This window comes from Delphinus delphis, chromosome 8 (assembly GCF_949987515.2).
Source record: "Delphinus delphis chromosome 8, mDelDel1.2, whole genome shotgun sequence".
Classification (NCBI taxonomy): domain Eukaryota; kingdom Metazoa; phylum Chordata; class Mammalia; order Artiodactyla; family Delphinidae; genus Delphinus; species Delphinus delphis.
In genome coordinates, this window is record NC_082690.1 from 85,462,738 (window position 1) to 85,584,633 (window position 121,896).

The 121,896-nt window shown below is 37.7% G+C and overlaps 1 protein-coding gene and 1 long non-coding RNA gene across 4 annotated transcripts; one reads left to right on the forward strand and one right to left on the reverse strand.

Moving 5' to 3' along the window:
* Nucleotides 1-22,035: 22,035 nt before the first annotated feature.
* On the reverse strand, nucleotides 22,036-25,160 carry LOC138414153 (uncharacterized). Its single transcript, XR_011246574.1, has 3 exons — nucleotides 25,020-25,160; nucleotides 22,698-22,729; nucleotides 22,036-22,336 (listed from the first exon to the last, which is right to left on the reverse strand). It is a non-coding gene; the product is annotated as an uncharacterized lncRNA (long non-coding RNA).
* Nucleotides 24,232-116,331, forward strand: HIPK3 (homeodomain interacting protein kinase 3). 3 transcript variants are annotated; one of them, XM_060018667.1, is made up of 17 exons: nucleotides 24,232-24,814; nucleotides 52,627-53,722; nucleotides 90,144-90,267; nucleotides 98,686-98,805; nucleotides 99,929-100,015; nucleotides 100,505-100,689; nucleotides 101,760-101,919; nucleotides 102,336-102,459; nucleotides 107,028-107,149; nucleotides 107,772-107,893; nucleotides 107,985-108,146; nucleotides 108,303-108,365; nucleotides 108,659-108,955; nucleotides 109,246-109,386; nucleotides 110,884-111,119; nucleotides 111,404-111,531; nucleotides 112,393-116,331. In XM_060018667.1, the coding sequence occupies exons 2-17, from the start codon at nucleotides 52,629-52,631 to the stop codon at nucleotides 112,867-112,869; spliced, it is 3,642 nt and encodes a 1,213-aa protein (XP_059874650.1). In that variant the 5' UTR covers nucleotides 24,232-24,814; nucleotides 52,627-52,628; the 3' UTR covers nucleotides 112,870-116,331. The 3 variants fall into 3 exon arrangements, with proteins under 3 accessions (XP_059874650.1, XP_059874652.1, XP_059874651.1); XM_060018668.1 differs by lacking the exon at nucleotides 24,232-24,814 and adding an exon at nucleotides 25,520-25,657; XM_060018669.1 differs by lacking the exon at nucleotides 108,303-108,365.
* Nucleotides 116,332-121,896: the final 5,565 nt, after the last annotated feature.

Genomic DNA, 121,896 nt, shown 5'->3' on the forward strand with positions numbered 1-121,896 from the left:
GCTTTGTTTACTTTCTCTAAGCTTTCTTTCGTAAGCGTTTGGGGATTTTTAAGTACTTGATTCAACAGGACTTTCTTGTATTGTGGTAATATAACCAGAGGTGTAAAGAAATCAGTAAATATTTAACAAAGAAAAGAAAATGAATGAGTACACTATTGGGAAGGGCTTATGTTACAAATACTAACTTTAAATAAAAGCCTAAATTCTTCCCATAACTCCTGATGAGTCCACAAGAATTTAATGATTGTTTTAGGGAAGAATTTTACACTGAACTTTGTGTGAATGCTAAACTAGAATTTAAATTGCCTTCAGTTTTAATGAGTAGACATTATAAATGTAAAGAAAAAAAAGGAAAAAAAGAGGAAGAAGGAATTTTAAAAGCATACAATAATGTTGTCTCTCTAACCACAAAGTTGTGCAATTACCTTTTGTTTTTTGGGTTTTTTCAAAAGGAGTGTTGACGACTCAGAGATAATGTGTAGGCAGGGACACAAATTTCTTGAGTAACATATTTAGGGGAGTTTGTTCTCTGAAGTGTTTTAAGTCAAAAGCTGTATATATTTAAATTACAGATGACCACACTAGTTGGAGTCATAAGACTCTTTAAGTCGTCACAGGACCTCATTTCTGGCCCCATTTTTTCACTGGCCTGTAATGACTGTCGCATAAGGTTACATAAAATTCAACATTAACAAAAGATAGCAACAAATATATACATTTAGGGAAACTGTCCAACATGGGAGGCACCTGATGAAAAAGGGAACTTGAGTTTGAGGAGCCATTAAGTTTCTTTTAAAAAAAAAAAAAAAAAAATTACAAAATTAGGTGGTAAACTCCTTTTGCTATGTCCAGAGTGTCTAGTACAGCGCTTGGCTCACAAAAGACTCAATAAGTACTTGCTGACTTTAGAAAAACTTCCTCTGATATGTGTCCTTAGAGACATATTTCCCAGTCCTGATTCCCTGAGGTTCGTATAAAAATAGAACATGACCAAAATGTGATGCAGAAACAAACTTCTGGAAATATGCAGTACCGGGTCATGCTTTTTTACCCTTTCTGCCAATATCCACAGGAAAGCTACATACATGGAATTGCAGTTCCACCTTATGTAAGTTTTCACTAACACTCTGGAAACAAATGATCAGTTTAGGCATTTAGTTTTACAATTTTTGAACGTAAGAGTTATCTCTCTCTCACTTAGTAGTGCTTCCTCACAAAAAAATATTCTAGAGAGTCTGGGATTTGACTTTCAAGCTCTACTAATATTAATAAGTAAAAGTTTTCAAAAGGATTATTTAGGCATAGTTTCGTATATTCTCTACAATAAAATTCTATGTAATAGTCATGCACTGATTTAGAGAATAATTTATTCATTCATTATTCAAAGATCTGACTCTTTAAAGGTTTCTAGTTTGAGTAATCATAATTTTCATTCAGAATAGAACAAAGCACCATTTATTTTCTTTCCAAGGCACCATTATTTTCATTTATTTATTTATTTTTAAAGAATCAATTTTATTTATTTATTTATTTTTGGCTGCGTTGGGTCTTCGCTGCTACACATGGGCTATCTCTAGTTGTGGCGAGCGGGGACTGCTCTTCGTTGCAGTGCGCGGGCTTCTCGTTGCGGTGGCTTCTCCCGTTTCAGAGCGCGGGCTCTAGGCGCGCGGGCTTCAGTAGTTGTGGCACACAGCCTCAGTAGTTGTGGCGCACGGGCTTAGTTGCTCCGCAGCATATGGGATCTTCCCGGACCAGGACTCGAACCCGTGTCCTCTGCACTGGCAGGAGGATTCTTAACCACTGTACCACCAGGGAAGTCCCGGCACTATAATTTATATTTCTACAGCACTGTGGTTCAGAGACTGAGCTCCTGCAGACAACTACCTTGTTTGAAGCCCTGGCTTCACTGCCTGCTCACTGTGTTGTGAATTCAGTTATCTATACCTGTTTCCTTATTTCTAAAAAGGGGATAGTTAAATCTATCCTTAGAAAGTGATTGTCAGGATCATATTACTATATACTACTGAACACAGTGTCTCTGACACAAAGTAAATGCTATGAAAAGTGTGTATTAAACTTTGACTGAGGTGCAAGGAAAAATGGTTCCAGTTTCCAAAGTGTTTGAAGTCTTAAATCGACTTGCAGTAGCATAATTAAGTGCTAAGCTAAAATATAACATCTCTGTGTTCAGAATGAACTCAGAGTAGGAAGAAATCTGCAACTGAAGTCCTTGGAGGGGATTTTATGGAGGAGTAGAACCTGCACTGGGCTTTGAAGAATGAGTAAGGATAATAACCTAGGATCTTGTGAGAACAGAAGCAACTTTGATCAAACATTTGTTTAATTTGAGGATTTCTTGGCAGTCATTCATATAAAACTATTTTGATTATTTTGTTTATACCAAATATTTATATGTGTTTAAACTGCTTAATTTCTTTATAAATGGTAATACATAGTCTAATCAGAGAAAATCCAATTAAATGGTAAATCCTTAATTACAGTTCTTTCAGATCTGAAGAACACACTAATTTACTAACTACTAATGACTTCTCAGCATAGATATGCCTTCTTCATTCATCTTTATGGAAAACTTGTATCTGTTATACCCCTGAAGCAAGTATAATTGATCTGCTAGTACCAGACTTCACATAAGAATTACAGATGTTCAAAAAAAAAAAAAAGAATTACAGATGTTCAAAATCAATGAAGATATTGCTGCAATGTTCTGTTTAGTGTTCAGTAGGCTGTAACATACTATGAACGTTCAAAATATATAGTAATTTCAGAAAAGAGACATAGGAACCCAAAGCTGAAAAAGACCTGTTAGCAACGGTTTAGGCTGACTTCAGCCTTCTTTGTGTTAAAACTAGGAAACTAAGTCAATTCTTCCAAGGGCCTAAGTAATCCAGAGAGTTGCATTAACGCTTCCAGGAGTACCATTTGATGTTGTTGCCTTCTTAATCACCAAACCACCTACAAAGTGGGAAAATTACATGTGTCCTCAAATGTGATTCCTAGGAGCAGGCCCACACAAGTTGAGAAACTGGGAAAGGATATTGCCACAACCTCAGTCAAAAAGCTCCAGCTTTTTAAGAACACACTTTGCCCTATTTACGTTCCGCAGTAAGTTTATACAGCTTCCAGAACCATCCCACACTCCCAAGCTTTTCTGTCACTGTGGGTATACTCACTCTTGTGACTCCTTTCCTCTCCAAGTAGTGCTCTGTGCTTCACACTTTCTGCTCATCAAAACTTATCTGTTCTTTGTCTTATTCCTGTAGGGTCTCGCTGCACAAGTTACCTAATTTAATAAAATAATTGTAATAGGAAATCAACAATTGCTTCCCTTCAGGATTTTACTGGAAAGTCTATTGCTAGGAGTATTCAGAACATTGAAAGCAAAGAACGCTATGTCATTCTTAGAAATTTCTCTTCTAAATGTTGACTTGGATAAATTATTTTGCCCCTAGTGAATCATGGGAGGAACAATCACTTTTATAAAGCATCAAAATGCGATGGGGAAGAGAACCACCTAGGCAAAATTTAGATCTGTTGAAATGTATTTTCAGCTTAGAAATCTATTGTTAATTTGCACAACATGTTCTGAGGCAGAATGACTTCCTAAATTTGAACTTGACAGAGAGAGAAACAATCTGACACCTCTGTTGCAACCAGCCTATTTTCAACAGTCAGAAAAACAAACTCAAATAAAACTTATCTCAGAGTTTTTGGTAGGGTACCACTGAAAGAATGATGTCACTTTTCCTTTCCTGTGCTTTTAAAGCTCTATGAGGCCATTTCCTGGGAGATGTGTTCCTTTAGTTACAATGAACATGGGCAGGCAGATAGGTATCACAGGGCTGTCTCAATGTCTGAAAATTTGCAGTTTCTGATAAGAGCCAGAAATTTCTGTTTTAAGTGGAGGCTTGGTAAGCAGCCCTGATAAATGTTTACTAAATTGATTTAATTACTGCTGATTTTCACATTCTGTCTTTGAGTTGAATCCTAAATATTTGACAATTTTAGAATGTGGAATTCACAACCAACAAATAAAGAAGCCATCTTTGCAAATTTCTCCAACATTTTAAAAAACAGTAATAAGCATTTTGAATTTTATAGTAAGCACTTGTTTCAACAAATTGGGCTGTTGTCTCAATGGGAAGAAGCTTTCTGATAATTGGATGTCTTGGCTCTATCACTTTTATGATGAAAAATGGTATAATGTTTTAGGTATCTTTTGCCAAGAAAATAACTACAGAGTAATACTAAGATGGAATGGACTGTTTGGGAAATGATTCTTCAAGATACAAATGCTTACAGGTAACATCCTTTTAATAAATTAAGTGGCAAAAAAGGAACATACATATCACTGTGACTGAATAAGTTGCATAATTTTCAAGGTCCAAACAAGAAAATAAAAAAGAGATGAGTGACTATTATGTGTTTGATGTCAGTGAATTGAAATGTATTATAAAGATAGTGAATATGCTTTTAATATGCATATTTCAGCTCCTGTCCCTGGGTAACACATTAAGTGAGAATTAGAAGTGCAAGAGATTTATTAGGGATAAGGCCTGTGAAAGATAAAGGAGAGAGAACAGAAGTCAGCTTGTGATGAAGGTCTGACACCTGTGAGAGGAGGGAGGGAAGAACTGAGAAATGGAATAGGAAGAACTTTGGACTATGGTGCAGCTCTGAGAGTCTTGGCCCTTCCAATGGAGAGCTGCAATACAAAGATTGCCAACCGAGGAGTTCTGTTTCTGTTACTGAACCAAACTTAGGTCTGTTCACCTGATGCGCTGCAAAGCCAATCTATTGGTGTTGGGTTGTCGTGAAGGAAAGCACAGAGTTTACTGCAAGGCGCCCTACATGGAGCCAGGTAAGGAGACGGGGTAGCTCATGCTCAAAAGACCGGAACTTCCTGGTGGCTTTCAGGGAGGCTTTTTAAAGACAGTGTGGGGGACTTCCCTGGTGGTCCGGTGGGTAAGACTCCACGCTCCCAATGCAGGGGGCCTGGGTTCGACCCCGGTCAGAGAATTAGATCCCACATGCACACCGCAACGACGAGTTCACATGACACAACTAAAGATCCCGTATGCTGCAACTAAGACCTGGTGCAGCCAAAATAAATAATAAACAAATAAATTAAAAAAAAAAGTGTGAGGGAGAGGCTTAAGGGGTGTATAATCAGCTCATGCTCAATTCCCTGATTTGTTGATGATGAGGTAACAGGATGATGTTTTGGAAATCTCAATCATCAACCTCTGGTTCCAACTGGTGTGGGGTCTACATGCTAGTGGTCAGCAGGTGGTTAACTTTCTCCACCTGGTAGGGTTTTTGGTATCTGCAAAACAAATCAAGGATATGGCTCCGGATATTATCTCTAGCCCTTGAGGAGGAACTAAAGGTCCTTGACTTTGTTTTATGGTTAAACTATTATTATTTTGTCTTGCATGACTGTTTTCTTTCGTTTCTGCATTTTCTCACTTCTCTGATTAAATTTGATATTTGGAACCTGGGGAAGGCCTAGGAGGCTAGGAGCTTTTCTACAAACAAAAGGTGGGGGACTTTGGGGTCTGTCCCTGGGAAGGCCGAGCAGGGTCCTGTTCAGTTTCACATTGGACAGAAATGGCCAGGCTCCAGGCCCCAAGCTCTGCTCAGTCGTTAGCTGCAAGCTGTCTGGGTAGAGTGTGCCCTGGGTTTGGATGCCATGACAAATCCCAAAGGTGCTGCAGCTGAAGACTCTTAGCTGACGGCACTCTTCAGCAAGTTCTTTCTTGAAAGGATCCCTGGGCAGTGCAACTATATGGGCGACACAATATGCATTATATCAAACATGAGGAAGAAAATAGAAATCCATCTGAGTCAAGTTTTCCCTGTTGACTAATCAGATATCAATACTATTTTGTTAAATTTGCACTTTTTTCTTTGCCAAGATGTGTGGCTTATAAGCCAACATGCTATTCTTTGATTCAGATGACTTGCTTCATGCTTTCCAACTCTGGTTCTGGTTTTTCATCCTCTTTGGATAAAAATTAATTTGTAATGCAAAGCATTATTTGTCATCTCATGATAATATCTTATTATAGGTAGATTCCATGATTATTGAATTATGTAAGTTTTGAGTATTTATCTGACTTTTATAATGTAAAAAATTGTTATTAGGGATGCAATTTTGAAACAAACATCCTAAATCTTTGCACTTCTGAATGAGTTTAATCAAAGAGCAACTCAAAGTTCCAAGGCACACTATTTAAAAAAACAAAACATAAACAACCTATCACTCCCTGTAACCATATATTTCTGTGATAAGGAATATTGTGATACTATACAATCAAAACATAGTATAAAAATTAATTGGAGGAAAAGGCAGATATAAGGCAAAAGATTATATATAACTCCTGATTTCTGTTTTACACATTCATCAGAATGGCTTTATTGCTCCTTTTAACTGACTTGATAAAAGTAAATATAAATGCAAATGAGCTTATAAAATAAATGTATGTCAAAAATTAAATTTATTCTGCATGAAATATTGACATAAAATTGATTTAACAATTTTAAAATTTGGAGAACACCTCTTTTACACTGTAGATTAAAGGGATGCATTTCTTGGGGTGGAATAGAGAATAGGAGCTTTTTCAGGAAATAAAATATACTGAAAAATAAAAGAGGAGAGCTCCACAAGGTGAAATGGAAATTGACCAGTTTCTTAAAGACTTGCCTGGTTCTCTCCAAGCCATCAGTTGCTGCCACATCCCATCTTTAACTTAGCGGGATTCTCATGTGAGTGGGAATTGTAGCAGGCAGTCTCCTCTTCAATCCTCAAATCAATGCTGTCAATTTTTTGTGAAATCAAAGGCATATCCTTCTTAGCAATTGCTTCAAAAAATGGAAAGGACTATACAATGAAAACTAAGTCTCTCTTTTTCTGGCCCCTACTTACCCAGGTAATTTCCTGGAGAGAGTACGAAACAAAACCCAAACCAAAACAAAAAACAACAACACAAACAAACCCTAAGTTATTAGCTTTCTTGGTACATATACATTAACTACAAAAAAAATTTCATTTAGAAAATTTCAGTTTCTTGTTTATTCTTTCAGAGATATTCTATATATTTGAATATATACATATACCCATAAATCTTTATCTTCCACACTATTAAGCGCATGTTATTCACGTTGTTCTAGACCTTGCTTTTTTCACAGTATAGCTTGGTGATTGTTCCAGATTAGTACCTAGAAATCTGCTTCATTTTTATTTCAATAGCTGCACAGTATTCCATTGTATGGATATGCCATAATTTATCTAACTGGATTCCTATTGATGGACATTTGGGTTGTTTCTAATCTTTTGGTATTATAAGCAACAGTGCAAAGAATATACTTATACATGCATTATTTCACAAATGTATGAGTAAATCTGTAGGATAAATACCTTTCTCTTTTTTTTTCTTTTTCTTGTATCAAGTTGTTCTTTTTCTTTTTAAAAATTAATTAATTAATTAATTAATTTAGTCTGCATGGGGTCTTAGTTGTGGCACGCAGGGATCTTCATTGCAGCATGCAGGCTCTTTTAGTTGTGGAATGCAGACGTCTTAGTTGTGGCATGCAAACTCTTTTTTTTTTTTTAATTTATTTATTTGGTTGCACTGGGTCCTACTTGCAGCAGGTGGGTTCCTTAGTTGCAGCATGGGGGCTCCTTAGTTGTGGTATGCATGTAAGATCTAGTTCCCTGACCAGGGATCGAACCTGGGCCCCCTGCTTTGTGAGCACAGTCTTACCCACTGGACCACCAGGGAAGTCCCAAGTTTGTCTTTTTTTTAATGATTTGTAGGAGCTGTATATTCATATAAGGGAAGCTAGCCTTCTATGTATAAGTCCCTAATTTTTCAAAGTTCATGTTAAAAGTGGGTTGAGGGAATTCCCTGGCGATCCAGTGGTTAGGACTTGGTGCTTTCACTGCTGGGGTGGGGTTTGATCCCTGGTCAGGGAACTAAGTTTCCACAAGCCGCCTGGCGTGGCCAAAAAAAAAAAGTGGGTTGAAATCTTTCTATATTGACTTTTCATTTTCTTACTATGAATGTACATAGTATAAGGGAAAGAGGGAATTGTGTAGCTCTCCAGTGAGGATTATCTGTTGAAGTTTCCTTGTTTAAAATATTTGCTTTATAGTACAGTAAATTATTATCTAAAGGATATATAAAATTTTTACAGTGATGGCCCTATGAAATAAAATAAAACTTTTAATATTTGTCTACTACCTGTGCAAACTTCTTTTCTATTTGATACTTTGTCATTTTCAGTAATTTGTCTCTTTCCTGAATGCCAGCCTTAACAGCATGTTACATTAAGAACTTGAAAACATAGAAACATAAGTTGGGCCTTTTGTAACATAATTCCCACAGACAGATGCAAAGCTGTAATACAACCCAGTATTTCAGGAGCAGAGAGAACTATTCTGTAATATTTGATAAGAGTTAAACCCTACCGAACTACAGATGCTTTTGTTGGCATTACAGCAGTTGTGATCTGTAAAATCTTAAAGCAAACTTCCGATGTAGCAAGTTAAATAATATCTAAGGAGTTAGTTCAGTTTTGACTCAAGATTTTAAAAAAATGACACCATTCTATGTCCAGTGTTTACAAATTAATTTCCTTTACTTTTCAGAATTTTTTTCATTTTGACAAGAAAAGAATGACAAAATTGCCATGTAGTAAGTGGTGCCATGTTCCTATTATGCCAGTTTTGGAGAACTCGTTAAAGAACGTGAACCTTTATAAAGATGCTTATCTACTTGTACGGAACACAACCCACAAGAGATTTTCTGGACTATTCCCTAATTTGTTGGATTTTTATCAAGTTTCCTGCATATGCTCATTTACTCACACTTAATTAGTCATAATTCTCCTTTAGAAAAGGCTTGTTTTAAGGGAAGCACAACAAATGTGATATCTTTGCATCTTATAAATATCTAGTCTAGGGTTCCCTTACGCCTGTCATCTGTTTCCTCATTTCAAAACTTAAAACAGTGTTAGACTGTGTTTTTAAAATGTTGGGTTTGTTTTGCAAATACAGGAAAAGCAACACTTCCTAATTTGCTTAGATGGGTGCCCGCCTAATTTGGAATTATATCAACTCAAGATAAGTATTGTTGTTGTAACAATAGGAATGATCATGTTATACGTGTGTGCATACACGTATATTGTTGTTGTAACAATAGGAATGATCATGTTATACGTGTGTGCATACACGTATATTGTTGTTGTAACAATAGGAATGATCATGTTATACGTGTGTGCATACACGTAGATGCCTGCATGTGTCTGTGGTGTGAGTGTATATAGTTAATCTGATACAGGATTTTAGAGAACTAGTATGAAAGTCAATTCATTCTTTAAATATTGCGACAGAGAGACTGAACTAAAGTGAACATACCCGGTTCTACTAAGCACATTTCCTCTCTTTTAGTTATTGATTAACCTATTTCCCCTAACTGGAAAAGTGGTAGCATTTTCGATTCTTTAAATCCTTGAGTTAGGATTTATTAATAAGAATATTTTTCATGGGAGCATGTTATTTCCTAAAATGGTGTTTTAAAATTAGCTACATATAAGTTCAGTCTTTTAGATACTTAATAGTTGCTAATAGTCATCATTTATGTTATAATTGTCCTAAAAAATTAGACTATTGATCTAGCCCAAAATTCTATTCTATATTGCAATTTCCCTTATAATTTCTGTGACAAATAGTCAGCTTTTTGTTTTTCTCTTGGTTAAGAGAATGCATGGGAAAGCACCTCGTACTGTTTCTGGTACAATTAATTTTTTTGCTAAAAGCATTTTTAAAATGAAGACATTTTACCAGTGGATAATCATTAACTTTATTCAAAGATTTACCATAAGGTTCTTCTTTTCCTGATTGTTTATATGTTTTACTGCTTATGTGAGTAAAATATGTTTATTTTTATAAACCCAAACAAAACAGAAAGTTAAAGTGCACTATAATCCCACTTCTCAGTAATAATTACTATTAACAATTACATTTATGTAAAATACATATATATTTGAATACATATAAATGTTAATATATTATTTTTTATTTTACAGAAATAAATCATATGTAACAACATTTAAGACCAATGTATCTTAGGTATCTTTCTCTGTAAATAAAAGTAGATTTTTTTCTTTTTTAATGCTGCAATGTTTCCATTGTATGGCTGTAACACAGTTAGTTATCCAAACTCTCTAAGACATACATTTCTTTTCCACATTTTAACATTTCGGAAATCAGGATGCTGCTTATATTTTATAATCCATGATGTTTTAGAATTACTATCCATTAGGCAGCATTTGTGACCTGGCTGTCTTTGCCTAGTTGTTTTTGTGAGTTTGGTTATAATTGTTCAAACTGCCATCACTTTAATTCAGTTACGTGCATTGTTGGTGCTATAGGTATTGAGTTTAATTGCTGCTTAAAATGGGAAAAGATGGCACTAGTATTTTTCATTGAAACAAAAATTTATTAACAGAAAGGCACAGACACAGAGCAGCAGGGCATAAATTTGATATTTGGTAAATATTTGTCATTCAGGAAATAACTGTAATTCCATTTTTTTTTTGCAAAGGAACAAATTCTTTATGAGATGGAAGAAAGTAAGCTACTCATAAATAATGAAGATATGTTTCAATTTATTATGAAGATGTATGCAAAAATATTGCCTATCATAAGCCAAGCAATGCAAGTGAGAGCTGGAGAACGTGCCAAATTACTGAAAACTGATGAAATATACTTCAGAGCAATGGGAGGCTGGCATGACCAATTCATACACCTCGCAGGACCATTCTTAAGGCATTGTGTCATAGTTTAATTGACAGTAATTTTTCTTTCTTACTGGCCCATAAAATACTAATGATTGTTTTTTACTATCAACCATGGCTAAGATTAGATGAACCACGGTATCTACAATGACTAGGATGTTCTGTGCTGAAGACTTTATATAAATTTTCTACATACTTTTTTCTGACTGAATTTTTAAGAATTTTGTTTTTTAGAACAGCTTTAGATTTACAGAAAATTGAAAACATAGTACAGAAAGTTCTCATATATTTCATACCCAGTTTCTCTTATTATTAATATTTTACACTGGTATGGTACATTTGCTACGATTAATGAATCAGTATTAATATATTATTATTAACTAAAGTCCATGGCTTATTCAGATTCCTTTAGCTTTTAATGCCTTTCTGTCCCAAGGTCCCATCCAGGGTACCATAGTACACTTATTTATTATGTCTTCTTTGGCTTTTCTTGGCTATGATAGTTTCTCAGACTTTCCTTGTTTTTGATGACCTTGAAAGTTTTGTCAATTATTTTGTGGGCTGCACCACCACTGGAACTTGTCTGATGTTTTTCTCATGATTAGACTGGTGTTATGGATTTTGGGGGAAGAAAACCACGGAGATAAAGTGCCATTTTCATCATATTATATCAAGGATACACAGTAGCCATGCAATTTATCATTGTTGATGTTGACCTTGTTCACTTGGGTGAGATAGTGTTTGTTAGGGTTCTCCACTATAAAGTTACTCATCCCCACCCTCACACCTTTGGATACTGTCCTCTTGAAAGGAAGTTACTATGTGCAGCCCACACTTAAGGAGTGGGAAGTTATGGTCCATCTTCTCGTCGATGGAATATCTACATACATTTTTTGATTCTTCTGCATGGGAAATTTGTCTCTTCTCTCCCACTGTTTATTTATTTAATCATTTATTTACATCAGCATAGACTCACAGATATTTATTTTATACTCTCTTATAGTCCAATATGATTTTATATATTTTGTTGCTTAAAATGTTCCAGATTGCCCATTGAGAGCTTTTTCAGTTGGCTCCTGTGTCTCTTTGACATATCCCTCATCAATATGGGTTTTTTGTTTTTTTGAGCACTTCTTTCCTTCTTGGCATCTAATTGAATTCTTACAACAATTCTAAGAGGTAGGCTTTATTATCTCCTCAGTTACAGATGAAGAAATTGAGGCTTTAAGAGATTAAGTAGCTTGCCCAAAGTCACATAGGAAACAAATGACAGGATTTGAATTTTGCTCTGTCTGAAAGTTTTAATAACTTTTAATATATTATGCTGATATGTTAAATTGTAGTAAATTACATATCCTTTTATGAAAAAGAATTCTGCAATCATAATTTGATGGATACATGCATTACTATCTTTGTTTTGGACTAAGAGGGGAGAAATGTATCTACTGGAGTCAAATACATAACTTTTGGAATCCCATAAGCCTGTGGATGTCTAACTCATAGTTCCAGTTATCTATGGCTCAGGGCTTGCCCACCGTCCTGTGGGAGTTGATTTTCTCTTCTATGGAGAGGTGACTCAGGGCAAGCCCTTGTAGTAGAGTATGTCAGGCTGTAATGTTGTTGCATTGTCTTAAAGGAATATATTCCTTTCATTCATCTGACAAGGTTTTATGAGAATCTACTGTTCTGGTGGAGCTTACATTCCAGTGAGAGGAGACAAAAGAAACATGTACGTAAGCAAATGAACATGATATTTTTAGAGGGTGATAAATGCTAGCGGAAAGCCAGTGTGACCAGAATGCAGTGATTGAGGGGTATCCGGGAGGGGATGAGGTCAGAGAGGTAGGTCTGTGGCCCTTGGGAAGAAGCATTTGTGTCATTCTCATTTCATTGGTTGGCTTAGGAAGCTTTCAGGAACGAAGCTCCATGGTCTCCCTGACTACCCACAGATCTTACCTCACACCACTCTTTCCCTGATCTCTTCTCCCTGGCCACACTGGCCTGGCTCTTCCTGAAATATGTCAAGCTCTTTTTTGCCTTTGGGTCTTTACATTTCTTATTTGATCAACCTAGAAGAAAAAAACAAAAATCAAAACCACTATTCCTCCACATAATGATGTGGCTCCCTCCTTCATGTTATTATTTGAGTCTCTGCTTAAAGCCATCTCCTTGGACATCCTGTTTAAAAATGCTTCCCCCCCACCCCTACCATCATGTCTCCACTCCAGTCTCCAGGCTCTCTCTATGTCTTTCTCTTGCTTTATTTTTCTTCAGAGCATTTATTGCTACCTGACATTATTTATTTCTTGTTTATATTCTGTCAGCTCCGCTACAATGTAAATGCCACACATGGACACAGAGTTTGTCTGTTCTGTACATCACTGCTTCATACTCAGTGCCTAGAAAATTGTCTAGGACATAGCGGGTAATTTTATTAGTTATCTATTGCCATGGAACATATTACCCTAAAACTCAGTGGCTTAAAAGAGCAAACATTTATTATCTCACAGTTTCTGTGGATCAGGGATTCAGGAGGGGCTAAACTGTGTTGTTGTGGCTCAGGATCTTTTAGGGGCTAAAGTTATCTGAAGGCTTGACTGAGGCTGGAAAGTCTGCCTTCCAAACTCTTTCATATGTTTGTTGGCTAGAGGCCTCAGTTCCTTGGTTTCTCCAAAGGCCTGCTCTCAACATAGCAGGTGAAAGCCATAATATCTTTCTGTGACCTAGTGTCTAAAGTTGCACACCATTATTTCTGCTTCATTCTATTTTTTTTTTTTGGCTGTGCTGGGTCTTCATTGTGGCACGTGGGCTTTCTCTAGTTGTGGGGTGCGGGGGCTTCTCTTGTTTCAGAGCATGGGCTCTAGGCACACGGGCTTCAGTAGCTGCAGCATGCAGGCCCTAGAGCACATGGGCTTCAGTAGTTGTGGTGCATGGGCTCAGTAGTTGTGGCTCATGGGCTCTAGAACGCAGCCTCTGTAGTTGTGGCGCATGGGCATAGTTGCTCTGCGGCGTGTGGGATCTTCCCAGACCAGGGCTCAAACCTGTGTCCCCTGCATTGGCAGGCGGATTCTTAACTACTGCACCACCAGGGAAGCCCTAGGATTCACTTCTTGAAGAGAAGAGTATCAAAGAATTTACGGACATATTTTTTAAACTGATGCACTGATCAATTAATATGTATTGAATGCAGGGATGTATAAGTTGGGTTATACCTTTAAACAATCACTCTGACTGCTGTGTAGAGAACGGACTTTAGTGGGGCAAGAACAGAAGCAACGAGATTGATGACAAAGATGGCAGCCAATGTTTATGAATTCTTTTTTTGTCCCAGGACTTGTCGAAACACTTTGCAGCTATTAATGCATTTAATCCCCAGAACACTCTTATGAGGTGTGTATCATTCTATTGTCTCCATTTTATAGATGGGGAAACCGAGGCACAAAGATATAAGGAACAGTAGTGTAGGTGAAAGATGATCTGATGCTATTGTTACACCAGCTCTGACTGAGAAGATTTCAAATACCTCTGTGTTCTCTAATTTGTGATCCCAACTCATAAAAACCCTGAGCACAAGGCATTACAGGAATCTCTAAATTGTTTGAAGACAATACCACAGACATAAAAAATAATAATTATAAATATGTACCATAGATTCTAAGTTTCTTCAAATGATATTAAAGTAGCCCATGATTTATCTCGTTTTTTTTAATAATAGAAGTACGTTGTTATGATGAGGATAAAACCGTGGTATTTTAAATTTTATTTTAAATGTTTTGGGGAAAAGAAATAACAAATTCATGGGAATTCCCTGGTGGCGCAGTGGTTAAGAATCCGCCTGCCAATGCAGGGGACACGGGTTCGAGCCCTGGCCCGGGCAGATCCCACATGCCGCAGAGCAACTAAGCCCGTGCGCCACAACTACTGAAGCCCGCGCGCCGTGCTCCGCAATAAGAGAAGCTACTGCAGTGAGAAGCCCGCGCACCGCAACGAAGACCCAACGCAGCCAAAAGTAAAAATAAATAAAATAAATTAACAAAAAAGAAAAGTGTAATCTTTAAAAAAAAAAAGAAATAACAAATTTATAAACACAGGAGAGTCATGGGTGTGTTTACCCTTTTGCAGATTTTATTTTTTAAAAGCCTTTAAGTATTTTTTAATATAAATTTATTTATTTATTTATGGCTGCGTTGGGTCTTTGTTGCTGCGCGCGGGCTTTCTTAAGGCAAGCGGGGGCCACTCTTTGTTGCGGTGCACAGGCTTCTCATTGCGGTGGCTTCTCTTGTTGTGGAGCACGGACTGTAGGTGCGTGGGCTTCAGTAGTTGTGGCACGAGGGCTCAGTAGTTGTGGCTCGCGGACTCTAGAGCACAGGCTCAGTAGTTGTGGCTCACGGGCTTAGTTGCTCCGCGGCATGTGGGATCTTCCCGGACCAGGGCTCAAACCCATGTCCCCTGCCTTAGCATGCAGATTCTTAACGACTGCGCCACCAGGGACGCCCCTGCAGATTTTATAAGGCAAGTGTTTTTGGGTTTTCAGACATTTGAATAAGTGTATCTTCAGCCTCAGAGCTTATTATATAATTATAAATCACCTGAATTTTTTTTTCTGAATCTAGGTATGTGTGATACATGATTTCCTATCATATCAATTCCATAAAAATGACACTAATATACCATTATTTTAGTTCATTTATATTTTAAATAAAACAAACTATATATAAACAAAGTAGATTTTCCTTTACATGGTTTCAAAATATTCTGCTCCTTGTCATGCAAAGAATGACTAAATTGTCTTCTTCATTTTAAATGAAATTCTGTAGTCTGTTTGCAGATCAGATATGATCTTTACACAGTAATTCTCAGTATACTGATTAAAAAATAATGTTTGGTTGCACATTTCATTTAATTTTACTGCAATGTGAACTAATTGAACTCTACATGGGGAAACATATCATTTTTATTTTTTGCTTCACATTTGATTGCTTTCCCCGTAATCTCATAGGCCCTCTAATAATTTCCCCTCCTTTCTTTCTTTCCATTCTTTTCTTTCTGCAAATATGTTTTTTTTTTTCCCCTACTAGAAAAGGAAAAAAGTATTACTGCATTAACCCCAATAGCAATTTTAGGAATAATGTTTCCTGCATTATTGCAAAGTTGTGAGCTTGTGCTATATAAAAAACAAACTGTGGGGGCTTCTCTGTTGGCGCAGTGGTTAAGAATCCGCCTGCTAATTCAGGGGTCACGGGTTTGAGCCCTGGTCCGGGAAGATCCCATGTGCCGTGGAGCAACTAAGCCCGTGTGCCACAGCTACTGAGCCAGCGCTCTAGAGCCGGCGAGCTTAGAGCCCGTGCTCCGCAACAAGAGAAGCCATCGCAATGAGAAGCCCGTGAACTGCAACGAAGAGTAGCCCCTGCTCGCTGCAACTAAAGAAAGCCCGTGCACAGCATTGAAGACCCAATGCAGTCAAAAATACATAAATAAAAAACAAATTTTAAAAAAACCCAAAAAACTATGAAGCCCTGAAAATACTTGAACAGGGTTCAATGTTTCAAGAAAAAAACAAGATGAATTGTTTTTAATTAATTTAACTACATAGTAATTTAGACATATGAGTAGTGAGCAAGTGACATAAATAACTATGCTTATATGTATTGAAGGCAAAGCAGACATTTTGGGGGTCAGTTGGGGATAAGGTAAATGTGAACTTAGTCTGAGCAGAAATTTCAGTTGCTATTTGATTGTTAACTGAGAGTAATCCAGACAGTTAGGACTCTAAACTTTCTGGTTGGGGCATACCCCCAGGATGGACTTCAGAATTTGGCATTTAGGGCAAGACAGTTCTCTTCTCTCAGGGAAAATTGCCCCTCTCAAAGTGGAACAAAACTGAAAAGGATGGTCCAGACATAACACTGAATGCAGTAAAGGGAAATAGAGAGGTTTGAGCTTGGGAGGACCAATCATTCTTGCAGTAGAAAAGGAGGAAGGGAGGCAGAGAAAGGGAATCTTGAGGAAAGGCAAACATTTCCTTTTGTAGCTCAACCCTTCCCCTTTTCTCCCTGACTTCTGGGGCTGATCTCAAAAGAGACATAGACTGAGCAATGTAACACTAAATATGTTCTCCAAGTAGCCTGAAATTTTACTAATTAGACATTCTTAAACATTTATATTCACCTAACATTTTTTCTGCCAGCTTTATTGACCTATAATTGACATACGGCACTGTATAAGTTTATGGTGTATAGCATAATTATTTGACTTATATACCTCATGAAGTGATTATCAGAGAAAGTTTACTGAACATCCATCATCTCATATAGGTACAAAATAAAAGAAAAAAAATTTTTTCCTGGTGGTGATAACTCTTAGGACTGACTCTCTTAACAACTTTCATATATAACATACAGCAGTGTTATTATATTCATCATGTTGTACATTACATCCCTAATACTTATTTGTCTTATAAGTGGAAGTTTGTATATTTTGATGATTTTCATCCAAGGTGGTCACCTAACCCTCACGTTGAGCCCACCATATACTGGGTTTGCATAATCTATCTCATTTAATCCTAAACTTCTCTGCAAGATAAGCACTATTATATCAAATTTAAAGATGAGGAAAAAGACCTGGAAAGGTATGAAATGCACCCAGAGTCACACAGTTAACTTAGTACTCTCCTGTTTCTTCCTTGCCCAGTCTCCTTTTGCCACTTCCTGGGAGGGTCAGAGGACAAGAAAGGGAGGCTGTATCAGCAGGGCTGCTGGGGGTGAGGGGTTGGGGTGGAGGGCATGAGGCACACTGCAAACATCACAAATCTGTATGTTTATTGTGATGCCTTTCAGACATATGGCAGAAAAGTGTGCTGCCTCAACAAAATTGATATAGTAAGACAATTTTCTGACGGACGCAAAACATCATGAGAAGTGCCTTTTCTAATTCCAACAAAGGCTTTATTTGCGCTATTGGCTGGTTTGACTATTTTGAAACATAAAAATTTAAAGGATGGTTTAAATAGCATGCTTTCCTTAAGATTAAACTTGAATTTACTTGGAGGAATGGATATTTTGGTCAAAGAAAGAAGAAGCGAAGCAGCAATCCCACTCCTTGACATATACCCAGAGAAAACCATAATTCAAAAAGATACAGGACCCCAGCGTTCATTGCAGCACTATTAACAACAGCCAGGACATAGAAGCAGCGTAAACGTCCATCAACAGAGGAATGGATAAAGAAGATGTGGTATACACACACACACACACACACACACACACACACACACACACACACACACACAATGGAATATTACTCAGCCATAAAAAAGAACAAAAGAGGGACTTCCCTGGTGGTGCAGTGGTTAAGAATCCACCTGCCAATGCAGGGGACATGGGTTTGATCCTGTTCCAGGGAGATCCCACATGCTGCAGAGCAACTAAGCCCGTGCGCCACAACTACTGAAGTCTGTGCGCCTAGAGCCTGTGCTCCACAACAAGAGAAGCCACTGCAAGAGACGCTCACGCACCGCATTGAAGAGTAGACCCTGCTCGCCGCAACTAGAGAAAGCCTGCGCGCAGCAACAAAGACCCAAAGCAGCCAAAAATAAATAAATAAATAAAATAAAGGAAAAAAAAGAACGCATTTAGTAAGAAATCTGTGATTTGGGCTAGATGCTTAAGGCCAGACAGCTTAATTACAAATCCAGCTCCATTATTTACTGTGCAAACTTGGACAAGATTCTTCATCTCTCTGTGATTCAATTCCCTCGTCTATAAAATGAGGATAGTAATAGTTATCCTTGAGTAATTAAAAGCATTCAAAACAGCATCTGGCAAATGGTAGGACTTAAAAATATTTGTGAGGTGAACTTATATCACTTACGAATAGTATGTTCAATCAAAGCTTTTTGGAGGAGTGAACATTTAACTTTGACTTTGAAGGGTGGTTGGGATTTCAATGATGGGAGGGCAACACTGATGATCAATGATGGTAGGGGAACACTGATGACAAATCCAACTGCAATGTCCCTCAACAGCCAAATTAAGAAATACACACATTTTTAATAGGTGAAGCAGTCTGAAGGTTTATGAGCAGGGAAATGTCAAGATGAGAACAAGATGGATGGTTTATTTTATTTGTCTGTTTTGCATTTCGTTAGTTTAAACATTTTTTTCCCAATATAAAAACTATGCTACTCCATTAAATTGTATCATTAGTACATTTAACTTCTGAGAATTAAACTCCAGAAGCTCTGGAGAGGATGGAAAATGTGAACAGTGTGGGTGCTGGCAGGCCTTTCTTCTCCAGAAGCTGATGCAATGGATTCAATCAAACTTGAAGGAGAATGCAACTAGAGATTATCATACTAAGTGAAGTCAGTCAGAAAGAGAAAGACAAATACCATATGATATCACTTGTATGTGGAAGCTAAAATATGACACAAATGAACCTATCTATAGAAATAATGTGCCAAGGATTTTAAGGATTCTTCAACAAAGGAGACATCATTTGGGTGTCAGGTGAGTGGGTGCGTTAGTGTCTTCACCATCCTGGAGGAAGAAATTAAAGATTTAACAGAAAAACTGTAACAAAGAGAGTGATTGCTAGACTCCATCTTAAGAAGATGATGAAACTGGAAAAGCTGAAAATGTATTATCTTCATAAATTTTCTTAAGCGCTCTAAGAGGTGAAGCACATGAAACATTTACCCTATGACTACCTACAAATAGCAGATCATTAATATGTACATATTATTGTGTAGGGTTATATGCACAAAACGATGGTTACTATACCTTGGAAATTCACAAATCAAGGTTGAATTTTGCTATTTGAGATTTTTGTGCTGACTATAGTACCGAAGTCCCAAATTAAGATGAGATTTGTGAATTTCCAGATTAAGATGAGGTTATTTTTATCTGTATTTAGTGGGAACCTTTTTTTTTTTTTTAAGAAAGGAAACATCTACAGGTTACAAAGAGTTACTTGAGTGGGCCTTTCTGTCATGCAAATGTAGGCACCAGTGAGACAATCCAGAAGGAACGTTTCTTCTGATCCCACCTGCCCATCCCTGAGGCCCAGGTACACAAAGCTGATATCTAGGGAGAAAGTTGATTATTTGCATAAAGTGGCCAGGAGCTCTGAGGAGGGAGGAGACAGAGGCTCCCTGCTGAACCTCTCCCCTCAGAGATTTGTAGTTGGGAGCTCTTTCTCGTTGACTAAGTCCTCCTCTCCGCACTCCCCACCAAGGCAGGAAAGGACACCTAGGGTCTGGAGGGAGACAGCAACTACAGCAACAAATCCCCAGTTTATCTGAGGAACAAGAGGAATGTGGGTTGATGACTCAGCCTCTGTGACAAAATTCCAAGGTTCTTTTGGAGAAGTATCAGCCTCATCCCCTAAGGCTGGGGAGGGCCATTTCTGCATATTGGAACCTATAGGTGCTAAATGAGGAACAAGGGCAGTGATGAACACAAGGTAAGTCGGAGGAGTACTGTCCTTCTTTGGACTAATTTTGGGGTGTGGGGGTTAGGAAAGACCTGAGAGAGAGAGAGAGAGAGAGAGAGAGAGAGGGAGGGGGAGGGAGAGAGGTCTTGGATTTCACATTTGGGTGATCTCAAACAACTGTGACTGTTTGCATTCTGAGTTTATGGAGTGTTTCAAACTGTTTACAGAGAAAATTCATTTGTTCATTTTACAAATATTATATTAAGTTACTTTTGTAAGCTTACTGTCTGGATCAGGGTGAGGAGTAGGTAGAAGAGAAAGAAAACCTATAAAATAGTATCTGAGATCGTGCTAAAACTTAAGGATAAAGATAAGGATAAAAAATGGGGAGTTTATGTGTATAGATAGGTGGTTATTGCTGAGGAAGGCTGCATGGAGAAGGGAAATTTGACTAAGGACCTGGAAAGGAGGTGCGTGGATACTTAGGGAATGTTTCAGGCACCTGAGGTACCTGAATGATCCAGGTACCTGAGAAGGGAGAGTGACTGGCGTCTTTGAGGAATTGTGGGTGGAGTGAGGAGACAGAAAGTGGGAGGTGAGCTCCTTGTGGGCCTTATAGACCATTTTAGGTCCGTTGTACGTTTTTTTTAGCTTTTACTCTGAGATTGAAAGGAAAATTTGAAAAATACAGAAAAGTGGAAAGCAGTAAAAGAGATGGTTTTGACACCAAAGCCTATAGCTTCTTTGACCATGCTGTGTCTCTCCTTAAATCCTTCAATAGCTTCCTTTGCCAGTAGAATGAAGTCCTAGATCCCAATCTGGACCTTGCTTCTCCCTCTACCCTCATCTGCTTCTGATTTATCCTCTCACTCTGACTAAAAACTATCAGTTTCTCAAATTTGTACTCTTTATCACATTTTTTTTCTACATGACTTTTGCATAAATCTTATCTTCTGCCCTCAAGTGTTCTCTCTTTCTTTGGGCTAATTCCTATATCCTTTAGATCTCAACTTTAATTCAACCTGTGTACTTGCACAGAGTCCTGTGCTTAGAAAGTCCCCATGATTGGTTTCACTCCTCTGTCACCAACTTGAAATCCTTAATAATTTTGAACAAGGGGACCCACTTTTTCACTTTGTACTGGGCCCTGTACCTGTATGTATGTAACTGGTCCTGTTGATCATTTACTACGCACCACTGCCTCAGTGCTGAGGATACAATGGAATACAAAAAAGATGTGCTCTCTACTTTTCATATTGGTGGAAGAGGTAGACATTAATCAAACAACCAGAAGATAAACATAAAATGGCAACTGAGAAAAATGCTACAGAGGAAAGATATATGGAAATTTGGCTTAGTCAGAGAAGTCAGGAGATTCTTCCCTGAGGAAGTGAGCGTTGAGTGAGTCCTGCAGGATGAGAAATAAACCAGTCTTTCCATGGCTCCCCCTGCCCGCGTCTCCCCCCGCATCCCCATTTTATTAGATTCTCCTGTTCTGTCCCCTCTTTCCACCCTGTACTTCTCTTTTATAATGCCTGTTATTATTACTAATTATTTGTATGATAGCCAACTTTCTAGAGAGAATATAAGCTCACAGCGTGTCTCACTTTTCACCACTGTATTCTCAGATCATAGCACAGCACATAGTATTTAAGCAATATTTCTGAATGAAAAGATTATGAAATTTTTTGGCTATCATCTTTTTATTCATAAACTTTTTTTCATGTACAATTTAGTAATCTGCATTTTATTTTATTATTTTTTTAAACTATCATCACAACATTGTTGTTGTTTTTTAAAAAATTTTATTTTGGCTGCTTTGGGTCTTTGTTGCTGTACATGAGCTTTCTCTAGTTGCAGTGTCGTCGTGGAACACAGGCTCTAGGTGCGCAGGCTTCCGTAGTTGTGGCACACGGGCTTAGCAGTTGTGGCTCGCAGGCTCTAGAGCACAGGCTCTGTAGTTGTGGTGCACAGGCTTAATTGCTCCTCGGCATGTGGGATCTTCCTAGACCAGGGCTCGAACCTGTGTCCGCTGCATTGACAGGCGGATTCTTAACCACTGCGCCACCAGGGAAGCAGTAATCTGCATTTAAAAAAAAACTTAACACTGAGAAATTTTCAATTTTTTAAAACAAATTTCATAAACTGGCTAAATCAGGGGCTTTGAAGAGTTATCTGGAGGTTGGTATTCTGAATGGATTGGAGAGGGAGAGATTGGAGGTAAAGAGATTAAGTTAGGAGACAATAGGTATAAAATGGAGGAAGACCTGAACTAATAGTGTTCATTTACTTATTCAGCTATATTTACTAAGGACTTATTATAAATCAGCTAGTGTATTAGGCATTCACAATACAATCTTAAAAAAAAAAGATGACAGGGTCCCTTCCTGGAACTTACTGTGTATCAATGACAGGGCTAGAAAGGAAAAAAAAAAAATCCTTACCCTTTTCAGCTTCCTTCATAGATGTAGCAATGCTGTAATAAGGAGAATAGAAGCCTTCCATTAGGGGTGACCCAGAGAAATGTTTTGCAAAAATTCTGAAAGTTTGAAGTTCTAGTGGAATATCTTCCTTGTTTCACTGATAGATTTTTCTATTATTGTAACTTTCTCCTTTGAGTCATGTTTTTATCCTTTTTTGGTTCTTTTAACTATTACTTTTTTAAAAAAATCAAAAGTAACTAAATACTAAGTAAAAAGGAATGGCTAATATGCTGCTCTCTGAGAGACAGTCAGTGTTTTGTTTTTCTATTTTGGAAACCTTTGCAACTGGTTATCCTCCCTAACTTGAAGAAAACTGTTATTCGAAAATGTTATTTCCTACTGCCTCAGGGCATACTATCCTTTTCTCTTTTAAAGGTATTCTTCAGAATACTCTTCTCCCAGTTTGAAAAGCAGCAGGGAGTCAAAGTGTGGAATTAAATATGCAGCAATTTGCCACTCGCTTTAGGCCCTGCCTCAGTTACCGCAATAGAAAATGTCTGGGGATAAATACTTGTGGGGTAGATTCAATCCTCCTAGTGAAGATTATGAAGGGAACAAAGAGAGGGCACTTCCACTCCTCAGAGAAAGGTGTTCCCAAAAGGTTAAACACTAATTCAGGACAAAAAGAAACTAATATTTAAAAAGATTAACTCTGAATGATACTTAGGTCAGTTGTTTGATAGGGAAGAGAAGGAGGGAGGGAGTGCAGACCAGGGCTTGGCTGTATAACCTTGGGTAGGTAACCTAAACTTCTTTGAACCCCTGCCCTACTTAAAGAGTTTGGACCAAGGATCTCTAAAGTTCTTTCATCTCTAAAATTCTATGGTTCTGTGATTCCGTTGAGATGGGCCATTCTGTTGATTTCCTAGTCTCCATGAGGGAGGTAACTAGTCTCTGGGAGTGGAACTGAGTACCTTGATGGAGAATTATCAACGCAGAGGTGGGTGAACTTCATATTTACGGGGGTTTGGACCATAGAGATGCTCTTGGAAAATTTCCACGCGGGCCTTTTCCTCGTTCTTTAACCTGATTTTACAATTCCCTTGACACTTTGGGATGGGGGAGCGGGAAGGACCTATTTTAGACTGGGATTGTTCACTTTCAGCATTTCCCCTTATTATTAGACCTTAAAAAAAGAAAGAAGAAAAAAAAAGCCAAGAAACAGATCCCAAAGGAGTGGCAGTGGAAACTATGATTACGGGATCTCGAAAGGCCTGTAAAATCCGCTTCCCCATTTTCAGCCTTTCTTTGGTGTTAGGATCTTTTTACAATATATATTTTTGGCGGAGTGGGCCGAAGACTGAGGTTCGGAACAGTAAAGGGGGCGCTGGCGTGAGGGAGCTCCGGGTCAGACTCCCGCCGGCCGCAAGGCGGGCTCGAAGCTATCAACACAAGGGCGCGGCCGCGGGCGGGCGGGCCCCGGGGAGGGGCTTCACTGAGGCGCCGCGGGCCCAGCCGAGCGGGGCCGCCCGGGCTCGGCGCGCAGAGCGGCCGGGCGAGCGGTGGCGCTGCGGAGGCGGCGACCGAGGCCGGCGGGCGCGGAGGAGGGGCCCGAGAGTGGGGCGGCCGGCGGCAGCCGCCTCCGTGACGACTGCCGGCAGCGCGGCGACCTGAGGAGACCGAGCCGCGGGCCCCGCCGCCGCCGTCGCCGGTCCCTGTTGTCTTCCTTCTCCTCTCTCGGTGGGGGCGTCAGGAATGGGCCCCAACCGCCGCGGGCCCCGCACCGCGCGCCGCCCGTAGGCCCCAGCAGTGGGAGGCCGGCCGCCCGACCTCTCACCACCCCTTCGCCCTAGCCAAGCCGTCCCCACCCCAAATCCCCGGGAAGGAAGATGAGGGACACAGGTCCGGCGCTCAGCAGCCAGAGCAGCAGCAGCAGCGGTCGGGGGAGGGTGTTTCGCCGTTTCCTCTCAGCCGCCAGGACAAGATGGCAGCGGCCGCGGAGAGGGGCTGAGCCCGGGTTGGGTGGTGCCGCCTGCTGAAGCGCCTGGCTCCCTGTTCCCGACACGGCCCCGCACCCACCCCGGACATGCTCAGGGCTGCGGCCGCCCGAAGAGGGGAGAGCGCAGGCCTCTAGGAAGGTAAGTGAATAGGGCGAGGGGCGTACCCACCCCGGGGCGGGGGATCGGCCCCACCGGCCCCACCGGCCGCGCCTGCGTTCGGGGGGACCAGCGGGCCCCTCCCCTGGACCCTCGCGGGCCCGACGTCCCCTGGAGCGGTCCGCACCCGTTGCGCGTCCTGCACCCCCATCCGCATCCCCTGCGCTCATGCCCCGCGTTTCCGTACCGGACCCGACGGGGTGGCGGGGCCAGGCGTCTCCCTTGAGGCCGGGGCGCCCCGGGCCCGAGGCCCCCGGACGCGGGGGCCGCGCGTGGTTCCTGCGCGCTGTGGCGCAGCCTCGGGGAAGCCGCGCTTGGGCTGGGCCAGACCGGGCGGCCCCCGCCGCCTCCTGCCAGGGTTGCGCAACGGCTCTTCCCAGCAACCGAAGTTTTGTTTAGTCCCACATGGGGCCTCTTCCCTCACCGCAGCCTGGCCCGTCACTACGGAGACCTCTTGTCTTTCATTAAAGGGGAACAAACACAAACACACGCACGCACGCAATTTGAGCGCCGCGGCCGATGGCTGCGTCCCTGGCTTTGTGGCCCAGTCCCCAGCGTCGCCGAGCGGCGGGTTTGGAGGGTGTCAACTCTGGGGACGTGAGTGCGTGTGATTGTTGGGGAGGAGAAATGTGATCCGCCGCTCCGCGTCCCCCGCCGCGGCCGGAGGAAGGCGTGGCGGCCGCGCGGCGGGTCTGCTGCCGGCGTCTCTCGTTAGGGTGGCGGCCGCCCTCTCCCCTTCGCGGCGCTGGGAGAACTCGCGGAAAGACTTCGGATGAGCGAGAATGTCTGTTTTCCTGTCGGGAGGGAGACGGCTGTTTTAAAATGGTATGTGGCTCTTGGCCGAAGCCTGTTGTTTCCCAATCTTATCTCTGCTTGAGGAATTGCGCTTGAAGGGTGTGTGCGTAAATTACCTTGGACCTGTTACAGAGCAGTCATAACACGTTCAGTCCTTGAACCGTGTTTTCACAACCTCTTGCTGCCCTGTTAGAATTTATTTTTTCACCTGCCGTTCGCTGCTTCTCATTAAAGGAGCTTCTTTTAGCAACAGTGAAGTTTTTCAGATTATCGTCCCGTTTACAGGGAAAGCTCATGGTTGGTTCTGTTGTCAGCTTTGATGTCTCTCTGGTCTAGGGCCAGAAAAGTTAGCTGGTAAACCAGCCTGTGCCTGTGTTATGCATACCTTCTAGTAGTTTGGAGATGGGGGTGAATTTTTTTTTTTTTTCTATTTTAGGTATTTGCTTGTTAGGTGTAGCTTCTGAAGTGGAAGGAGTTATATTTAAACCATTTCAGTTTATTTCTAAGATTTAATTGCTGGGCGCTTTAAAATTTTGAGAGGTTCTCTTGATCAAATTTTTGATGCAAACTTTTAAACAGGATCGTGTTTTGTTTGTAACCCAACCAAAGACATTTTAATCCTGCATTCTCATTTGATTTTTCAGAAGCTAGGCATGCCTCACCATATGTTTGATAAGTCTAGATTCTGCTTATGCTTGCAAGTGCGGTGCTAATTTTATACAGTGAGCCGTGATAAGATTTTGATAGGTCATGATTAAACTTAGTATTTAAGTAAACAAAATAAGACTGACCTTTTTATGAAAGATAGTTTTTATAGTTTTGTTAGTTACCTTATGTCTTTATATGCCACTTAAGAGTAATAGAAATGGAACCAACCAAATAAAGTTCCTTACTTTTAAATCAACAAGGTATTTCTTGGTATATTTATGGGTGCATTCCTAAAGTACAGGGAACTATTATTTATGAAATATAATGCTCAACCTGATTGAGGTTTATTTTTCTTTTATTTTTGAAACTTGTTTTTAATTTGTGTTAAGGTAAAGGTGGGCTGATATATTTGATACTTTGGACATTTCACTGTGCAGTTTTTTTCTTGCATTTATGGGAAAATTGAATAATTTGTCCCTTAATTTTTTATACTTTAGGGACTGTTTTTAAAATTTTTTTGTGGAGAGCCTTAGATTAAAACTATGTTTTAGAAAGGTAAAATGAGCTTGAAATCTAGAACAGAACCAGCCATTAAATATTTCAGATTTATATTTGGACATTGCTGACTACAGTAGCTAAACATGCATATTAGGCAAGCAGATCATAACATGGTGAGCCAGCCTCAGTCTATTGTCATAATATCTTTTCCATTGAATTTGTCATTATATTGCTTATAAACCAGTCATTGGCTTCTGGGCATGGAGTTTTAGAGTCACATAAAAGTGGATGGTTTTTATGAGGTAATTCTTCTTGTAAACATGCTTGAAAAGAAGTTTCAGATCATACTATTTTATTTTTTTGGATCTTCTGTCATGGGGTATCATAAAATGGTGCAAATTACAGAGGTAGATTGCTGTAGCTAGTATGGCAGGGCACATAAGTATTTGTTGAATGCAGGTTATTGAAAGCCCCGCCCTCCCCTTTTTTTCTTGCAACTTAAAATAGCAACAGCTGTCAAGTGAACTTTTTGATTGAGCTTCGTTTTAAATATTTGATACATCAGCATTGAGAGCATCTATATGTAAGGGTGGAAGAGGAAAGTGTAAATTTCAGAGTGCTAAAATGCTGTTTCCCAAGCCTGTTTCACATCCATTGAATGGAATACTTGTTTGCATGTTATTTTCCATTTGAATATTAGAATGACTTATTCTGGTAACTTTTGAAGTTAACTTTCTTAATATGCTTTTCTGATTGTAGCAGTTCACCACTGAGGGTGATGATATGGTACATTAGAATTGCATTATTGGTGGTTAATTCAGAGGTTTTAAAAATAGTTTCCATTGTAACTTTACATATGTTTGAATTTGGAGTTGAAAATGTCATGGCAGTATTTAGATTTAAAGGTATTCCAAGGAACTGTGAAATTTTCCACATTTAAAAATATTCCTCCAGAATTATTCTTGCCTCTAAACTATTAAAGGACATAAAGTAACTTGCTACATGATTATATTGTTGCTGCCAAAAGAAATCTTCATGTATAATTTCTGGTTTTGCAGCTGTCCTAATTTCCTAATATCTGAAGTTGAAACTCCCAGTGTGGTATGTTTAAATTGGAAGTTACTTTTGATGACGAATTCCTAGAACTTTGTTAAAATCGAGGAACCTGTCAGTGTATTTTATTACTTTTGAAAGGGTGTTCCCTCCCACCCCCCACCCCCACTTGCTGAAAGGGAAACCCTTTCTGTATGATACATATGTAAGTCTAAATAAATTATTTGAAATGTCCTTACTGGTTTGAAATGTCCTTACTGTCCTTACTGGTTCTGGATTCAACTGCTTAAAATACATTTTGTCTAGTACCTTTAAGCATTTAACATAAGTTGAATATAGGGATATAGATTTGGAGTAGAAGTTTTGAATCAGTGGAGGATTTTAGGATAGCCAAAGCACTTATGTGACCGACTTGAGGAAACACAGTGCACTTCTTTTGGTTGGATTGGTATAATTAAGAGTGATTTGGGGGCTTCCCTGGTGGTGCAGTGGTTAAGAATCCGCCTGCCAATGCAGGAGACACGGGTTCGAGCCCTAGTCCGGGAAGATCCCACATGCTGCGGAGCAACTAAGCCCATAAGCCACAACTACTGAGCCTGCGCTCTAGAGCCCACGAGCCACAACTACTGAGCCCACGCGCGGCATCTACTGAAGCCTGCGTGCTCTAGAGCCCGTGCTCCGCAACAAGGGAAGCCACCACAATGAGAAGCCCACACACCGCAACGAAGACCTAACACAGCCAATCAATCAATCAATCAATAAAATTGTTTTAAAAAAAAGAGTGGTTTGGGGAAGAACAACTTAATGTTAGTGTGCTGCTTCTGTAGCTTTGTCACAGCTGTTGTTTTGGACTTAATCAGTTAGGACCAAGCTAGAACAGATATTTAGAGGATGTTTGTTATACATTTTACCTAAATGTTTGTTGAATTAGACCTTGACTGATTTAGCAGATCATGCTGTTCTCCTCAGTTGATACTTGGGCCATGTGTCACTACACAAAGGCAACGTATTGCCTAGATTCTGAAGCATACCACTGTATGCTAGGGTGTTAGAGCCTCTGCTCTTACTACTTGTGTGGAAATTAAAAGAACTGGATGAGTATTGGAAATACTATATATTTAGGGTGGCATTTGTAGTTTGGGGACAGCTAAGTCATTAAACTGATTTACTTTGTGTTTTATATTTAGTAGTTAATGCCAAGTCAATACTTTAGAAAGCTGTCTTATTCTAACAGATAAGTCTTTGAAATGAAACAAACCAAGAATAATATTTTTTACCTTAAATGTATTTTTTTTGACCCAAATAATTTCTCTAATTTTCTGAGAATTTTTCACTGCTAAGAGAGACTGAATGGGAGGGAAGGTAGGGGGACAGATGAGGTAGAAGAAGCTGGGCTGTAGTGGGGGTGACTTAATTGGATTTGGGAGACTTAGAAATCTATTTTGATTTAAATGTTCAAGTTGCTAGAAACCAGGGTTCTCTTAGTTATAAGGTCAGTGAAATATTGTGGTAGCTATTAGCGGGGGCTAATCTTCGTTGCACTGTGTGGGCTTCTCATTGCGGTGGCCTCTCTTGTGTGGAGCATGGGCTCTGGGCGCAAGGGCTTCAGTAGTTGTGGCACGTGGGCTCAGTAGTTGTGGCTTGTGGGTTCTAGAGCGCAGGCTCCGTAGTTGTGGCACACGGGCTTAGTTGCTCTGCAGCATGTGGGATCTTCCCAGACCAGGGCTCGAACCCGTGTCCCCTGCATTGGCAGGCAGATTCTTAACCACTGTGTCACCAAGGAAGCGCCATCTCTTCTTTTGAAGATTAGATTTCCAGATACTTTTTCATGTTACATTTTCTTTGCTGCTTTGTCTTTTTTTTGTCTCCTTAACCAAAAAGGTTACACCTAAAAGAAGTGGAGATTTAGAGAAGCATAAAGAGAAGTATAATACTTTGCTCCTTTGAGCTCTGCTTTTTCCTTTAGGTAAGGATCTAAATTGTGAAAGACTGATTATTTAGTATAACTCTTGGTCACATTGAAAATAAAGGATTGCCAGAGGTGGTCAGATAAATTCTTTACTTTATATAATTATTAATGCTGGAGCACCTTTTCTAATTGGAAAAAAATTGTTTAGGCTTGATTGATATTGAAATAAATCAACAAAATAAGAGTCACTGTCTCCCCACCTTTAAAATTTTGTAGTCCTTTATTATAAACTATATATATATATTTTTTTGTTTGTTTGTTTGCGGTACGTGGGCCTCTCACTGTTGTGGCCTCTCCCACTGCGGAGCACAGGCTGTGGATGCGCAGGCTCAGCGGCCATGGCTCACGGGCCCAGCTGCTCCGCGGCATGTGGGATCTTCCTGGACCGGGGCACGAACCCGTGTCCCCTGCATCTGCAGGCGGACTCTCAACCACTGTGGGAAGCCCTATTATAAACTATATTTGATTATATATGGCTTTGAAAATTGTCTTTAGAATTTGATAGAAAATATAAAACTTGGCTGCATTTGACTAGCCAGTTATTCCCTTTTAGAAATTAAAAAGTATTTGATTTACCAAAAACATTAATATTAGTTTTAAATTCAACTTCTTCCTACTTTGTTGTATATTATTCATAAATTAAACAAAATCTGTTGCAGTTTTTTAAAAACAGAATAGTAAACTTTGCAGAAAATAACTTGCTTAGAAAATGTTTTCTCCCCTATAAAGCAATTATCTTAAAGGCGTAAAAATTTCATTTGTGTCTATTTTGACTGTGTGTTATCTGTTTAATAATACAGTAAGAGTCTTGTAGGTTTGGTAAACTATACTACTTTAGATAAATAATGCTACAGTCTTAAATAGTTAATAAGTCAGATGGACTGATAACATATTGAAAATTGAACCTGACTTTCTACAGACATTTTTTTAGAGTATAATTTAATACTTCTGAGGGCTTTAAATCTGTAATTTATTACAACTTCTATTGAGATTAAATAGGGTACAGTGACTTAAACTCACAATGAAAACTACTGGTTATATGCTAGATAGCCTATTGCTATGATGCTACGCTTCACTACATTCTCAAAACAAAAGAAAACAAACACGTTTTGAGCCAACTTGTAATCAGTTTCATCGGAGACAGTACAAGTATCTCTATAGTATATTAGTTGTAGTTTTGTATTTTAAGTTAGATAAGAATAGTATTGTGTTCAAAAGTATTAGCTTTTTTTTTTTTTTTTGCGGTATGCGGGCCTCTCACTGTTGTGGCCTCTCCCGTTGCGGAGCACAGGCTCCGGACGCGCAGGCTCAGCGGCCATGGCTCACGGGCCCAGCCGCTCCGCGGCATGTGGGATCTTCCCGGACCGGGGCACGAACCCGCGCCCCCTGCATCAGCAGGCGGACTCTCAAACACTGTGCCACCAGGGAAGCCCAAAAGTATTAGCTTTTTAATCTGGTTAGTATGCTTTAAATATTTTTTTGTAGCTGGATCACAGACTCTGACCGCAAATAAATTAATTTTATTATGGCAGGTAAAACAATGATAAAATAAGTGTTTGAAAACTATTTTATCTAGTTTGAGTGCCCATTAAGTGCAAGGTGTACTGTGCTGTGAATGAAGAGAGTAAGACATGATGATCCCTGCTTTGAGGAAGTAAATTTTATTTTTACCAGTTATTTTTACCAGTTTAGTAGTATAATTGCCTTATAGAGACGTGCTGTATGTTAATTTAAATGAAGGAATTGGTCATTTCTCAAATATGGTTAATCTAGTTCTCTTGTTCTCTCAGGGTTTTTCCTTCTGGACATGCTTAATTCTTGCATTGCCTGAGAAAGTTGTTAAGGTTTGCCTTTTCTAACTATATTATTACCTTCTCAGTTTGGAGTACAGAGATCTCCAAACCTCTCTTATGCCACCTGTGGAAAGAAAATAGGTGAAAACAGCATATAGATAGAATTCCATTTTACTGTACTTTAAAAACTATTGAAATTGCTAGCTTTAACTTATTTTGAAACCACTATTCAGAAGGGATATTATTTGTGTAGTTAATTTGTGTAAATCAAAAGTCTGTTTAACTTGGGCTCCTTAAAAACAGTCGTGCAAAGGGCAAGTATTGTATTGTGTTGCTCCAATTATAGTTGTATATGATATATTCTTTTTCTTAAAATTGTTGCGGTGCGCGGGCTTCTCATTGTGGTGGCTTCTCTTGTTGCGGAGAACCGGCTCTAGGCACGTGGACTTCAGTAGTTGTGGCACTCAGGCTCAGTAGTTGTGGCTCCTGGGGTCTAGAGCTCAGGCTCAGTAGTTGTGGCTCGTGGGCTTAGTTGCTCTGTGGCATGTGGGATCTTCCTGGAGCAGGGCTTGAACCCATATCCCCTGCATTGGCAGGCGGATTCTTAACCGCTGTGCCACCAGGGAAGTCTTGTATGATGTATTCTTTACGAGCTTTGACAATTTGGTAACATTTTGATATTTTATATTTGTGTATTTAAAATTGAATTCTTTTTTGTTTGTTTGTTTTGTTTTGTTTTTGGCTGCACACCCCGCGGCTTGCGGGATCTTAGTTCCCCAACCAGGGATTGAACTGAGTCCCCAGCAGTGAAAGTGCCATGCCAGGGAATTCCCGAAAATTGAATTCTGCTTGGAAACCTACTTAGGTTGTTAGGGACTATAGCATAATTGGTTTGCCAATAGCTTTTTTTTTTTTTTTTTAATTAGAGTATAGTTGCTGCCAGTAGCTTTTGCGTAGAAAATAGTTGGAATGCTTGCTTTGTGAGTTGCCCTAAGCCTAGTGTGGCTTTGCTGAAAGTATTTCTAGTGCCTACTTTGTAACTTGTAAAATCTCTTTAAAGTATCTCATATCTGAAGGTGTATCTAGCTTGAAATTGTTTCATATTAATCTGACTGGAAGAAAATGAAATACCTCAATTTATAACCTATTAAAAGGTAACCTAATACCTTACCTTTTGGGGAAGGGTTACACTAAAAAGTATAAAATAGTATCTGAACTGTTCCTTGAGGTCAGAGACCATGTCTTAAAGGGTTTTTTTAATATCTCCTAAAGTGCCTAGTTGACATTGGGGAATCAAATATAATTATTATAAAAGTAATCAAATACAGGCATTCTATACTCATATCCTTTAATCAAAGGATAGCGTCTTTATTGAGTAGCTTGACAGGTACCTCACCAAGCAGTTGTGAATGTGTCATAGACACATTTAACTTCTCAGAACTCTCCTCTTCCCCTCACTCCTTAATTCTAACAGATGAGTCTGTTTCTTATGTAGAGGTTAACAGGCATGAATTACTCCAAATTTCCAGCCCTCTACCTCTGAGCATAACTTCTACCGCTACACACTTTGTGTTTTCACTACACTCAAGAAAAGAAACATCTCCTTCCCTCCAAGATTACTCCCTATTCTCTCTTATGGGTTTCATTCTGAATTGTGTTTTTCAGCATCTTGAACCTGTCTGATAACTTCCATTTCCCCCTTTTTCTTGGCCCTTTTTCTTCAGCCTTTTGAAATGGTCAGGTATCTGGCATCCTTAAGCAGCCATCTTTTAATTGTGCCTCCCCAGGTCTGTGGACCTATCTTCCCTACTCTGTTTCTTCCACACTTCGTAATGTGTACTCTAGCCTCTACTTGAATTTCTATTCACTTCTTAGCTCTTGGCAGTGTAGCTCTCTGTCCATGCCACTCTAGTGAAGTCTGATTTCAGGTAATGATAATGGCTTAGTGATAATTTTTACTGTTTGAATTTGCAAGGTTTCTATGAATAAATAATATTTTAAGTGGTAACATTGTTATAAAATAACCATTTTGGCATATTCATCATGTATAATTAATATGTAATCATTACTTTTATAGCTGAGATTTTATCTAGCCTCTTATGCGGTTGCCTGAAAAATGGCATGAGGTCAGTTTTGGCCAATAAGAAATTTTTAGTTATTATCTGAGAATGAATTTCTCATCAGTAAACTAACTACTTTTTGGCCATTTTCAAGTGATTTAGCATGTTTTTGTTTATTTTATGCCATGGGATCAATAGCTAGCCTTAATTTTGAACTTAAAATGTGTTAGATATTACTTAGGCAACTTCAATCTGAACTAAGCTTTCTTTTTTAAAAAAATTATTTTATTGAAATATAGTTGATTTACAATGGGTTTATTTCTACTGTACAGCAAAGTGATTCCACTATACATATATATATAGTGTTTTTCATATTCCTTTCCATTATGGTTTATTATAGGATACTGAATATAGTTCCCTGTGCTATATAATAGGACCTTGTTGTTTATTGATTCTATATACAATAGTTTGCATCTGCTGATACCAACTCCCCAATCCATCCCCCTTCCCCCTTGGCAACCACAAGTCTGTTATATCTGTGAGTCTGTTTCTGTGAATTAAACTTTCTTTTTTTTTTGAATTAAACTTTCTTAATCATCTTTTTATCTTTTTATATGTTTATGGCATTAAAAAACCTCTTTAGCCAGATAAATCTGAATAAGTTTTTATCATTATAATTCTGATACATAAAATTGTATAGTATCCTATATGACAGTGTGGCTTTTTACACCTGTATAAAAATTTGTTTTCAGTGTGTTTCTGTGGAGCTTGTTGTAGAAGAAATATTTATGTGACCCTTGCTAAATGCATATAAATCTGCAGTTTTAGTTCACAGCTTATTATATCCAACCCAACAATGTGTCACTTTAAGAAGTTAATGATTAGAGGTAGTCAGAGCCAAACAGAAGCAGTTCTGATAATTTCTAAGAATTCAGGGTCCTTTCTTTGAGAGTACTTTGTTTTTTTAAAGTGTATTTTAAAAATATTTATTTATTTATTTATTTTTGGATGCATCGGGTCTTTGTTGCTATGCAAGGGCTTTCTCTAGTTGCATCGAGCGGGGGGTGGGGTGGGGGGGCTACTCTTCTTTGTGGTGCGCGGGCTTCTCATTGCGGTGGCTTCTTTTGTTGTGGAGAGCAGGCTCAATAGTTGTGGCGCATTTGCTCCACAGCATTTGGGATCCTCCCGGACCAGCGCTCGAACCTGTGTCCCCTGCTTTGGCATGCGGATTCTTAACCACTGCGCCAACAGGGAAGTCCCATCTTTGGGAGTACTGTTGAGAAGCCGATGGTTTTCTTTACTCTTTAAGGCTCTATGAATTACATTGTTCTAGTTTTTTCTGGCTTTCTTAAGGATACCTTTTGTGAATCTCTGCCCTGTCCTCTTCCTCAAATTTTTGTCATGAGAATAAGAATGAGATCTTTATTTTTCTTAACATAGTCTCATTTCTGTTCCTTCTGTTGTTTCTCACTTGATACCATAGAGTTTCCTGAAGCACAGGATTTCCTGATGCCATTGTGAAAGATCATCCTCAGTTCATAAGGTATATATGACATTTAAATTTTGAAACTCGAAGGTTTCTGCATTTAGAAAGGTTTTTGAAGGTACTTCACTGAGTTCCTGAAAAAGGGCATTTATATAAAGCGGCATATCTGGCAACCAAATATGAATAGAGAAAACATAATTGAAGGGAAGAAAAAAACAGCTTTGGATTTAGCAGTGTAGGTCACATCATGACCATGTAGGGTCTTAACATAATTTGGGAAGAACAAGTAGTTGAATTTTTTGTTCCAGTTTATTTTTTCAAGCCCTAAAATGTCTTTCATAAAGATTTTTTAAAACTAAAAGTACTAAAATCAAGCTTATACAGCTGTAACTTTTTGTCTTTTCAGCTCTTAGAAATGTAAAACTGTTGTTAGTGTGTGCCTGTGGGGCAGCTACTGTTACCACTTCACACTGGTTTTTAGACTTCTAATTCTTGTAGCATACATTACTCTGGAGTGATAGTACTCCTTCAGTAGTACTGAATGTAGAATGCTGTACAAAAGGAGAATGTAAAAGTTGTTTATTTAGCATAGCCCATAATTTAGAAAAGTTTTATAGAACTTGACCTTTAATTCTGTAAATGTTCATTTAGAACTTTGAACTATTATCTCTTACAAAAATCTTATTTGTCAGCGTAATCTTTTCCTTTATATTGCTTTATCAACAGTGGACATTTGATCAAATTATTAATCTACGATTCAGCTTCCTCTGAATTGTTTCAGAGGTGTTTTAGGTTAGGAGATATTCTTCTGGTAAGGACCATTTGATCTTTGCCTTCTTAGTCTTTAATAATTCAGGCTTTAAAGGATTTTTATAAGAAATAAAAGTTTTGTGGTGGTTCTTTTGGGACAGATTTCCTACAAAGTAGAAAATAATTCATTTGGCTTTCTAGTAAGGGAGTTGTTCATAACCTAAAGATGTAAAGCTGTTTAATTTTTCTAGCAATCCATTGATAGGTATTGGTATTGATATTGTGTGACAAATTTAAATAAAGTTTACTTTTGTACGTGTTTTATAAACCAGATGTGAATTATTAATCTTAAAGTTTACTTCAATAAAGAGTGCTTCAGGTGAACTTTTCATTTTTATTCAACTTTTCAGTCGATATTTCCATTTCTGAGTTTTGATTTTTATATAGCTTTAAAAAAAATCTAGAGAATTATATGCTTTAGTAAGCGTAGTTCTTAAGTACTGTTTTTAATTAACTCTTTTCTAGCCTTTCTAAAGTAAAAACTTGTATTAACAGGGTGAATTCTAGCAGCTTTGAAATGTCCAACAGATCACTTTCTGTTCCAAAAGTTAGAATGTTTTGCTAAGTCAGATGAAGCTTGTTATTTAACATGCTGATTTGTGTTATAGTCAACACATTCCCTAGATGCTTTGCTCACAATACTGCTGGAAAATACCCAAGACTTTAGTGTTTTCAAATAAATGTTTTGTGAGTACCTGAGACAGCAGGTTTATTTTTTGAAGCTTTACAATTTGTGGCGGTTCATTTATATGAAAAGGTTTCTTACATGAGATGTTTTAGTGTCAGTAATTTCCTGGATATAATACTGGTAAAATGACCTGCTTAATGATATAGGTATTAAAATGTCCAATGAAGAGTTAAACTTACTATTCACACTAAAAACTTATTTTCTAGTGCACCCTGTCTTTTATTTCTAAGAAGACATGCTGTTTTGTCTTTTATAAATATGCACTTTAAACAAAGTAAGTGAAAAATGGAAGTGTAACTAGATACTGCTTTTTATTGCCTGAATATTGCTAGTCATATAGTTCCATTTTCTAATTCCTATTGTAGAGCCTTGTATAGACTAGTACTAAGGTTCTCTGTCTTTCAAGAATGAGAAGACCTTTTTAGTTGAATTTATTGGACCACATAGTGAAATACTAATTTTAGTCTCTGTTGATTGAAGGAATTGCATAATGACCCAAAGCTCCAAAAACCAATGTGAATTAAGTAATACTTTTTTTTTTTTTTTTTTAAATTTTTGGCTGCGTTGAGTCTTCGTTGCTGCGAGCGGGCTTTCTCTAGTTGCGGCGAGCGGGGACTACTCTTCGTTGCTGTGTGCAGACTTCTCATTGCAGTGGCTTCTCTTGTTGCGGAGCACAGGCTTTAGGTGCGCGAGCTTCAGTAGTTGTGGCTCGCGGGCTCTAGAGCTCAGGCTCAGTAGTTGTGGCTCACTGGCTTAGTTGCTCCGTGGTGTGTGGGATCTTACCGGACAAGGCTCGAACCCGTGTCCCCTGCACTGGCAGGTGGATTCTTAACCACTGCGCCACCAGGGAAGTCCCAAAGTAATACTTTTAAATGAAAAGATTTCCTCTCACTGTTTATGAAAACCTTTTTTTAAAAAATTAGTGCTGGCACATGATCCCACGGACTTGCTCTGTGCCTGAGAATTCTGGATTTTAGGTGATCTGGGCCATGCCTAAGATATTCAGCAGTTCATTCCCAAATGAGTAACCCTTGAAGAGCAGCCTTGTGCAAGAAAAACATTATTTTATGCCTGTCACTCATATACTTTTTTTTCTGTTTAATTTGTGACTTGACAAAAATTCTAACCTACAGAAAATTTACAAGAATAGTACAAAGAATTCCTCTATATATTTTTCACCTAGATTCTTCAAATGTTAACATTTTACACCATTTGCATTTACCTTTTCTCTCTACATCTGTATTTTTTTCCTTCAACTTTTTGTAAGTTGCAGACTTGACTTCCGTATACACCTGATTTTTTTCCTAAAAGCAAAGACTGTTTTGTTTTATGTCTATGTTTTCTGTAATCTGAAAAGTTTCTCAGTCTTTGTGTTGTTTCCTGATATTGACATTTTGAAGAATACTGCCAGTTATTCTGTGGAATGGCTCTCAATTTGGATGTTTGTTTTCTTGTTCTTGGACGTATCACAGTGACGTGTATTCCTCTCAGTACATCATACCAGGAGGCATATGATGTTGATATATCCCGTTACAAGTGATTTTAACATTGATCACTTGGTTAAGGTGGCATCTGCCAGTTTCTTCCTTTTGATTCGTATGTATCTTGTGGGAATGTACTTTGAAATGTATGGCCATGAAGGGTCTTGCAAGCTAACAAATTAGCCATGGCTGCTGGCAGAAGATAGACTCTGAGGTCAGAGCTAAAGGACTTTCGTACTCAGCGATAGTGGTAGTCAGTGTGTCAGTATTTCCTGTTTCCCCAGTTCAGTTCCCACAGGGTGCTGTAAACAGGGCCCGGTGACTCCTGCACAAGAGGAGTTGCGCTCCAGGCGGGGAACCCCAGGTTTAGGAAACTTTTATAAGGGGCAGTGAGCCTGCCTGACATGCGCCCAAGAAGGAGTCATTATCTTTTGTTATCCTGGACATGAAACAACCTGCCCTTTGCTCAGGAGAAAGACGCTATCTCTACCTTCAAGGCTGTTCAATATACAAATATCCTTGAAAGGAGACTGCAGAACAAAGGCATTCAGTGTCCCTGCTTGCAAGACATGGAGAAACATGAGAGATCCATGGTGAATTGTCTCCCAACAATAATATCCTGTTATTCTTGAAACTTTCACCCACTAGGTTTTGTTTGTTTTTTTTCCTTAAATTTTACTGGAGTATAGTTGATTTACAATGTTGTGTTAGTTTCAGGTGTACAGCAGAGTGATTCGGTTATACATATACATATATTCATTCTTTTTCTCACCTGCTAGTTTTTGCATCCATTGATAATTCTTGTTTGAATCAATTATTATGATTGTTGCCAAAAAGTTAATTTTTAATTCCATCATTCCTTTATGTTTATTAATTGCTTTTCCCTCTTTCCTGACTTATTCTCCATGTCCCTTACTCATGCCCTCTAGGATAACTTCCCAAGTAAACTACCTGAATGCAGGCCTTTTTATAAGAGTCTACATTTAAGGGAACTTGGGCTAAGTCACAAGGTACCTCAAACTCAGCATGTCTAAAATTGAGTTAATTTTTCCTCTCTCATTTCTCCTTAGAAAAAAATTTTTTTTTTGTTAACATTTGGCTATCAGGTTTTCAAGCCAGAAACATGTTTTTATTAATTCCTTCCTTCCTTCACTCGTCACCAAGTTCTGTGGTTCTGTCTCCTAGCTACCTATAGCTAACTATTGGTAATCAGTACTCTTATTCTATTACTACTGCTTTTGCTTGGGCTCTGATCAACTCTTATCTGGATTATCACCCTAGTCTTTCAACTGTTGTTTCCATTTTTTTTTGGCCATGCTGAGTGACATTTGAGATCTTAGTTCCCCAACCAGGGATTGAACTCCTGTCCCCTGCAGTGGAAGCGCAGAGTCTTGACCACTGGACCACCAGGGAAGTCCTCCATTATTGTTTCTTTCCAGTTTATCTGTCACAAATTTGCCTGAGTAATCTTTCTAAAATACAAATATGATTATATTGATTTTTCTATTTAAAACCCTTCAGAGGCACCTCATAGCTCCTTACTATGGAAGACAAAGTTCTTCATGATCTTTCTTTTTAAGGTTGTCTTTCTTCTTCTCAAGGATCATCTTTTTACTCCAGCTGCCCTCTCCACTGGCTGCAAGTTACATTCTAGAGCAGAGCTTGGCATATTTTCTTAAATGGGTAGATGGGAAATATTTTAGGCTTTGCAAGTGGCATATGATCCCTGTTGCATGCTTTTTTTTAAACCTTTAAAAATATAAAAACCATTCTTAGCTCGTGGGCCATACAAAAATAGTCTGGGTTGGAGTTGACTAACCATAATTTGTGGGCCCCTCTTCTAGCCAAATAAAGCTAATGTCATATTTTTCATTAGTCTCTGCTCTTTTATGTGCTATTGGTTTGTGCTATTGGACTATCCCTCCTAAATAGCAGGCTTCTTCTCATCATCCTTCAAAATTTAGCACAGATTAACTTCTTACTGAATACTTCAGTGCTCCTTCAGGGCATATGTTAATCATCCCCTTTACTTTGCTGCCTGTGTGCTTCACACATCCTTATGTTACTGCCCTCATTAGTGATGTAGTTATGTGTATACATGTGTTTGCCTCTTGCTAGAAGGAGCTCATTGATGAAAAACATACTTCATTGCTAAATCTTCCTGCTCCTAAATGTCTTTACTTGATTTGAATTGAAAGAAAAATTTAAAAATTGAAAGAAAAATGGGATGAAATAGTGTATGGCTGATTGAATACGCTAATAAAATATATCTAAAATGGTTATATTTTTCTAACTTTTAAAAATACAACTAATTAAAGAGGTTATTCTATTCTCTGGTAGATTTTTTCTCCTTCTTTATTTAAAAATTAATGTAAATTTAGGCTATGAAAGTACAGAGAGTAGTAGTAGAACCAACTCCTATGCAGCTGCCACCGTGGGTGCAAAATAGTTCCTGCAGTTGAAGTCCCTCCTTTTCCTTTTCTTCCTGGCATGTTTATCATTTCTATGCATGATTTTATACTTTTACCACATACTTAACTATACCTAAAACTGCAATATCGTTTTGTCTGCTGCTGACTTTAAAATAAATGATACACGCTGTTTTGCAACTTGTTTCTTGTTCTACATTGTTGTTTTGAGATTTATCCATGTTGATATATATATAATTTCAGTTAATTCATTTTGCTGCATGTCTTTTATTCTAACATGCACAATTTTTCCCATGTTTAACATCTTTGAAATTATGATACATCTTAATCAGTGTCTTACTTTTATAATTGGTATTTTTTCTTTTTTTGTGGTACATAACTGTATGGTGACTGTGCTATAAGCCACAGTCATTGTGTATGTTGTATGAAAAAGCCACGCTACTATATCCATCCCTTTTCTGACAATTAGGTTATTTCAAAATTTTATCATTGTGCTGCAGTGAACATTATTTTACCTGTTTTGTTGTACTTACGTGTGAGAGCTTCTCCAGGTAGGGTATGTACCTGGGAGAAGACTTGCTAGATTATAGACCACATCCATTTTCAGCCTTGCTTTCTAAAGTGGTTGTACTTCTTACCCTACCTAGTCTATAAGAGTCTCTGCTGCCCTGTTCCTCTTCAGCATTGGGTGTTGTCCTACCTTTTGTCAGCCTGATGGGTTTAAAATGGCATCTTCCTGTAGTTTTAATTAGTATTTTTCTTATTACTAATGAGGTTGAAAAATTTTTTTAAAAAGCCTTTTGGCTTCTATTTCCTTACCTGTGAATTGCCAGCTCATACCTTCTACCCATTTTTTACTGTGTTTTGCTAAACACACTATGACTTCTTTAGATCTTGTCAGTTATGTGTGTTGCCAGTGTCTTCTCCGTATCTGTGGCTTATCTTTACTGTATCATTTGATAAATAATAGTTTTAAGTTTTAGTCAAGTCACATTTTCCAATCTCTTCCTCTTATAGTTTGTGCTTTTTGTATCTTGTTTAAAGAAAACCTTTCTTCCTTTCTATCAGAGGTTTGTGGTTTGTTAAAAATGTAACATAAATTTTAAACTGAAAGGGAAAGATTCCTCCCCTCCCCCCTTTTATATTTATCTTCTAGAAGGAAATTCTAGCACCTCAGTTGGAGAATAATTAGAGCCTGTGGGTGTGAAATTGTTTAAATGTAATGAGGGACAAATATAGCATTATAAACTTCTCATGATAAATTCACAGGTGGTCATTATAGGATAAAAATTTGGGAAATCACTAACTGGAGACAAGTTTTGTGTCTTGTGTGTGTATTTTTTTTTAATTAGTGAAGAACTCTCTGTTTGGATGGGGTAGGGTGAAGTGGGTAAACATACCAAAGTGAAGCAGATAGTTATCTGTTCAGTCCATGCAAGATGTAAAGGAGTTATAAATGGCTTTACCTTTGTAGGCTGTACATGTTAAAGAACAAATAAGGAGTGACTATATTTTGGATAAACTAACTTGATTATTTAAAAAATAGTATCCCAGAATTTGAATGTACAAGTGAAAATTTATGAAAGAGTTTTCCATTGGATTTAGTTAACAATTCTTCCATTTCTTCCACAAAATATGATGTTTCTTTGATGTTGTCAGAAAAAACATTGGTAGGTTCATATGTATTTTATTATCATAAATTAAAGTTTGGGTACTAATGAAGGTATCTAGACTTTTCTTTTCCCTCAAGTAATTGAATCTTTAAACTTCAAACTTGCAACCTGAGAACGAGGCCAACCATCTGTTGTCAGGGATAAGTATGGTAAAGGTAGAATTAAAATATATGAAAACATTGTTTGATAATCACAGTGGATGTAGCTATGAGACATTAAAAAAGTGAATTTGATGTAACTTTCATAGATTATTAACTCATTTGTCATTTGAATAATACGTTGAAAATTAGGTCAGTTAGTAGGAATTTAAACTTCAGCCCAAATAATACAGCTTTTGGTTAAAGGTTTTCATTTGTGCTATCACCATAATTATTTCAGGAGCTGATTTTTTTGGGAAATATATACAACAAACTAACGTTAATTTAAAGTTATATTTATGAATTAATCCAAGATAAAATGGTTAAAGGGGCATCACAGTAACAAATACTTGTGCAATTTATAGCTTTGTTCAGTCACTCTAAGTAAAAGTGTGATATTTGTGTTTAACATTCTTCTCTATATTTGATGCCTTTCAGTTTTAAAACTCTTAAGAAAAATGTCCTTTTATCCCTCAATAAAATGATGACAAATTTTCAGTTGAAACAGACATGAAATTCTGATATTGTTTGCATTGTGTCCAGTTACAAGTATCAAAAAAATGATTCTGAATGAAACTTTATTGTAATGTCTTAATATCCTTTGAAAATATTCATGTGCCTGAAAATATTTTAAAAATGGAAAAAATGAAGCTTTTTCTAAGTATATTCATGAAAGCAAAATCTTTAAGTCTATGGATAAACCAAGCTGGAACAATCTATTATTTACATGAAACTAGATTATGGACAGTATTGTTACCTTGAAGATTTCCTTCTATCTCCTTTGATCTCTTTGCTTGTCAGACCTTATGAATCCAAGACATAGTCATTTGTACAGAAATTAGAGTTGTGATAAAACTGGTGTTTTCAATATCCTATAAAAAATAAGTGAAAAGATTTGAGACTATAATAACTTGAGGCTTTCTTTATTCATTTAACTCTGTGCTAGACTTTGTGAGGAATGCAGAAGTAGTGTAAGAACGGCATCATTTCTCTTTGGCCCACTACCTAGATGAAGTAGGTTGACCCTGCTGTTTTGCAAAAGATTTTCTGCAGTTTTTTAAAATTAATTAATTAATTAATTTTTGGCTGTGTTGGGTCTTTGTTGCTGTGCGTGGGCTTTCTGTAGTTGCAGTGAGCGGGGGCTACTCCTTGTGGTGTGCAGGCTTCTCATTGTCATGGCTTCTTGTTGTGGAGCACGGGCTCTAGGCACACAGGTTTCAGTAGTTGTGGCACGCGGGCTCAGTAGTTGTGGCTCGCAGGCTCTAGAGCTCAGGCTCAGTAGTTGTGGCACACGGGCTTAGTTGTTCCGCGGCATGTGGGATCTTCCCAGACCAGGGCTCGAACCCGTGTCCCTTACATTGGCAGGCAGATTCTTAACCACTGCGCCACCAGGGAAGCCCAAGATTTTCTGCAGTTTTGAAAGTCATTCTAATGATGTGCAAACCTCCTTTCTTAGAATGACTAAATTACTTCATTTGCATGTGTTAATAAAAATGCTTTTGTGAAGACCACCTTCCCCAAAGTACTTTTACTGAAAAAGTTTTGCCCTTTAATACTACCTCCCCTAAAGTGCTTCACTTCTTCAAAGTTCATCATACCTGAAATGTTTCAGGAAAAGGATTGAGAGCTACTGTATTCAGATTTAGAATTTTGGGTTCTTTTGCTCTTAAGCATCTTTAAAAATATTTTTGTGTGTTACATAAGAGAAATGTTAATTTTGAAGCTATTTTACTAGAAGGAGAGGAACTAGAATTTAGCAAGGAATATTGGGAGTTTGTGTGGTGGGAGATAATCAGAAAGAGATGGTAGATCAAAGGAAGAGATAATATTTTGAGGACAGAATGTGAAGTACTGTGTTGATATGGGCAGGTCAGATCTTGGGGTTTAATTGAGCTGAGGGAAGGAAAGAGGATTATGAGAGGTGACTGGATCCAATAAAGACCAGAATAGGATGATGAGGACTTGGTAGTAGGTCAAGAAGCACTGGCTTGTGTGTGGGGGGTGGTGGTGTTATTGTTTTATTTGTTTTTTAGCATGCTCACTGAGTTTTTACAAAGTACATTTCAGTCTTTTTGTCTTATGCTAATCATAGCATGCCGAAAGACAGTTGTAATCATTGCTGAAAGGCAATTAACGTGTATTTGTGTGATTTGACTAAAAACACATTATTCCATTAGTGAATTTAGTACTACTCTAGCTGTGTAGACATGATACCATTACTGTTTTCACACAGGATGATTCTTTAGCTCTTAGCTTTGAAGCTGGTAGATTAAAGGTGAATTTGTACATTTTACCTGATGAAGGGGTCTCAACTTTATATTTGTTTCCTGTTCCATTCTATCTCCCTTTAAAGAGTGGTAATAAGTTCACTTTTGAAAGTGAACTGTACTTGTGTCTACTTATTTTAGTATAGCCTGGAAACAGAGTTGATGGGTGTGTTCAGAAAAGAAATCTTAATGCAGGGTTTTATGTAACAGAATCAGTCGTTTACCTTGATCTAGTGTAGCTGTTTGCTGATTTCCAGTTGAATGAAAATATTCCCTAAGGTAATGTTCATTGAGCTGACTTTTTTGTTTGTTGTACTGACAAGTCTTTTTTTTTTTTTAATTGTGTAGTACGGGCTGTGTATTTAATGTTTTGGTCTTTTATCCCTGTTTATTATGAGATAATCTTTTAGTGCCCTGAGCCTCTCTTTAGTTAAAGGAAACCTTTTTCCTGTGTTTTTAAAAGGGTTTTGTTTTGTTTTGATTTATTTCTTCTTGTAGATCTTTAGAAATCTTCAATACTGATCACATTTCCTTTTTTGTATCTTAATTTAAAAAAAAAGTTATTTATTTATTTATTTTTGGCTGCATTGGGTCTTCATTGCTGCCCGTGGGCTTTCTCTAGTTGTCGCGAGCGAGGACTACTCTTCTCATTGCGGTGGCTTCTCTTGTTGTGGAGCGTGGGCTCTAGGCACGTGGGCTTCAGTAGTTGTGGCGCGTGGGCTCAGTAGTTGTGGCGTGTGGGCTCCAGAGTACAGGCTCAGTAGTTGTGGTGCACGGACTTAGTTGCTCTGCCACATGTGGGATCCTCCGGACCAGGGCTCGAACCCATGTCTCCTGCATTGGCAGGCGGATTCTTAGCCACTGCACCACCAGGGAAGTCCCTAAAACTTGATGTTTTTAGTAATTTGATAATTTCTATACTTTTCAGTGATGGTCTGAAAGAAGGGGGTTTGTTCAGTAATCACTTGGGAATGGGTTTCTGTAGAGCTTAGTCTTAAGTGTAATGTTTAATATTCATCGATAACTCAAATGAAAAAATACAAAGTTTACGTGTTATAGCTACTGATGACATCAAGCTCTAGGTGTTAGTGCAGCCAGTATTGATGAAGAATTAGATTAAAAAAAATGGAGATTTGAAAACCACAGTAAGATACCCCTTCATACCCATTAGGATGGCTATTGTTAAAAAAGAAGAAAGAAGAAAATAACAAGCATTGGCAGGGATGTGGAGAAATTGGAACCCTTGTGCACTACTGGTTGGAGTGTAAAATGGTGTAGCTGCTATGGAAAACAGTCTAGTGATTCCTCAAATTAAAAATGGAATTACCGGGCTTCCCTGGTGGCACAGTGGTTGAGAGTCCACCTGCTGATGCAGGGGACACGGGTTCGTGCCCTGGTCTGGGAAGATCCCACATGCCGCGGAGCAGCTAGGCCCGTGAGCCATGGCCACTGAGCCTGCGCGTCCGGAGCCTGTGCTCTGCAACAGGAGAGGCCACAACAGTGAGAGGCCTGTGTACCGCAAAAAAAAAAAAAAAAAAAAGGAATTACCATGGTAATTCCCTGGTGGACCAGTGGTTAGGACTCTGCACTTTCACTGCCAAGCTCACGGGTTCGATCCCTGGTTGGGGAACTAAGATCCTGTAACCCGTGTGGTGCGGCCTAAAACAAAACAAAGCAAAAAACAAAGGAATTACCGTATAATCCAGCAATTCCGCTTCTGGCTATATATACAAAAGAATTGCAAACAGGGTCTTGCAGAGATGTTTGTACATCCATGTTCACAGCTGCATTAGTCACAATAGTTGAATGGTGGAAGCAACCCAAATACCTTTTGATGACTGAATGGATAAACAAAATATGGCATAAACATGCAATGGGAAATTACTTAGCATTAAAAAGGAAGGAGATTCTGATACATGCTGCAACATGGATGAACCTTGAAGACATGCTGAGTGGAATAAGCCAGTTATAAAAGGACAAATATTGTATAATTAAACTTATAGGGGGTACCTAGAATAGTCAAATTTGTAGATACAGAGTGTAGAAAGGTGGTTGCCAGGGGCTAGTGGGAGGGGACAATGGACAGTTGTTTTAGTTTTAGTTTTCAGAGTGGGGGGGGGAAGTTCTGGAGGTGGAAAATGGTGATGGTTGCACAACAGTGTGAATGACCTTAATGCCACTGAGCTGTGCACTTAAAAATGATAAATTTTATGTTATGTATGTATATTTTACCACAGTGTTTTAAGGAAAAAAAAGTTTAAAAATTGAGATTTGAACAAGTAGAAGAAGAAAGTTGAGTGAGGAGAATGCAAGGCATTATTTACCTTTAATTAAATGTATTTGTGATATCACAGGATATTTTAAAGAAGAACCTGATTATATATAGGGCTATGTATAAGTTTGGCAGAAAATGATCCAGAACTTTGATATTGGCTAATAAATTGAATGTAAGATAGTCTAAGTATTTCTATCTCTGCTACCTCCCTCTGTTTTCAGAAGGCCTGATATTATGTGTAATAAGAAAAAAAAAAAGAAGAAACCATATCTTTATGGTTAGTGGTGGTTTAGTTATCAACATTGGTTACATTGCTGTTTTGGTAATTGTAACAGGATGTGAAGAATTTGAATAGAATTCAGATGAGTCTTAAAGTTTTTTAGAGGCTTGGAAAAATAAGGCCTGTTAAAGTACCTGAGATTATTAAGCCTGAGGAATGGAAACTTAACGGTTGCTCTGACAGGTGTCTTTTTTTTTTTTAATAAATTTATTTATTTTATTTATTTATTTTTGGCTGCATTGGGTCTTCATTGCTGTGCATGGGCTTTCTCCAGTTGAGATGAGCGGGGGTTACTCTTCGTTGCGGTGCGCAGGCTTCTTAATTGCGGTGGCTTCTTTGTTGCGGAGCGTGGGCACTGTGAGCCTGGGCTTCTGTAATTGCAGCACACGGGCTGAGTAGTTGTGGCTCATCATGGGCTTAGTTGTTCCACAGCATGTGGGATCTTCCCGGACCAGGGCTCGAACCCTTGTCCCCTGAATTGGCAGGTGGATTCTTAACCACTGTGCCACCAGGGAAGTCCCTAACAGGAGTCTTGACTGTCCTTGGAGTGATTTTATAGGCAGTTCCAGCTCACAAAAGGGTGGTATTTCAAAACTTCATTTCTTAGTCAGTTGGTAAGAACAAATGATAAAGTCATGAAATATAACTGCAGAGGTATAACAGTATATATTGCAATGAAAAATAATAGGAAATATGTAGTATTGTACTGATTCAGTGTTTTGGACTCTGGACTTAGCAGCTTCTCGGAGTACTAACTATACTCTGTAAAATCCATAAACACCAAATATAAGATACTCAGGTCATGAGTTAATCTGATGGAGGGTGGGAGAAGGGAAAGACTTAATATCTGTGGTAGGGAGTCACAGTAGTCAAGTTAATTAGTAATTTAGAGTTCTTTTCTTGTGGTCTGTTATAACAACTGTCTCCAGCATTACCCCCTCACCCACTTCTTCTATGTGCTATGTAAATTATGTGACATTCCTACCCCGTGTTTATTTTCTGAAGTTTTCTTTGAGGTTGGTCCCACAGAGTACAGTGGTTGGTGAGGGGTAATTACTTTTTCTAAGCTTCCTTTAGTTGGCCCTGGTTGGAACCTTTGGGCTGTTTGCCTTCCAGCTTGGCATGTTGGAAAAGAAAAGGTGGGGACAGTTGGATTCAGAAATTGCAGTAGTTTTGTTTTGTTTTTTTAATGTATTTATTTATTATTTATTTATGTCTGTGTTGGGTCTTCGTTTCTGTGCATGGGCTTTCTCTAGTTGCGGCAAGCGGGGGCCACTCTTCATCGCGGCGCACAGGCCTGTCACTATCGCAGCCTCTGTTGTTGCGGAGCACAGACTCCAGATGCGCAGGCTCAGTAATCGTGGCTCACGGGCCCAGTTGCTCCGCGGCATGTGGGATCTTCCCAGACCAGGGCTCGAACCCATGTCCCCTGCATTGGCAGGCAGATTCTGAACCACTGCGCCACCAGGGAAGCCCCAAGAAACGCAGTAGTGTTTTTTTAAAAAAAAATCTCTAGGTCAATTACTTGGATCTCAGCTGTTGTTCACATAACACCTTTATTTAACATGGCATGGATTGGCTTAGCGTGGTATGCATTTTATTCCCTAGGACTTCATCCTGATTTTTCAGACTTGAGGGCCCTGAAGTGGTAGGACTTGAATTTGCCTAGGGTTTTGTACAGATGAGATCATTGGTTCTCAGTAGTGTGAATAGTTAGTGTGAATCTGTCAATAAATGGCCTTGAGAACTTGTATACATACAGATACCTGAACCTCACCACAGATTTACTGAATCAGAATTTTTCTGGAGTTTTAAATACATGTTTACTTAAGTTTTTGTTTTTAAACATTTTTTAAAAATTATTTATTTATTTTGTCTGTGCAGGGTCTTAGTGTGGCACACAGGATCTTTGTTGTGGCATGTTTAGTTGCGGTATGTGGGATCTTGAGTACAGCATGCATACTTCTTAGTTGCAGCATGTGGACTCTTAGTTGCAGCATGCGAACGCTTAGTTGCGCCATGTGTGTGGGATCTAGTTCCTTAACCGGGGATTGAACCCGGGCCCCTGCATTGGGAGTGTGGAGTCTTACCCACTGGACCACCAGGGAAGTCCCTTACTTAACTTTTTATTAAGGAAAAATGTATACATATTCAAAAGTAGATAGGATAGTATAATGAACCCCTTTTTATTCACTATCAAGCTCCTATGATGAATAATTTATGGCTAATTTCATTTTATCTATATCCCCATCCACTTTATCTGTTCTTTTGAAGCATATCCCAGATATATTATTTCATCTTGAAATTGTTTCATCTGTATGTTTTAATAGGTTTCCCAGATGATTAAAAAACTTTTTTGAACAGGTAACACAGGTACATAGTAAAAAATAAGGTGGTAAAAAGGACATACAGTGTAAAGTCAATCTTTCTCATTGCCCCCAGTATTCTTGTTATTCTTCTCTAAGGCGGAGAAACCTACAGCTTCTTTATGTATGTACACAAATAAATGTATGTGCAAAAATATTGATAATATAATTCCCCTTATTAATTAAACACACGTGGTAATATCTGTTGTACACATTTTTCTGAATTTTGCCTTTTTCATGTAACAATATTATCTTGGGAATCAGGTTATAGCAGGGTAAAAAGATTGTTTTCATTGTTTTTTTTTAAGAGTCTGGTTGGGCTGTGTATCAAAGTGTATCTAACTGATGCCTTTTGGATGGATGCTTAGGTTGTTTCCAGTGTTGTGTTTCTTTACAAACAGTGCTGCATGACTGTCTTGTACTGTATCTGAGTTATCTGATTCTTGATCAGAGAACATATCCATTTGCAATTTTGTTAGGTATTGCCAAATTTCTTTCCCACCATCGATGAATGGTATGTAGGGTTCTCCAGGCTCACCAGTTCCATTTTAAAAATGATTTTCATGTGTCTCCTGTTTATGTTCATGTTCTTCTTTAAATCCATCAGTATATTTATAAGAGCTGTTTTAGAAACTCGTTTGTGAGTTTCATCATCTGTCATTGTGTCTGTTTCTATGGGTGTGGGTCACAGACGTGCTTTGAAATAAGGAGAATCATGATAATGTTAAGTTGTTGAAGATGAGGTTGGGGAGCTTCACAGTGTTAAGTGAGTTAGAGAGTGAGCTTGATATATGTTAAGAAGGAGTTTTTGATGTGGCTTGGCCTCATTAAAAAGATGATAATTGGTGGAGTTTTGAAACCTCCCCTGAGTAAAAGTATAGAATAGATGCCAACAAGATTTTAAGAAAATGGATGAAAAGGTTTGGAACTCCAGGATTTCAATTTACGATTTTCTCTTACACATTGAACAACAAATCTTAATTTGTGTAATAAGGTTTTGTAGCTGATTTCTTGCCAAAGCCAGGTCAACTTAGGAAAGTGGTAGGTTGTAACAAGAATTGTTTATGAAGTTGAAGGAGGCATAAATTTATGCCTTTTACCTGAAGGGGCATTGTATTTTCCTGCTCCTTTTACTACACCCTAGCTGTGTGACTTTGAACCAATTACCTAGTCCCTCTGAGCTTTAGTTTCCTTAACAGCAAATTGGTACTAAGTAAAATACTGCAAATAAAGCATTTGTTAAACTGTTGCATAGTAGGTGGTAGCTCTTATTATTTTAAATATTATATATAATTACATATAGTGATGGCAATCTGTTGTTTTTGAGTTAAAGAATTGATGTTTGATTTGTTAAAATGGTAGGAGACTGCCCAGAATATGATACAGATTTTTAAATTGTGGAGAATGGAAATATTTTTTTTTTTTTTTTTTTTTTTTTTTTTTTTTTTTTGCGGTACGCGGGCCTCTCCCGTTGCGGAGCACAGGCTCCTCCGGACGCGCAGGCTCAGCGGCCATGGCTCACGGGTCCAGCCGCTCCGCGGCATGTGGGATCCTCCCGGACCGGGGCGCGAACCCGCGTCCCCTGCATCGGCAGGCGGACTCCCAACCACTGCGCCACCAGGGAAGCCCGAGAATGGAAATATTTTGAAGTTAATTCAACCAACCAACATTTATTGAAAACCAACTCTATATTATGAGCACTTTGTTTCAGATCTAGTGTGAAAGACTGTTGTATGTGCTGACAGTTACAGTGTAATGTCAGGCATGTCATATCATGAATGCTAATTAAAGGAATATGTAAGCTTCTACGAGAGCACTGAATACCCAATTCTGCCTGGAGGGTGGGTGTGGGTGTTCCAGGCAAGGCTTCATCAAGAAGGTGTTGTACAATGGAATATTACTCAGCCATTAAAAAGAATGAAATAATGCCATTTGCAGCAACATAGATGGACCTGAAAATTGTCATACTGAGTGAAGTAAGTCAGAAATAGAAAGAGAAATATCATAAGATATCGCTTACATGTGGAATCTTAAAAAAAAAAAAAGATGAACTTATTTACAAAACAGAAACAGACTCACAGACTTAGAGAATGAACTTATGATTGCCAGGGGGGAATGGGTAGTTAGGGAGTTTGGGATTGACATGTATAAACTGCTATATTTAAAATGGATAACCAACAAGGACCTACTGTATAGCACAGGGAACACTGCTCAATATTATGTAACAGCATAAATAGGAAAAGAATTTGAAAAAGAATAGATACATGTATAACTGAATCACTTTGCTGTAAACCTGAAACTAACACAACATTGTTAATCAACTATACTCCAATATAAAATAGAAAGTCTAAAAAAAAAAAAAAGGTATCGTCTCAGGAATTCCCTGGCAGTCCAGTGGTTAGGATTCAGTGCTTTCACTGCTGAGGGCCTGGGTTCAATCCCTGGTTGGAGGACTAAGATCCCACAAGCCAGAAAAAGAAAAAAAATGTATCACTTTGATTTGAATGTAAAGGAGTTTGCTACAAGGGTGGATGTGGAAAATGACGTTAAGTAAAGAGGACATTGTGAAAACGAACTCTATCTGGCTTACATACTTATTTTTACAATTGATTTTTTTTTCTCCCTGAGGCAGTTCTGGAGCTTTAGGTTTATGGAATGTAACTACATTTATGTAATATATATTTTCGGTTTTGGTCATTGGTTCATAAATGATATATTGGTAATAGAATGTTTTACTTTTGCCAAATGTGTACAGTTTAAGGATTTGTACCTTTTCTTTTGGAGGGAAAATGGTTGGTACAGTTCTTAGGGCATATCTTGGCCATTGTAGCTTAGCAGTAAATATTTATTGATTAAATGAATGCACTCAGCTGTTTAGTCCCGACCTTTCATGCAATACACAAAATATCTGAAGTACTAAGTAACTAAAATGGAGCATTGAAAATGTTTTTCTCCTCCAAGGGGAAAAAATCTTAATGGAATTTAACTATTTTTATAAATTATGGACTTGATCCTTAAATGTTTTCTTCATGAGATTTAAAAAATTAAATTTTTGCAGCTAACATGGCCGTTTTTTTCTTTTGCAGGTATGGCCTCACAAGTCTTGGTCTACCCACCGTATATTTATCAAACTCAGTCAAGTGCCTTTTGTAGTGTGAAGAAACTCAAAGTAGAGCCAAGCAGTTGTGTATTCCAGGAAAGAAACTATCCACGGACCTATGTGAATGGTAGAAACGTTGGAAATTCTCATCCTCCCACGAAGGGTAGTGCTTTTCAGACAAAGATACCATTTAACAGACCTCGAGGACACAACCTTTCATTGCAGACAAGTGCTGTTGTTTTAAAAAGTACTGCGGGTGCTACAAAGGTTATAGCAGCTCAGGCGCAGCAAACTCAAGTGGAGGCACCTCAGATTGGGGCGTGGCGACACAGGTTGAATTTCCTAGAAGGCCCCCAGCGATGTGGATTGAAGCGCAAGAGTGAGGAGTTGGATAATCATAGCGCAATGCAGATTGTGGATGAGTTGTCCATACTTCCTGCAATGTTGCAAACCAACATGGGAAATCCAGTGACAGTTGTGACAGCTACCACAGGAACAAAACAGAATTGTACCACTGGAGAAGGTGACTATCAGTTAGTACAGCATGAAGTCTTATGCTCCATGAAAAATACTTACGAAGTCCTTGATTTTCTTGGTCGAGGCACTTTTGGCCAGGTAGTCAAATGCTGGAAAAGAGGGACAAATGAAATTGTAGCAATCAAAATTTTGAAGAACCACCCTTCTTATGCACGTCAAGGTCAGATAGAAGTGAGCATATTAGCAAGGCTCAGTACTGAAAATGCTGATGAATATAACTTTGTACGAGCTTATGAATGCTTTCAGCACCGTAACCATACTTGTTTAGTCTTTGAGATGCTGGAACAAAACTTGTATGACTTTCTGAAACAAAATAAGTTCAGTCCTCTGCCACTAAAAGTAATTCGACCCATTCTTCAGCAAGTGGCCACTGCACTGAAAAAATTGAAAAGTCTTGGTTTAATTCACGCAGACCTCAAACCAGAGAATATTATGTTGGTGGATCCTGTTCGACAGCCATATAGGGTTAAAGTAATAGACTTTGGGTCTGCCAGTCACGTATCAAAGACTGTTTGTTCAACATATCTGCAATCTCGGTACTACAGGTAGGTGACAACTATTTTTTGGTTATTTGATAAATGTTGAATTTTTGCTGAATGAAATAATTTTGTGTGTGTATGTGGTGAAAAAGACTGCTTCGGATAAATAGAGATCAAGATAAGTTCAGTTTAGGCTTGAGGTTTTAAAAATCTAGGCATACATAAAAAGGAACGAAATTGAGTTATTTGTGGTGAGGTGGATGGACCTAGAGACCATCATACAGAGTAAAGTAAGTCAGAAAGAGAAAAACTAATACCGTATGCTAACACATATATATGGAATCTAAAAAAACAGAAGGTTCTGAAGAACCTAGGGGCAGGACAGGAATAAAGACACAGACGTAGAGAATGGACACAGGTGGGGAAGGGGAAGCTGGGATGAAGTGAGAGAGTGGCATGGACATATATACACTACCAGTTGTAAAATAGATTGCTAGTGGGAAGCAGCCGCATAGCACAGGGAGATCAGCTCGTGACCACCTAGAGGGGTGGGATAGGGAGGGTGGGAGGGAGATGCAAGAGGGAGGGGATATGGGGATATATGTATATGTATAGCTGATTCACTTTGTTGTACAGTAAAAACTAACACAACATTATGAAGCAATTATACTCCAAAAACGATGTAAAGAAAACCCCCCAAAACACAAGAGAAGGCAGGAAAAGAAACAAAGGACAGAGGGAACAAGTGAACTCATATTAAAAAGAAAAAAATTTAGGCATAAAATCTGCTCAAGCAGAATAGAAATTGCTACTGCAAAGTTCTGTGCTAAAGACATTGGTTATTTTTATTGTTAATAGAGGACCTGAAGGAATAATAGGTGATCAGTGATGATTAAGCAGAAGTCTAAATATTGAGAAAGGGTTTATAGTAATTTTTGTACATATCTTTGGGCACTTTTCAGCACTTAAGAGAGCTAGCTTTTTAATGACACATCTGATGTAACTGAACATTTAGAAGTTATAAAAATTCAGATTAGTGATTTTAAGATTTAAACACACTTCTGCGGCTGCCACAAATGTTCAGGCCACTTTTTCATAACAAGTTTTATTATGGTCTTTCCATATATGCTTTAGGTAAATGTTGTTTTGGTGTTGGTGCTATGGGTGGAATTTGAAGAAGAAAATAATTTCTGTGTACTACAGCCTGGAGTACAATAGATGGTCTTGAGGGTAGCTAATGATTACTATGATTCAAAATATTGTCTTTAGTTTGTAAATGTTTTTGAATTCATAGTATTTTTTTAAATTTATTTTTGGCTGCGTTGGGTCTTCGTTGCTGTGCGCGGGCTTTCTCTAGTTGCAATGAGTGGGGGCTACTCTTCATTGCAGTGCGTGAGCTTCCCATTGCGGTGGCTTCTCTCGTTGGCGGAGCACGGGCTCTAGGCGTGCGCGCTCAGCAGTTGTGGCTCACGGGCTCTAGAGTGCAGTCTCAGTAGTTGTGACGCACGGGCTTAGTTGCTCGGCGGCATGTGGGATCTTCCCTGACCAGGGCTGGAACCTGTGTCCCCTGCATTGGCAGGCGGATTCTTAACCACTGCGCCACCAGGGAGGTCCCTGAATTCATAGTCTTATAATTTTGGGAAATTCTTTTCATTTCAGCCTAAATGAGTTTATGATCTTGGTGTATCCTGGAGCCCCACGAGCCCCAGCACAGTGGGCAGATATAGGATCTGCCAATATTGGCCATTATTAATAAGTTAGTAAATTGATGAACACATGCAGTTTATTGTTGGAAATTGTTAGAACATGAGGATTATATATTTAGGCCCAACACGGGGTAGTTATTTTCTGGTATTGCATCTGCCTTTGTACTATACCTGTCACCCTGATTAGCTTCTTGCAAATATATGCCTTAGTACCCAGGACAAGATAAAGCAGAAATTAGCTACTACAAAAATCAGCTCCAAACATATGTTCTACCATTAATAGTTTATCAGAAGGAAACCCACATTTATGTCACTTGGTGATAATTAAGTTTACTAAAATATATGTTAGAAATTAGGAATACAGCCTAATTTACCCTTTATATTCCTGATGTTATAATTTTTAGTATTACAGTGCTAGATACTGTTCTTAAAACCTTTTTTTTTTATTTAAAAAATTTTATTAAAAAATTTGTTTTTAATTTATTTTTATTTTCTGGCTGTGTTGGGTCTTTGTTGCTGTGCGCAGGCTTTTCTCTAGTTGAGGCGAGCGGGGGCTGCTCTTCGCTGCGGTGTGTGGGCTTCTCGTTGAGGTGGCTTCTCTTGTTGCGGAGCGTGGACTCTAGGCACGTGGGCTTTAGTAGTTGGCAGCACGTGGGCTCAGTAGTTGCGTATGCGTGCCCTAGAGTGCGTGGGTTTCAGTAGTTGTGCCATGCGGGCTCAGTAGTTGTGGCTCTTGGGCTCTAGAGCGCAGGCTCAGTAGTTGTGCCACATGGGCTTAGTTGCTCGCAGCATGTGGGGTCTTCCTGGACCAGGGATTGAACCCGTGTTCCCTGCATTGGCAGGCGGATTGTTAACCACTACGCCACCAGGGAAGTCCCTTAAAACCTTCTAGATGGTTTAAAAGGTATTGTAGTGTGGCACTGTAGTGAGTCTTAATTGACATCTCCTGTAATTAGATTTATTTGATCCTCTGTGCTCTTGAGAGTTTTTTTTCAATTTAATGTAACACAAGATTAGCTTTTAGTTAATATTTTTCTGGAAAAGTTATTTTAATATCTGATTTAACAGCATGAGAGGAATGGCGTTGTTTCCCTCTTGCCTTTGTATTCTGTGGATTCTGTCTTAGGAGCTTTTAGAAGTCAGCTAGCATATTATATAAACCCCCAGGCTCCAGCTGCTTGGGCTCTATTTTTAGTTCACTTGTTAGTAAATGACTTCATTATATTTGAGTCCTGCATTATTCGGCATATCAGATTTAGTTATGTGTGATACCTAGACTCCTTTTCTTTATTTGAAATCTTTTGGATGAGAGTAAAAAAGAGCTTTATTTTTTATACTTGAGATGATCTGTTTGTTAAATGTTTCAAGAGAGTAAAGGAAATCCTTTAAAAAGCAGTCTAAGACACTAAATATTTTATGATACTGGTTTTTAGCATTAGGTCTTTGCACAAATATTAGCCTCTTTTGGGAATAGAAAAATAAGCTATGAATAACTGCTAAGTACAACTAGTATTTTCTAATTTGTTTTTATACATACATTTCAAGTAAATAATTTACCTGAATTTCAGAAGCTATACAGTTGCTAAATTACAGGTTCTGTGTTTAGATAAAAAAAAAAAAAATGAGGCTCTTATTTGTAAAAACAGTAGTTGGTGTTTCTTGGATAAAAAAATTAAAAAATGGAGTTTATGTCATTTGGATGAAGAGTTAGAAGAGTTTGTAAATATTATGGTAGATTGGTGAAAATGTAATGTAGCCCTTAATCAGCTAGTGTTTTTTTTAAAATTATTTTATTTCATTTATTTTTGGCTGCATTGGGTCTTTGTTGCTGTGCACAGACTTTCTCTAGTTGTGGCGAGCGGGGGCTACTCTTCGTTGCGGTGTGTAGGCTTCTCATTGCAGTGGCTTCTCTTGTTGTGGAGCATGGGCTCTAGGCGCACGGGCTTCAGTAATTGTGGCACGTGGGCTCAGTAGTTGTGGCTCGTGGGCTCTAGAGCACAGGCTCAGTAGTTGTGGCACATGGGCTCTAGAGTGCAGGCTCAGTAGTTGTGGCACACGGGCTTAGTTGCTCCACGGCATGTGGGATCTTCCCGGACCAGGGCTTGAACCCGTGTCCCCTGCATTGGCAGGAGGATTCTTAACCACTGCGCCACCAGGGAAGTCGTCAGCTAGTGTTTTAATGTCTAGTATAATTTTGCATAAAAATAGCAGGTAATCATTATTTTTCAGTATTTGTACTTTTTATTTGGAGCTTTGTCAATTCTGCCTTAGTTTTTTTTTTAATACTTATTTGTTTATCTATTTAAGGCTGCATTGGATCTTTTTTTTTGAATTTTATTTAATTTTTTTATACAGCAGGTTCTTATTAGTTATCCATTTTATACATATTAGTGTATATATGTCAATCCCAATCTCCCAATTCATCACACTGCATTGGGTCTTAGTTGCGGCATGCGGGATCTTTCGTTGCAGTGCATGGGTTTCTCTCTAGTTGTGGTGTGTGGGCTCAGTAGTTGCAGCGTGCAGGCTCCAGAGTGTGCAGGCTCAGTATTTGTGGTGCATGGGCTTTCTAGTTGTGGCATGCAGACTCCAGGGCGTGTGGGCTCTGTAGTTGTGGTGCAGGGGCTCAGTAGTTGCAGCACAGGCTTAGTTGCCCCACGTGGGCTTAGTTGCCCCATGGCATGTGGGATCTTAGTTCCGTGACCAGGGATTGAACCCAGTCCCGTGCATTGGAAAGCAGATTCTCAACCACTGGACCACCAGGGAAGTCCCTCTGCCTTAGTTTTTGTTATAAACCTGATTAGGCAATAAGCAGAGGTGTCTCATACTTGATTTTTTTTTTACTCTTTGTTTAAAATAGATTGTATTTAAAAAATGAGGGACTTCCCTGGTGGTGCAGTGGTTAAGAATCTGCCTGCCAATGCAGGGGACACGGGTTCGAGGCCTGGTCTGGGAAGATCCCACATGCCGTGGAGCAACTAAGCCCGTGCGCCACAACTCCTGAGTTTGCGCTCTAGAGCCTGAGAGCCACAGCTACTGAGTCCACGTGCCACAACTACCGAAGCCTGTGTGCTCTAGGGCCTGTGCTCCGCAACAAGAGAAGCCACCTCAATGAGAAGCCCGCGTACTGCAATGAAGAGTAGCCCCCGCTCGCTGCAACTAGAGAAAGCCCGTGTGGAGCAACGAAGACCCAGCGTAGCTAAAAAAATAAATAAAATAAAAAGAGAAAAAAAAATTTTTTTTAATTGCTAAAAAAAAAAAAAGAAGAAAGCAGGAAGTGAAACTTACCAAATTAAATATTTTTGAGCCAATCACAGTGGGAATACACATAGCCCAGGTTCCAAAGTAAACGATTTGCATTTAAACACAGATTCATGTGTTATTCTATTTTTTTGAACTGTGCAACACAGAAGCATAGTAGGGATATCTTAAAATAGACAGCGGATTGTGGCCAGAAATTGTTGACTACTATAGATGGTGAGGCTGTCTAGCTCTTGTAGTGATATAAGCCAGAAGTACATGCTAAGGGCATTGATTTGCTCAAGGTCAGCATGTTCTAAATTCAGCTGCTTGAGTATGGTTTCTGTCAAGAACACGTAGGGCTCTTGAATGCATAAAAGGTTTTAGCAGCAGAAGGTGCTGTATTTATGAGGTGTGGTGGCAACATTCAGGTCATAAATATCTTTTTCTTCTTTTTTAAATATAGAATTTTGGCCTGTGGTTCTGAGTCATTTCAGAGCATAGAGACAGGAAAGTGGGCTGGAAAGTAACCTGTATAGCGGTTGTATTCTTTGCTACTTATTTTTAGCGTTAGTTGTTGTTGAAGTAAATGCTGCTCTTTTCCATGTGACAGTTGACAAAGAGATATGTAATGGTAAAAAACAATTCAAGCTTATCAGTTTTGGTTTAGGGCATTCCCAACCCCTCATGCCTTTTTAGACCCTGAAGTATCAAAGACAAAGTTCCTGTAACAAAGTTAAGGCACACAGAATGACCCATAAAAAAATAACTAGTATTTTATATAGGGTACTTTATAATAACAGAAGATTGTGTATGTGTACTGCATCCTTTTTTCAAGTGCTTCTACATATAATTCCTAGTTTGTTCCTCATGTCTCAGTCTCTGTGTTCTTAGATAGACGCTTGGTGGAATTCCTATTTAAGAAATAGAAAACTGAGGCTTATACAGTTCGCACAGGTCCAAGTTTACAATGCAAGATTAACACAATTTTTGTTGAGCCCTTTTTGTGTGCTGGCATTGTGCTAGGTGCTAGGGATACAGATAAAACATGGTTTCATCATTTAATGGAGGAGAAAAATAGTTTGTGTCAAGAAGTTCTAGGGTAGAAGTGTGTGCAGGGTGCTGTGGGAACCCAGAGGAGAGCCCTTAGCCTAATGTGAGGGTTCAGAGAGGGTGTCTGGGGGAAAGATGACCCTTGACTTGAATGAGACTTGAAAGTAGAGAAGGAGTTAGTATTGACTAGACTTTTTTTGGTTTGTTTTTGGCTTGCAGGATCTTAGTTCCCAGACCAGGGATTAAACCCAGGCCACGGCCATGAAAGCGCCAAGTCCTAACCACTGGACCTCCAGGGAATTCCCAGGATTGGCTAGTCTTAAGGAGTGTTCTCTCACAAACTCACCCTTACCTTAGAGCTCAGTATTGGCTGAAATTGCTGGCAGCTTCTTCTCTGTATCACAAAAGTTGTTTTTGCTTAGGAATCTTTATTAGACAAATAAAAAGTTGTCAGCTGGGTTTAGTTTTAACAGAAGTTTGTTTTTGTTTTTGTTTTTGTTTTGCGGTACACGGGCCTCTCACTGTTGTGGCCTCTCCTGTTTTGCGGAGCACAGGCTCCGGACGCACAGGCTCAGCGGCCGTGGCTCACGGGCCCAGCCGCTCTGTGGCATGTAGGATCTTCCTGGACTGGGGCACGAACCCGTGTCTCCTGCATCGGTAGGCGGACTCTCAACCACTGCGCCACCCGGGAAGCCCTTAACAGAAGTTTTAACAGAAGATTCCAAAAGTCTATAATGAAGTGGTTTTCAGTGTCATATATTGTGGTCACAGACATAGATTACTTTACTACTATATCAGGCCTTCAAATAAAAATTTTGACAGAGCTCCTAAAGTTTTTTTTTTTTGAAAACACCTTTATTGAGCTATAAATCACATGCTATGAATTTTACCCATTTAAAGTGTACAATTCATTGTCTTTTAGTGTATTCACAGTTGTGCATCATCACCACAATTTTAGAACATTTTCCTTACCCCTCAAGAACCCCGGTCCCTGCTCCCCAGCACTCTTTAGCCATCTTTCCACAATCTTCCCATCTCTAGCCCTAGGCAACAAAAAATCTACTTTCTGTCTCTACAGATTTGCATTTTCCAAACATCTCATGAATGTAATCATACAGTACATTGTCTTTTTTAACTGGCTTTTTTCCACTTAGTGTAATGTTTTCAAAGTTCATCTATGTTGTAGCATGTATCAACACTTCACATTTTTTGTTGTTGTTGCCAAATAATTCCACTGTATAGATATACCACATTTTATCTATCCATTCATCTGTTGATGGAGACCTCAGTGAAAAGATATGTGAATAGAAAACTCTAATATAGCCCCATGATTAAGTCTTTCATTCAGAATATTTAGTGCCTATAAAGTGTAAAATATTATACTGGGTGCTGGTTATACACTGAGGAGCAAAAATATAGACCCCACCATTATGATGTTTACAATCTAATATGTAGATAACCAAAAAGTAATGGGAAAAGAACAGGGAGAGAGACTAACAGGATACTTACTTTTTTTATTTTATCTTGTTTTTTAACTTTTTACTTTGTAATAATTTTAGACATAAAAAAGGTACAAATATAGTACAAAAAATTGTATGCAGATTCTCCAAATATAAGCATTTTACCACCCTAGTTTTATCACTCATTCTTCTTTTCTTTCCCTTCCTTCCCTCCCCCTTCCTTCCCTCCCTTCCTCCCCTCCCCCTCCCTTCCTCCCCTCCCCTCCCCTCCCTTCCTCCCTCTCCTCCTCCCTCCCTTCCTCCCTCCCTTCCTCCCTCTCCTCCTCCCTCCCTTCCTCCCTCCCTTCCTTCCCTCCTCCCTCCTTCCCTTCCCTCCTTCCTCCCTCCCTCCCTCCCTTCTTCATTGCTGTGCTTCCTCTAGTTGCAGCGGCAAGCGGGGGCTACTCTTCATTGTGGTGCATGGGCTTCTCATTGCGGTGGCTTCTCTTGTTGTGGAGCACGGGCTCTAGGCATGCAGGCTTCAGTAGTTGTGGCACGCAGGCTCAGTAGTTGTGACTTACAGGCTCTAGAGTGCAGGCTCAGTAATGGTGGCACACAGGGTTAGTTGCTCCGCAGCATGTGGGATCTTCCCGGACCAGGGCTCAAACCCGTGTCCCCTGCATTGGCAAGTGGATTCTTAACCACTGTGCCACCAGGGAAGCCCGTATCACTCATTCTTTTTCTGTGTGTGTGCACGTACAGATACACAGGTTTTTTTTCTGTTGTTACAGTGTTTGAGAGCAAGTTTTAGATGTAAAGCCCCTTTACCTCTAAATAATTATATGTAAGAGAATGTCCTTATGTTTAGGAATACACAGTATTCTTAAACATAAGGACATTCTCTTGCATAACCCCAGTGTAATAATCAGAATCATCATTGGCTAACATCAGTATTATTGATTTGATGAACTGTTTGAACTGCTCAGTACTATTTGATTTGAGGAAATGAAAATCACTTTAGTACTAGTAACTTATTTATAGACTTAATTCAGATTTTGCCAGTTGTCTTACTGTTGACTTTTTTCTTGCCCAGAATTCAAGTTCACACATTGCAATATATATATACAGTGGTGTACTACTCAGCCATAAAAAAGACTGAAACGTTGCCATTGCAACAACACGGATGTACTTAGAGGGTATAATGCTAAGTGAAATAAGTCAGACAGAGAAAGACAATACTGTATGATAACACTTATTTATATGTGAAATCTAAAAAATTAAACTAGTGAATATAACAAAAAAGGAAACATATAGAGAACAAACTGGTCATTACCATTGGGGAGATGGGTTGGGGGAGGGGCAAGATAAGGGTAGGGGGTTAAGAGGAACAAACTGTTATGTATAAAATAAAGATACAGCAATATATTGTAGAACACAGGGAATATAGCCAGTAGTTTATAATAAGTATAAATTGAATGTAACCTTTAAAAATTGTGAATCACTGTGTTATACACCTGTACATACTATTGTACATCAACTATATCTCAATGTAAAAAAAAATCACACATTGCATTATTTGCCACATATATCTCTCTAGTGTCCTCTTATCTGGATTAGCTCCTTATTTTCTTTGCCTTTCATGATCCTGACACTGTTGAAGAGTACTGGCCAGTTATTTTGTAGAACTTCCTTAGTTTGGGTTTGTCTGATGTTTTCATGTTATGTGTTTTACCTTACAGAAGTGATGTTTTGTTCTCACATATCGGGAGGCACATGTTGTCAATTCGTCCCATTACTAGTAGTGTTAACTTTGATCACTTGACTGAGGTGGTGACTGCCAGATTTTTCTACTATAAGGTTTTTTTCTTTGTAATTAATAAGTATCTTGTGGAGAGGTACTTTGAGACTATTCATATATTACTGTTTCTCATCTTATTTTCATAGACCAATTTTAGCATCCATTGATGAATATGGCCTTTAACAGTTATTAAGTGTGGGGTTGTAAAATGATGATTTTCTAACTTTATCATTATCATTCCTCTGTGTAAGGAATTCTCCTGTAAGGAAGAGCTTTCCTTCACTCTGTTTGTTGTTGTATAGACTTATAGATTCATATTCAGTGGGTTATAATCTATTACTTGTCATTTGTTTTACTGCACAATTGTCCTACACTGTCAAGTAAGAAGAGCCTTTTTAAGCTTGCTCCTGTATCCCTTCAACATGGCCCTATCCTTCCTTGAGAGCTTACTTGCTGACAGCACAAGATGTTCCAGGCTTACTTTGTACTTTTCCTGCTCAGTGCTTGGTATTGGCCATTTTTCTAAGGACCATTGGTTCCTGTTATTGGAGATAATGGTATTTAGGAAACAAGATCTGGATGCTAGTCCCAGATGTGCTCATTGGTACTAGGGTGTTACTACTTTTAGGTCCTTTGAGTGGCAAAGCTAGAAGATGTGTGTGTGTGTGTGTGTGTGTGTAATTCTGTATCTATCTGTTTATATATTAAAGCAATGATTTCATATTGATACGTTTAGTTCTGACACCTCAGAGTGCATTCTGTCCTCTTCCTTTATTTATGATCTCTTCTCTGACATGAAGAAACTTGGCTCTCATTATCCACAATGTTACTTCTTTGCTCAATTCTAGAATACACTTCAAGTAGTTTTGGAATTGCTAACCCATACCACTGCTAATTTACTAGCCGGAGTATGTATTTATTTATAGTTGTTTTATTCTTTAGCCTTAGACTTGGAGGATGTATTAAAGTACTGGGTTCCAAAGTTACTTAGGTTAGTTCTTCAACTCCCCTTTCCCCCATTTTCAATGCGATTGTTATTTATTTGAAATATAATTAAGTTCATTTCATTGTATTCCATTTTGGGTCCTTTATATCCTTGTTTATTTATTTGACTATTTGAAACATTAACATAGTTCTGAAAATCAGAGCAGTATTAAAATGTTATCTCAGAAGTGTCATGCCCCCTCTTCCGTGACTCCCCCTCATTCTTTCTACCTCATTCCTACTCAACTCCTTTTGGTAATCATAATCATTGGTTTTTTAATTTATTCTGTGTGTGTGTGTGTGTGTGTTTGGCAGCGGGTGCAAGTAAGCAGATAAATGTCTCAGTTCCCCTTTTATAAGAAAGATAACTTACTGTAGATACCTGTTTGTGCTTGGCTATTTTCCCTTAACAGTGTTTCCTGGAAATCGCTTCATGTCAGTTCACAGAGATCTTTCTCATTGTTTTGCTGCTTAATAGCACTTTTTTGTGTGTATTACCATAGTTTATTTAGCCATTTTTCTTTTTTTCTTTTGGCTGCACCACACGACTTGTGGGATCCTAGTTCCCCAATCAGGGATTGAACCTGGGCCCTCAGCAGTGAGAGCACAGAGTCCTAACCACTGGACTTCCAGGGAATTCCTAACCATTTTTCTAACTATTGTGTATCCCAATTACAAACAATTGCAAAGAATAACTCTGTACATACGTATTTTTGTCTTGCTGGAGTTGCATCTTCAAGGTAAATTTCCAGAAGTGGAATTAGTCAAAAGGTAAATACACGTGTAGTTTTGTTAAATATTGCCAAATTCTTTTCAGTAAGGACTGTATAAATTTGCATTCTAATCAACAATGTATGATAGTGCCTGCTTCTATATTGCCTTGCCAACAGAATATGTTGTCATTCTTTTAAAATTTTGCCAAGCGTGGTATATTTGTGATACTAATTTGCATGTGTCTTATGAGTGAAGTTAAATATCTCATGTGATATCCCATGGTGGTTTTGATTTGCATTTCTTTAACTAGTGATGTTGGACACTTTTTCATGTGCATATTGGCCATTTGATATCATCTTTGGAGAAATGTCTGTTCTTTTGTCGATTTAAAAACTTCCTTGTTGGGCTTCCCTGGTGGCGCAGTGGTTGAGAGTCTGCCTGCCGATGCAGGGGACACGGGTTCGTGCCCCGGTCCAGGAAGATCCCACATGCCGCGGAGTGGCTGGGCCCGTGAGCCGTGGCCGCTGAGCCCGTGCATCTGGAGCCTGTGCTCCGCAACAGGAGAGGCCGTAACAGTGAGAGACCCGCGTACTGCAAAAACAAATAAACTTGTTATTTGTTGTTGAGTTGTAGGAATTCTTTATATATTCTGGTTATTAACCCTTTATCAGATATATTATTTGCAAATATTTTCTCCCATTCTGTAGGTTGACTTTCCACTCTGTGTCCTTTGATGTACAAAATTTTTAAGTCTGATGTAGTGCTATTTGTCTGTTTTTGATTTTGTTGCTTGTGCTTTTGGTGTCATAGCAAAAAAATCATTGCTAAACCCAGTGTCCTGAAGTTTTCCTCCTTGATTTCTTCTAGGAGCTCTGTAGTTTCAGGTCTTAGGGTTTAGCTCCTTAATCCATTTTGAGTTAATTTTGGTATATAGTGAGTATAAGGATCCAATTTCATTTTTTTTTTTGCATTTGGATATCAAGTTTTTCAACATCGTTTGTTGAAGAGACTGTCCTTTCCCCATTGAGTGGTCTTGGTACCCTTATAGAAGATCATTTGATCATATGCCTGAGGGTTTATTTCTGGGCTCTATATTCTATTCCATTGGCCTATTTTTCTGTGTTTATACCAATACCACGTGATCTGATTACCATAGCTTTTGTAGTAAGTTTTGAAATCAGGAAGTGTGAACCCTCCAACTTTGTTCTTTTTCAGAGATGAATATTTGGGGTCCCTTGAACTGTTTTTATTTATATCATCATTTTCCCCCAAGTTTGAGGTCACATTGAGAATTTTTTTATTGATGTATGATTGACACATATTATATTAGTTCCAGGTGTACAACATAATGGTTCAATATTTGTATATATTGTGAAATGATCACCACAATAAGTCTAGTTAACATCTGTCCCCATACATAGTTATAAAAATACATATCGAGAATTTCAATGTTAAAACTACCTTTAATATATGTCAGAATTTAAGAATGTAGATTGACCAGTGGGTATAGTCAATACATAATGCATTTTGTCTATGTTAACATTTTGATTCATCTTTCCTTTTCAGCTTTATAGTACAATTTACCCTCAGAGCATCCCTTGCCTAGTAATACTTTCTGAACATGCTGTGTACTTTTCACTCCTATTCCTTTGTCTAGGCCTGAATATCCTTGTCTGTTCTTCCTAAGAAAATTGTATTCATCCTTCAAGGCTTAACTTAGATGTTACCTCTTGGATGGTCTTTTCCTGAACTACCCTGTAGTCATTCCTTCTGAGCTATATTTAGCATAGTAGGGTATTTATATGTGGAATAGGCACTCACTGAGCCTTAATTAGGAAATACTTACTCTTATTGTGAATTACTGGAACATAGACTCAAAATTTTAAAGTTGGAAGGGACTTTTGATATCTTCTTATACAATCCCCTACCCATACATGCATAACTTTTAATAGTATCCTAACACATTTATTTGTCCAACCTCACCCTGAACTCTTTTCAGTAATCACAGGAGACTTCCCTTTTAAAACTGGGTCCTGCTTATACCCATGGGTACTTAAGGTGTGTGGGAGTATTTCACATAGTGGGATAAGTATAATAGATCTTTTTGTGATGTCACTTTTTTGTGGTCTTAAATTTTAAGAAATAAATACTTTTTTTGGGTAATTACAGGTATATTATAGAAACAGATACAGAAGTTCATAGACCTCTGTTAGATGTCTAGACTGTTCTGAGGCCATGAGTTTATTTTCTCTATGTAGTCTTTTCTTTAAGTTTATATCGAGGGAAATTTTTTTGGGGAATTACATGAAGTAGGCCTCTTTGTTTTCAGGCATCTTTCATTGTTAAAAAAATTTCCCCTTTGGTAACTAGAATTCTAACATAGCCTCACCCCCAGTTACATAAAGTAACTGATTCTGCTAACCATAAGAAACTTGGTTAACAAGTGGATTAGATACATGTATTTTATCTGAGGAACATAAATACATCTCAGTTTAAAATCCTGAACTAAGGCTTCCCTGGTGGTGCAGTGGTTAAGAATCCATCTGCCAATGCGTGGGACATGGGTTTGAGCCCTGGTCCGGGAAGATCCAACATGCCACAGAGCAACTAAGCCCATACGCCATGACTACTGAGCCTGTGTACCACAACTACTGAAGCCCGTGCACCTAGAGCCCGTGCTCCACAACAAGAGAAGCCACCACAGTGAGAAGCCTGTGCACTGCAGCGGAGAGTAGCCCCCACTCGCCACAACTAGAGAAAGCCCCTGTGCAGCAACGAAGACCCAATTTAGAACAAAGTGTATTAGTATCTTGCTTAGAGGACTGTCCTTGGGCTGTCTGTGCCAAGGGACTATAGTTTCGATAAGGTTTCTTTAAGTACCTAAGGAACTAAACTACTTCAAGAGAGAAAAGAGAATACGACTACTTTGCCTTGTACTAAATTCTGTCCATTTGGAAACAGCTTTGGAATAAGTCTAGATATTCTAAGTATTAAATCCTGTAAAGGTTATTTAAGACCCCCTTCAGTTCTATGTGCCTAGGCACTTGTAACTTCTAATTTCATTTCTTCCCAATTTTCTTCTTACTTCCCTTCATCCTTCCTGAAATGAAATGAAAAATAATATGGCATTTCCCATATAATCATTTCCTGTATTTTGAAGAGTCCATACTTTATTCTCCCTAATAAACTCTTCTAAGATAATCCCTTACTTAATTCTTTTATATAATGACAAGTCAGTGCTTATGATTTCACAAATGATTTCAGTAATAACGAAAAAGAAACAATGTGAAAAATATCATAGGATTTGGGTAGAACTAGCAGACTTGGAATTCTGAATTTTAATCCTAATTCTAGTACTGATTTACTTAGTATATGTGACTTGTGAGGAGGCTACTTAACTTTATATATTTGCACATTAATGGTTTAAAGCTGTATTATGATCCTCTTGCTGTATAGGTGTGATGTTAAGTTATAAGACAACAGTACATAAATGCTAAGTAATACTATTATGGCATAGGACAAAATCGTTTTGTAAAATCTTGGTCACAAAGTGAGTTTGTTAATTCTGTTGATTTTAGATATAAAATACGTAATAAATGTAATGCCATATGAATGGCTAATCAGTAATTTTATGTCAGATTGGAATGACTGTATTCTAGAATTGAATATAGTAGTTACATAGAAATAGAAATAACTAACAGTATAACAGGTTAAAAAGAAAACTTTCTTGATGGTTTTAAAATTAAGTTGAATAAAAGCCTTTAATTTCTAAGGTTATCAGTTTTTTCCCTTGTGCTATATAGCTTTGTTTCAAAGGTGTATATAGTGTCATGAATGTACTGTAATAGAATGTAATGATGTCATGGATTAGATGTCGGTCCTGACCCCACACACCTCAGAATGCATGTGCCTGTTTGTTTCTGAGTCTTCAGCATTTTCCCATGAATGGAATTCAGCACCGTGGATGTTATTAACAGAGTGCCTGCTGCCACGGAAGAGTGCCAGTTCAGTGGCCAGTGAATAATTTAGTCATCAGTTGGTGTGGCAAGATTGTATTACTTAGGAGAGAATTTAATATGTGCTAAGCTTTGACATTAAAAAGAACAAATGTGTGTGTGTGTTTTTTTTTGATAGAACAGTGAATTACAAAAAGTTTTGAATATATTTATCTAAAACCAGTATACTAATTAAAATTTATTTGATTTAATGTTTTTAGAATTATAATAGTTATGGATGCTCACTGTCAGAAAAAAATTCAATAATACCGAAGGCTAAGAAGCAAAACAGGAAGTTTTCCCCTTTATTGTGACTCTGCTTTATAATTTTTATAATATGTTTTATTCTTTAAACAGTTCTCTATGATGTACATTTCATTTGTTTTCTGATAATGCTGCCGGGAACTTTCTGGAAGTCCTTGGACACTTGAAGGTACATTTCCACAACATTTCTAGAAGGAGGATTGTTGGGTCAAAGGATATGTACGTTGTGCTGCTGGGCACTGCCAATTTCCTTTCAGAAATGTTGTACCATTCCAGTGCACAGCCTTACCAATAATGTGTGAACGTGTCCTTTTCCTCACATTCTTGTCATCACCAAGGGTATTTCTGTTTTTTCAAATTGGTGGCTGTAAGTAGGCAAAAAGCAAAATCATTTAAATTTTATCTTCACTCTTCACTACATTTTAAAAAGTTTTACATCTGTCTTCTCTGTCATACGTTGAACTGGTAGATACTCTTTTATGTGGGGAATGAGAATGTAAAAGTAAACAGAGTTCATATAAAAGCAGCATTTATTGACTGCTTAGTACCAGCCACTGTGCCAGAAACTTTTCATAATTACCCTTTACCCTTAGAGCAACCATGATAAGTGGTAGTACTGTCTTTATTTGACAAATGGGGAATTTGAGATTCAGCTACGTTAAGCAACTTGCCCAGTGGTACACAGCTAATTGCAGAGCTGTGATTTGAGCTCAGTTCAGTCTATCCATTTTACCATGCTCCTTCTTCAGAGATTTCCCCTCATCTTCCTGAAACTCCTCTGCTGAAGGACACCGATGACTGGTTTGTTAATCACCAAATTTGGTAGTTTTTTTTTTTTTTTGAAGTCCACATCTGGCTGGACCTCTGTCTTTCACTGCTGTTAGTGCTTTATTTTATTGAAACGTTCTGTACTGGTTTCCTAAACACTATACCCTCAGATCCTTCTTTCACTTCTCTAACAAACTTTCTTGTTCTTTTTTTCACCTCTTAAATGAGTACATTCTTCAGGGTTCATTTCGGCCCCTTTCTCATTCAATGTAGTTCCCTCTTGGAGATCTTACTGTCTCCCATGACTTCAGTTTGTTTGCTTAATATGGTAAATTTTCAAATACCTTCTTGTAGCCCTGCTCTCCCTTTGAACACCTAGTTTGTTGCCAGTTATCTCCTTGGGCAGTCTCTGGATGTTACTAACTCATGTTCAAATGATTCATCTTTTCTCCCAAAGTTTTCTCATCCTCCCATATTACATATCAAAATTATTAAAGGAATCATTTCCTTTGTTATTTAGTGTTGGCTGTTTCTGTGCTATGTATCTAATCATTGTATGACCAGATCCTATTGATTTTACCTCTGAAATATCCTCATATGTAAATTTTGCCATGCTCTTCTCACCGCCTTGTTCTGGTCTGGCCTTCTGTACTAGATTAGTAATTGATTTTTTAACCTATAGTGTCTGCCTCTTAACTCTTCTTATCCTGCATTGTTAGAGGTGTGTTATGGATTGGTTTGAGAGATCACAGATGTGTGCACACACAGATATATTAGAAGACTTTTTTTTTTTTTTAACTACTTTGCTCTTTTTTACCCCTTCAGTTCTGATCAGCAAATGTCACAAACTAATGACCTTTTGGAAACCTAATTGTGGTGGCATCAAGATTATAGCATGCCTTTGTCCTTGAAATAGTTGTATACAATTGGAAAAGGCTGATAAAGTAATCAAAAAAAGGGATTAGAATACTTAAAAATGTGTGGGTAAAATGTTGTACTTAGGAAGCATTTGGTAACTTTCAATAGTTTTTATCATACACCACCTGATAACACGAACCCTGTGTATCTGTTATGTCAGGAGTCTCTCTGTGGTAAGGAGCTGGTTTCATATTGTAGCAAAATGCTCCCTGGCATTATAAAATAAACGTGGATTTTTCCCTTTCCTTCCTGTAAGGCTAAGTTAATCATCAACAGTTCCTAAAGATAAAAATATTTGTATTAAGGATGTTGGATGTACAAGGAAATAGAGGTGGAAACAGCTACATAGACATTTAGTCCAACTTACTTTATAGAAGAGACTAGTGAAATGCAATATACCTAAGTGAGATTTGGCATATCAACATTTATAAATAACTCTTTTACATGTATGTAATAGGGGTATATTTATAGATTTTGCGTAGTAACAAAGTAATAATAAATTATTCTTTGAATCTAAGGATATAGCTTCTCTGTAAATGGGAAAACATAATGGAAGAAGTTGACAATCAGTGACTGCAAAAGTCATCTGGAAACAGGATATCATTTTCAAACAAAATACTTTTAGAAGTATTTAGAAGGAATAAACTCATTGAATAAACTCATTTGAGTAATATGATGGTAAAGCTACGTAACATGACAGAAATGTATTTGAATCTTTTAAAGATTTTATTTACTCTGAATTGCTTTTCATTAATATATAAGTCCTTCAGAGAGACTAATATGTCATTGAATTAGTAACAAGATTCTAAACACGACATAGTATTTTGGATATGATGATATTCCTTTTTTTAGGACTTATAAGAAAACTTTATCCTTTTTAGTGGTTCATATGAGACATTAAATACAAAGTGTTCAAAGAAGGATAGAATTTAAGTAAAAAAACAAATGAAACATACTTATGTCTGGTGCTAAATAATGCCACATTATTTATTCACAGGTTCATAATTTCAGCTCTGCCACTTACTGTGTCCCTTAAAGCAAGTTGTTTAACCTTTCTGAACCTCAGTTTACTCATATGTAAAATAATATTTGCTACTTCAAAGGTTCTTATGAAGGTTAAACTCCATAATGCATGTAAAACAATACAGTCTTGGGACATTTTATAAGTAGAAGCTACTGTAAAAAAAGAAGTGGTATGGTTTAAAGGAAATTAATAATGGTAGCAAGATGATAAGGAGTCTCCCATAATTATTATCTGGTGGCCTACATTAGGTATATATGCTGCTTTATTCTTTGGAGTAGAAACTGTGAAATCTTAGAAAAAGTAGTTGAATTTGTGTTAATATTGGTTAATACAGACATTTCGGGAGGAGGGGTGAACTTACGTTGACGTATAAGATACAGTACAGAAATTTTAAGTTTACAGCTTAATAAATTACCAGTGTGAACTGACCCATATAGCCACTACCCAAGTCAAGTTTATTGACTGTTTGGCTGTTCTAGTTTGTGAAGTTTCTTTTGCCTAATTTTCTTTTTTTTATAAATTTATTTGTTTATTTACTTTTGGCTGTGTTGGGTCTTCGTTGCTGCGCACGGGCTTTTCTCTAGTTGTGGCGAGCGGGGGCTACTCTTCGTTGCGGTGCGCGGGCTTCTCATTGAGGTGGCTTCTCTTGTTGCAGAGCACATGCTCTAGGTGTGTGGGCTTCAGTAGTTGTGGCACGTGGGCTCAGTAGTTGTGGCTTGCGGGTTCTAGAGCGCAGGCTTAGTAGTTGTAGCGCACGGGCTTAGTTGCTCCGCAGCATGTGGGATCTTCCTGGACCAGGGCTGGAACCCGTGTCTCCTGCATTGGCAGGCGGATTCTTAACCACTGCGCCACCAGGGAAGCCCTTGCCTAATTTTCTATTTGCTTGGCTTTCTTATTGTTCATTTGTGGTTTGTAAAGTATATATTCTCTATATGAAACTTTTAGGAGAAAAATAACTTCTTCCATTCTGTGGTTTGCTTTTCACTCTCTTAAGGCTGCCTTGGGTGAGTATGTGGACTCTTTTAATACATAATAATCTTATTTTAAAATAGTTTTATTTCTCAAAAATTTCCTTTATAATTAACACCGTTTGTGTCCTATTTAAGGGATCTTCATGTATTCTAAGTTCACTAAGATTTTTTTCTGCTTGTTTTCTTTTAAAACTTTTATTGTTTTACTTTTCACATTTAGCTCTGCCGTTTTTGGGGGATTGATTTTTGTGTATAGTATGAGCTAGGGATTAATGTACATTTTTCTCCACATGGATATCCCTTAACTGAGCACCGCTTATTATTCCACTACATGGAAGGGACAATTTTGTCACAAACCAGGTGACCTTATATGTGTGGATCTGTTTTTGGATTCTTTATTCTGTTCTATTCATTTGTCTATTCTTATACCAGTATCACAGTGTCATTACCATGATCCATAGTATGAGTCCTTTTGCTTATTCTTCAAAGGATTGTTTCTGGTCCTTTGGATTTCTAGATGAATTCTAGAATGTGTCAGTTCTACAAAAAATACTTTTATTTTTGAAGTATATATATATATATATTTACCCCTGGGAATGCTTGGGGAGTTATTTTCCTTCAGCACTTTAAAAGATGTTATAGTCTGGTGTCCATTATTTCTATAGAAAATTGGCTCCTTTGATGATGGTATGTTCTTCTTTCCCTTCTGGGTACATTTAAGGTTTTTTCTTTGGTTTAAGCAGTTGACTATGGTGTGTGTGTATGTGTTTGTGTGTGTGTGAGTGAAATTCTGCTTGGCCTTATTTAAATCCCCTCCCTCCCCCGTATTTTACTGTGAAACTTTTCAAACTTAGAAATAATTTGAAAGGATATACAGTGAACATGCATATACTCACCACCTGGCTTCTACAATTAAGATTTTGCTATATTGGCTTTATCACAGATATCCCTCTATCCATTTGTCATTCCATCTTTATTTCATGAGGCAATTCAAAGTAAGTTACAGACATCAGCACACTGTACCATTAAGCACTTAGGCATGCCTCTCATAAAATAGCTCAGTATTTATTTATGATTCTTTGTTTGGAAGTACATGTTATATACAGTGAAATGCACAAATCTTAAGCACTATCCCAGTGAGTTTTCACAAATGCATACACCTGTGTAACCCAAATTCCTATCGAGATATAGAACATTACCATCACCCTAGAAAGTTCCCTCATATCTGTCCCTCCATCTCAGCCCTTTCATTCGTATCTACTGATCTGAGTTTTTTCATGACAAATTAGTTTTTCTGTTCTAGAACTTCATGTCAGTGGAACATACCTTTTGTCTAAGGTTTATATCTCTCAACATGAGGATTTTGTGATTTATTGGTATTTTTGCTTGTTTCAGTAGATCATTTCTTCTTATTGATGAGTAATTTTTCTGGCACAAGATTTCCAGGCCTACCTTATACTTTTCCCCACTCAGTTCTGGAATCAGCCATTTCTCCAAGGGGCCTTAGTTCCTTTTAGTATGGGAATGGTATTTAAGAAATCAAGAATTTGTTTTTTTAACAAGTAGATTCCAGGTTTTTTTGCCGAAACTTTCTATCATTTCATTCATTCTCTTGAACTTTTTTTTATCATTATTTTAAAGTCCCTGTTATTATTTCAATAACTAGGTAACTGTGAGGCTGCCTCTATTGATTTTTCCTCCTTTTGTTTCTTTGCATTTGATTATAGTTCCTGTTAGCCTGGTATCTTTTTGTTTGTTTGCTTGTTTGTTTCTTTAGCACTGGACCTTGGGTATTAAGTGTTAGATAGCGTCACTCCTGTGGTATTCCTGCTGAATAGATAACCTGAACCTTCTCGTGAGGAAACATTAACTAAACACAAATTAAGGGAAATTCTACAAAATAACTGGTTTGTCTTCTTCAAAAATGACAGTATCATGAGAACCATCAAAATGCTGAGGAGCGCATTCAATATTTTCTCCTTATATTGTTGTCTACTCTGAGAAATAAGTATGAGGAAGTTTCACTGTAATTGAGTAAAATTTGCTTTTGGCATTTATTTTGATGATTAAGTTAGGATTCTATGGATGCTGAATTGATATAAAAGGAGAGGATAAGTATCATATCCGAGAGTATCTTTCACCTTTAAGGCATTGCATTCTTGTCTAAAATGGAAAATTGGCTGATTTGAGAATAAAATGTAATTGAGTATGCAACCATGTGAAGAATAAATTTTATTTTTGGGGAAAAAAGTGTTGTGGAGCTCTTCCAGATAAGGGGAACTAAAGAGACATGGGTCTGAGAGTTATTTATTTTTAAGAATTGTTTATTGTAAAAGAAGGCATTATTGAGGCAGTTGGCAAAATCTGAATTAGTAGTATCACATTAATATTGATTTCCTGGTTTTGACAAATACGCTGTAACTATGTAAGAGGCTTCCCTTGTTTTTAGGAAGTAAACACTGAATGAAGTATTTCAGGGTAAAGGGATACAGCGTCTGCATCTTAACTGTCAGATGATTCATAAAAATCATATTTGTGTGTGTATATAAAAGAGGATAATACAAATGTGGTAAAATGTTAACATTTGGGAAATCTGGTTAAGGGTGTATAAGAATTCTTAGTTTAGTTTTGTAACTTTTCTATAAATCTAAAAGTATGTCAACATAAAATGTTATAAGGAGGGGCTTCCCTGGTGGCACAGTGGTTAAGAGTCCGCCTGCCGATGCAGGGGACACGGGTTCGTGCCCCGGTCCAGGAAGATCCCACATGCCGCGGAGCGGCTGGGCCCGTGAGCCATGGCCGCTGAGCCTGCGCGTTCGGAGCCTGTGCTCCGCAACGGGAGAGGCCACAGCAGTGAGAGGCCCGCGTACCACCAAAAAAAAAAAAAAAAAAAAAAAAGTGTTATAAGGAAAAAAGTATGAGAAAAATAGTTATATATTTGCTGAGTTAAGTGAAATTTAAGAATTTCACCTTTAAGAAATGGCATGCTCTAGAATGCCACCAGGTTGTGTAAGAGATCACTCACCTGGTGAGTGATCTAATCTTCTACCTGTTTGTTAATGCATAGGTATGTGGTCTTATGATTAAATAACGCATTTGCAATAGTTCATAAAATAAAATTATCTATCTAAATGGTGTTGAGGAGCTTGGATTTTCACTGAGACTGTGTAGGTTTGTTTATAAGCCCGCCCACTTGCTGAGAGAACTTGGAAAGTTACTTCTGTGCTTTAGTTTCCTCATGGCTACAGTGGGATAATACAGTACCCACCTCAGAGGATTTTGTTAGAATTTAATGAGATAATGAATATAAAACACTTAGCACAGAATCTGATTCCTCATTAGAACTCAATAAACATTTTTGTTATTTTCAATAATTTTGCAGAATTGAATCATTTATTGCAATTAAATAATTTTTTGTCTGATTTAGTTTAAACACACTGTATAGATTATGAACTTCTGTTGGCATCTACTGATGATACATTATGATTTTAAATATATCTCATAGTCAAATAAATTTGAGAAATCCTGTATTTTTTTTTTTTTTTTCGGTGGTATGCGGGCCTCTCACCGTTGTGGCCTCTCCCGTTGCGGAGCACAGGCTCCGGACGCGCAGGCTCAGCAGCCATGGCTCACGGGCCCAGCCGCTCCGCAGCATGTGGGATCTTCCCGGACCGGGGCACGAACCTGCATCCCCTGCATCGGCAGGCAGACTCTCAACCACTGCGCCACCAGGGAAGCCCCCTGTATTGTTTTGTACTTCCCTCCTAATCACCTGTAGAATAAAGATTACAGCATTTATCTTATTACCTCATAGAACAAAATATTTGAAAGGGTTGTAAAATACAAACGCAATGTAAAATATTAAAAATATAGTCCATTTATATGATCTGTGATAGACATTGACTTTTCTACATCCAGTAGCATATAAACCAATATATAAAAAACAGACACTTTCAACCTCAGTTGCTGACATGTTTTTCCTTTATTGTCCACAGATACTTTTCATATTCCCCTACCAAGCTTCTCTCTCTTGATATGTTAATAACAATTTCCTCAGTTTTCTCTTCCATAAGATGGAATTTTGAGATCTTGCAACTGTTCTTGGTAGATAAAACATAAAATAAACAGGGCTGTCTGTAAATAAAATAAATTTCTGACTCCTACCTTTACAAAATATTAGCTATTGATCACTCATAGATGTGCAAATTATTGATGTATACATCTTTTTGGACGTTGGGCTCTAAGCGATACATTTAGCATACTGGTAATGACCATTAAATCTTTGCTATCACCTATCCTCTACCTCTCAGGTTTTACATTTAATAGATTTTGAAGGTATTTATTATTACTGCAGTTCTTTGTACTAGGTGCTTTGATCTGGAGGCGCTTTGATCTGGATCATTGTGCAGCATACTTAAAAGATTAAGTGGCCTTGCAATTATGATATTTTTAATTGTGGTATTTTTAGCCTATGGCTCAAGCTACATTTGAATGAGTGTCTATTCTAAGAGCCTGTACTTTGATTACATTTGAACACGTTATTGAATAGTTGCAGTTACAGTCATAAAAGCAATCTGTGCGAATATCCAGTATTCTGTAGCGTTGTTATTGCCTACAGCAACAAGTTTCTTATCATGGTAAACACTCGTGACTTCAAAAAGAAAATATTTCTAGAAGTGATTGATTGGCTCTTTTGAAATTTATTCGCCTGAGAGTGTTGAATTGCTTTTAAAAAAAGCACCATTCTGCAGGATATTTAAACAAGTGCTGATTAAGCTGGAAGTAAACTCCCTAGTATATTTTAACAGTCATCCTTCTTTAAAGTTCCAGTTGTACACATGTTCTTTCCTATTTTCATAGATTTTAGTTGCATTATGATTTGGAAGATTCTTGGAGGTATTCCAGTTCCCCTGTTGTAGTTACAGGAGTCTCCTTCGTGATAGCCCCTGCAGACAGTGTAGAGCCTCTCAGGGATACTTCCAGTATTCCTTCCCTCCCAGTGTCAGAGATTCTCAGTAGGCAATTGTTCCTGGTAATAAAAGGAAATTAAAAAATTGAGTTAACACGGATTATGTAGTTTGATGGTAATAGTATTAGAAGAAAACACGAAATTCCTATAAAATTTAGGTGACTGAAAAATTTTAAACATTGGTCTTTTATTGTATTGTATAAGATGCTTGTTTTAGTAACAAGTATTATGGAAATGTATACTTCTCTCTCCTTTCCAGGTTGATTCCTCAGAGATAATTGCTGATAAAACTTGGGTGTGTATCCTTTGCTAGATTTGCTGTGCTTGTATAAACACGTGTTTATTAGTGCCTGCATTTTATAACCACTTTAGGTCTTTGCTGTCTTTTGCTAAGTAAAGGGCTTTGCCTTGTAAGAATTTATTGAGTGCCTGACGTTATATTTATTAGTAATCACACCTACTGGATGGTCACATCCACTATTGAACTTATTTCCTAATTGCTTTTGTAAAAGGTTGTTGTAGTCATCTTTTGGAACACGGTATCTGCCAAAATAAGAGCCGTATTTTAACTGAGAAGTATCCAGCAGATGTCTGTGTACTTAACATGGAAGATTATTTATGGTTAAGATGAGTAAATGCTTAAAGATCAGGAAAAGGACTTAGTCAAATGTCAACTATAGTTCTTTTAACATAAGTGTATATCTCACATTTCCCGGTTAGTCTAAAAATCAAAGGTGATATGTTGAAAGAGAAAAGAACACATTAATGATAAGTATAGCATCTCAGTGGGAGGACTTCTAGTAAGATAAAAGTCTGATAGTTTTAGTAATCCTAGGAATTATTTATTTTAACACGTAGTAGTTAAAGCATTGATCCTGAAGCCATAAAACCTGGCTTTAAATCCCAGCTGCTCATCACACTAGCTGTATGACCCTTAGGCAAGTTGCTTATCCTTGTGTCTGTTTCTTTATCTATTAAAATGATTGGTATGAATATCAAATGGGTTAATATTTATAAAGTGCTTAGAGCATTGCCTGGTTCATAGTGCTGGGTAACTGCTTGTTGTTACTGCTGTTATTATATTTATTTTAAAGGATTTATACAGAATGAAAAGTAGATTTAAAAAATGGCAGTGAAATATTTTTTTCATTTGATTGTCCTAGAGATCTAAAGACCAGTTGACCTCAAAAAAGGCATAGAACTATTAGGTCAGTTAGTATTTTCTTATTCTGTGGAAAATAAAACTAGAACATAACTTTAATTGAATTGTTAAAAAATACCTTCGGTTTCAGTTTCTAGGTTTTCTGTTAGTTTGACTTTCTGTGTTTCTTTCAGTTACACGATTTTATAATTGAGATGGTATGGTGTAGAGAAAGGCTTTTGGAATAAGGCATTTGAAATCTCATTTCCATCCGTCTCTGGCTAACTTTGGGTAGTGTATCAGTTATCTGTTGCTGTGTGACAACTCCAAAACTTAGTTGCTTCAAAAACGATTTATTATTTCTCATGATTTTGTGGACTGACTGTACTCAATTGAGGGGTTCTTCTGTTTTACGTGGAACATTTTGTTTACCAGCATTTTTGATCTCGGAACAGAACAACAATGCTGAAATCTGTTTTTAGAACATTTTATTTAAATGAGCTAATGTGTTAAAAGTTATTTCTGTGATGCCTGGCCATTGTTAAAACTCAGGAAATGGTGTTGATTTTTATTTAATAGTCAAGACAATTCAACTGTCCCAAATGTAAAGTGGCTAGCATGTAAAAAAGGTCTTGGTTGATACTTGTTTGGCTCATGTGTTTGAGTTAACAAAGCTATTCACAGCAGAACACTAACAGCTTCCACTGGTTGATCAATTCAGTGAACAAATTAATGCGTGAATGCCTACTATATGCCAGACAGTGTTCTCAGTGCTGGGAATATAGCATTGAAAGAATTAAAGCTCTTTCCCTCACGGGTTTTATATTTAGTGGGGGAGGGGAAAACAGATAATAAGCAAACATATATATCAGTTGGTGGCAAGTGCTATAGAGAACACTAAAGCAGGATAAAGGAGGAGAGGTAAGTATATGTGCTGGTGGGGGTTTACCCTTCTGTTTAAGGTGGTCAGGGAATGCCTTTCTAATAAGATCTTTGGGCAGAAACACAAAGGAAGAGTGAGGGGATCAAGTCCTGCTGTTCCCACTGCCTGGAACCTTCTTCTAGATAAATGTAAAGGTTTTGAGGCAGCAACTATGGTTAGAGACAGTAAGGAGGCCAGTGTAGGTGGATGAGAGCAAACAAATGGGATGATGGTGGGAAATACTAGATACGGCTGCGGGCTGAATCACGTATGACCTTGGAGGCAATTGTGAGGAATCTGACTTTACTGTGAGATGGGAAGAAGCTCTTGGGAGGTTTTGAGCAGAAGAGTGATGCGGTCTGACTTGTGTACTAAACGGATCACTCTGGTTGCTAAGTTGAGAGTAGATGGTAGAGGACGGGGCAGAAGCAAGAACAGTTGGGGAGCGTGCAACGAGAGATGCTGGTGGCTTGGACTGGGGTTGTAGCAGTAAAGGTAAAGCAAAATGGTCAAATTCTGGATCTGTTTTGCAGATAAAGTCAATGGGATTTGCCGATAAATGTGTGGGAAGTGAGAGAAAGAGGAGAGTCAAATTTGATTCTCACACAAATTATGGGCCTAAGAAACTAGGAGGATAGAGTTGTCATTCCTGAGATGGGGAAGGCTGGAGGAGGAGTGTGTTGGAGGGAATTATGAAGATGTTTTGAACATGTTTGGTTTGAGATACCTAGTTGACACTCAGTAAGAGATGTTGAGTAGACAGTTGGATACGTAAGTCTAGAGTTGGGGAGAGAGGTCTGGGTTGGAGATACACATTTGGGTTTTAAGAATAGAGGTGGTGTTTAAAACTGTGTGATTGGATGAGATCACCTAAGGGAAGTGAATGTAGTTAGAGAAGATAGGCATCCAAAGACTGAGCCTTGGGGCACCCCAGAATTTAAAGGTTGTGGAAATGCGATGGAACTGGAAAGGAATCTGAGAAGGAACTGCAGGTGAGGTAAAGAGGAGAGCAGAGTGGTGCCCTGGCAGTCAGTTGCATACTGTTTAAAGCAGGAGAACACAACTGTGTCAAATGCTGCAAGTCAAATAAATCAAGGATGTGGCAATGCAGTGGCTGATGGTGACTTTGACAAGAGCTATTTTGGTGGAATGATGGGGTAATGAAAGCCTGATTAGAGTGAGTTCAAGAAAGGGGCAGAATTGGAGGCAGCTTTTCTTAACAGTGCTTTCAAGAAGGACTGGTGTAAGAGGGAATAGAGAAATGGGTGATGGCTGAAGGAGAGTATATAAACAAGAAAGTGTTTTCTTTTTTTTTTCCAAAATGGGAGATATGGGATAGTTATATATATATGTAGAGAGAAGGAGGGAGAGGGAGAGAGAGGTTGGTGATGAGAAAGAGTGGGAAATTGGTGGAGTGATGTACTTCAGTAAGTGAGCATGGGTGCCTTAGATAGAAGCACTGACAGATGCAAGTGGGCTAGTAGATGTGGTGGCGAGAATGTGGAAGTTTCTTTCAAATCCCCCCCTGCCCCCAGTAAAGTTGGATGCAAGGACAAGAGTCAGGAGTGAGGATGAGGGAGGAGGTGATGGTTTGAGAAGAGAGGAGGTGTGAATTAGGACAGTGGGAGTATGAATAAATTAAGAGAATGTATATACTGTTTTACATTTTACATAGAATCTTTTACTTAGTCCTTTGGATAATTTTCAGAGCATGCTACATCAGTAAAACCGCATTTTAAAAATGAAAATACTAAGGCTCAGGTAAATTACTTGCTATTAGAGCGATTGCTAGGTGTCTGTTGAGTGTTTAAAATCTAGCTCTATTTAGATTATTTGCATTATTTGAAGTCAGTGCTTCCTTACCAGACTCGCAAGATTTGTCTTCCCAGAACATTCTGCAGAGATTTTTAAGTACCACTATAGCAAAACATTCTTATGAATGTTTTTACCCCAGAATTTACCCATGACCTGTGGTTGACCCCCAAATGAGAGATCACATGTTGTGCCATTCCATTTGTATGACATGTCCAGAACAGGCAGATCTAAAGAGACCAAAAAAAAAAGACGAAAAAGAGACAAAAAAAAGAGAGACAGAACTAAAGCGACAAAGTAGATTTGTGGTGGCCTAGGGATGGAGGAGTTTGGGAGAAATGGGGAGTGACTGGTAATGGATATAGGGTTCCTTTTGATGGTGATGAAAATGTTCTAAAATGGATTGCGTTAATGGTTGCATAATTCTGTGAATATACTAAAAACTATTGATTGTACCATTTGAATGGGTGAATTGTATGGTATGTGAATTATGTCTTAATAAAACTGTTATTATAAGAAATGCCTTCTGCATCACCTACCTCAAGAGAAGACTGTTCTGATTTTATTATTTTTATCTTTATTGAGTTTACCATTTATTTACCTTTTCCAAGTTTGTGCTGCATTTCTCTGGTATCTTCTTTTTTTTTTTTTTTTAACATCTTTATTGGAGTATAATTGCTTTACAGTGGTGTGTTAGTTTCTGCTTTATAACAAAGTGAATCAGTTATACATATACATATGTTCCCATATCTCTTCCCTCTTGCATCTCCCTCCCTGCCACCCTCCCTATCCCACCCCTCTAGGTGGTCACAAAGCACCGAGCTGATCTCCCTGTGCTATGCGGCTGCTTCCCACTAGCTACCTATTTTACGTTTGGTAGTGTATATATGTCCATGCCACTCTCTCACTTTGTCACAGCTTACCCTTCCCCCTCTCCATATCCTCAAGTCCATTCTCTAGTAGGTCTGTGTCTTTTTTTTTTTTTTTAACATCTTTATTGGGGTATAATTGCTTTACAATGGTGTGTTAGTTTCTGCTTTATAACAAAGTGAATCAGTCATACATAAACATATGTTCCCATATGTCTTCCCTCTTGCGTCTCCCTCCCTCCCACCCTCCGTATCCCACCCCTCCAGGCTGTCACAAAGCACCGAGCCAATATCCCTGTGCCATGCAGCTGCTTCCCACTAGCTATCTACCTTACTACGTTTGTTAGTGTGTATATGTCCATGACTCTCTCTCGCCCTGTCACAGCTCACCCTTCCCCCTCCCCATAACCTCAAGTCTGTTCTCTAGGAGGTCTGCGTCTTTATTCCTGCCTTACCCCTAGGTTCTTCATGACATTTTTTTTTTCTTAAATTCCATATATATGTGTTAGCATACGGTATTTGTCTTTTTCTTTCTGACTTACTTCACTCTGTATGACAGACTCTAGGTCTATCCACCTCATTACAAATAGCTCAATTTCGTTTCTTTTTATGGCTGAGTAATATTCCATTGTATATATGTGCCACATCTTCTTTATCCATTCATCCGATGATGGGCACTTAGGTTGTTTCCATCTCCGGGCTATTGTAAATAGAGCTGCAATGAACATTTTGGTACATGACTCTTTTTGAATTTTGGTTTTCTCAGGGTATATGCCCAGTAGTGGGATTGCTGGGTCATATGGTAGTTCTATTTGTAGTTTTTTAAGGAACCTCCATTCTGTTCTCCATAGTGGCTGAACCAATTCACATTCCCACCAGCAGTGCAAGAGTGTTCCCTTTTCTCCACACCCTCTCCAGCATTTATTGTTTCTAGATTTTTTGATGATGGCCATTCTGACTGGTGTGAGATGATATCTCATTGTAGTTTTGATTTGCATTTCTCTAATGATTAATGATGTTGAGCATTCTTTCATGTGTTTGTTGGCAGTCTGTATATCTTCTTTGGAGAAATGTCTGTTTAGATTTTCTGCCCATTTTTGGATTGGGTTGTTTGTTTTTTTGTTATTGAGCTGCATGAGCTGCTTGTAAATTTTGGAGATTAATCCTTTGTCGGTTGCTTCATTTGCAAATATTTTCTCCCATTCTGAGGGTTGTCTTTTGGTCTTGTTTATGGTTTCCTTTGTTGTGCAAAAGCTTTGAAGTTTCATTAGGTCCCATTTGTTTATTTTTGTTTTTATTTCCATTACTCTAGGAGGTGGGTCAGAAAGGATCTTGCTGTGATTTATGTCATAGAGTGTTCTGCCTATGTTTTCCTCTAAGAGTTTGATAGTTTCTGGCCTTATATTTAGGTCTTTAATTCATTTTGAGCTTATTTTTGTGTATTGTGTTAGGGAGTGATCTAATCTCATACTTTTAAAAGTACCTGTCCAGTTTTCCCAGCACCACTTATTGAAGAGGCTGTCTTTTCTCCACTGTATATTCTTGCCTCCTTTATCAAAGATAAAGTGACCATATGTGCATGGGTTTATCTCTGGGCTTTCTATCCTGTTCCATTGATCTATATCTCTGTTTTTGGGCCAGTACCATACTGTCTTGGTTACTGTAGCTTTGTAGTATAGTCTGAAGTCAGGGACCCTGATTCCTCCAGCTCCATTTTTTGTTCTCAAGATTGCTTTGGCTATTCGGAGTCTTTTGTGTTTCCATACAAATTGTGAAATTTTTTGTTCTAGTTCTGTGAAAAATGCCAGTGGTAGTTTGATAGGGATTGCATTGAATCTGTAGATTGCTTTGGGTAGTAGAGTCATTTTCACAGTATTGATTCTTCCAATCCAAGAACATGGTATATCTCTCCATCTATTTGTATCATCTTTAATTTCTTTCATCAATGTCTTATAATTTTCTGCATACAGGTCTTTTGTCTCCTTAGGTAGGTTTATTCCTAGATATTTTATTCTTTTTGTTGCAGTGGTAAGTGGGAGTGTTTTCTTAATTTCACTTTCAGATTTTTCATCATTAGTGTACAGGAATGCCAGAGATTTCTGTGCATTAATTTTGTATCCTGCTACTTTACCAAATTCATTGATTAGCTCTAGTAGTTTTCTGGTAGCATCTTTGGGATTCTCTATGTATAGTATCATGTCATCTGCAAACAGTGACCCCATGCACTGTGAAAATCCATGGATAACTTCACAGTCAGGGCCCTATATCTGCGCTTCCACCTCTAGGGACTCAGTAACCACAGATCCTGCAGTGCCATAGTGCACATCTATGGAAAACATTCACCTATGAGTAACACACACACACACACACACACACACACACACACACACACGCACAGGTTTCAACTTTGTTGTGTTTATTCTCGTGGCCACTCATCCTTGACTTGTGCGTGCATACCTATTTGAACAGTAATGTAACAGGTAACTCCCATCACTTGTGTTCTACTTTTCTACTGACCATTCAGACTTAGTTCCTGATTGACCCTAGGGTTTGTAATTATGTTTACAACTTCATAAAAATAGAAAGTCCCTCACTGATCAACAGGGAGTGTATGAAAGGAAAATTGACCCATTCTGACTCAGGGCAACATTTCCTGGTTTTGAAAGACACACACCCACTCGGTAGTGCTTACATATGTCCAAGTACTGATCCACTGAAGTTGGGGTTGCTTTCTTTCTTGGTACCAAACTTTGCATTCTTAAAATACTTCGCCATCTACCTATTTATGCTATAGATTTGTAGTAATAGACAATTTCCAAACGTTTGAACCTTATCTCAATCGTGGGGCTCACACATTCTTTCTGGTATCTTCTTGTCAAAAGTAGAGAGAAGCATGTAGCTATACACTTGTATGTAGAGGAGTATCATCAACAGAAGCCTGGATAGCTGTACTTTTCATTTTTACTGAGTGACATTTCTGACAGAATCATCAGAATCTGGCCCTTAGTTTTGTCATTTCAGAAATTATTTGATCAGTGTCCTAGACTTGACCAAACCTGGGTTCTGTCACTAGATTCTCAAGAAACTGAAATGTATCAGCATTATGCTAGTTTTTTAACTTTAATGAGAAACGTTAGGCAGACTAAATAATCAAGTTGGCCTAAGCATTCTCTGTATTTGAAAAAATAAGTTAGGAGTCATATTATGATCACTGTTTTCTTGATGGCCATGAAATCATCACATGAGTTCATAGTTTAATGGCATTTGCAGGGATAACCCAGGGCATCTTTCTCTTATAAGAATATAATTGTTCCTAGAATTTGACATATTGAGTTCCTGAACTGAGACATCCCTTTTCCTAACACGGCTAGGTTTCTCTGACAGTGATTGAATTTTCAGCTTAAAAAAGTAAATAAAAATGAAATAAAGTAACTCCACTAATAGTTATCTTCTTCTCTGAGTGATGGTATTTCACTGTTCTTAATTGAACCATCTCCTGCTAACATTCTTTTTGAGTTCTCTAGCAAAAGACGCACAAACCATTCAGAGTTCAGTTTACCCACTTAAAAAAAAATTTTTTTTAGCTTCTCCACTTTACCTGTATGTTATATCAGTGTTTCAAGGTTTTAGAAAAGTAAAAAAAGATTTGGTCTTAATGAATATTGATAAATTTTATTAAAGGCATATGGCAAAAAAAGGAAACATGGCATTTTATATATAGATTGCCTTTGTTACCATATAACCTAAATTTTTGAGTTGGTTTGTGGATTTGACACTTGCCTTCTAATTGTGAGTTATTATTTATAGAGTGGTGAACAACAGGTTTAGTTATACTCTCTGTCCAATGGCCATGTTTAATGTGTGCCTTGCCTGTCTACAAAAGTACAAATGATATCTGTTCCCTGCTATATCCTTAGCACCACCACGTTATAGCTGCTCAGAGGGGAGTTAAGTTAGATGAGAAAAGATGTAGAAGAATTTCCTTTAGGTGTAGAACAGAAGATTTATTTTAAGAGTGGTCCATAAATTAGAATTTCTGCTGTGGTCATTTATATACAAAAGTATATTTAGCCCAGAGGAATAATTTGAGAGCCAATTAAGATACAACCAGAAAACTAAGCTTTATTCATTACTGACAGATGGATATATTATTCTTTAGTGCATAATTTGATTTTAAAAGTTTATTTTATTGTAAGACTGGCCAGCAGAGCTCTGACAGCTCTGGCAGTTTCATCTAGATTGTAAATGCTTAACGGTATTGCTTTCCTACCTTTTTACATGTGATGATACATATAGAAAATATAATGTTTTATGGCATGCCACGGTAAGCTGGAGAGAATTTAGGCACGTTTGACTCAGACTTGGTGAAGAAATTTATTACATTTTCTTTATGATATGTAGTATTATAAAATAAAATACAAAAGCTTTTGGGAAGATAGTTGTGGCAGCCTTGGAATTGTGCCATTCGGATCCACTTCAAGAGAACCTCCTGTGAAGAGCAGTTAACTGACAGCCTCCAGCTGTTGTGCCTTTAGGTAATGCATCAGTGCTCAGCAGAGGCCCCTTTGCTGCTGGGCTGCTCTCAGCCAGTGACCAAACACAGTGGGGGTCCTAGAGCTGCGCTGTTCTAGTTTGATGGGGAACTAGCCTAGCAGATAATTTTTGCCTTGGGGACACCCCATTGACCCTGCCAAGATTTTCTCTTAACAGCACTGCTGTTGGAGGTTCTTTCCACCCAATTCTTCCTTTGCACCTCTTTCACAGGTGTCAGAACTGCTCAAGGTCTGAAGCTCTCTTCACCTATTCCTTCTTCCTGTCCCTGTGTATCCTTCAGAGACATTTTTCTGAAGAAATTTCTTGCACGTCTTGTCTGCTTCTCAGAGGACTTAAACTGATGCAATAATACATAATGAATTTGTATAAAACTTGCAGTTAAAATTCTTTCATTTTTTAAAATGAGAAAGTTGAGTTTGCTTACATAAATACAACTTTGGAATCTTAGATTTGTATTTGAAGTGGTTTTATACAATTCCTAGTCAAGAGTTTGAAAAAATAACTCTATATTCTTGTCACTGTCACCTAGAAACTTGGCTCATTCATTAAATGGTAACAAATGGCAGAAGGAATTCATCACTCTTTGTCTAGTTGACAGAAACTCTTCTTAATTGTTAACCAGATTTCAAATAATTTTGGTCTCTTTAAGTTGAGTATCCTAGATACTATCATTTTGTTAATTTTCTTTCATTACCAAATGCAATGTTGAAGTTTTCTACAGTAGCCAATTTCAAGACCCATGAATTTTTTATATTAATTATTTCAAAATAATCATAAAGCTCTTATACACAGCTATAGCTCAGTCTTATTAATAAGTCTTCAGGATTCAAAGTAGTACATGATTAAGTATCACTAGTGAATCTCATTTACTCCATATTTTTGAAACAGGCTGCCTTTTGCTTTGAACCTTTTAAAGTACAGATTAGTATATACCCTTTATAAACTCTTGTGTCCATTTCTCTTTCTTTCTGTCTAGACTTCTGTTCTTTGAGGCCTAGTTCAAACCCACATTTCACACTGATGCTTTCTTTCCTTTGTGTGAATCAACCTGTGTTGGCATGACTTATCTGAGAAATGTTTACTGAGTGCATATTCTCTGCTACGTTCTGCGTATAAAATAGTGAACAAAAAAGGATATCTCTCTATATTGTGAATATATAAGATTGATAATTTAGTGTAACCTATTTTTTCTCTTTTTACAATATAGTTTAGCATTTGCTTATAGCTGAATATAACTCGTGTGTACATCTACACACTTGCTGAGTATTTTGTCAAAAGAATGAAGAACTTTTATAACTATGTTTTAAGGTTCTTTTATGCCTCGTAATATCTCCCCATGACACTTACTTGTTTTTCACAAGTACTTGTGCATTAAGAGCCTACTGAATCTTAAGTATTAATTATAGCAGAGGTGTTTAGGAGTAGAGAGTCACTGGACAGATCCCAAATCTATGGTAGAAAACAATTTGTTTATTATCCTTTGAACTTATTCTGATCAGAAGAGCTGTAGGGAGGAGATGGAATAGTTTTCCCATTGAGTCTAGTGCTTTGGTTCTTCAGTTTGGCCATGTATTGGAATCACCTGGGGAGCTTTAAAAACTACTGATGCCTACCTCCCATCCCCAGAGTTTCTGATTTAATTGGTATGGGGTGTGGCCAGGACAAAGGGATTGTAATGTGCAGCCAAGATTGAGAACCACCGCATTAGGAGATAGTGACAATCAGCACTCTCAGTTAAAAAAAGTTAGCAGAAGGCTTATTTTCTTAAACTGTATAAAATATACACTGAGAGAGCCTGGGAACAGTGCCATCCCAATAGTAACGAGGACCCATAGCTCATTGAGGGAGTTCCGACTGGTCAAGTCTGGGAAAATTAGAGCATCAAAATAAGTAATTATAGTAATGGATTATAACCCATTGAATAAAATAGGAATCCATTATACTTACATAGGTAAATACATGAATAAACTGAAATTGGATTATTTGTACAGTCTCAAATTGAAACTCCACAAAATGCTTCATTACAGAGGGGAAAGGAGAAACTTGATAGTGGAGAAATCTAGCAGATACCATGTTAAATAGTCAGAGTGAATATTATCAGTAGTGGAGCAAATCAAAATTTTGTACCACCTGATAGCATATAATGAGAAAAAAACGCCATCACTTTTTAAACAGTTCTCCCAAAGATCTATAACCTTCATCTAATTACAAGAAAACCAGACAGACCCATACTGAGGGACATTCAACAAATAACTGACCTGTAATATCTTATGCCAGGGTCATAGCAATCAAGGAAAGACTTGAGGGACTATTCGATATTGGAAAAGACTGAAAGGGATATGACAGCTAAATGCAGTGCATGATTCGGAATTGGATTCTTTTTCATAAAGGACGTTATCAGTGTAATTGGCCAAACTTGCAGTCCGAGGCTTAGATGGTGGAGATGTATCAGTATTTGTTTCCTGATTTTGATGATTGTATTGTGATTATGTAGGAGAATATTCTTGTTTGTAGGAAATACGAAGCATGCCATTATTTGACAAATTACTCTCAAGTGGGTTAGGAAAAAGTATTTATTGTACTGTTCTTATAACTTCTCTGTAAGTTTGAGACTGTGCAGGATAACTATGATTGTATGACTTTGTATATAGAGAACTCTTAGAATGTTAATTTTCTTATGGAAAAGTCATGTGAAGTAGCAACACAATTTATCGGGGAATTGTATCTTTCATGAAATAATTTTCCAAATAATCAAAGCTCTTCAAGTGGTAAAGTGCTTTTTTAACTGTTTTGATGTATCCTGTACTTTCTGCCTTTTAAGGCTGACTATATTGAACTTGGTCTTATCTGTTTTGGATAACAAATAGCCCAGTTTTTATTGTTATCTTCTGAAGTAATACCCACGTCTAGATCCATGGTTAGCCTTTGGGGTTTTGTTTTGTTTTGTTTGGGTCTTATCTTCTGGTGTCTGGCTTTAAGTTCTGTTGGTGTCATGGTGCATGTATTTTTAATTTGTCAGTTCTCTTTCTAGTGTGTTATTTCTAATCTCCTGTAGTCTCAAAAACAAGATCTATGCTTTTCCTTTTTTTACTGTCATGTTAGTAAAACTCGGATTAAGTATAGATATTTTATCATAGCAATGTTGTACTCATAGCACCCCTTGAAGTTTAATTCAGGATTATGGCTAGGTTTCAACAAGTTCTGGAAAATGAAGAATTACTGTAAATAGTAGATGATTTCGCTCTCATTTTACAAACTTCTCTGAGAATATCAGATGAATTGGATAATTTTAAAAGAAAACCGCTGATTGATTGATTGATTATTATTATTTTTTTTTAAATTTCAGAGCTCCAGAGATTATATTGGGGTTGCCATTTTGTGAAGCCATAGACATGTGGTCACTGGGATGCGTGATTGCAGAATTATTCCTTGGATGGCCTCTCTACCCAGGAGCCTTGGAGTATGACCAGGTAATAGAACTGTTGTGATAACCCAGTAGAATTGGTAGAATGTAAAGAAAAATAATAGACTTACAGGAATGCATTTTCCCAGGTATACAATACATGTGAGACTCCTTTTAGAATAAATTGGCAAAACCTTGGATCTAACGGAATTTAAATTCAGGACTCAAAACAAAACTTGATTTTTAAAGTGTTTTCATAAACAAGGGTATAATCCACAGGCCTGAAAACCTTTTGGGAGAATTTTTTTGGTACCATTTTTATATTATAGATATATAAAGGGCTGGACTGTGTCCATTTAAATAATAGTGCTTTGCTTGGGTGACAGACATCACTTGGGTGATGACAGCTGAAATGTCAGCCTCTCCCAAGGAATAAAAGTCATCATAGCTACTGGTCTTGAACCAACAGCCTTTACTGGTCTTAAGTACCTCAGTCACCCTAACCCTCTTTAGTATTTTTAGCTGTTTTTGGTGGTGCTAAAAGTCTAGCTTAACATTGAAATGACTCTCAATAAAATCCAGCAAATCACCTCCCTACACACTTTTCATGGTAGTTTTCAGGTGTGTTCATTAGTCTCTCTAAGCTACTAGACAGTGTTGTTTGCTATTTACTTGGTTTTTAATATCAAGATTCTTTTTTGGGTAATTGTTATCTTCTTCACTATTATTTGAAAGTTTCATAGCATCTCCCTTATTAGAGATATATATATATATATACTCAACTCATGTTTTAGTAGAAAATGTTAGAATCAACAGTGGTTACATATATTTTGTCTGGCTTATATTTTTATTTAAATGTTATACTATTTAACTTTCAAACATGAAAAAAAATAGAAAGAACATTTTACAGCACACATAACTTGTAGCAAAATGCCTGATTTCTAAGATTTAGCTTTCTGTATAAAAGGGGATACGAGAGGTAGTTAATTTAGTGACTTAAATGTTGCTGAGACGACCCTAAAAGTCATTTAATATTAATTATTAAATTAGATGTTATCATTAACTTTAATCTTATCCTCTTCCAATGACTTTCTACCCATAAAATTTCTCTGTTAGGCCAGGTGTTTTTTTAATATTCTCTACTTTCCCCCTCCATGTTGAGCATACCTCTTAAAATACCATTTCTATAAAAATTTCCATACATTCTAGTTTCCTTCATCTTTTTACCCAATCATTAACTTTGATGCAGGTGCCAAACTGTTACTAGTTTTGAAAGAGTTAGTGATCTAGTTGGAGAGTCCCATAATCCCTTAGCTGCTGAAGTACTGAGGTACCTGTCAAATTGTAGAAATATACCTTTGGCTTTGTGGACCACAATTTATGACATGCATAGTACTCTGGAGCAGGACACCATCTAGTGGCAATATAAAGGTCAGTTTGCTGTTGTACTCTGGATTTGGACTTTACAGTTCTAGTGTTGGACAACTAACGTTGATACTGAAAAGGACCCTACAGATTATCTAGTTACTACCCCTTCACATTTTATAAAGGAGAAAACTGAGGCCCGGAAAAATGAAATGACTTGTCAAAAGTTACAATGGTAATTTAATACAAAGTCCTGACCAAAGCTCAGTTTTTCTAAAATCTGTAATAGATTTCTTTTTTTTTTCTAAACTGGGAGGTGTTATCTGATCCAGATTCACAATATTTTCGGAATGTATATTACTTTAATTCCAAATGGGTACAGTAATTGAAAAAAGTTAATAGCATACAGCATCAATAGCCACACGGTTATCAATTCAGTGTTTTAAAAGGTATTTTCCAAAATATATGAATACAAACAAATAAGAGTGATGTGTTTTTTGGTTCCAATCTTGGACTTCATACTCATTTTCAAATATGATGCTTGCTGTAGAGGTTTTGATAAATGTCTGTTTTCAAGATAAGGGCTATCCCTTTATTCCTAATTTTAAGTTTTTTTTTTTTAAGGAATTTTGCCCTTTTAAAAAAATTTATTTATTCATTCATTCATTCATTCATTTATGGCTGTGTTGGCACTTTGTTTCTGTGCGAGGGCTTTCTCTAGTCGCGGCAAGCGGGGGCCACTCTTCATCGCGGTGCGCGGGCCTCTCACTATCGCGGCCTCTCCCGCTGCGGAGCATAGGCTCCAGACGCGCAGGCTCAGTAATTGTGGCTCAAGGGCCTAGTTGCTCCGCGGCATGTGGGATGCCCCCAGACCAGGGCTTGAACCCATGTCCCCTGCATTGGCAGGCAGACCCCCAACCACTGCGCCACCAGGGAAGCCCTAAGTTGTTTTTTTTTAAATCCTAAATTGGTTTGGACTCTGAAATGCTTTTGTGCATCTATTAAAATATTCACGAGTGGGGTTTTTGGGGGTTGTTTTTTACTTTAGTCTATTTATGTGGTTGAATTTCATAAAATTTCCTCAACTCCCTGGATTATGATCATCTAATTAGGATGTAAAAGGGCACGCCTCTGTCTGTTATCTGTTTCCTATTCTGGGCATCAGCTGCCATGATATACTTGGATACCCAATTGGGGTGTTGTTGCTATTTTATTTTTTTAACTTATTTTTTGCCTTACAGTGACAGTACAGTGGGCAATAGTAGTAACATTACTAATTAATACTTATCGAGTTCTTTTGGGTGCCAGGAACTGTCAACACTTTAACTCATTTAATGTTCACAACAACCCTATGAAGTTTTATAGATGAGAAAGTTGAGGTGTGGGGAAGTTTAATAAGCTTGCCCAATAGTCTAACACGGGCAGTCTGAATCTAGAAGCTATGCTATTAGCAGTAGACCACCTCTACAGTACTTCATGGATAATGATACTTTCAAGACACTAAGAGTCCAGCTGAACCCTGCTCTAGTCTGCCCTAGCTCCCTGGCACTGACCCTCTTCCAGACTCCACCTCTACCCTACCACTGTCAATCTACTATTGCTCGAAGAGGGTTTTCACAGTCTGTATATTAGTTATTCAGATTCATCAACCTCCATTTGTATTCTGTCTCCAGATTTGAGTTCTAGGGAAGGAACCAGCAGCCTGTGCTAGTTTATTGTTTTGTCCCGTGATAACTTTTTTTAAAAATAAATTTTTTAATTTTTATTTAGTTTTGGCTGCGTTGGGTCTTTGTTGCTGAGTGCGGGTTTTCTCTAGTTGCAGTGAGCGGGGGCTACCCTTTGTTGCAGTGCGCAGGCCTCTCATTGCAGTGGCTTTTCTTGTTGCAGAGCACAGGCTCTAGGCGCGCGGGCTTCAGTAGTTGTGGCTCACGGGCTCTAGAGCACAGGCTCAGTAGTTGTGGCAAATGGGCTTAGTTTTTCCACGGCATGTGGGATCTTCCCGGACTGGGGCTCGAACTGTGCCACCAGGGAAGCCCCCGTGATAACATTTTGTACAAATATTTATCTCTCAGAATATATGCTGTACAAGATATTCTTCTTCTGTTTTGCTTTTGTTAATAACATTGCTTTTAACGACAGGAGTGTTTGTATATTACAAATATATCAGCATTATTTATAAAGAGTGGAAGCCCAGCCAATTAATTTGGAAATTCAATTCAACAGAAGCACAGAAATTCTATATTTTATATCTCTAGCAACAGCTGCAAAATATTATAAATCTAAAATTGATAGAACCAAAAAAAGAGACGAAGCCACAATCATAATTAGAGATTTAAAGCACATTTCTTTCAGTAATTGATAGAGAAAGTAGATAGAAAAATATCAGTAAGAATATAGAGGATTTGAACACATGATTAACCAAGTTGACCTAGTGATACAGGCATAGAGCACTACACCCAATACTACACGCAAAACTGCAGGATACATACTTTTTTTTTTTTTTTTTGGTACGCGGGCCTCTCACTGCTGTGGCCTCTCCCGCTGCGGAGCACAGGCTCCGGGCACGCAGGCTCAGCGGCCATGGCTCACGGGCCCAGCCACTCCGTGGCACGTGGGATCCTCCTGGACCAGGGCACGAACCCGTGTCCCCTGCATAGGCAGGCGGACTCTCAACCACTGTGCCACCAGGGAAGCCCAGGATACATACATTTTAAGTGCACATGGAACATTTACAAAAATAAAGACTTTCTGTGAAATATATTGTAACATCTCTTTCTTAACCCTTGTTGTTATGTCTTTTGTGTAACCTATATTTAACCTTGTAATATTGTTTTTTTCAAAGGAGGTGAAAAAGACTTAACAGTATATGTGTAGTATACTTCAAGGCCAATTTTGAGTCACCAGGAAAAACTTTTCAGACTATTTAAATTCTTTATTATGGGCTTTGTGTTCTAGCCCTTTAATCATCTGTGTCATCTCTTAAAGTCTTTCCAAGGCAATTTCTTCTTTGAATTTTGTATTCTACAACTAGGCACTGACCATGTTGAGAATATATTTTGTCATATGTGCATTTTATTTCCTTTTGTATACAAATGTACTTACTGTGTATGTGTAGAGAAGGCTGCCCTGTGAATTGGTACTGTGCTTGGATCCCTTCCTGTCTTAATTGTAGGTATAGTGTCTCATTAGTGCTATATGTACTCAATTTGACTTATATTTACTGGGGAAATATCAGTAACATTCTAGGAAATTAAATAATATTTTTATGGATGAATGGACAGTATTTAATTGGTTGATTGTTCTTGAAAAATGTTTGTTAGAGTTTAGGTAGAATCTTATCCAGAGCAGCCGAAAGCCTGAATTTATATTCAAATTTTATTATGCTTGGTAATATCAAATTATATCTTATGTAAGAAGAATAGAGCTCACTCCAGGGGTGGGGGTGGGAATCTTTAAAGAATTCTATTTTGTCAAGCTATTCAGGTTTCAAAGAGACCTTCTCAAGTTGGCTCAAGGAAAAGTTCATTTATTTTTGTGTGGACTGTCCAAAAATCCAAGAATGAGCTTTAATATGACTGGATTTTGTGAAGTCTGGAGTTGAAGGTGCTTTTAGGTTCAAGGCAACACTTACAGAAATTAATAGGCTTTGGTAGAATTTCACTCTGGTGCTCGATCTTAAGTATAACTTAGCTCTTAGCTGCTCTTTAAGTGCTTTTATCTGTTCTAACTTGCTACTCAGAATTCCTGCTCACTCTTAACTCTGGTTATGTTAACGTGGTCATCAAACTCTAGCTCTGCCTTATAACCCTTCAGCTCATCCTCCAACAGTATCTGGAATTTCTTAGTTTGCGTTTCTGACACTGTAAATCTGATTTGCTTAGTTAGCTTAATTCTAGTTGAGTTCACAAGGCAAATTTATGAAGTAATTGCTTCTAGGTCAGGTCCCTACCCTTCATCCACTGGAGACAGGAGGGGCATACAGATGGAACAAGTTCTTTTCAAATGACTGGCAGGCATTACGACCAAAAATAAACTTGGCAGGTTCATTTGCCGTTTTGTTTTTTCAGTGCCATCTCAACTTCTTAGGTATATTAATTGCTCTATGGTATTCTCTTAGCACTTTGTTTTTTTCTTTATAATGGCATTTCCTAGTTTAATTGCAGATTATGTGCTTATATATTTATTCTACTGAATTTTTTGAATAAATTTTAAAGATTGGCAACATATTTTATTGTTCTGCATAGCTTTAACATCTGACCCATAATAAATGCCCTGTGTAAGTTTGTTGAAATTGAATTGTTGAGCACCTTTCTTACCATCTGTGATACTCTGACGCAACATCAAGGTACTAAGCTCTTAGTACTTTTCATTTTCTGTTTCCCTAAAACAAGGAACTCAGGCACTTGGGGGATGTGGGGTGAGGGGGAGGTACTGCACTTTAATGTAACGAAACTAATTTGTAAGGTGGAGATTTTAGTTATTTCATGTAAAATTCGGGATACAAATATGCATGAACATAGACTCTTGTTAGGAGGCACGTAGTCTAGCAGGGAAAACTGACATGTAAAAATAATTGTAATGTAGTGTTATAAATGCATTAAAATAGTTACGTTCTAGGTGTGATGGTAGCACAGAGGAAGGTGATTGCCTCTGTTTTGGATGGTTAGGCATAGCTTTACAGAGGAGAATTTCTTGAATTGAGTCTTGAAGAAGGAACAGTAAAAGTTTGCCACGTGGATTTGGTGAAGTGGCAGGGAGGGGAGTAAGGAGGGAGAGGAACAGGGATGTTGATAAGTAGGGGTTAGAGAGCAATCTAGGAAAGAGAAACTAACCCATGCAAGGTTTAGCAGGTGCTAGACGGGGCTGGAGTACAGGAGCATGTAAAGAGCCCGGAAGAGATAAAGCTGGAGGGCCTGTGTGCCATGTTTAGAGATTTGGAATCCATCCTGTAGGCAGTAAAGTAATTTTATACAGGGGAGTAATAATCAGATTTTCATTTTATCAAAATGGCTGTTAGCAATTTCTTGTTCTTAGCAGTGTGAATAATGAATTGGGAGTGAGTGGATGGGGTCATTAGGGAGGCAGGTAGACTAATTAGGAGGCTTGTGAGATTGTATAACTCAGAATTGAAGAAGACCTGAAAGAGGAATGGAGAGGAGAGACAGTTATGAAAAATACTAATGAGGTAAAATTGTTACGGTTTTGGATGTTGGGTGATGAGGGCGAGGTACTTGTTGGGCATAAATTTCAGGTTTCTGATTCGGGTGGTTGGTGGTAGTCTCCAAAGGGGGAAATACATGAGGATTAACAGGTTTAAGGAAAATCAGTTTAGAATATGTTCACTTTGAGGTACCTAAAGGCCTGCCAGATACAGAGTGTCAGTAAGCAGTTGGATCTACAGCTCCAGAGCTAGAGATAAATATTTAGACATAGAATTAGAGATAAAACTATGGCACGTGGGGCTTGTAGAGGGAAAGAAGACAGATAAAACTCTAGAATGCAATGCCATATAACAAATGGAGGAAGGCAGTTAAAGAGTGCCAAGAAGTAGGAAGAGAAATAGAAAAGAATGATGTGGAAATGAAAGGAACAGAGTTTTCAAGTTATTCACTTGAAAATAGCCAGTGGTGTTGAAGTAAGATAAGGATTAATATGTGACTATTAAATGTGTCAGTTAATAACAGGACATTATCATTTCGTGAGAGTAATAGTAAAATTCCAATTGTTGTGTGTTGAGGTTAGAATGGAAAGTAAAATATAGACCACTATTTTAATGCTTTTAACTGAATGAGAAAAGTGTTTTAAATAGTTAAGAGAGTTTTTGGGGTTTTTTTTTTTGTTTTTAGGCTGGAAGATATTAAACATTTTTGTAGATCAAGGGCAAAAATCTCATACAGAGGAAGAAATAGAAGATGCAGGAGAGGATGGACTAGTTGTATTTGAGGTTTAAAAAAAGAATCCTGTGTTCTCAAACACAGTTTCAAGGGGTTAAGCCTCTGTTTATTCCCTGTGCTGCCCAGTTGTTGATCTGGGGAACAGATATTTGAGGGCCACCTATGTACCAGACACTGTCATGGGTGTACGTGTAAGAAAACAAATAAAGTTCTTCCCTCATGAAATGTACATTCTACTGCAGAATGGGGTAAGAAAATACAAAGTAAATGTACCAGAATATCGGATGATAAAAAAGCACAGTAGAGAAAAATACAACAGAATAAGTAGAGATAGGGGTACTAAGAGAGGAGAGCTTGTTCTTATTTATTAGTGGGGCATGAAAGGCCTCATGAATAAGGTAACATTTGAGGTGAGAGCTGAAGGAAGTGAAACACTAGCCATACAGATGTCTGGGGGAACAGTGTTCAAACAGAAGGATGTTAAGTTCAGAGGCCCTGAGGCTGGAGCTTTTCAGTGTCCTCCTGAGAGAGCTCATCTACACTGTGTCCTCCTCTACTGACTCAAGCACACATATGCCAGTGACATAGATGCGTCCCCTCCAGTGCTCCCATAGCCCTAATTCACCACGTCAACTTGTCACTAAGTCAAGTAACTTGTCAGTTGCCTGTGTAGATTTCTCCAGTTTCTCCAGTGGTTTCCCAGTATTGCCTCTCAGAGTAAAATCCAAACTTCTTAACCTACTGATAAAGCCCTTTGCTGCTAGATCAATTTCGTCTCTTGCCATTTCTCCCTTAGTGAACTTTAGTCTCTGAATGTGTGGATGTATTCCTTTTATTTTCCATATTTACTCATATTATAACCTTAGCATAAATCATAATAATTCAGATTTTTTTCCATTCCTTCAGGGCTGACAAACTGTTTGTTCTTTTTGACCCAACTTGAGCATCACCTCATCTGGAACTTTATATGACTACAATTATTTTATGTGTCTCTTCTTTGTTTTTCCATAAGGCATGTATTTATTATACCTGTATTATATCAATATATATTACACTGTATTATAATTGCTTACTTGTATGTTCCCTACTGGACTGATTTCTTAGGGCACACACTGTACATCATTTAATTCTTGACCTAACATCTACCTTAGTGTCTGATATAGTTGTTCAATAAATATCTAATGCAATAAAAGAATAACTCTTCTGTTTTGTAAATTATTTTTCAGATTCGATACATTTCTCAGACTCAAGGTTTACCAGGAGAACAGTTGTTAAATGTGGGTACAAAATCCACAAGATTTTTTTGCAGAGAAACAGATATCTCTCATTCTGGTTGGAGATTAAAGGTAATTCATTAAAAAAAATATTTAGAAAAACATATTCTAAGATGCTTCATGTTCACAGATAATACCCTCTGTGCCTATTTTTCTTTCATTGCATTTTTTTTTTTTTGCGGTACACGGGCCTCTCACTGTTGTGGCCTCTCCCGTTGTGGAGCAGAGGCTCCGGACACGCAGGCTCAGCGGCCATGGCTCACGGGCCCAGCCGCTCCGCAGCATGTGGGATCTTCCCAGACCGGGGCACGAACCTGCGTCCCCTGCATCGGCAGGCGGGCTCTCAACCACTGCGCCACCAGGGAAGCCCTCTTTCATTGCATTTTTTTCTTCTTTTGAATTTTCATTTTTGACAATCCCCACCCCCACTTTTAACGAGGAGAGTCCTTTCTGAATACCTTAGCTCATTCTCTAACCTGGCAGCACAATTATTAACTCACTTTAAATAGTTTAAAAAAATTTTATGTGTATCATTTTGTGTTGTTTATCTTCCCTACCCAGTTCTACATTTATTAAGCTTTATAGGACAGGGATTGAATCTAACCACTTACTACATAACCCAAGTACCTAATTTATTCCTGGGATTAGTAAATCTTTAATGATTCACTTTAGTTATTTTGTTAAGGATTTTATCTATATGTGTAATATTTTTTGGTCTGAACCTGAACTTCTCATTTTTTGTATACTTCTAAAAACTTACATTTAAAAAAATTATTTTATTTATTTATTTTTGGCTGCATTGGGTCCACTCTTTGTTGCAGTGCGTGGGCTTCTCATTGCAGTGGCTTCTCGTTGCGGAGCACAGGCTCTAGGCGCATCGACTTCAGTAGTTGTGGCTCGCAGGCTCTAGAGCGCAGGCTCAGTAGTTGTGGCACACAGGCTTAGTTCCTCCACAGCGTGTGGGATCCTCCCGGACCAGGGCTCAAACCCGTGTCCCCTGCCTTGGCAGGTGGATTCTTAACCACTGTGCCACCAGGGAAGTCCCAAAATTACATTTTTGATAGTTATTCTTTTGAAACTACTACTTGCCTTAGAATATTCAATATATTAGGCTAAATGTGCCAGAATTGAAGAAATAAAGGATTTACAAATGGTGGGTAATAAGATATTTTCCTTCTCTGATATATTCGATAAGACACTGGAAGAACATGAGGCTGAGACAGGAATGAAGTCTAAAGAAGCCAGAAAGTACATATTCAACAGTCTGGATGATATAGTGCATGTGAGTACCACAGACACATTTGTCAATCTTATGCTTAAGTTGGTGGATTGAATGCCAAGAATGCCAAAACACGTTAATCATTTTCTATATGACATAGAATGCTTGCTGTTTTTAAGCTTTTCAAACAAAATTGATTCTGAGTTTTCAGGGACTAAATTGCATTTGTCTTTATCACATATTTAATTTGTATTATTCAAGTATTTTCTTTAAAAAGGAAAACTAACAGACATATTTCTTTTCCTTACATCTCTCTAGAAGTGGATATTTGTTAGTTAAAAAAAAATTTTTTTTCCTGCTTTGAATGCTCTTTGGTACCTCAAAATATTTTTGAGGATTTGTTAAACTCCATTGTTCTTTCTTATTTCAAAATAATTGTAGTTCTTTGTTCTTTCCTGTGTTGTGGGCTTTTTTTGTAAACTGTGAGACTTTAACATATACTACCTTGTATGGCTTATTTTTATTCGATGACTTGAAATTTTGATTTTGCAGGTGAACACAGTGATGGATTTGGAAGGAAGTGATCTTTTGGCTGAGAAAGCTGATAGAAGAGAATTTGTTAGTCTGTTGAAAAAAATGTTGCTGATTGATGCAGATTTAAGAATTACTCCAGCAGAGACTTTGAACCATGCTTTTGTTAATATGAAACATCTTCTAGATTTCCCGCATAGCAACCAGTATGTTACTCTAAAATCTTTTAAAATGATTCTGGAGAAATGATAATGCTGTTTGTGGTAAACCAGTGTGTTAGAAAAATGATTCAATTTCTTCATTAAATATAAGTAAACTGAGTAAAAAGAGGTTAAGCTAACTTGGCCAAGTTCACATAGACAGTAAATTGCAGAGTAGAAATAGAATGCAAATCTAAATCACATTCCAATGTTCTTTTTCCAAAATAGCATACTGAGGATGACTGAGTGATGTCGTTTTACATGACATTCTTACCTTAATAACCAGGCATATTTATAGTTAAAGGAAGTGTTAAGTTGTTCCTCCCTCAATTTTGAGTCCTGCAAACTCCATTTTCAATTTCCTTTCACAGCATTTGCTTTTCTTGTCCCCCTTCTTTCCCCTCTGTGTTGTGGAAGGAAAGGAGGCTTTTTTTTATGGGTTAGTAGAGAAGAGTATATGCCCCAATTGAGAAGGACTTAGAAGAGTTACCTTAGGCAAAGCTTGTGAATTCTTTGAACCCCAGTCCTCTTTTTTATTGGCTGAAGAGAGTAAAGTAAGTGACTTAAAATAACTTCTTTTAATATTTTTAAAATATTGAATGAAGGAGGTAAAGGAACAAACTGATATTCGTTATTGTGAATTACAATTAAAATCGATGTTTTTATAAAGCCCAACTAGTCTCCACACCCCCAGTACTTAAAAATGTGTAATGGTTTCTGTATATAAGTACTTTGAAAATAACATAATAACCACATACATGGTGCCATTCATCTAGGGATGTGGAGATCTAGTAGTTTAGAAAAAAACTATTTAGAGTAGGGGTCATAAAAGTGTAACCAAAAAGTGCTCACTATTGCTTTGCTGTCTCAAGAAAATATTCCAGATATAAGTATATTCTTCTGCTTGCTTTGAAATTTGATCTTACAGGATTTCCTGGTAGAAATACTGTTGGAAATATGCAGATTAAGTGCAAGCCATAGACTTTTTTTTCCTTTTGGAAATAATTTTTAATCTTAAACTACTCTAAACATTAAAAAAATAATATTACAATTACCTTTCGATTTTTCTTTTGCAGTGTAAAGTCCTGTTTTCATATTATGGATATTTGTAAGTCCCATCCGAATTCATGTGACACAAATAATCACAATAAAACTTCACTCTTGAGACCAGTTGCTCCAAGCAGTACTGCTAATCTGACAGCAAATTTTACTAAAATTGGCACATTAAGAAGTCAGGTAAGAACTTATAGTATTTGATAATTTATACTCCTCTTTTTTTTTTTTTTTTAAATGATTGCTGATTTGCTTTTGAAATATGCAGAAGTTTCCATGTCAGCAGTTAGAAGTTTCAGTGCTGATGAAGTCTTACTATGGCTGTTCTGTTAAATCTCTAATATTTCAGGGTAACAATTGGAGCATATCTACTCAAATCCATTTTTTTCCTTCACCTTTTATTCTTTCAATATGATCTACCTGCCCTTCTTTGTCTCAACTCTACAAAAAGTAGACTTCAGTAAGATCAATTTCTGGGTCCATTTTTATCATAGAATTATGATTTATTGAAATGCATTTGATTTCTACTTATAAAGTATGTGTACAGCAATTAGAAGCCTGCTCTGTATAATGAATGCCATGTACGTCTATCGTTTCAGGCATTAACCACATCTGCTCATTCAGTTGTGCACCATGGGATTCCTCTGCAGGCTGGAACTGCTCATTTTGGTTGTGGTGATGCTTTTCAGCAGACACTGATTATCTGTCCACCAGCTATTCAAGGTATTCTTTTATTTAAATTACACTTTGAATTTAGGCATGCATTACTTTAAAATAAGTTTAGGCATCTATTCATTAAATATACTGCATGGGTTTTGGTACGTTTACTGCTACATTTGAATTTAATTTAAGCAGGTCAGTAGCCTTTAGACCAGTGATACTTCTTGACTGCAGCTCCACTGTAGTCATCATTAACAAAATGGACCATATGACAGTTGTATTTCCTGTAGAGTCTAGCATGATAACATACCTTAGTGGAAATTAATGAACTTGGAAAGGTATGGATTGTCCTATACTGGGTATAACTGCTCCAGATGTTCAAGTAAGTACTTATCTGCATGTCATCGCTGGACATTACAGTGATTGAGAGCTCAGTTCTTTAAGTTTTGGTCAGAGGATTTCTTTCCTAAAATATTGTAGTCTTGTTCTTTCCCCATAGCTTAGTTTGTTTGTTTGTTTGAAGATTGATTTTGATCAAATTGCCCTTATTTAGATAAAAATATAGAATCAAATCCTCAAGTGAGATGGTGACAGAATACCTTTGAAGATGCCATAAATTTTCACACTGAGGAACTTCTTAGTGGTAAAAGGGTGATAGCAGTGAACTTTTTGACTGGAATAGCTAGCATAAAGCCCTCTTTCCTAGGTCCTTCGGTAGCGTTTTGTCCTTGCTAGGCCGTGACATCTAGTTATATCTTAAAATCAAGAGATTGATTCCAAATGGGCCAGAAATGACTCTTTGAAGCATGGTGGTAATGCTGTATAGTGTAAGTGAGAGCTCTTGGTGCTAAGTCGGCCTGGGATCTAGTTCTCTTTCTGCTGTTTGCTCTGCCATCCCAGACAAGTCTGTTAACTTGCTTCAGCCTTTGTCAAAGAAAACAGACTGAATAGATACTATCTTGATCGTTTCCAGCTGTAATATTTCTGGATTCTGAAGGTTATATTTGAAATTTTTATTTCATTTAAGGATGTGAGCAACTTTTTAAAGTTTTTATTTTAATCTTCCCCACAGTGCCTAACAAAGCACCAAAAATATGTTTGTTGACTTGCTTGGCTGGTAATGAGAGATGTGAAAACATGGCAGCTCTTTAGCCACTTTGGTTCTACCAGGGTAGCTTTGGTCTGTTATCTGTGACAGTGACCCATGGCTGGTTTGGTAATAAAAATACCTATATCATATTGTCAGCACTCTTAAAGATGCTGTTGTGTTTCTTTGTTTTTCTTCAACTGTTTATTGTAGAGAAGTTCAAAGAATAATAATGTCCTTTCTCCTAGATTCAACAAGTATTAACATGGTGTATTTGTTCTATCTGTCTGTTACACATACACATACTGTTAATAGTAAGTCATAGACATTTTACTTCTAAATACTTGAGCATGCAAGACTGATGCTTTTTTGTTTTTCAATTAGTTACTACGTAAGTGGTATCTTGACAAATACATTTTCACTTAGATGAGTTTTTAATCTGTACTAATAGATTCTTAGGTTCTAATGATCTCTTCCGTGTACCAAAATCAGTTTGGGAGTCACCTACCTACAGTGTGGTATATTTCATCAAGATTTGGAATAGCAGGGAATTCCCTGGCATTCCAGTGGTTAGGATTCTGGGCTTTCACTGCTGGGGGCCCCGGTTTGATCCTTGTTAGGGGAACTAAGATCCTGCAAGCTGTGCGGCACAGCCAAAAAAAAAAAGATTTGGAATAACAATTTTTTTTTTTCAGAGCTACCTTCTGTTTGTACCAAAAGGCTTTGTGGACACATTTCTAAATACAATTGGGCATCATTCTTAAAACATTCAATGAGGTTAGGCAAATCTTTTATCTTTTTATGTAGCTTATAATTAATAAAAGGTTAGTAACCTTTCTGTACATATGTTAGCAACTGCAAGTGGTTCCTAACAAGGATAACAGAAAGAAAAGGAGATACTTTCAGGTTCATTAACTCATCAAATGTGAAGAACAATAGTTTTAGAATTAATAGTGAGAGAAAGCAAAATATTTGTTCGCTTAAAAAACTAACAGGTGCAGTTGCAGCAGCATAACAGGCAGGCTCTGTAATATGTTGTCTCACTGTTTCTTAGTATAGTGTCTGCTTAGAAATGAAAGCTTTCCCTCTAATCCATTTTGGCATCTGTAGAAAATCCCAGTATTGACCTTCTTACCCCTTTACCTCATAATGTGCTAATCCATTTCAAAGAAACATATTTAAATGATTATTGGGTAGCAGTTATGGTACCATTATACTTCGGATTTTAAAATAAAATTTATGTCTCTTGTCCTTCACTTTAAATTTTTTACCTTGGGTCTACACTGTTTAAGTTCATCATGCATTTCATATATTTTAGATACTATAGATACAACATGTAGGTATAGCTATATGGATGCCACATTCCTAATATTGTGCCATGTTTAAAGTACAGAAGACTTAGACAAGCTTTTACTTAACAAATTTGAGTGTAGGTTGTTGTATTTACTAAACAAGCATTTAACATTATTTGGCAATAGCTACTTATTCATCCCCTCTGGATGAAAACTGCTATTTTAGAGTCAAATGCATTCCAGCAAAATTCTCCTCTGTTGTACTAGAACAGTCTTTAAACTTTTTGTGTCATGCTTTCCAGGTATCAAGCAAATGTAATCGAAGATAAAAATTTTAGCCAACCTAATAAGCATATAGAAAATTAGGATCTGAACCCACTTTTTTTTTTCTTTTTTCTTTTTTTTGCTGTACGCAGACCTCTCACTGTTGTGGCCTCTCCCATTGCGGAGCACAGGCTCCGGACGCGCAGGCTCAGCGGCCATGGCTCACGGGCCCAGCCGCTCCGCGGCATGTGGGATCCTCCCTGACCGGGGCACGAACCCGTGTCCCCTGCATCGGCAGGCGGACTCTCAACCACTGCACCACCAGGGAAGCCCTGAACCCACTTTTGAATTTGATTTAAAAAAAAAGATTATAGGAGAATTCTTCTTGTCTTAAGGCATTGATTACGAGGAGAATTTAAGGGCAATCTTTTTTTGGGGGGATTTAAGAATTTGCTCTGTGATTTCATCCTTATCAAAGTGAGGATGCTTTTTTCTCTGATGAGCTTCTCTATTGCTGCAATATATCTACACAGCCTGGGTGTGCTCATATTCCATTCCTTGGAGAATTTGCTGATCAAGACATGCTTTTTGGAAAGAGTAAGAAGGTCATTTTAAAAAAATAACTCATAGATCTTTGTAGATCTAATTCACATGTAGCTCTTTTTTTCTTTGTCTTTTTTTAACTTTTTTTGGCCATGCGCTGCAGCACGTGGGATCTTAGTTCCCTGACCAGGGATTGATCCCTCACCCCCTGCATTGGAAGCACAGAGTCTTAACCACTGGACTGCCAGGGAAGTCCCTCACATGTAGCTCTTTAGGTGGAGTTCAGAGGGTAGAACACCCTGTCAGTAGGATAAGCACCTCTGTGAAGAAAATAAACACAATAAAATTCTCCTTAGAATTATCACTTACAAATATTTGTGCAATAAAAAGTATAAGGTTATTTTTCAGTGGGAAAAAAAAAGAATTGTTTTTAACAAATTTTTTTTAAATGGCTGATCACACAAGGTCACTTTTATCCAAAAACTGATTATGTTTAAATGATCTGCCAGCCCATATTGAAAGTAAGTACAATACAGTAGACTGGAATTATGAAGTAGTGAATTTATTCTAGTAACTCAGCTTTCTAATCTTAGGAGATATCCCTAAAATCTTGTTAGTCAAAGTTCTTAGTTGGTGTAAAATACTACTTTACTCTCTTAAAGTTTAGTACCATAAGACTTAATATTTGCAAGGTGCTCTTGCAATGTATGACACAGGCATATTAATATTAACAGGATTAACGTGGGTACTAATCCTGCTTTCTAATTTTCCTAGGGGGTAAGCAAAATGGAACATGTTTGTCCTGGAGTTCCAGTAGCTCTCCACTAGAAATACTAGTAGATTAAACCACAATGATAAATGCTTAGTTGTATCATATAAGGCAGAAAAGTTTGTTTTTTGCTTTTCCTTTAGAGGTTGAAATGAGTGTGCCATCCTGAATTTTATTGAATCATGTAAACCATCATGGCCATTGAAGTTGAAGTTGTGATACATTCCTCCTTTGGTGACGTGTATAAGATCCTATCATAGTTTTAAAGAAGAGAATACCAAGCATAGCTAAAAGTTTGTGTGAAAAGATGAACATTTACCTGCTAGAGGATAAGGATGTTGAGCCAGATTCACCTTTCCGTGTTTTACCAGTGGCAGAACTTTCTAAAAGGAAAGGAAAGCTATAATAGCAAACTTTAAAAGGAATGGGAAGTTTCAAAAACAAATCATTCAACTTTGAAAGAGTAGCTTTATAACAATTTTTGGAATGAGGTACCACAAGGTAGATAGATAGTATCTCACTTTCCAAATAGATTGCTTTCTAATATTATGAAAATTTTATGCAGGGAATTTTTTCATAATCCTAATAAGAATTTTAGCAATTCATAAATTTAAGAGTTTTATAAGGTAACTCAGAAAAGTTTTTTATTTGAGAACTGTTCTTTTCTATTTCACAGGTATTCCTGCAACACATGGTAAACCCACTAGTTATTCAATAAGGGTAGATAATACAGTACCCCTTGTAACGCAGGCCCCAGCCATGCAGCCACTACAGATCCGACCAGGAGTTCTTTCTCAGGTTGGTAATAATTCATTATTTTTACATATGTGCTGTCCTCCTTTTACTCAGGTAGAGGCACTAATCCATTTGTGCTGTTGGAAACAATGAAAATGACCTAGATGGGAATTCGATCCTTGTAGATTATTGACTTTAACTTTTATAATTATTAGAAGATTGTTACTTTTTTTTTTAATTATTGAATTTTTTTATTTTTAAAAATTTAAAAAATTTTTTTAACATCTTTATTGGAGTATAATTGCTTTACAATGGTGTGTTAGTTTCTGCTTTATAACAAAGTGCATCAGTTATACATATGTCCCCATATCTCTTCCTTCTTGCGTCTCCCTCCCTCCCTCTCACCCTCCCTATCCCACCCCTCTAGGTGGTCACAAAGCACGGAGCTGATCTCCCTGTGCTATGCGGCTGCTTCCACTAGCTGTCTATTTTACGTTTGGTAGTGTATGTATATCCATGCCACTCTCTCACTTTGTCCCAGTTTACCCTTCCCCGTCCCCAGATCGTCAAGTCGATTCTCTAGTAGGTCTGTGTCTTCATTCCCGTCTAGAAGATTGTTACTTTGAGTTAACTTGTATCATACTAGTTTTTCTTTTGTTTTTGGTTTTGTTTTTTGCTGCAACAGACATGGTCTGGTAGAACACAGCAGATGCTGGTACCTGCCTGGCAACAGATAACACCCATGGCTCCTGCTACTACATTAGCTTCTGAGGGTATGGCTGGTTCACAAAGGCTCGGAGACTGGGGGTAAGTTAAAAACAAGGGTACTTCTTTGTGAATAGTTTGCAAACTAGATATGGTAAAGTAGAGATTCAATTTTTCTAAATTTTCTCCCTAGGAAAATGATTTCACACAGCAATCATTACAGCTCAGTGATGCCACAACCTCTTCTAACCAATCAGATCACCTTATCAGCCCCTCAGCCAATTAGTGTGGGCATCGCACATGTTGTGTGGCCTCAGCCTGCCACCACCAAGAAAAATAAACTGTGCCAGAACAGGTTGGTATTGATATTTTAACTTTCCTCTGCATTTTGAAAATTAGTCATTAAAATAAATTTTGCATGTACACCAAAGGGTCACTCTGTTGTATTCAAAATGACCTCTTTGATAGCTTTGTTACAAACACTAAGCCAGCTCCCTTCTCAATTTCTCAGAGGTATTTTGGTAAAACTAATGGAATGGGAGCCAGGAAGAGAGGAAATAAATGCTTTCAGTTGGTAAGATTGTCTTTATTGCCCTTTTGATTTATTATCTACCTATAATTTTAGACCATTTTAGATACTCAGATATCACATTTACCAAAAAAAAAAAAGACCATTTGAATATATGTAAATGCAATCTACACTCATATTTCTAGAGGTATTTTATATATCACAGACTCATCTGTATGTTAGTGTGTTACAATCTTAACAAGTGAAGGTTTGCATTGTTAATTATAACAAGCTGTCTTAGAAAAATGTCATGTATATATTTTGATTATAGGAATAACACATTGTTCCTTTGATTGCAGGAGTAATTCATTGCAGAATACCAATATCCCACAATCAGCATTTATTTCTCCAAAGATAGTAAATGGGAAAGATGTTGAGGAAGCAAGTTGCATAGAAACACAGGACAATCATAACTCAGAAGGAGAGGCAAGAAATTGTTGTGAAACTTCTATCAGGCAGGACCCTGATTCATCAGTTTCAGATAAACAGCGGCAAACCATCATCATCGCTGACTCCCCGAGTCCTGCGGTGAGTGTGATCACCATTAGCAGTGACACTGATGAAGAAGAGACGTCGCAGAGACATTCGCTCAGAGAGTAAGTGCCAAAAGCAGTTTCCCGCGATTTTCCTGCCTCCTTCAATAATGATGGCACCCTCTGCTGCAGTGGGAAGAAAAACTTTGTGATTTATTACTTGTCTGTTCATGTCCTTCAGAGTAAACTTCCTGAATAGCATTTAGCGTGATTACTATAGCATTTTTCCTGTATTATGAGCTTTAGATTTTTGTCTTAACTGTTTCATATCCTTAATTAAATAATGTAAATTTTGGCTACTTGGGAAGTATGTTCTCATTTTTGACCCAGTTGTCCCTTCCCTCTTTACTTAGATGTAAAGGTAATCTGGATTGTGAAGCTTGCCAGAGCACCTTGAATATTGATCGGATTTGTTCATTAAGTAGTCCTGAGAGTACTCTGAGCACCAGCTCCTCAGGGCAGTCCAGCCCATCCCCTTGCAAGAGACCGAACAGGTAAAGGAATTTCAATAGCAGTACATTATAAATATTAAGTCTACTAAAAAGCCTATGATTTCTTTTGTTGTTGTTTAAATTAGTAAGTACCTGCCAGTTTACCACAGTGACTTCTCTCTTGATCATAATTTTTGAACTAGATCACCTTTTTATAAACTCAGGTTTTAAGTAGTAATTTTCTTTACTATTACAGAACAGATCTAAATGAAAAATTGAGGTTCTAATAAATGATTTTTAAAGAATCATTTGTTTTGAAAGGGTGAAAAAGCCACATTCTCAACTCCAGCTCCACAGACTACTATTGTAATTTAAATTTGGAATAAGAACATATACTTCAGCAAAATAAAAAGGAATGTTTTGCATAATAAAGTAATGACCCACTGTCAGTAGAGTATTTGCTGATTTTTTTCTCTCATAGTGATTGATTTGCACGGTTTCATGCATATTTCCTTCCTACCCTTCCTTTTGGCCAGGGACGTGCCTTGCCACTAAAGTAGTGAGCTTCTCCTAACCTGCATGAGGTACTAACGCATTAAGAGATGAGCCATAAAAATTTCAGTGAAATACATTTGATTTTAGCTTTTAGAAATTCTTTTTTTTAGTGGAAACAAAATTTGAAAAAGTTCAGCTTTAATTTTATTCGTCTTCTCTTTTTTCCATAATCAGGAAATATGGTTTTGAATAGTTTGGTTATAACTAAGCTCTGTGGAAGCATAAAGAAGTATTAACACATCTTCTTATAACTTGTTTATAATGTGGTTTGGAAGTTGATATTATACATACGTATATGTAAATACACACATACATGTAAGATGTGTATATATATAAATAAAATACAAAGATAAAAATATATAATTAAAATATACATATAAAAAGAGGTGCTTCAAATTGTTAAGTATGAAGTGAGTAGTAAAACAATATAAATGCTGTAGAAATCCCAAGGAGTTGGGGGGTGGTGGGCAGGGCCCAAGGGTCAGGGCGAGAAGAGAAATGGGACACTGGCTAGACCTTCAGAGAGGTGGGAAAGACCTTTCAGATAACTGGTTAGTTAAAAGGACCCAAATTATCACTAAAGGCACACATATAACATTAGAATTTAATCTGAAATATGCAAGTTGCATGCTTATGTGTTTGTACATTTCGTTTCAGTTATCCAGAACAGCACTTCTTTTGTAGTGTCTTGATGAAATCTTCTGTAATTTATAAATGGGATTTTATGAACTGCGACTAAGGATCAAGTGGGAAGGGAAAGGAGGGAAAAATAAGTGCCAAGAGTGTGTTCCTAGATAGACAGAATTAGGGTTAGCAGTCTGAAAAGAGAATTAATGTGGGAGTCTAGGAAATCTATGAAAAATGTTTTTTTGATAAGGAAGAAGTTGTAATTAGGTATGAAATAATTGAATAAGATTCTTATCAATTTGCTGGGAGTCTGGAAATTATTTAACTTTAGATTTAACATTGAAAAACATCGTTCATAAAAATACTTTCTTGTTGTAGTATGTCAGATGAAGAACAGGAAAGTAGTTGTGATACTGTGGATGGCTCTCCAACATCAGACTCTTCAGGACATGACAGCCCGTTTGCAGAGAGCAGTTTTGTGGCAGATACGCATCAAAACACAGAACTGGTAACCTCTGCTGACACAGAAACCAAACCAGCTGTTTGTACTGTTGTGGTGCCACCAATGGGACTAGAAAATGGATTAAATGCCGATGAGCATATGGCAAACACAGGTAAACTGAGTCCTCTCTATTTCCCTGATTGTCCCTTAAAAGGTCTTAATTTAGGAACATTAGAGCCAAAAGTCATCTCTGAATTTCCAGCCTGACCCTGCCAAATCTATTGTACAAAGGAGATATCTTCTAATATCACCCAGTCCTTGGAAACCATGAGATCTTTTCTTTTTATTTAATTTTAAGGTTCTCAAATCACTATTGTGTAAAATATCTAAAGACCTTTCTAATTTTTATTATAAGAAGGAAAAAGTAGCTACTTTCTGGTATTTTGTTGTTGCCAGATTCTGTATGCCAGCCATTAATAAAAGGACGATCTGCTCCTGGAAGATTAAACCAGCCTTCCGCAGTAGGTAATCGTCAGCAGAAATTGACATCAGCATTCCAGCAGCAGCATTTGAATTTCAGTCAGGTATGTTTGTGAATTTATGAGTCTTTGGGATTCAAATTTAGCAGTTTTCTAACTGGGGGGAAAAAGATTCTCACACTGTATAAAATCTTAATAAATTTTTCCCTTTTCATTATCCCAAGTGACTTAAAAAGTAATTGGCTTAATAATAGGATAATTATCCGATTATCCATGGAACTTGAATTTTTCAGAAAGATTAGGTTCTTAGGTTCTCTTAAAGTTTTTTAGTCTGTTTGTTGTTTTAGGCCCTTTAAATCAGAATGCACACCAATGCATTGATGGTTACATTTCTTGTGTGTTAGTTGTGATGGTGAGAGATGCCTTATTGAGTACTTGCCATCTGGTCAGCACTGTGCTTGGCAGTTGTGTTTGACTTGGGGGAAAGAAAAGGTCATAGGTATTGGAGTCAGACCTGCGTTCACATCCTGGTTTTGCCAAATGCTATGTACAGTACCTTGGCCAGGTCTCTTCAACAAGTCTGGACCACAGTTAATGGAAATGATAGCTATATAACTATAATTAGAATTAAATACAGTCTCGTATGTAAAGTGTTAGTCTTACATATAATAGGTGCTCTGCAAATGGTAGCTATCAGTAGTGGTAGGAATAGTGACACTACTAGCAGGGGTAGTGGCAATGTTAATATTGTAATAATATGCAGTAATACATATTAAAATGCTAATACTAATATATATATAAAATTGATCGATATTTTTCTCCACTCTGTTTATACTTAGTATAAGCTAAGATCTGAGAGATCCTCTGTGGGTTATCAGTCACAGAGTATCTTGTAATTTCCCTTTTTTCCCTTTCTTTTTGACTTATAAAATATGTAATTAATCTTTTTGTTTTGTTTTTGGATAGGTTCAGCACTTTGGATCTGGGCATCAAGAGTGGAATGGAAACTTTGGACATCGAAGACAGCAAGCTTATATCCCTACTAGTGTTACTAGTAATCCATTCACTCTTTCTCATGGAAGTCCTAATCACACAGCTGTGCACGCCCATCTGGCTGGAAATACGCACCTCGGAGGACAGCCTACTCTACTTCCATACCCATCATCAGCTACCCTCAGCAGTGCTGCACCAGTGGCCCACCTCTTAGCCTCTCCATGTACCTCAAGACCTATGTTACAGCATCCAACTTATAATATCTCCCATCCCAGTGGCATAGTTCACCAAGTCCCAGTGGGCATAAATCCCCGTCTGTTACCATCCCCAACCATTCATCAGACTCAGTACAAACCAATCTTCCCACCACATTCTTACATTGCAGCATCACCTGCATATACTGGATTTCCACTGAGTCCAACCAAACTCAGCCAGTATCCATACATGTGAAAATTCAAAAGAGTATATTGAGGAAGCTCAATGATATAAACATTTGATTAAAAATAAAACATGGTATTTAATAAATATTAGCCATGGCACAAGAAAATTATTTTTGAATCATGTAGACTTGGGTGCAATTTAAACAACTTTGAGCTTTAAAAAAAAACTCACTTTTAATGTGTTTTGCACATTTGGTATAACTTGTCTTTGGTCATGTTATCTTCTTATGTAGTAACTCTAGGCAGGTGACTTATGGGAGCAGAAGTCCAGTTTTGCTCCCACTATTTTTTATAAAATTGCCTTCTAACTAGTGCAAGACACGTCTATATTTGGGAAGCCATTCTGTGTACAGACTTAGAGCAACAGATGCACATATGTCAGAATTACAGCATACAAGTGAATTGTATTATCTGTGTCTTAGTGTATAAATGTTGGGTCACTTACCTAAGAAATTGAGCTATTGTTCTTTACATTTGCATGTGTCTTTTGCATGGGCAAAATGTTGCCTAGACTTTGCTCTTAAATGTTGTTCTAATAATCTCAGCTGCATTGTAAACCGTTCCCACACATAGTGCCTTAAATATTTGAGGTTGTTAATGTTATTACTATATATAAATGTTGAGGACTGCAGCACTTAAAGTTCAGACTTACTCTTTAGTTTCCTTTGATGGAGTAATGTTCATTTTTGGTTTTGTGTGGTATGATTTCAGGTTGTAGCTGTGTTTTCCTTACTAAGAGGGCAGCATGTTTGCTATAGCTGAATTCTGCTGTCTTGATTTTTCAGAATGATCTAGCTTCAAGAAAAGCAAGCAGGTAGTAGTGCTTAAGAAAAAGTGATTCAGTATCTAATGGATAGTTGATACCTGTCACAACACAGCATTTTATATACTGTTAAGTGAAACTGCAATACAATCTAAGTTTATTTTGGGAGTGTTTGCTGTATAATTGGATTTAATAAAATGTTTAGAGATGCAGTACAGTAGGCATGACTTTGAGTAGATAAAGAAAATGCTCATTGATTCATGATGTGGTTTCATCCTAGCTTGGGCAAACCATGCAGTATTTAATAAATAGTAGCAGAATATTTACCATTGAAGCTTGAAAAGATGTGAGTTCTTTGTGTGCAATTTTTCATTTATGCATGTGAGAGGGTTTGTTTTGTTTTGTTTTTAAGTATTTTTACATTGTAGTACTTGTTTTGCTTGTTGGTGGTGTTTGCTTATTTAATACATTCCGTCAGGGACAGAAATTACATGCTTGTTTTCCTAGGAAGTGCGTCTTGGGTTTTTCCCTCCTTTTTTTTTTTTTTTTTTTTTTTTTTGGTGGTGGTGGTGGTGATGTTTAAATGAAGTTGCTTTTACAGCACCAAAGACTTAATCATCCATTTCCTATATAAAAGGTAGCTACTTTTTGCATAGACCTCAAGTATATTGTAGTGTAGAGGTGGAATTTAAAGGAAGGTATTAAGCAGGCTGTGTTTTAGCTTATGGGCAAATAATAAATTGTATCATTTATCTTGAATGTATCATAGATAAGCTGCTACATAACGATTGCCACTTCAGATAGCTGTGAAATTAGGTGATTAACTAGTTGTTATTTAGCCTTCTAATTTCTGTATAAGTCTAATTACATGAAATAGAAGTTGGGGTTTTGATTTTTTACTTTGCTTTTCTGTTTGGAGTGTCATTGTAACTACTGTATTGTAAATGATGGAAAAAAATTGCGTATGTTATTTTGGGGTGTGTTATTTGCATCAGTATTTTATCTCTATTAATGTTTGTGCTCATCACTGCATATAAAAAAAACTGGGATGTATCAATGTAACTTAATTTTTAATTTTCATACTGGCATTGTAGACACTTGAGAAAGCTGTATCTTGCAGGCTTGACTTAACTTTTTTTCCTTAAAAATCTGGAATATAATCTTACAGCATTTACTGGAATAAACAGTACAAAGCATTTGAGTGTAAAACTCCAACTGTTTTGCATTTACAGCATTTCTTTGATAAATGAATTGCATACCACTAGTACAGCGTTGACAATAAGCTAATAATGGATAAACTTTTCTTTACTCCATGAATACAAGCAGTGTTTTATTTAATAATCATCAATGAAATAAATGTGCCTGAAATTAATTTTAAAAATTACAGTATTAGATCATAAGATTAAAACCAGCAGTACATTTTTAGTCACACTGAAAATGAAGGACTTAATTTTCCCCACAAGTTTCAGTGTTTTTAGTAATCAATTCTATGCATTTTATATAAATAGAAATATATATATATATTACACATAAAAAGGAATAGCCTAAGATTAATTTAAAAGATTATTTACAGATGGCAAATTTATGGAGTCACTATTTAAGTAAACTTGCTGCCCTCCACAGCCTTCTAATTTAATTTATCTGGTCCAGCAGTTTACTGGTATCTGCTCACTTGTTGGAGAAGAATCAGTGCTGGCAATGGATGTTTCAGAAACACCAAGTGCAAAGGATTGATCGATGTTTGTACCAGGTACAAAACTGGCGCAGTTTTCTTCCTGTTCAGGGCCGTGTTCACTACCCTGAAACATCGTATTTTCTGTATTTCTGTTCCAAGACTGAGATGTCTTGTTAAATTGATGGTGAATGATAAACTTCAATGTTTTCATAATATAATAGTCCTGTTGGATAAAGGCGTACCCAAGTTAAGTACACTGCTCTTAACTGATTCTAATCACGTGCTTTTTATGTGTTTAAGAAGATTAAAAAAAGATCCAAGATCCTGCTAAAATCTAAATTTAGCATACTGAGAAAAGAATTTGTACTCTCTTTAAAACCATTTTTACCAGTTTTCTTTGGCTTTACTGCTTTCTTAAATAAAACACTGCATGACTTCCAAGTTGCGTATTTGCATACTACTTTAATTTACAAATTTTTTTTAATCAAATATCTTGATATTTCGTTTCTTTTCCTTCAGGGTGTTTAAATATGTTACTGTAGTAGCAAAACTTTTTCATTTTAAAAATCTCTACTACTAATTTTAAAGTTGATTTGTGTTAAGTAAAAGTTAAATCATACACTGCAAGGTGTAGGAAGATTTGTTTTAAAGAACCCAATGATATAGATTTGATTACTGAGTTTGAACTGTTAACTGTTTAACAGTTTTAGACTTGTGGCTTTCTTTCTTTGGTTTGTTTTTGCTTTTACTTCTATGCTACACTAGTTTGCCATGTAGCAATTGCACTGTGCAATATTACAATAAGGACTGGGAAAATTTTTATGGATGTAATGTCTATTACGGTTTGCGATAGTATTTCTCTCTAGTTCTCAGTGATTTAAATGTGACCAAGCCTTCTGTACTTTGTCACAAAAAGCGGGTTTTCCAGGTGACTATTTTGGTGAGTGTCAAAATAAGAATTTATGGTGTATTACTGTCGATTCACTTTGAATTAAAATATATATATTGCAGCAAACTGCTTGTTGACTTTTTTTCCACCCCAGTACTACTTACAGGGTAGGGAAGGAAAAGGTTAGGAGCATTGAGTTACCTAACTTAACATCATCGCATTTAATTCTCAAAACCACCTGTGAGATATAATGTTATCTTCATTATGTAAATGAAGAAATGGGCTCAAAATATCTAGGTAAGTTGCCCAAACTCCCAGCACTAATGAGTCGTGAATCTGAGACGTGAACCAGGCTGTCTAACCAAACCAGTCTACTTTCCAGCAGTTCTTTTTCAAACTGAAGTCTGAGGTAGTGTGCCACAGTACTGTAACCACAGGATAACCAGGGCCTGCTTCCCTTGAATATTGTTTTCTTGAATATTTTTTGAGGTAAATATTTCTGTTCAATGTGCATGGATGAAGAATAGGGAATTCACATGTATTTTTAAGATATAAAACATAAGGCTTCAAAAGCATGTGGTTTCCAGTAGACCAGTTTAGGGTGTGCCTTCAGACACCACCTTATACTTCCAGGATTTAACTTCAGAGAAACATCAGGAGGAAAGTTTCTCAGCGCCCCGCCAGAACATACCAGTGAGAATACGTATTCTCAGTCTCTCTCAGTAAACTTTTACTCGATTACATGCACTTGGTGTCTGGCTTCTTTTTGTTCAACATTTTATTTCTAAGATACATCCACGTTGTATGTAGTTGTTGATCATTTACCCCATTACTGTATAGTATTCATCTGTGTGCATATGTAATCATTTATCTGTTCTGTTGATAGACATTTGAGTTGTTTTTACTTTTTGGCTATTAGGAATCGTGCTACTACAAACATTTTTTGTTCATATCTTTTGGTGAACATGTATGCATTTCCTTTGGGCATATATGTAGGCATGGAATTCCTGGGTCATAGGGTATACAGATGTTTCACATTATTAGGTACTGCAAACAGTATTCCAAAGTGGTTAAATTAATTTACACTCAACGCAATGTATGAGAGTTCTAGTTACTTTACATCTTCACATGTATTTTTTGTTTCTTTCCATTTAGTCATGGGTGTGAGTTGTTCAAAATTATGTGAACATTCTAGCCCAAAGTACTGATCCCACATATAGGTGAAATCCAAATTTTGCAATTCACTTGAAGGTAAATTGGCTTCTTGAGAGTACTAGGAAGTATTTAGCTATTTAAATGGATCTAGGAATTTAAAATATTTTTTTCTAAAGAGATTAAAAAGTCATTGACCAACACACGTAAACCATTCAGCCAGTACCTATCAGAGTGCCTGTCACAGCAGGTATGTCAGGAGTCATTCAGTAATATTTATGAAGCATCTACCATGTTCCAGGCATTCCATGCTAGGCATGTGTCAGTGGCCAAAGCCAGAATATTCTTTTGCTCCTACAGATGTTTTTGTGGGAGGGAAAGATTGAAAGTAAATAAGTTCAGTTAGGGTAAGCAGAATGAAGAAAATGGCCTGATTAAGTGACCAAGAAGGAGCGTGTCAGGATCTGCCTCAATGAGAAGGTGACATTTGAGTTGTGACAAGAAGAATGCTAGTCAGCCATGTAGGGGAAGAGTATTTCTGGTAGAGGGAGCAGCAAGTACAAAGGCCCTAAGTCAGGGTTGAGATTTAATATGGACAGACCAGGAAAGTGGCTTGTGAGATCAGAGAGGAAGTGTGTGAGTGGGCAGCAGGAGCTAGAAGACAGAACCAGAGGGGTGGGAATGCAGGCCTTTTGCCAAACAAAGGAGTCTAGATTGTACTGTGTTATGTTCATGGGAAGCAAACACCATGAATTGGCTATTGTGGAGAATGGTGGCAGGGCCACAGGAGCAGCTGGAAGACCAGAGAGGAGGTTGTTGAAGTAGTCCAGAAGAGATGGTGGATACTAGTCTTTTGTCAAGACGTTTGTATTACAAATACTTTCTCCCAGTTTGTGGCTTTTCTTCTCATTTTCTTTACAGGGTGTTTGGAAGAGCAAAAGTTTTGAATTTGGATTAAGTCCAAGTTATTTATTTTCTTACAGTTTATGCTTTTTTTTATTATTTATTTTATTTATTTATTTATTTTTACAGTTTATGCTTTTTGTGTCCTAAGAAGGTTTTGCCAGTCCCAAAGTTGCAAAGGTTTTCTCCTTTGTTTTCTGCCAGGAGTTTTAGGTGTTGGCTTTTATTAGCTCTGTGGTCCATTTCATGTTAATTTTTGTGTCAACTTTTTGTTCTAATGGCATTATTTTATCTTATCGAGAATCTGTACTTTTCCCTAAATGGAAGTATGGTTATTTGAAGTGGGAAAATAAGATGTTAATAATTAGTATTTTTCAATCATAAAAATAATACCTGATTACATTGTACTTGGAAAATGCAGAAAAACAGATTTTTTAAAACTCAAAAATGTAAGTGTTGAGGTGGTTAAAATAATGTAAGCAATTTTAGATCCTGATATTTTCTACTTCAATTTATAACGTGAGTATTTTGCATGTTTTACAAACTTCAGAAATATTTTGAATGCCCAAATGTGGAATTTAGAGAGGTGATCAGCTTTGTTCTACATTGCTTATTTCCTTGGAGAATCCAAAGAATTCACTTTTTCTTATCACATCGAATGTTTATACTTACTATAAACCAATTTTTAATTAGAAAAACAAAAAGAATAGTATAACAAACACACACATCCTACACCTAGATTCACCAGTTAACATTTGCCACATTTTCATCTCTCTATATGTAATTTTTAAGTTGAACCTTCTGTGGATAATCATGATACTTGGCCCGTAAGTACTTAAGCAAGCATGCATCTGTTTGTAAGAATAACATTCTTCAGCTGATCACAAAACTGTGTAACACCTAGCAAAATTAACAATTTTATAACATCTAATTTCCAGTCCATATTCAAAATTTCCCAGATGTTTCAAGAGTGTCTTTTATGGCCATCTCCCCATTCCCCCTGTCTAGGAGCCAATCAAGGTTCACCCATTGCCTTTAGAGAAATGCAAATCAAAACCACAATGAGGTATCACCTCACACCGGTCAGAATGGCCATCATCAAAAAATCTAGAAACAATAAATGCTGGAGAGGCTGTGGAGAAAAGGGAACCCTCTTGCACTGCTGGTGGGAATGTAAATTGATACAGCCACTATGGAGAACAGTATGGAGGTTCCTTAAAACACTAGAAAGAATTACCATATGATCCAGCAATGCCACTACTGGGCATATACCCTGAGAAAACCATAATTCAAAAAGAGACATGTACCGCAACGTTCATTGCAGCACTGTTTACAATAGCTAGGACATGGAAGCAACCTAAATGTCCAGCGACAGATGAATGGATAAAGATGCGGCACTTGTATACAATGGAATATTAGCCATAAAAAGAAACGAAGTTGAGTTATTTGTAGTGAGGTGGATGGACCTAGAGTCTGTCATACAGAGTGAAGTAAGTCAGAAAAACAAATACCATATGCTAACACATGTACATGGAATCTGAAAAACTGGTACTGATGAACCTAGTGGCAAGGCAGGAATAAAGATGCAGATGTAGAGAACGGACCTGAGGGCACGGGGGAAGGGTAAGCTGGGACGAAGTGAGAGAGTAGCACTGACATATATACACTACCAAATGCAAAATGGATGGCTAGTGGGAAGCTACTGCATAGCACAGGGAGATCAGCTCGGTGCTTTGCGACCACCTAGAGGGGTGGGATAGGGAGGGTGGGAGGGAGACGCAAGAGGGAGGGGATATGGTGATATATGTATATGTATAGCAGATTCACTTTGTTGTACAGCAGAAACTAACACAACAGTGTTAAGCAATTATACTCCAATAAAGATGTGAGAAAAAAAAAGATGTGAATAAGTGTTTTCCTTTTTTTTGAATTTTATTTAATTTTTTTATACAGCAGATTATTAGTTATCCATTTTATACATATTAGTGTATATATGTATATAAAAAAAGGATTTACCCACTGCCTTTGGTTATGACATGTCTCTGACCAAATTCAGAACAGTCTTTTTTTTTAATGACATTTTTTTGAAGAGTTCAGGCTAGAATAGTCTAAAATCTGTGTGTGTTTCTTCGTGCTAATTGTAGCATGAATTTCTGTGAAGTACAAGCTGGGTCTAGTGGTTTGATCAGATTTAGTGTTTGCTCATTTGCAAGAATTGTAGGAGTAGTTGTGCCTTATTGCTTCACATTAAGGGGCGCATAATGTCAGGTTGTCCATTATCGGCTATGACACTAACATAAAGAGGTTACTAGCAAATCTCTCCATTGTCGTCTGTGGGGTTGGTTCTGTGGCAGTATCAATAGCATTTTGCTCATTGGCTTTAGCGTCCATTGATGATTATTGTCTGAATCAATTATTACATTGGGGGTTGCAAAATGGTGATTTTTCAATTATATCGTTCCTTCTACATTCTTTACCTGGCATCATTCTTCTAATAAAGGCTTTCTGCCTTTCTCCCTGTGCTCCCTTCAGTTTTTCTCTGTCTCTCTCACCACTATGGATTCATGGATTTTGCTTTATTCAATAAGGTAAAATTATTAATTATCTTCAGGTCTGTCGAATCCTTTTGACATTATTGCATTAGTCTCTGAATGTTTCCTCATTTTCTGGCCTAATAAGGTGTCTTATGCTCACCTTGTATTTTTCCTGCCTTGGATCTGGAAGTAGCCATTTCTCCAAAGAGCCAAGGGTTCAAAGGACCCAGTTGAGTAACGTTTATGATACAGAGGTAGTTCGTTTGTCTTTTGTAGTACTGTCCAATTGTGGTGTCATAGGTATTGCTGACCAAGAGAAAAGACTGATCTTTTCTCTTAGTTTAGCTTTAATCCTGTATCCCCATTACTCAAGCTCATATCTGACTCCGTTTTTGCAGAGAGATGTTGTTTGTCCAGCAACTACAGCCTACCTTCCCTAACCATCTTGTGACTCTCAGGCTTACACACTGATTGCAGTTGACCAGGGAGAAAGATGAGTTTTCCCATGCATGGGAAAATTCATCTAATAAATGCCATGTTTACTGCTGTTTCCCCATTGTTTAGCCCTTGTGCCCAGTGGATTTTGAATAAATGTGGACCCTAGGATTTGAGGACCTTATTTAGTAAATCATGAAAATGGTTGTGTTATATTCATGATGATGATGATTAACTTGAAGGAGGTGATGAAGTGAGAACAGGAGCTGTGCTGCTGCTTCATCATAGTCTCCATATTCTTTCATCACGTTCATCATATTTCTTATAATTATCTTGACTGCTTTTCTCACTAAAACTCTGAATGCAAAGGCTGTTTTTATCTTGTATGTGTCATATCTTTGACTCTATGTACCTGGCCATAGCAGGCACTAAAACATTTGTTAAATAAATGAATGAAATCAACAAAAATCTGTTGAATGGAATTTGGGAGGCCCAGTTTTATTACCTGCTTGGCTACTCATTTAGGTGGTCCGGTTTTGAGCAAGTTTGGGCTTCCCTGGTAAATTGAGAGAGAGAGATTGGGATTTCAAACTCAAAAGCAGCAAGGGCTGGGCAGACTACACAAGTAAGTGAAGCAGACTGAGTGGGGACTGTGGCCAAGCAGGGCGGTAAGTCCGAAGGGAGCA

What these genes read in the sequence shown, in the direction of transcription:
- HIPK3 (XM_060018667.1), top strand. Translation starts at nt 52,629, where the DNA reads ATGGCCTCACAAGTCTTGGTCTACCCACCGTATATTTATCAAACTCAG. An exon ending in GAGCCTTGGAGTATGACCAG is followed by an intron (nt 90,268 to 98,685) that starts GTAATAGAACTG and finishes ATTATTTTTCAG; the next exon opens with ATTCGATACATTTCTCAGAC. An exon ending in CAGAGACATTCGCTCAGAGA is followed by an intron (nt 108,956 to 109,245) that starts GTAAGTGCCAAA and finishes CTCTTTACTTAG; the next exon opens with ATGTAAAGGTAATCTGGATT.